Source organism: Mauremys mutica, unplaced genomic scaffold (assembly GCF_020497125.1).
Source record: "Mauremys mutica isolate MM-2020 ecotype Southern unplaced genomic scaffold, ASM2049712v1 Super-Scaffold_409, whole genome shotgun sequence".
NCBI classification, from domain to species: domain Eukaryota; kingdom Metazoa; phylum Chordata; order Testudines; family Geoemydidae; genus Mauremys; species Mauremys mutica.
Genome location: NW_025423359.1, coordinates 146762 through 290940, shown reverse-complemented (window position 1 = coordinate 290940; position 144179 = coordinate 146762). Strand labels below are relative to the sequence as shown.

General features: G+C 46.4%; 2 protein-coding genes across 2 annotated transcripts; one reads left to right on the top strand and one right to left on the bottom strand.

The window, feature by feature from the left end:
• Positions 1–46425: 46425 nt before the first annotated feature.
• Positions 46426–47486, bottom strand: LOC123361632 (probable G-protein coupled receptor 132). Its single transcript, XM_045001669.1, has one exon. The coding sequence runs from the start codon at positions 47484–47486 to the stop codon at positions 46452–46454; it is 1035 nt and encodes a 344-aa protein (XP_044857604.1). The 3' UTR covers positions 46426–46451.
• Positions 47487–57676: 10190 nt separating this feature from the next.
• Positions 57677–99927, top strand: LOC123361629 (protein lin-9 homolog). The gene is made up of 9 exons (XM_045001667.1): positions 57677–57759; positions 74914–75071; positions 76325–76458; positions 78346–78465; positions 93796–93876; positions 96545–96670; positions 96998–97180; positions 97371–97468; positions 99751–99927. The coding sequence occupies exons 1-9, from the start codon at positions 57677–57679 to the stop codon at positions 99854–99856; spliced, it is 1089 nt and encodes a 362-aa protein (XP_044857602.1). The 3' UTR covers positions 99857–99927.
• The last annotated feature ends 44252 nt before the right edge of the window (positions 99928–144179 follow it).

Genomic DNA, 144179 nt, shown 5'->3' with positions numbered 1-144179 from the left:
CGTCTCCAGGGCACCAGGTCACCAGTCGCTGGGGTCTCCATCCTCCAGGCCATTGGCCGGGGTCCCGAGTTCCCTCTCCGGTCCTCTGTAACAACAAACTCCCTCTCCCCTCACCTCGTTAAACCAGTAACACCCGGAGACACTGAGTCTCCCTCCCTCCCTCTGCATGCAACCCACTGGAAAACATAGAAAAAATAAGAAACCCCCCCACTTGGTCACATGCTCACATAAATTTGTTCCTCTCTAAGGTGCCACAAGTTCTCCTGTTCTTTTTGCTGATACAGACTAACACGGCTGCTACTCTGAAACCTGCCAAAATACAGTGAGTTGTTTGTATTTCAGTGGCTCTAGGAACAGGCAGGGACTGATTGCCTGTGAGGGTCTCTGCATGTTTGTGTGCACAAAGGTCTTTTCCCAGCACAAACCTGAGCCCCAACACACACACACACACACCCCTTTTCCATATGGAAAGTACCTGACCATCAGCTGCTGCATTTCTATCCAGGGCTTAGTACAGACTCCCCCCGCCTGTCCCAGCCAGCGCAGCCCCTGTTCTGAGAAAGCCCAGACCCTGCAGCGTCTCCCCATAGCCCAGACCCCTCCCACTCTCAGCACAGCACAAGGAAGCCCAGCGGAAAGCCACAGATTCTGGTGCCTCAATCTCTCCCCATCACCCAAACTGCTGCTTCTCTGCTGAACGTTTCCCTGCCTGCCTCCAGCTCCCACCAGGAACTCCCTGTCCTTTTCCTTCCCCCCCGGGGGCCCCAAACGTGACCGGGGTCTCATCCCACCCTGCCAGGAGCAGTGTCCCCACCCCACACACTATTACATAAGAACAGCCAGAGTGGGTCAGACCAAAGGTCCATCTAGCCCAGTGTCCAGGTTGTCACAGAGTCCCCAGGAGATGCTCTGGAACTGCTCCCTACAAAGCCAGTCAGGACCCTGGTGAAGTCTCCTCTCTGTGAGTAACACAGAGGTTTATTAGATGACAGGAACACGGTCTAAAATAGAGCTTGTAGGTACAGAGAACGGGACCCCTCGGCCAGGTCCATTCTGGGGGGCAGTGAGCCAGACCCCCACGTCTGCACTTCACTCCTCGTCCCCAGCCAGCATCAAAATTAAACTCTCCAGCCCCTCCTCCTCTGCCCTTTCTCCCTTTCCCGGGCCAGGGGAACACCTGACCTCTTTGTTCTCTAACACCTTCAGCTGGCACCTTTGTAGAGGAGGGGCCCAGGTCATTAGTTGCCAGGAGACAGGGTGTCTCTAAGGTGCCACAAGTGCTCCTGTTCTTTTTGCAGATACAGACTAACACGGCTGCTGCTCTGAAACAACAGAAACAGGGCTGCTTTCTTCGATTTGCAACTCTGAATAAGACACAATTATTCAGTTATTGCTCCAACATCTGGCAGTTTTGCTGAGCAGCCTTATCTTAGCAAAGGCAAGGTGATCTTTTGGTTATTCTGCTTTCTCTTGGCTAATCACTATTTGCTAGGCCGCTGGTCTCTTGACCAAACGCTGGACTTTGGCCCTAGAAAAGAGCTGGCACAATCCATATACCAAGTTATTACCTCAACTGCACATGGATTTTAACCCTTTATCTCTGCACACCTGCACCACTTTCCCCGTTGGATATATCTGCAATGTCAGTTATTAACTAACCCATATTACACAGAGGAATCACCTTCCCCTTTGCTCATCCCCCCTGACAGCTCATTTCTATTGACTGCTTCTGTGGACTGTTTATGCTTCTCGGAGATGCCCACTGCATTTCTTAGCAGCCCCTGTTAGAGGATGTGATTCACCGAGCCAGTTAACCTCTTTCCTAGGACACATTACACTGAGTGGAAAGTGCGTCATAAGGTTCAGTGACCTCCGCATCCCAGCCCAGACCTGATGGAGATCTGTTTCTGTCCACTCCACCAGTCAATACCCCCTACCTACACGGCTCCCTGTCGCCTTATACCCTCTGGGTGCAACCCGCATGCAAATCCCTCCCCACAGGATTGCTGGTTAAATACAAACCCCTGATTACAGCAGCCTCAGTCTCTCCCTAGAGACAGAACTGCCCAGTCCTGCCTGCTGGGGAGTTTCCCTCCTTGCATGAAAACGAGAATGAAATTTCTGCTGCTTTTCCTTTTCCTGTTCTCTGCCCCCATCAATGAGTGTCAGCCTATGGGGCAGTGGGGGGGAATTGGGGACAGGTCCGTGGCGTGTCTCTGTGGCTAATGCTTTTCTTGCTTTGTTTCTGTCTCCCCAGGTGTCCTCTCCCAGGTGCAGCTGGTCCAGTCAGGACCGGGAACGGCGAAGCCCGGAGAGATCCTCGCACTGACGTGCGCTGTCTCCGGGTTCTCCATCACTACTCAGTATTACAGCTGGCACTGGATCCGGCAGCCCCCCGGGAAAGGGCTGGAGTGGATGGGGTACGTGTACCCGTATAGTAGCGCGGAGACAGGCTATGCCCCGTCTCTCCAGGGCCGAATCACCATCTCTGCAGACACCGCCAAGAACCAGTTCTCCCTGCAGCTCCGCTTGCTGACAGCTGCAGACACCGGCACCTATTACTGCGCCAGAGACACAGTGACTCAGAGCAAAGCGGGACTGGCACAAAAAGGGGAAGCGGTTTCTAAATAGCCTAATGAGGCCGGAGTTACAGGGACAGTGGAGCCCTGCAGAGAAAGAGACACACACGACATACAGCCAAATCGTTGGGATCTTTTTTTATATGCTGCAGAATTTACCCAGTTTCTCTGGACACGCCTCGCCTTTGAGCTGCCACAGAAATCCTGGGAAACCCACTGATAAAACTCAGGTGTTTCCTTCCTTCCGAATGGCCATGGGAGCGGGCAGGGAAAGCATCCCGGAATTAAGAGCTACAAAATAATCGCACCGTGTGTCTGTGTCACAGTGCGTTAGGTGTGAAGCGGGAAGGTCGCGGTCTTTGCCCTCGGCAGAGAGTGACGGGCGGCACCACACTCACAGAGAGAGAGGGAGGGAGGGAGAACAAGTCTGATTCTCTCCAGTAGGGGGCAGCAGTCCGACACGCCTATACAGAGAGAGCGAGCAAATCCCAGTCTCTCCGGTAGGGGGCAGCAGTCCGACACACCCATACAGAGAGAGAGCGAGAGAGCAAATCCCATTCTCTCCGGTAGGGGGCAGCAGTCCGACACACCCATACAGAGAGAGAGAGAGAGAGCAAATCCCATTCTCTCCGGTAGGGGGCAGCAGTCCCACACGCCCATACAGAGAGAGCGAGCAAATCCCAGTCTCTCTGGTAGGGGGCAGCAGTCCCACACACCCATACAGAGAGCGAGAGCAAATCCCATTCTCTCCGGTAGGGGGCAGCAGTCCCACACACCCATACAGAGAGAGAGCAAATCCCATTCTCTCCAGTAGGGGGCAGCAGTCCGACACACCCATACGGAGAGCGAGCAAATCCCAGTCTCTCCGGTAGGGGGCAGCAGTCCGACACCCCCCCCCCAGGGGCGCGGCTGCTCGGTAGGAAAAGCGCCGGAGAAGAAGGTGCCGGTTTCCTCCCCAGCCTGGGCTGCAGCCGCTGCCCCGTGTCCCGCCAGCACCGCCCTTGCTGTGACACAGCCCGGAAGCTGCTTCCCTCCCCGGCCATACAGCTGTTTGTCGGTCTCTGCGGGGAAACCAGCCTCCCTCCCCCTGCAGCAGCGGCTCCTTCCTCATCTGACCCTCCCGGGAGAGCCCCCCGGCTCGGGACCTCTCCGGCGCATGGTCTGTGCCGATGGCAGGCGGCCGGCACGTTCTGGAGCAGGGAGAGACACGCATTGATTTCAAGGGGCTTTCACCTCAGACATGGCGGAGGGGCAGTGTCTGACTCTCCCATCCACCGGCCAGCGCCCCTGCCTAGCGGTCCCTCCCCCGGGTAGTTTATCCCGGCTGGGTGAGACCCGCATGCAAATCCCTGCCCGGGGGGTGGGGGGTCCTGTTAGATACAAACCCCTGGTTCTAGGAGCCTCAGTCCCTCCCCAGACACAGAACTGCCCGGTCCTGCCCGCTGGGGAGGTTCCCTCACTGCATGAAAAGGAGAATGAAATCTCTGCTGCTTTTCCTTTCCCTGCTCTCCTCCCCCAGGAGCGAGCGTCTCTGGGGCAGCGGGGAAATTAGGGACACACGGACTCACACACACACACGCACGCACTCACGCACACACACTATTGGGCTGGCAATTCTCTCCTTGCTCTATTTTTCTTTTCCCAGGTGTCCTGTGTCAGGTGCAGCTGGTCCAGTCCGGGGAGACCCTCACGCTGACCTGCGCTGTTTCCGGGGAATCCATCACTGATGGGACTTACAGCTGGGACTGGGTCCGGCACCCCCCCCCCCCCGAAAGGGCTGGAGTGGAGGGGACCCGTGTATCCGTATAGCAGCAGCAGCGCACACTGCGCCCCGTCTCTCCAGGGCCGAGTCACCGTCGCTGCAGACACCGCCAAGAACCAGGTCTCCCTGCAGCGCCACTCGCTGACAGCCGCAGACACCACCGCGTGTTACTGCGCCCGGAGAGCCCCACAGCAGGGACCGGTACACGAACGGGGAGCAGTTTCCATGCAGGGCGTTTACTGTCTCACAACTTGCACTGTCTGGAGGCTTGGACGGGTCGGATTTTTCCTGCCGGACCCAGTCCGGTAAAGGTGAATGTCAGTAAACACACACACAGCCCCGGTCCCTGCCCCCCAAGACAAATTTCCATCCATCATCACTGACATTTACAAATGTTCAAAGTAAAGAAAAGCTTAAAACTCAGAATTTTGTGCAACTAGGTAACACTTCAAAATGTTTTCAACTAAATCTCAACACTGGCTGTCCCAAGAATGATTTTTAAGAACCCAAATTCTGCAAACCCGAATTATCTCCCATTTCACGTGGGTACAGGCCAGTAATTTCCACAGGCTCCAGGATGTTACTTCCAGCCCAAACGCACGTCACAGACAGTCCTTCAGTCAACTTGCTGTGGGTGGAGTCGCTCTATCTGCTAATGCAAGGGGAGGGTCCCAAAGGGACACGTGGGACAGGAATTATCAAAGAGCTCGAAGCACCAACAATCTGGGGGAGACACTCACAAAAATGGAGGCACCGGACGTCATATTTATCCTCCTGGCACAAAATCCCACCGTCCTGGGCATTGCAGCAACCCAGAGCGAGCTGTGCAGGGGCCGAATTGGTGATTCCTGGGTCCCGGGGTCATTTATCCCTAATAAACAAACACTCAGGACGGAACAGTCTTGGGGGTTCTCTTTCCTCTCCTGGTTGTCCGTTAGGTGAGACTTGAGAGAAGACCCAGAGATAGGGAAATAATATATTGTAGGTGTTAAGTGAAAGGGATTAAGGGTACAGTTCAGGTCAGGTTAAAGAATAATGACGGATTAGGGTTAGCGGACAAATATATCTTTATGGTTCTGGAGAGGGCTCAGGATCCTAATTCAAATTAGAACAGGGAGTAGAGCTGGAGATAGAGAACGGTGCTAGCATTAGGGGTACGATTAGAAAAAAATGTAGGGTTAGGTTATGGTTATGGTTAAGATTAGGGGAAGGGTATAATCAAAATAAAAGGATGGTTTTGGATAGCAGAGTTAAAGTGATTCTTATCTTGATAGGAGGAAAGTCAGCAATATGGAATCAAAACAAGTAGAATCGAATGCAATTAGGACTAGATTTGTAACGTAATTTAATTGCCAATCTCGCACTGAAACGAATGGGGAGGTAGGAGCTTCAACGCCTTTACAAACCCTCTGGCCCATTCAAACTAAGTTAGAAACAACCTCGCCCATGTTCCCATGTCACCCACCACCTCCCCCAGCTATACAGGATGTTCCCTGGTACCCACAGGGACACACCAGTAGGAATTCTCTCCAGGTTGATGACGTTGGGGTGAACTGAGGCCATTTTTTTACACTTTCTATGAGTCAACCCCGGTAACTCAGGGGTTTAGGAAGACACTTCCCCTCTGAGCGGGATATTCCACCATATCCCACTAGGGGGCAGCCTGGCACCATCCCCTGAAGTGTCTGTCACTGGCCGCGTTTTTTCCAAGTTATGCACAAGAGATACAAGCCCAAGGCTTTTCATTTTGTTGTATTTCTTACAGGGAAATAAATATAGATAATATGCCTAATATGGAAATAAATAGTTTTATGAGGTTGATAGGAAAAAGATGAAAACCAGATATGAAATACTGCTTGTCCTGCTTGTTAATATATTTTATACAGTGTAAACACATTGCAGTTGTCCAAAACCAGAAATCTTATTAGACCAATGTTGTATCATAACTAAAGACAATAATATTGATTAATCATAAAAGGTAATTGTTTATCAAATATTGCAAAAATGAAAATTCCTTCTTTTGGTGACATTATTTGAATGGTAAAGAAACGATTTAATTTAAAAAGTCATGCACCATATTATCCCATGCAATCAGACTGATTTGTCTCAGTGGCAAGCCAAGAATCTGATCTATATTCAACTGTATAGCCTTTAAATGCATATTACAAAGTGGTGCAGCTAGTATTCATGATAATGCTGCAGGAAAAATGACACATTGCATGATTAAGATATAAAATCCTTCAATACAGTTATTACAACATTTAATAAGTGGAATATATTTCAAAACATAACGTACTTTTATTCTGTTCACCTTTTTCTGTTTTTACAATTTCATATCTCTTCATATCAAATCATGCCAGTGTAGCTTTATTTTTATAAATCAGCTTATACATGAAATTAAGAAAATCTTAAAATGTGTTAGGCTGAGGATAGTACCGGGTATATTTCCTATTTAATTGTGAAGGTATTTTAATTTCATTAGTAACACTTTAATATGATAGTGAATTGCAGTAGAATTGCTAGGGAGTTGCATATATCATCTACATTAATATCAAAAGGATTTATTAGAATTATTGATGTAGTAATAAATAGAAAATAAAGCTTAGCGTTGAATGAAATATTATATTCAAACCATTATATATTATATCAAATGGTAAGGCATAAATCCTGCTCCACCACCATCTGCAGCAAGAGCAAGGGCCTTAACAGTATCAGAACCAATGTGATTTCACGGTGAAAAGTGTAAAGATGGATCTTGGGAAGCCGTACAAGGTATGGTTGGGAATTTTTTGACAAAATGTTTTTTCCATCAGAAAATGTTGATTCATGGAGATGAAAACTTTTTGTGGAAACAGGTCAGTTTTAATTAAGCTTTCATTGATAATCTTCCTCAGGCTCAGGATGAAATTTTTGGCTGTAATAAGAGGCCCACCCTAGTGGTTAGGGCACTCACATGGGGGTGTTACAGCTGCAAGTTCAAGTCCCTGCTTCCCCCAAAATCAGGGAAGCACTTGAACCATCAAGCTACAGACTCAGTATTGCTTTCACTGGCTCACATGACATTTAATTATTTATACAAACTGGCACAGCTCTAAGAGGAGAGACTGAAACAGAGACTTGAATGAGGGTCTTCCACAGCCCAGGCAAGGGCTCTAATCATTGGGTTATTCTGAGGGGCTCACTCTTGCTCACGTTTTTGATGAAAATTTTCAGAAGGTCTAGTTTTCATTCTGATGTGAAATGAAAATAAATGTCTAACCCCCAATTTCTTTCGTGAAAAGGAATTGTTGTTTTCTGGCCAGCCTTAGATCCTACTCCCTAGCATGCTGCAGAGCATAGCTGTGTGTGGGGTGACTGTATCTTAGAGGAAAAGTTGACTGTGTAGATCTATTGGCTAGCTCCCTGTCTCTTTATTTCAATAGGAATTGTGTGTCTGTTTTTCTTTTCTAAAACGTTTGTTAGTGTCTCAGTACAAATAACACTGCAGCTAAAGACAAAATGCTCCGCAAAATTTTCAGACTTGAGACTTAAAGATTAATGTTAGGAATTTTCCATTTTTTAAAACATAGGTGTACTGTATAGATTACTTACAGGTTATTTCTGATGTAAATATGTAGACAGGAATGTAAAGAGAGGTGGGGACAAAAAGTGATATATGTGAGAATTATCAGATTTTAAATATTCCTGCCCAGAGTTTCATCACCATATATAAAAATGTTTCTTACTATTGCCAGTTTCTATGATTGTTAATAATTTGATTAATCAATAAAATAGTAAAATTTAGTATAGTTCTAACTTAATAAAAATATTCTAATCTCATGATGAAGAAGCAGAATATGTGAAGAGACCATTCCCCTGACATCAACTGTGTTTGGCAGATGGTGCTGTCAGTTCAGTTCTCTGTTTATTCTGTCATGCATGTGGTAGCATATTTTAAAAGGTAGAAGCTCATGTATTATCTATGGGCTAAAAGCATGCAACACAAATGGGACTATATCACAAGAGTTAAACTTCTGTAAACAACTAGCAGTGGTTGTGTAAATGTCATTTTCTTGACATAAATAACAGAAACATATGACCAGAGACAGGAAGTGGGTGATACCTGGATAGATTGATATCCTGTTCGAGAAGTGACTATATTTATGACATGATTCTGCCTGACAGTGAAAGAGAAGGGGAGGCAAGCTAATGACTTTTTCATGAACTCTCTAACAACATACATTTGACCACTGAACAGCTTTGCTCAACAATCTGATTCACTGCATTGTTGTTAAATATGTTCAATAAGAAAATATTATTGATCAGAAGTGGCGGGTAAACTCTCATTTCATGTTTTCCTTAGGCAACTTTATGCTGAAACAGCACTGCTCTTTTAATAGTTTACTACTAACTCATTTTAACAAGAAATTCCAATTGCATAAATCAGAGTCCTTTACTGAAGGACATACTAAATCCCTGGGCCTATATAGGACCATTAGAAATATTTAACTCCTGTTACAATGTGAAGTTCAAAGTTAGAAACTCAATACCAAAGTATTGATTTTATTATCTTTTCTTAGTACTCTTGGTAGGTGACCCAAGTAAGTATAGTGTGCTCTGGTGCTAAAACATTAAAAAAAAAGCACCTGCCAATATCTTATATGGGGCTTAACTCATTGCAAACTACCAAAATTGCATATGGTGAAAAGTCATGAGGAAACAACTGCTATTTTTTTACATTTTCAGTACATACATAGCCTTACATGTAATTCTTCCATTATCTTCCACAACATATACAGAAATGTGGAATGTCATATATGTTCATAGTCTCTCAGTGATTTTAATCTCAGATTTGTTCAGTTTACAAGTGGAAGGATTTTCCCCCCCTACATCCCGTGCAAAATAACCTCGGCTCTAAAAATCATGCTCCTCCCCCCCTCCCCATTTAATAATAAAAGGTTCTGCAGGCCAAAGTTGACCTTTTGGCACATCTGGTAACTTCATTGGTTTCAAATTGTGTCCTCAGTGACACATATGCAACCTTCAATGTGCCCGCACTTGCTCAACCTACTGCAAATTCATGAAGAAGTTCTTTTCATAATGTGTAAGATTGAGTAGAATCTACAGCATTTCATCGTGGGTATGTCTAGACGGCAATCACTGGGTGCAATTGCAGGTTGAGCTGACATACCTAGCTATTATGGGTTCTGGAAAAAGGAAGTTGCAGCAGTGCAAGCTTCAGTGTGGGCTAGCCCCATGAGTCCTTACCCAGGATTCTGGGTGGGTTTGTAGAGGTCACCTAAAGCTTATGCTGCTGCGGGTTCATTGCTCTGGGACCTGAGCTAGCTAGATTAAAGCTATTTTGCAGGTCCACCGCACCACTTTCTTCTTTGGTGGCACTTCGGCAGCAGGTCCTCCCCTCTGATTGCTGCCAAAGACCAGGACATGCTGCCCCTTCCCCTTGGCCACTCCAGGCACTTGCTTGATGTGCTGGTGCCTGGAGCCAGCCCTAAGTGCATTTGAGAATGTCTGGTTTCACCCACATAATACTTATTGGGGCATTTAGTGCACTGGATGAGGTACACCACATGTTGTGAATGGCATGTATAGGACGCATCGATTTTGAAAGGTGTATTGCGGAGGCTGTTGATCATTGTAGCAGTGGAGACATGTTAGCAGGTTTTGCATCTGTTGTTCTGGCAGGGTCTGATGCCACTTTGAGTTGATGTGTCCTGGTCAGTGAGGAGCTTGCTTCTGATAATGAGCTTGCATTTTGCTGTGATGCTGGGAGTTCCGTTCCCAAAGAAGAGCTCTGTGTGGCTCAAAAGCTCATCTGGCTCAACAACATAAGTTTGTCCAATAAAGATATTACCTCACCCACCTTGTCTCCGTAATTTCCTGGGACTGATATGGCTACAACTATACTAAAAAAAAAAAATAATATTGTTTCTGAAGTGTGGGAATATCTTGCTAACTTGGCAGATGGTAGTGTGAGAAGCTGAGGTGTTTAGGCTTCAAGGACGGGCTAATTAGGCTGTGAGCTGTGTCGTGAGATGCTGGCCTTGGGCTGGTTCTCATCTGCCAGTAGGCCGTAAACAGGATAATAAATCAGAAGGTTGTACAGGATGACAATTATCCAATGAAGTTATAGCTGTGCCTGTGTGTATCTTATTAACCAATTAGCAATTGCTTGATTGCTTGCCATAACTGTATATAAGAGTATGCTGGAGAGAAATAAATGACTTTGCTACCAATCACATTGATTGTTGGGTTCTGTCCATGCCCGCCTGAGAGGCACTGAGACGCAACAAATGGTGACCCCGACGTGATTCGAATCGAATGATGATAGTGTCGGTGGCCTAGTGTCGGTGGCCTGATCCAGGCGGAGGAGCTGCGGCGGGGAGTGCTGGAGAAGCCCCCAGGCGTCCGAAAGGAGAGGCGCACCTGAGCTCAGAGGTGAGCGGCTAGAAGCCGCAGGGCGTCCGAAAAAAGAGGCGCACCTGAGCCCAGAGGAGAGCGGCTAAGTTATGAGTACCGCTGTATCAGCTGAAGAAAAGATAACACAGAAGCCTTTATTGCACATTATGAACCGACAGGGGGAAAGAATCTCCCCTGCTGCACTACCTCACTTATTAAGGAAAGAGGGGGAGCTGGAGAGGCTCCTCCTGACCGCCCTTCGGGCACAGGATGAGGAGGTGCTCCGCTGGAAGCGAGCCCTGGACGGGAAGACGTTGGAGTGCACGGCGCAGGCAGAGGCTCGTGCCGTGGCCCCGGAGGTCGTTTGGACCTACAAGCGAGTACGTTGTTTTGGCAGGAGCCTGGAGAAGGCGTCCTACGCTGGCTGGTCTGAGCCTGGGACAATGCCGAGAAAACCATTATGCTTTTCCGGTATGAGCGGCAACAGCTGGGTGTTCTGACACAGGATTTACAGATTAAAAGAAGCCAAGCAGGGAAGGAAAAAGAACAGAATGAGTTAGCCGAAGAAAGCTCATTCTTTTTTGGCCCTGGTCAAGGACACATTGCTCACAGCTAAGACTTGGCGGACAGCCTAGACAATGTGGGGCTTGATTGGGCCCAAAAAAGCTAATGAGAGCTGCAAAACCCTGCCAGGCACTAACGGAATGTGTTAGCTGTCTCTTCTCACAGTTATGGAAGAGCTGCCCAAAGATTCTAGCAGCCCCCCCCCCCACTCCTTGGAACCAGGAGACTGACTGCCTGGACCCATGATTCTTACTGCAAAAAGACCACTTCACATCAAGAGAATTTTTCTACTGATGATTGGCCTATATATATATATATATATTAGCTCCATTGTGCTTTTAAATAGCAGGAAAAAAGGACAAAGTGGCGTGCTAGCTAACCTCTCCCTTGTCCGCTGCAGCCCCCATTGTGTTATTGGATTTTTTTTTTTGAAAGAAGCAAAACCACTACAGAATAATGTCCTGATAATTTCCCCCGTAGAAGCTGAACCACGACGGTGCTGGAAAAGAAGAAAAGACACTCACATCATTGATATTGCCAAAGTCCAGAAATTCCTGACTAAAAGGACATTGAGAACTGACCCTGGTGAAGAAACAAAGGATTGTACACTGGCAGGAAGAAATTTGGGACTCCTGCTGAGAAATGTGATATTAATTGGATTGTAAATGATACTACCCCCCCCCCCCATTACTAACCCCAGTTTTCTAGAGCTTAATTGTTTTCTGTTTTTAGAGTATGAGAAAACTCAGCCAAAAGGTTTGTTCTATGTGACCCAAAGTATCTTTATGTAAAGTGCTTTTGTTAGCCTTATTAGATTTTTGTAAATTTTGTGTTATGTGCTGATTATTGGCAGTTGTAAGATTGCTTGATACTAGATGTAGCCTATATTAAAATAGACAGGCTGAAAGTAGATGTTGTAATTAAAGTTATATGCATGAGAATGTAGCCCCCACGGTGGGAAAGTACAGATGACTGTTCACAGAATACCAGAAGGGTAGGGGCTAGTTAAGAAGCACAGCCTCCTAGCTAAATTGGTTGTGGAATAAGCTAGTGTCCATGGACGGAACGTTTCTGCGAGGAAAAAAGGATCGGGCCCAGGCGGGCAGGCAACAGACAACAAGCTTGGAAAACTGGTTGGAAACCTTTGAGGGTGTAGTGGATAGAATAGGTAATTAAGCACAAGCATGGGGCTTTCAAATATTCAGGAGAATATTTGGAATGGTGATTTGGATTAGTAAGTGGCTGTTGGAAGACAAGCTAGTAATTTTAAGGAGAGTAAAAAGTTAATTCTGTGGTTGCTAGAGGGAACAGCAGTTGAATTTTGTAAAGATGCTAAAGAGTAAAGTTTTTGGTGTTTCTGAAATGTTTGTAAATAAATTTAGGCAAAGAAATTAGTTTGTAATTGTTTGGCTATAAACAATTTTGTTGCATTAGCTGAAGAATGTATATAGTGCTATGTAATTGATATTGTATTAGGCTTAAGGGCATATAAGTGGTGATGTTTTCCTTTAGTGTTTAAAAGTAGAAGTTAAAAGTAAGAAACTTTAAGCTGTTAATAGCTTTGAATTTAGAAGCAAGCCAGGATGCAACTGTATTACTGTAAATGATTTAACTGATGAAGTAATTCCCCTGTTTTGCCTGAAATCAATAAGGGTATTTGTCTATTTTAAGTAATGATTGATTGCCCAGTAGGGGTAGACCTGTTTTTGTTTTTTAGATAATTAAAGCAAATTAATGCCAGCTGCACAGTATTTATATACCATGCATTTACTAATAGAGTTAAAATTTATGTTTTGTGTTCTATGTTCTGTCTTGTGGTGTTTGTTTTCTGGCCAGAATTGTTGTTGTGTTGTTTTAGGGAAGATTTTTATGTGGTTACATGGTGTGTTTTCTCTAGGACCGCCCCCCCCCCCTCAGTGTCAGTTTGATCACCTGACACATGAGGGATGAATTGGTAACAGAAATTTGTCACAGTTTGGTGAGCAATAGAGAATGGGGGAGCCCTGCAGAATTTACACCATCTATTTGTTTTACCCTTGTTATTTTATGTTTGTTTTGTTTGGTGCTGTTGGTGTTATGTGTTAAGAATTGCATGGTTATAGGTGAGCCCTATAGAATAAGGAAATACTATTTGGTTCTGGTTTTGTTTTAATGCTAGGGATGCTGTGTATTTTTGCTGCTTGCTTTTTGTATTTTTGCTATTTGTGTGGCCGCCGTTGCTGTTGTGTGGCACGCACCTTGGCGGGACCCTCCTGGCCCCCTGGGCCACTTATGTTACCTGGAGGAGGGATGTATAGGTAAGAGCAGGGCACTGCGGAAGATATTGTTACGGTTTAGTTAGGCAGTTGGTGTTTTTATTTGCCTTTTAGTTTTGGTTTGTAATAGATTGTAGTAATGTGATGCTATGAGCTGGGAATATCTTGCTAATGCCTTCCCCTTTTTTTTTACTTTGAGAAAAGGGGGGAGATGTGGGAATATCTTGCTAACTTGGCAGATGGTAGTGTGAGAAGCTGAGGTGTTTAGGCTTCAAGGATGGGCTAATTAGGCTGTGAGCTGTGTAGTGAGATGCTGGCCTTGGGCTGGTTCTCATCTGCCAGTAGGCCGTAAACAGGATAATAAATCAGAAGGTTGTACAGGATGACAATTATCCAATGAAGTTATAGCTGTGCCTGTGTGTATCTTATTAACCAATTAGCAATTGCTTGATTGCTTGCCATAATTGTATATAATAGTATGCTGGAGAGAAATAAATGACTTTGCTACCAATCACATTGATTGTTGGGTTCTGTCCATGCCCGCCTGAGAGGCACTGAGACGCAACACTGAAGATGGCTGATCTGTGTCTAAATGCACAAAAGAAGCAGATTGATTGTATAGAAAGATATTTTTGGATAGTCATTTTTCAGACCCTCACTTGCAACAACTTCAGGCAGCAAACTAGAGACAGAATTTGCAATAGAATACATGCACAGAAATCTTACCTCGTGCAAAAAAAAAAATCCTATTACAAGAGTTAAGCAATCAGAATTTGGCCCATAGAGCAGAAGGTACATTAAGAAAGACAAAGCTTAACCCTCAGCAAATGAATTACATTGCTGCAAAACAACAAAATACAATAAATGATTAATTTTAGTCAATGACAATGCTCACAATGAACTTGCTTTTGTTGTTTATTGGTACAAACTACTGAATAGGTAACTGCGGAAGTCCTGATGTCACTCAAACAAAATACAAGAGATTTCAGGGTAGAGCCATAAGGTTTAAGTGATACAAAATGGGAATGAGACTTTTTGACTCCTTTCCTTTTTTCAAAAAGACTCAAGCCATCCTTTTTCATAAGCCCCACCCCTCTGATAGAGATAGGTGCCCAAATTGAGGCTCTGATCTCTCTTAGCAATTCTTAGCTGTGAATCTTCTCCTAGAGTTAGGTATGTATGCTGTTTTTGCAAGAAGCTTGGGGAGTGGGGGAGAAAGAGAAGGACTTCCCTCACAACTTTTAGCCCAGTGGCTAGGCTACAGGAGACCCCCATTTCAAGTCTTCCCTTCACCTGAGGGACAAAAGGTTTTGAACAGGGATTTGCCACCTCTCAGGTGCATGCGCCACAGAGCAAAGAGATATTCTGATGTGAGGCTCCCTCAGTCTCTCCAGTTGAAGTTGTTACACTGTGGATAAATAATGAAAAAGTCATTGGAACAGGATCCTGGGTCTCCCACATGCTGAGTGAGTGTTCTACTCACCAGGCTATAGAATCATTCTTGTGATCTCTCTCTTTCTCTTTCTGGCCTAAATTATTTCTCCAGAGTGCAACAGTTTCAGCAGTAGAGACTGAGGGAACCTCCTTTCCCCCACCCCCTGATCAGAATATCCCGTAGTTCTATGATTAGGGAACTCACCTGAGAGGTGCTAATCCATATTCAGATCCATTCTCTCCCTCAGGTGGAGGGGGGACTTGAACTGAGGATCTTCTACATCCCACGAGTATCCTAGCAACTGGACTAAAAGTTATGGGGTTCCCTCCTCAGCTGCTTTGTATGAACTCACTTGAGAGTCCTGATCCAGTACACACCCTCTAAATATGCCTGCTTGATCAGGCCCTGCACACAACTCCAGTGGCCACATACCCACCTTTCCCTTGTTTGAGAGTTACTCTGGAGTTTAGCTGGGAGATAAAGTAACAGCACCTAGAGGGAGGCAGTAGTGTGCATTTTCACAGGCAGAACCATAAGGAATCTTTTTACTACAAAAATTCATGCACCAAGTGAGTTTAAGTGATTACATGATTCAGTGGGAGTTTTGGGCATTGCATTGGTGCTGAAACTGGGCCTATCTTTTTTGTGCAGCATGTTATGCAGAATTTGCAAAACTTCAAACACATGGTAGACTTTCCAGACAGTAATCTGTAGTGCATCTGCTGTACAGGTAGGCATATTGAACCGCTTTAAGTTCTCAATAAGTCCTGTCAATTAAAATATGAGGTGGAATATATATATGTCATAAACAGATCAGAGTTAAGGTCTTTTTTACCTGGAAAGGGTTAACAAGCTCAGTAACCTGAGAAACACCTGACCAGAGGACCAATCAAGAGACAGGATAATTTCAAATCTCTGTGGAGGGAAGCTTTTGTCTGTGTTCTTTGTTGGCTCTGTGTGCTCTTTTTGTATCTAAGAGAGGCCAGTCATGTCTCCAAGTTCTCCTGGAGTAGTTCCTACTATTCAATAGTGAGTATTAATTAGAAAGGCGGATTAGTCTTATAATTTGATTTCTACATTTGCAATTGTGTGTTTGCTGAAGGAAATTCTTTAATTCTGTACTGTTATAGCTTTTACTGAGAAAGAAAGGAGGGGGGATTCTCTCCAGAAATTGATAAGTTTAGACCCTGTGTATTGTTCCATCTGGGTTACAGAGACAGTCACTTTATTTTTATTCTTTAATAAATCTTTTCTGTAAAGGACTTGGTTGGTCTTTCCTTGGGTGGATTCTCAGGGAAAGGAGAGGAGGGGGGTATCCCTCTGTAGTTGGATCCCGGTATCTCTCCTAGGAAAAGGGAGGGGGGAGGAAGCCGGGGGAATGGTTTATTTCTCCTGGGTGTAAGAACTCCATGGATTTGGGGGTCTTGGGCTCCCCAAGGATTTTGGAGAAGGACTGTGTCCCAATACACGTACCTTATTGGGTAGTGGCAGCTTTTACCAGATCTAAACTAGGATCTAAGTTTAGATAAATTCATGCAGGTCCCCATATTGGAACCCAACAGCTCTAAGTGGGGGTGAGACCTATGACAATATATATATTTTATGCTGGATCTTGTGGATTGCAAATTACATATGCTCCTCAATGTCAGCTACAATCATTATCACTTCCAATATTAAGAAATATAGTTGCTAAATATTTTCAAAACTTGATATTGAGCTCTAATTAATAAAAAAAACATTTAGGACTCCAATTTGCACATAATTACTTTGTCACCATCTGCAGCAAAGTAATCATGATTTCAAAATTTGTGTTAGTACTCGTGTCTGAAATATGTTATATACATCTAGGCTATTTACATGCACATTAGTAGTCCTATTCTTGGCATCTCAGACATGTAAATGTTGCAAAAATGATTTCTGTTCCAATGGAGTTCCTCATTATTTTTTTCAATGAGAACATTTAATCATTTTCAGGATATTGGGGAAAACCAGCAATGGCACAGATATTTTCCTTGACTTTCCATTATTGTCAGATAGTTGTAAACAGGGTGACTAGCTCATGTAGTATAGTGTCCATGAACTGAGTAAGGCACCTGCATGTTAGCAAACTCATCTGTGTGTTATCCCTTGCTACATTTTGGAGAGACCAAAGGAGTGTTTTCTAGAGAATAGAGAAAGAGAAAACATACGCTCATGCAGAACTGGAGACTGGACAGAATGTGCAGTAGTCTATTGATTGCATAAAGGTTGTTTTGCTGATTTGTTTTCATTAATATCTGTGTGCAGTATGACACACTGATATAAATACCGGTGGCTGCCAGTACCTCTCCTACACTAGAGCTCTCACCATTACAGCTGCAATGGAGAGAAATTTTAGGCAAAATCTGTTGTAGAGGTCTATGAAGATTAGTGAACTAGTCAAATATCTTAGGAGCCAAGAGACTGTTTTACAATTAAGGGGAAAGAATTTTTAATAGTTTTAAAATTTTCGGATTTTGCCTACTTAGCATTTGAAGAAAGTCTTTGTTAAAGACTCAATGTGACAGACTTAATAGAGGCCATCCCAGCAAGTCCTCCATCAAAACCAGAGTTGGCATGCTGATATTTCTAAGATGGCAAAACAAGTAGAGGGAGGGGGACCCTTCTTTATAAAAGAGAGGAGCAAAAACAAATTACAGGTTACCTTTTAAAATGTCGATTGGAATGTGCAAGTCCGTGCCTTCATTTTAAAAGAAGAGATACGACACTTTTAGTTGCCTTGTAATTGTCTCCTAAGGGGGCTGGATGTTGTTCATAAACAAACATTATTTCCCCTACCTGCAATAGCAGGGAATATCACGCACAGGTGGACAATCTGTGTGTGCCTTTACACTTAGATTAAGTGAAGTAGAAGAGAATACAGAGCCCTTTTAACATGCAGGAGATGAAGTGCTAGCACCAATGTCCCTGTCAAACAAATTACTAGTGACTTTTTTTCCCACTCCTGGGAATACAAATTCCTACTTCCATGAAATTTTTTGCCAGAAGTCAAGCTAAATTTTTATATTAGAAACTGCCAAGTGAATGACTTCTTCACTTAAGGCATGGCTACCAGTTGCAACTTAGAATTATGTTTCAACTGAAGTTTTTTCAAGATATTTCATTGTCATTAATCAAACATCTTATCTGTGTGAAGCAGTCAGACACGCTGCCACAATTTCAGCTGTCAACTTTTGGGTACAAAATCTAAGCCCCCATAGCATCTTTCAAAGAAAATTAACAGTACCAAAAAAAGAAAAGAAAAGGAAATTGAAGAAAAGTAGCTAAGAGCATAACTTAGCCCACACAACCTAGGAAATCCGGCATTTAAAGTATACCGTTTATAGAATCCATTTTGCTTAAAAATTACACGTTTTACCAAATGGGGAACAATCTCATATTCCACACTTAATATAATAAGGAGGGGAAATGGTGAGGTATGGACAGTTTCAGCCTTAATTCTGAATTTCTTTGGTTCTAGGACAACATAAGGTATGTCTACACAGCTAGAAGCAGACCGCTTGGCTTCAGAGTCTGTGCCTGAATGTTTACAGAGCTATTTTTAACACTGTTGTGTGAGCCTGAGTCTGTAGACCCAGAGTCTGTGATTCACCACCACCACGGGCTGTCTCTCACTGCACAGACTAACCCATAGTCTAAAATCAAAGACTATTGGTATCCTAAACAAGCAAACATCCATGCAGTGCTTGTCCTATAACGTCTAGGCCTGCAGAGCTTTGTGAACCTAAACTCAACATCTAATAGTGAAAATATTCTTACAACAAATCAAAAGAAACTGAACAGTATTTCGAATCAAAATACTGCTTCTGTTTGACCACTGATTTCTATATTCTGCTCAAGGTGAATCGTTTGATGGAAAGTATTGTCTCTGCAGTAATAACCAGTGTAACTATAATGATCAGATGTTCTCTATTGATGATATATTTGATGAAAACACTTTATTAAACAATGCAGTTAAGCTAACCATCCCCATTTGTATCTCCCATCTGCAATCATTTGTTTCATACTGTGCAATGTGGAATGCTTGTGTTGATACATCTCCATCTGGAAGATAAAGGGAAGAATGGCTGTTAAATAGCTCCCTTTTTAGATAAGCAATATTGTTTCTGAAATGTTAGATGGAGACTGGATGCTAAGTTTCAGACTCTCATGTCTGTCCTGCTGTTTATTCTGCTCAACTAAACTGCATTTAAGCACACAGTTTGTTGGGAAAAAAACATCTGTCTCCTTCCCAAAATACAGATCACGGTAGTTACTCTTACATACTGCAGAATTCTTCATAATTTTAGCTATTTAAGCCTCACATATAAAGGATCCAAATGTGTGAAATTAGGCAAGCAGTATGAATCCACCTTTCTTTTTTGAGTGAGGTTCCCTACAGTATTCCACTGAGGGATATGCACATGCACCCGGAGCCAGAGCTTTTCAAAGCAGTATTGCTCGTCAGTCTGCGCATGCACCCTTGCACTGCCATGTGGTTTCGCCCAAGGTGATAAAGAGCAGGGCAGACAAGACCATGTCTCCAGTTCCTTCTCACCACCACATGGCCCGCGTCAGAGCTTCTGCTGGCCTCTTGCCCTTGGTGATGCATTTTCCAAACTTTATAGAAAAACTGCTTTTACTCTCGTTCATAGTTAAGATTTTGTTTTTACAGTAATTTTCTAGTTCCTAGAAGTTTTATAGGATTGATTTGGGATGCCGCTTTGGCAGTTTTGGGGCCAAACAATTCCCTCCCACCCACTCCCCTTCCAGCACCAGGATCTGGGTACTAGATTATGCCAAAGATGTCAGGATTCAAAGTCTGTGCTTCCTGCCCTTGCATGTTTCCCATCAGCAACAAGCTCCAGCACTGTACTGTTTAGGAGAAGCCCACACTGCATCCAGGTGCAGTATCTGCCTCTTCTTCCCTGCTCCTACATGGGAAGTCCGAGCTCTTCGCCTCAAAAAACACCTCATGGAGGTTACCGTGGTGCCGCAATCAGATCCTGGCAGGGGAACACACACCCTGTACGTCGGCCTGAACAATCTCAGAGCACTCCCCCTACCATGGAGCCTCTGTCAAGCTCCGTTGGTACCAGTGCTATGGACCCCACAGTAAGTCTTCCTCCAAATCCAAGAAGAATGCAGCATCATCCATGAGTTCTGGCCACGGAGGAGCAATGTATTCCAAGGCTTACAAGAGCAGCTGCTTATCTGTTCACTGGGTCCACCAGTCCTGGTTCTGGAACCATGTACCCATCCTGCTTCACCTCCACTGGCATCCTATGAATTGTTGGTCCAGAGACACATCCCTTTACCAGTTCTGGTCCCAGCCAGAGACTGGGTATCACTAACTCTGGGAAGACTCGACAGTGCTCCCGGACCTCACAAAACTGCCCTGGAAAGAGTGAGGTCTCAGTGTGTTCTGGTGCTCCCAGCTGCTGGGAGGGCCCCCTCTCCCACATTAGATCTACTATCTGTTGGCCATAGCCCTTTAATACATCCCCTTCTGACGGCTCCATCGGCACCACAGTTCATGCAGATTCCAGTTTTTCTGAGTCTGAGGATTCGGCTGTTTGACATGGTCTGCCACTTCTGTTCTGGAGACATGACTACCAGTGGGTCCTGGTGGCACTGTAGCAGTTCCCTCTTATCTCAGCCAAGGAGCCACTGGTATCCAGTTCCTTGGACACTGACACAACGGGATCAACCAAGATGGCCATACTGGAGCTTATGGCCTCACTATTTTGGCACGGGAGGACTCTCTTGTTTCGCCACCCAATCCTTCGTCGAGTAGACACTTGGAATCGGGGATAGGCAGTGCCAATGGACCTGGGGAGATTCCCTTTGTTGGCCCTAGACCTGGCTGTGCCATCAACCACCTCTCACCTCACCTGATGACTATCATCGGTTTAAAGAGCTACTACGCAGGATAGCCAGTGAGCTTGAGATAGCACTAGAAGTGCAGGACAGGACCACTTACTAGACATTCTGCACACATGGATAAGGGCAAGCAGAATCATCTAGATGAGGTTGAGAGCAGGCCCTAGAACAGGAGTTCTCAAACTTTAGGTTGGGACCCAAAAATGAGTCACAACCCCATTTCAATAGGGCCCCCATTAGACTTGCTGGGAGGCAGGACTGAAGCTGAAGCCCGAGCTCCACCCTCACTCAGGGTGATGGGGTTCGGGATCTGGCTCTGCTCCCCCTGGGTCATGTAGCAATTTTGTTGTCAGATGGGGGTCATGGTGCAATTAAGTTTGAGAACCGCTGTACTAGGTGGGCCATTAGACTAGCGCAGTAGGGCCACTCATCTTCTATAAAAAGACGGTTACTCACCGCAGTAACTGTTGTTCTTCGAGATGTGTTGCTCCTATCCATTCCAGTTAGGTGTGCGCGCCGCGCGTGCACGGCTCTTCGGAAGATTTTTACCCTAGCAACTCCGGCGGGCCGGCTGGGTGCCCCCTGGAGTGGCGCCGCTATAGCGCAGGATATATACCCCAGCCGGCCCGTCCGCTCCTCAGTTCCTTCTTGCCGGCTACTCCGACAGTGGGGAAGGAGGGCGGGTCTGGAATGGATAGGAGCAACACATCTCGAAGAACAACAGTTACTACGGTGAGTAACCGTCTTTTCTTCTTTGAGTGATTGCTCCTATGCATTCCAGTTAGGTGATTCCCAAGCCTTACATAGGCGGTGGGGTCGGAGTTAGATGTTGCAGAACGCAACCGCTAAGCCAAAGGCTGCATCAGCTCTGGACTCCTGGACCAATGAGGCAAAGGTGTGGACCGAGGACCAGGTAGGTGCACAACACATCCCCCTAAAGGGTATGCGAGCCAGGAAGGCAGCTGAGAAGCGTGAGCCCTGGCGGAATGTGCAGCAAGGTGGCTCTATGGAACATGGGCCAAAACAGAGGAGGTGCGGATGCACAACGTCATTGAAGATGAAATCCTCTAGGAGGAGACAGGTATGCCCTTCGTCCGGTATGCCGGTACGATGAAGGTTTTGGGGGCGTTACGAGAGGGCTCTGTCCGCTAGATATAGATTGCGGACGCCCTACGGATGTCGAAGGAGGGCAACCATTGCTCTCCTTGCAAAGAGAGTGGCTTCGGAAAGAAGACCGGAAGGAAGATATCCTGGTAGATATAAAAGGCCGACACCTCCTTAGGGAGGCAGGTCGGACGTGGTAATAACTGCCCTTGTCCTTGAGGAACACAGTATACCTTGGGCCTATTGTGAGAGTCTGAAGCTCGGAGACTCGTCTGGCCGCAGGAAAGGCTACAGGAAAACTGTCTTGCAGGACAGGTATATCAATGAGCATGTTGACATTGGCTCGAATAGGGCAGTCATAAAACTGGTTAGAACCAGATTGAAGAGCCAGGTTTATGGCGGGGCCCCACTGGGGGGTATAAATGCTCCAAGCCCTGAGGAACCAGATGGAATGGAGTGGGACCTTGGCGGGAGAAACATTGCACGTTTCGGAGCAGCAGGAGAAACGCTTCCACTTGGCCAGATACTTTAACCGAATGGAAGATTTTCTACCACCCCAGAGAATCCTGTAGAACCGAGGCAGAACAACGTAACTCGGATCGGTTTAGCCACGCAGGAGTCCTGCTGTGAGGTGCAGGGATTACAAGACCGGGTGGTGAAGGTTGCCGTGATCCCGCGTCATGGGGTCTGTGCCAAGAGGGTTGCTACCGACAGGTGTAGCAACATGGTGTGCCAGTGCTGCCCAGGTTACGCTGGAGCGATCACGATCAGGGGCGCTCTGTCCCTGCGGAGTTTTAGCAGGACCCTGTGAACCAGCAGGAACAGTGGAAAGCGTACGGCAGATGGCTGATCCACGGCCTCAGGAAAATCCTCCAAGACCGAGCCTGGGGAGAGGCCTTGGAACGAGGAGAATTTCTCTCTCTTTCCGTTCTCGCGAGAGCGAGGAGGGCTATGCGGGGAAAGACCCACTTCTGGAAAACGGAATAGATAAAGACCGGAGGAAACTACCACTTGTGAGACAGGAAGGATCTGCTGAGACGATCCGCCAGCTGAATTGCCTGGTACACAAGGCAGACTGCTCTCAGCTCTCGGACATTGATGTGTAAGGCCAGCTCTTGCGCTGACTGAAGGCCGTGAGTGCGAAACTACGCCAGGTGCGCACCCAGCCGAGAGATGGGCTGTCTGTCATGAGGGACCCCGAGGGGTGAATGAAACAGCATCCCTGGATACACCAGGGAGGACGCTGACTCCCGGTCGAGGGAGCCTAGGCTGCTCGGGGGGAACAAGACGACCACGAGTATGCCATCTCTGCCCGGGTGGCACACCCAGGTGAGCCACGATTGAAGTGAACGGAGGCGAAGCCTGGCATGTTTGGTTGCAAACGTGCAGACAGCCATGTGACTCAGGAAACCTAGGCAAGTGCGAGCCCAAGTTGGCGGGAAGGTCCGTAGACCTTGTACAATTGTTACCCTTGCCTGAAACCAAGGCTGAGGTAAGCAGGCTCTGGCGAGTCTGGAGTCCAGGACAGCCCCAATTAATTCCCTTCCCTGTGTGGGATTTTACTATTGATCATCAGGCCTAGACACAGGAATAGGTCCGTGTCGATGCCCACATGAGTGGTAACTTGGGCCCGGTGGTTCTTCGAATGAGCCACTCGTCTAGATACGGAGAACGTGTATCCGACGGTGGCGAAGAAAGGCGGCGACTACAGCCCTGCACTTTGAATACCCCTGGGCTGTATAGAGGCCAACCGGGAGGGCCGTATACTGGGAATAACGATGGTAGGCCGGGCCCCAACCGAGGGTACCTTCTGTGTGGAGGAGAAATGGTGATGTGCAAACACACGCCCTTCATATCGAGGGCGGCGTACCAGTCTCCGGGATCCCAGGATGGGATGACGGTCGCCCTGGGTACCATGCGGAACTCATCTGCATCGTGACTTGTTGAGTTCCCGCAGGTCTAGGACAGGTCTGAGACCTCCCTTCGCCTAGGGGATTAGGTTTCGCCCTTAGGTACCTCCTGTATAGCTCCGATGAAGAGGAGCCTCCGCACCTCTTGCCAGAGGAATCGCTCGTGAGAGGGGTCCTTAGGAGGGGCGAGGATGGGTAGGCTTTTGCCCCATTGGTGGTCAGAAGGACCCTAATTTCGGCTCCTTTGGGGTCCGGATTGACGCCCACGGCTGTGTAAGCCACGGCTGCTGGCCAAGTCCTGACTTTGTCAAGGCGCAGGGTAAGAGCGGAGGCTGGGGACGGAAACGTTGGTGCTGAATCACCGGCGTGTGCATGCCGAGAGAGAGAGAGCAAAGTGACCCTGCTGCCCTTTAGGTTCTGCAGCCTAGGGCCAGTGTTTTCAGAGAACAGGCCTGTGCCATTGAAGGGCAAGTCCTGTATAGCGTGCCGCAGCTGCGAGGGAAGGCTCGACAACTGGAGCCATGAAACGCGCCGCGTGGCAACACCCGAGGCCAGAGTCATGGCAGCGGAGTCAGCTGCGTCCAACGAGGCCTGGAGGGAAGCTCTCTCCGGCTCCGTCCTTTGCTGCAGGAGGGCATCGAACTCTTGACGGGAGTTCTGAAGAACCGACTCTGTAAATTTGCCCACCGCCACCCACAGTAGCAGTTAAGCAGGGCTTGCTGGTTCGCTGCACGAAGTTGCAGGGCCCCCTCCGGGTACATCTTACGGCCCAGTAAGACCACACGCCCAGCCTCTTTGGATTTAGGGGCTGGTCACATTTCGATTAGAGGAGGGCCGGAGGGGTATGTTCCTGCCCCCGCCTCATCTGGGGAGGAGGAAGAAGAAAGGCCAGGGACAAGCGGGTCCTGTGTGGGCTCGAGCTCCTGGACGACCTCCTGATCCGGTGGGATCTGGGAGCCCGGTGCCGAACCAGGGGTTGCTCTGTACCGGTCGTACGGGGACGACTAATTGTCACCTCTGGCACCCAGAGCTCTGAGGGAACGGAGCGAGATGGGATCACCGGTACACCTCTGGTGTGGTAGTACACCCAAGGCGTCCAGAATGACCACTGATAGGTCTCCTGGAAGACTCTGGAGGGCACATCGGAAAACAGAGTGCTACGCATATGAAGTGTCCGCACGGGACGACACTGATGCGTGGCTGGATGGCCCTGGAGGAGCTGAAAAGCTCTTGGTAGAGTCTCCGTCTGTAACTGACATCGCTCGATGCGGCACCGGGGATCGGTACCGGTAGACAGACCGGTACCGAGAACGGGACCTGCCACCGAAGCTGTGCCGGGCGGTCGACCGAGGGTGCGAGGCTCGATGATCAGGAGTGGCTACGGGCGTCCCGGTGCCTGGGGCAGTGTTGGGAGCTGGATCAGTGCTGAGTGTCCCGGACCGGTGAACGGGATGCTGACCGGTGCCGCGAGTACTACTGGTACCAACATGGAGAACGGTGCCGAGACTGTGAGCGGCGTCGAGACCTAGATCGGTGACGGGACCAAGAACATCTGCAGGACCGCGATCCTGAACGGTGCCGCTCTGCGGTGCCGACGTAGGGTGGTATGATCAAGGCAGGTTTGCCCATCGACTATGTAACCCGCACCGGCGGTGCCGGGGGTTGAGGTAGCGCAGATGCTGTCGTTGCAATCAGCTCCCTCGCCGTGGACACTGTCTCCGGCGAGGAGGGAATAGTGAGCTCGACCATAGCTCGCACCACGGATGCAGCTTCATAGCGAGCTCGACCACGGTCCGTACCGGGGAGCAGGGGTGGCTCTAGCTTTTTGGCCGCCCCAAGCAGTCATGCGCGGGAGGCGCCCCGGAGCCGCGGGAGCAGCGGACCTCCCGCGGGCATGACTGCAGAGGGACCGCTGGTCCCGCGTGGCTCGGCTGGACCTCCCGCGGCTGCGGACGGCTCGCGGGTCCGGCGGCTCCGCTTGAGCTGCCGCAGTCATGCCTGCGGGAGGTCCAGCCGAGCCGCGGGACGAGCGCCCCCTCCGCAGTCATGCCTGCGGCAGGTCCGCTCGTCCCGGGGCTCCGGTGGACCTCCCGCAGGCATGACTGCGGCAGGTCCGCCGGCCCAGCCTGCCGCCCCCCCCCCGGCAGCAGGGGACGCCCCCTAGATTTTGCCGCCCTAGGCACCAGCTTGTTTTGCTGGTGCCTAGAGCCGCCCCTGCCGGGGAGTGTTCCGGCACCGGACTCGACGGCTCTTGCCTGACCGGAGTTAATGGTGCGGTTCTTGTCGGTGCCGCGGCAGACATCGGTGCTGGGCGATCCCACTGAACATAATGCTCGGCTGCGGAGCAGGCGTCTCGGACACAGCTTCCTAGCGAGCTCGACCCCGGTCCGTACCGGGGAGCTTTCCAGCACCGGATTCGACGGCTCTTGCCTGGCCGGAGTTAACGGTGTGGATACTGTCGGTGCCGTGGCAGACATCGGTGCCGGGCGATCTGATTGAGCATCGCGCTCGGCTGCGGAGCAGGCGGCTCGGACGCAGCTTCCGGGCGAGCTCGACCACGGTGCGTACCGGGGAACTTTCCATCACCGGACTCGACAGCTCTTGCCTGGCCGGAGTTAATGGTGCGGGTATTGTCGGTGCCGCGGCAGACACCAGTGCCGGATGATCCGGTTGAGCATAGCGCTCAGCTGCAGAGGCGGCGGCTCGGACGCAGCAAGGATATTGTGCCTCTTCATCCTCCAGGAGAGGGATCCATGCCGAGGGTACGTCGGAGCCAGCGACAGTCGTGCCAGGAGGCCTTGGCGGTACCAGCGATCCGGTGCCGAGGGAGCGCGCCTTGAAAACTAACTAGCCCTCGGCGCCGAGAGCGGAGGAGCAAGAGCTGCCTCCCTCAGGAGCTGTTTAAAACGAAAGCCCCGCTCCCCTTTGTTCACGGATTAAAGGCCTCACAAATGCGGCACTTATCTGTGAGGTAAGATCCCTCGAGGCACTTAGGAGAAGATCTCTTGTCGGCAGCGGCTTGTGGCCGGCCGAGCATTAGAAAACCCTGTGGACCGGGCATCGGACCCGGCACTGGGTGAGGGGAAGGGGATAAACCCCGAACCCCTGTAAAATAAATACACTATACTATACTACAAACAAACAGAGTTAACTACAACTATAAACAGAACGAGAGAAAACTACGAGTAGCTAGGGAAGTGGAGGTCAGCTAAGCTGCGCTCCACTGTTCCAACGGCCGTCACGGGCGGAAAGAAGGAACTGAGGAGCGGACAGGCCGGCTGGGGTATATATCCTGCGCTATAGCGGTGCCACTCCAGGGGGTGCCAGCCGGCCCGCCGGAGTTGCTAGGGTAAAAATCTTCCGAAGAGCCGTGCACGCACGGCGCGCACACCTAACTGGAATGCATAGGAGCAATCACTCGAAGAAGAACTAAACTGATTCGACTGCCCTGCAGTAGAGGGGGACAGTGTCACTTGACAGCCTCATGTCAACGGGGCAAATAAACTGGGGGGGGAGGGAGACAGTTTGGAGAGGAGGGAAGGAGCCTTATTTGTAAAACAAGGGAATAAGTAGGAGGGATGCTCAGAACAGGACCGGCTCTTTAGCGATAACCGTATGAAAAGCGGCTCCCGTCCCCCTAAATTCAGGGTGCCCAGCTCCAAGGCAGCCTCCCTCTACAATAAAACAGCGTGGCTGGGGGAGGGCGGGGGGAGGACACAGAACCTAGCAAAGTGCTGAGCGGGACAGCGCTTACCAATAATAAGGCGCAGATAAGTCCAGTAGCAGAGCCCGGCAGCTGCAGTGACCATAGGCGCCGACTTATATGGGCTCCCTGGGGCTTTAGCCCCAGGAATATTCCCAAGCAGGGGCTCTGCTCCACCAATGTTTTCTCCCCTGCTTGGAGCGCGCCGCCGCCGCCACCAGGGCTGGAGCTTCCCCCCTCCCCGCCCAGCAGGGGCGGCTCTAGGCACCAGCAAAACAAGCTGGTGCCTGGTGCAGCAAAAGGCTGGGGCCCCAGCTCATCCTGCCGCTGCGAGCCGAGGAGCGGCCCGTCCCCTGCAGCCGGGGCAGGGCCGCGCTACCGGCTCCGCTCGGGGGAGAGGGATGGCCCCTTACCGGTAGCGCGGCCCGCCTGGCTGCAGGGGACGGGCCGCTCCTCCTCCGCTTGTTCGCGCCCGGGTCCTAAACAGCCCGGCAGCAGCAGCAGCCGCTTGGCTGGGGGCGGGGCTGAGCTCCGCCCCGCTCAGAGCCGTGTGGGGAGGGGGCGGGGCTGCGAGCTCCATGCCGAGCGGGGGCAGCTGAGCTCAGGCCGGAGCCCCGCCCCCTCCCCACGCGGCTCTGAGCGGGGAAGAGCTCAGCCCCCTCCAGAGCCATGCGGCTGCCTCGCTGGGCAGGGCCGCTTCTCGAGGCGCGCAGTGAGCCGGGGGTGAGCAGCCGGGGCCGGGGGGTTGGCTAAGGGGCAGGGAGTCCCGGGGACACTCAGGGGGCACAGGTTCTGTGCAGGGGGCGGTCAGGGGCCAGGGAAGGGGGGTTGGATTGGGGGGTCTCAGGGAGGTGGTTGTCAGGCACCCCCCGACCCCATTACCCCCCAGGCCCAGCCCTGACCCCAGCTCCGAGTCCAGCCCCTCTGATCCGGACACCCCCCTGTACCCATTCGCCCCACAGCCCTGACCCCCAGCTCTGAGCCCAGCCCCTCTGAGCTGGACACCCCCCTGACCCCATTCCCCCCACAGCCCTGACCCCAGCTCCGAGCCCAGCCCCTCTGATCCGGACACCCCCCTGTACCCATTCCCCCCACAGCCCTGACCCCCAGCTCTGAGCCCAGCCCCTCTGAGCTGGACACCCCCCTGACCCCATTTCCCCCACAGCCCTGACCCCCAGCTCTGAGCCCAGCCCCTCTGAGCTGGGCACGCCCGACACCATCCCCCACAGCCCTGACCCCCAGCTCTGAGCCCAGCTGCTCTGAGGTGGGCACTCCCCGACACCATCTCCCTCACCCCAGACCTCCAGCTCCGAGCCCAGCCCCCGTTGAGCCGGGCACCCCCCGACCACATCCCCCCCCACCCCAGACCCCCAGCTCTGAGGTGAGCCCCTCTGAGCCAGACAACCTCCGACCCCATCTCCCCACAGTCCTGAGCCCAGCCCCTGTGAGCCGGGCACCCCCCAGAGCCCAGCTCCCCACCCAGCCCTGGGCAACAGCAGCACCACCTCCAGGCAGTGACAGCCCATTGGCACCAACCATCACCCAGCAACAGCCCATTATGTAATTGCAAATGTAGACAGACCAGTAAAGCATTTAATGTTTTAAAATAATGTATTTGGTGTATTTTCAAATTATTACAAATTAATTTTCACTAGTTATTTTTTACATTTCCAAATACATGTTACTATAGTATTGCAACTTTTTTTTATGGAAGGGGCCCCCAAAATTGCTTTGCCCCAGGCCCCCTGAATCCTCTGGGCGGCCCTACCCAGTGTGTTTGAGGAGCTGGGGAGGGACGGAAACGGGGTCCCCTGGAGCCGAGCCCGGGCTGCGATGGCGGCGAGGAGCTCCTGGAGTGTGTGAGGAGGTGAGTGGCCGGCTGGGTTCGTCGGTGCTGAGCAGGTAGCCCCGCAGCCGGAGATCCTCGCCTTCCCTCCTGCCGGGGCTGTGCCAGGGCACCGTGAGGCTGAAGAGCAGCAGGTCCGGGGGGCTCTCCAGGTCCTCGGCCGCCAGCATGTCGAGGGTGAGGGCGGTGAGCGCGAACTGATCCACCTTGGCCACCAGCAGTGCTGCGAAGCCCAGGGAGGGGGCCGTGTTCTTTGTGCCACCCCGTAGCCGCACCACCACCTGGAAGTACTCCCGCTCCGCGCCGCCCAGCAGCTCCACCCGCATGGGGACAGAGTCGCAGCTGGGCCAGGGTTCGGCTGCAGTGTGCTGGTAGCGGATCCCACATTTGGGGGGGAGCCCAGTGCTGGGGCAACAGGTGGTGTGAGTGGGGGGCACTGGTGGGCGGGGGAGGGCAGCCAAAAAATGTTTTGCTTGGGGCGGCAAAAAACCTAGAGCCGGCCCTGCCGCCTGGCCCCAGAGCTTCCCTGCCTGAACACAGACCAGACAGCGTGTCTCTCTCCCTTGCCTCTGCTGCTGCCGGCTGCTGCCTAAGGCAATGCAAGCTGCTGTTGCTTGCTGGAGCACCGGCCGGGGGAGGGGAGCAGAGTGGAGGGGGCTGTGCCATGTTTGGCAGCCCTCCCCTCCCCCTACCTGGAGGAGAGGCAAAGGGGACTTCCGGCCAGGACTCGGAGACTGACCTCACTCACCTGAGCAGCTGCTGGGGCTTCCGTGAGTGTTTGACCCTATGATTCCCGCCCCCAGCCCCAGCCCCCACTCCTGCCCAATGCTGGGGAAGGGGCAGCCCCATGCCATCCCCTCCCACCGTCCCCCAGTGAAGCTACGGTGAGGGGCAGCAGGCTGCAGCTGGCAGCAGGGGTCAGGGAGGCAGGAAGCCCAATGTGAAGGCAGTGCCCCTCCCCTCCAGCACCCACCCACCACAGGGCAGATGGGGGAGGGGATTCATAGACCTATCTGAGCAGCTGGGGCTTGGGTGAATTTTATGACACCCTGCTCCCCTGCCCCATAGCCATCACCGTGCAGACCCCACTTCTGCCCCATGCTGGGCAAGGGGCAGCCCCATCCACAGTGAAGTTATGGTGAGGGGCAGTAACATGGAAGGCCACCTGTGATGGCAACCCCCACCCCCTAGTACCCATCATAGAGGAGGTGAGTGAGCTTTCTGGACCTGAGAGGGGGCCTAGGAACATGTGCAGTGACTGTGGTGCAGAGTGAGTGTGCTCTGAGGGGCAGGGGGGGAGAGGAGGGGTCCCTCCCCTGGAGCTTGCTGCTGCCAGTGGTGGTGATGGGGAGTCCTCTCTGGCCCTAGCCCTGGGGCAGCCTGTCTGCACCCCAAGTTCCTCATCCTCAGCCCTGCCTCACCCCAAAGCCTGCACCCCCAGCACCGAGCACGCTCCTGCACTGTGAACCCCTCATCCCCAGCCCCACCCCAGAACCCTCACCTGAGGGGAAAAACGTGCAACTTAAATTTGGTGGTCAGTTTGGAGTATCATTGTATTTAGCACAATATTTGATTATTTTACACCCTTCAAAGTATGTAACTGGTCGTATACAGGTGTTTTCTCTGAATACTGTCTGTGTGCCTCAGTTTCCCCAATGCATTTCTTAAGGCTCTAGATGGTGGGATAAGGGGGTGTGATTGTTGTAAAGCCCTAGAGGGCCAGTGTGATGCCGTCTGCACAGAGAATGGCCGACACCCTGTCTCCAGGCAACTGATGGCCTGGGCCACCCCCCTGCAAGGTGCCAACTGAAGGTGTTGGAGAACAAAGAGATCAGGTGGCCTCCTAATTCCTGGAAAAGAGACAAAGGCCAGAGGAGGGAGTGTCAGTGCCTGTGCAGACTTCCGGGAAGCACATGGTGTGGAAGGGGATGCTGGGATGCTTTGGAACAACTCCATACAAAGCCAGTCAGGACTCTGGGGGAGCCTCCTCTCTGAGCAGACTGTCTCCAGGGCAAGAAGCTTACACCTTCCTGGGTCTGACCTCGGAGCATTCAGCATGCCCTTCCACACCATGCACTTTCCGCAGCGAGTCTGCCCAGGCAGGTCCTGGGGCAACCAGAGATCCGTGCACCCCAACTCCGCAGTCAGATGTGACTCTCAGCCAGACAGTAAAACAGAAGGTTTATTAGATGACAGGGATACAGTCTAAAACAGAGCTTGTAGGTACAGAAAACAGGACCCCTCAGTCAGGTCCATCGTGGGGGGTGGGGAGCCCAGAACCAAGTTCTGGGCCTCTCCCGATTTCCCCAGCCAGCTCCAAACTGACACTCCCTCATCTGGCCTTTGTGTCTCTTCCGGACAAGGAGGCCACCTGATCTCTTTGTCCCCAACACCGTCAGTTGGCACTTTGCAGGGGAAACTGAGGCACCCACACAGTATTCAGAGAAAACATTAAGAACATTCCCACTTTGTCACAACAGGTGCAACAAAATTTAATACTGTATATTGAAGCAGGCAAGTGCTGCTTCTGACTTTCCACTTTTAATTGACCCTTGTAATCTTGTGGTGCCGACGCATTGTAGCTTCATTTTATATCGGCTTACAGGGTGAGAGCGGGGGGGGGGGGGAACCACCATTTTGGGCCCCACCAAAAATTATACGAACCTGCCGCCTATGCTCAGGAGGTCATCTAGTCCAACCCCCTGCTCAAAGCAGGAAGGGTTTTGTTTTCATCCATAGGGGCTAGAAACCAACTTAAAAAAAAAACAAGAAAGCTTAAGTTTTGAAGAAACTAATGGTTTTAGACAATACCACTGCGTGATTGATCAAACCACCCCTGCCTACAACGGCATTAAAGAACTCTCCATCAAACTACTGTACTCTGCAGCTGTACTTAGCCTTACCTGTGAATGTGGGGGTTAGTGGTTACAGAGAAACTGCCACTCCAGATCAGACTAGTAGCCCGTTTAGTCCAGTATCCTTGATCTGTCAGTTACAGAGCTTGACTGATGCATTTAGGGTTTATTTTTCGTCTAGAGAAGCTGATCATGCATCCTTTGTTTAACTTGGCACAGCAGCAGATGAGCAGGGTGTCTAGTAGGAAGTATGTTGTGTTCTTTAAACCTCATATAGCTAGGATGGATTGCCTTAAAAATAGCTAGTAGTCTTTGTCAATATGGGAAAACAATTCAGAAGAACTTCTGCAGACTTTCACCTTCCTAGGGCAGGGCTCAAGCTAAAGAATCCAGAACCAGAAGAAAGACTAGTTAAATATCACCATTCCCTAGGAAGCAGGCCCTGTTATTGCAGGAGTTCAACTGGGCACATGACAGCTCTAAGCTTTGAAAGGCTGCCTGCTTCACCTATTAAAGGGGTCGGAAAGAGAGGGAGCTGGAATAAGGCTCCAGCTGCGTTCCAGCCAATGATGAGATAACAGAAAAGGGCCATCGTTGGATGAAAGTGCGCCAGATGGACAGTGATATGTTGCTAACGTGCTCCAGCAGAAATGTTCCGTCTCACATATAAGCTACGTTGCCTGAGTAAAATATTGTCCCTTCTTATTCCCACATCCTAAATCTACTAGTTCCATACTCTCCCTTCTTCTAACCCCATTAGTCCTGCTAACAGCATTTTCTGGTCTAGTGTATCAGTGCTTTCCTCTTTGAGGTGGTTTCACTGATCTTTTTGCTACTTCGTTTACTGAAGTATCTCTGGCTGAATATCATCAGTCTTCTTTCTAAGAAAGAGCTTGCCCTACCAAGAAGGTATCAAGAAGTCTATTTCCTCTTAGGGTATTCATCCAGAAGCAGCACCCTGTGAGTTTTCAGAAATTTAGCTATAATGGCAGCCACACGCTGGCTACCTGTATCATATCTCCCTCTAGTGGCTAGAAGCTCTTATTGTTGTCAAGTAACAGAGTTTCTCCTTTAACTCCTGTTGGAGAGGCTTGTGCTTTTTGTTCAGAAGGTCCAGTCTCTGCGAACAACCCTGATGAGGTCATTGCATACACCTGCTAGCTGTGTGATGAAACTAGTCCACAAGGTAGTTACTGGTGATGGTGTGTAGCATGAAGATCTGTGCATTACATAGTACTTGACAGCAAAGAAACCGTATAAAAATGCTGCAGATTGTTTAGGGCTTTCTTTTCACATCCCAAAGCACTCTCCTGGATAATCATCGTAGTTGGTTTATTACTGTAAGGAGAGGACTTGTTCTGTTGTTGCAAAGCATCATGTCAGAAAGAACTTCTAACAACATACCTGTTCACTTCATAACAGGTATTTTTTTTAAACATGTATTTTTAAATACTTGACACGTGCATGCCGGGCATCCCTGTGTTGCTTAAAAAAGGTGTTCCACCATAGCACAGCATAAATACCATAGGATATGACAGTTGCTATAGCAACTAAGAATCTACTATTAAATAGCACCGACTAGCTCATAAAACACGTGGAGCCTTTCAGCGCATAAGGTACTTCTGACTTTGCAGTAACATAGGTACCATATTGTCTTCAAAAGAGTTTGCCAGTTTAGAAATGAATGTCAGTTTGATTATATTTTGCATCTTTTTGTCAGCCAACTCTGTTGTCTTTTGGGAATGGCAAATCCATAGGAACAAAACAGACTGAAACAAATCCGGTCTGGAGAGGAAAGGTTAAGAAAGTAAATCTCTTATCATGCAGTCATTCTGAGTCAGGAAAGGTTAACAAAGTAATTCTCTTATCATGCAGTCATTCTGAAACACCAGCTTTTAGACCCTTGCTTTGGTGCTGCACGTTGTTGCTCTCCAGCGTCTGGTTTCACAGCGTTTTAGTAAGACAGTGATTCCAGAGCACTGTTCTGCTTTCAAAACCCAGTCTTTCCAGTAGTGTAGTATCCTATGCAGAAGAATTTTCCATGAAAGGCACAATACAAATGAGTGCTGTGGTGGCTCAGTTAGTGCAGCCTCACCAATCCCAAGAGTTAAAAAGCAGAAATCAGGCCCCCAAATCATGAACATGGCTAAAAATTGTGACCTTTCCCCCCAGAAATAATACATTAGGTTCTTTTTCTTTGCCTTTTGGTTTCTGAGAATGCACTTGGCTCAAGTTTCCAAGGTTTCTATGCAACCGCAAGGGCTAGAAATTTACTTTAACCCCTTAGACTCTCATGCAAGCCCTTAATTTCAACAACTCGGGGTTTAAATAAAAACACCAAATATTACAAGACTTGCACTAATAGAGTTGGTAACCCTGCAATAGACAATGATGCCAGTGTAGCAGGATTTTTTCTTTGGAAGTGTTATTTCAATACTTATTTAGTGTTAAGATACCAAGGTGATTGACTCCACACAAATACCTTAGATCATGGGTTTGCAACCTAGAGGGAGTCAGAAAGAGATCCAGGCAGGTTGCACCCACCCTCCCTTTCTTTATTGTTAGATAAAAAGGAGGTCTCAACATTCTTTTTTGATGTACAATGGACTCCTTCTCTGGAACAGATTGAGACCCGCTGCCTTAGATTGATAAATATCACAACCCCACCTTACATATGGCTCAGCAGATACCTAAATATTCAGAGCATCATTAGCGTTTTCAGTCCCAGTCAGTTGGAGGTGCTGAAATTGTCCTCTTTCCTGAAGCCACGTCTCTAGACTCTAGAGGTTTAATTCTTAGAAACAAATATAGATCCTCAGTTTTTCATTTTTTAAATTTGTGATTTATTTTTCCCCCATAGACCCCGCTTGTCACAGCGTAGGTCAGATTTGCCTTTTATATTTCCTCGCTCTCCTTTTTTTAAATCTTAGTATCATGCAGCCTGAGAATTTGTGATAGACAAAGAAAAATAAAGAGAGACGCTCGTTTTCTTTCCTCTGCTGAAAGGGCCAGCATGTCCTAGAAGTGTTAGGGTTTGCTGCCCTCATGTGGCCATGAAACATAACAGTCCATGTATTAAAATGCAGCATGAATCAGATCTTGTTGTTTACGTTTCTTTCCCCTTAGCTGCATATGGAAGCCAAATTGACAATAAAGCTGCCAGCTAGACAATTTCAAAACACTTTTAGGCCAGGCCTTTTTGCTTTGTATATTAAAACAGTTATATTTCCTTGTACCAGGTTAATAATATCATTTAAAGTTTATAATATAGAGACCTGTGCTTGACTTACACTGGCTAAAGAGACCACAGGTACATGGCACAAAGGGAAACCGGCAACTCCCTGAGGACATACTTCCACATCACCCCAGGGATCTTATGGGCTCCCTTTGTAGTCATGCCACAGTATTGGAGGTCTGGATGGAGGCAGAGGCGTCACTCTCCACAGCCTCTACTGTGTCCATAGTCTGTTTGACACAGACCATAATATTATGTCATAATAATTAAAAAGTAGCAACAATGACAATAATAGGAATGATGCCATTCCTGGTATATAATGTTATCGCTGTGTAGCCCAAGGTCCCGTGCGCTTCAACAATTCAACTGGGAACTACAAGTTGTGGACTACAAACTGCGGCATATTGGGAGAACTTCCTGGTTCCTGCCAGGATGTACCTCTGCCCCCGCCCCAGCAGGAGGTCTCAGCACTGACTGAGCTGGGAGCATGTAGCAGGCAAGCAGAGAGGAGGCTGCTGGACTGAAATCCTGCTCTATGTTCTTTACAGAATAAAGCTCTGTTCCTGGTGTTTTGTCTGAGTGGGTCTGGTCAGGGCCGTCCTTAGGACTTATGGGGCCCTATGCAGTATTATTAAACAGGTGCCCCTATGCCTAATGGCAGCTGGGGCTCACGTGTGTATTTTAGATAAGGGGGGGGTCTTTTGAAGGATTTATTTAAAACACTATGTGTCTGAAGAGCCAAGCATTTAAGGCTAAAGATGAGTACTCAGATTGTGCATCTAAATATCTGTGCAAGGGTTTTTTAGAGACGTGATTTCATAATCTTCAGCAACACACTAGTGAAATATTTTTAAAGCAGATTTTAAACTAAGGTCCCATAGACTAACATGTTCTGAGTAACTATTACAGTATTGCACAGCTGTTTTTGTCTGTAAATTCAGAAACTGACCATATACCTGGGGGTTGGCAAATGCCTGTGAAATGGCTTCATTACCACTTGAATGGCTTTTGAACAGTTTCAGTGTTATGCTAATAGGTCTGGCAGGGCTGGAAGGTTTTTTACTAGATCCCCTCTGGAGGAAGACTTACCAGGCTGCAGCAGCCAGGGGCGGCTCTAGACATTTTGCTGCCCCAAGCATGGAGGGTCCGCTGGTCCCGCAGCTTCGGCGGACCTCCCGCAGGCGCCTGCGGGAGGTCCGCCGAAGCCGCGGGACCAGCGGACCCTCCGCAGGCAAGCTGCCGAAGACAGCCTGCCTGCCGCCCTAGCGGCAACCGGCAGAGTGCCCCCCCCCCCCGCGGCTTGCCGCCACAAGCACACGCTTGGAGCGTTGGTGCCTGGAGCCGCCCCTGGCAGCAGCCAGCTGTGGTGGGAGCCTGCAGAACAGGTCAGAACAGGGATAGGAAGAGGTGGGGGGGGGGAGGAGGGATATGGACACTAAGACCCAGGGGTGCCCCAAATTTTCCGGTGCCCTACGCAGCCGCATATGCTGCGTATGCCTAAGGACAGCCCTGGGTCTGGTCTCAGGTGAACACATACTGACACACAACACAGAGCACATAAAGGAGCCTCAGGCCCAGTTTCTCAAAGGTGTGTAAAAAGTGACAAGGCAGGCTTCTCCTATCTTGAACAACCTCCCACTGGGCCACTGAACAGGAGAGGGGGGATGGGGGTTACATCTGTGTGAGTGAACTGGGTGCCTAATGCTGGGATGTAGAGACGTTAAGGTTATCTGTTATAACTACTGATCATTTTACAGCATTGTCAATTACAACAGAGAGGTGGACCTGAGTCACACTGTTTGAATCCAGACAGGAATTTTCTCAAAGTCTGGAGGTTTGAGGGGTGGGGATCATTGTAGGGCGAGGATTCTTTTCTTTCTTTCCACAGACAAAAACATACGTTCTTGTATTTTCTTGGCAGGACTTTCCAGCTCCGTTAGACCAAGGTAGCCATCCAAGTATCTTCAGGAGAGACCCTGAACCAGCATACGGAAAAGAAAAGGCCCAGGAATGCCCCGCTACCTGAATGATCTAGGTATACTTGGTCATGCCTCTGCACAGGGGGCTAGAAAAGATGACCTCTTGAGGGCCCTTCTAGCCCTACATTTCTGTGATCCTAATTCCTGATGCCCACCACAAGGTTCAGATTCCGCTCCAATCTTCCACTGACTTCAGGGGTGTCTGGATCCAGAAGTTTGGTTCAGCCTCAAGTCAAGTTGTCTGTAATTGCTTTATATGTCCTCACACACGAGATGGATGTGATAAGATTTGATTTTCTTTTATGCTGTTATTCCTCATGTGGATATTTGATAAAAAAGCAGGTTTTAGAGGCAATTCCATAAAGGAGGGAATTCAGTTCTAGTGCTACACTGAGCTGATGCAGCAACTCCTGGTGTCGGATGCCATCAGTTGGTTGAGGGACATCTCCATAGAACACATCCTCGGACATCAGCAATACCAGGAGGGATGAGCTGGAGTGCTGATGAGAAGCACAGTGGGGAAAGTATCTGAAATACTTTCCTCATGGATTGTATTTTCCAAATGGACACTCTACCCTAAATACTCAATTATTGAGGGACAATCTACACTCATTCCTATATTTGCTTTCTATGACCAACTCTCTGTATAACTTTTCATGAGTGATGTATCCGAGTATTTGGATTCTAATATCTAAACTGTATTGTTAAATTTGTTCACCTTAATTTGGGTTATTGCTAGGGTGACCAGACAGCAACTGTGAAAAAACAGGATGGGGGTGAGGGGTAATAGGTGCCTATATAAGAAAAAGTCCCCAAAAACGGGACTGTCCCTTTAAAAATGGGACATCTGATCACTCTAGTTATTGCTGATTATGCACAATATGTATCTTATGACTTTTTAAAACAAACTTTGTATTGTGGATAATCTAAGCACTATACCCAGATGTACAGAAACTCTTTTCTTAACCTGTGTACTATATAATTTTTTTTAACATTAGCTTTAATAAATTTTTTAAATCTGACATTGACTAACATGGCAGCACAAAGCCCAAAGCCTTATTACAATTACTGACTTCCTCATGTGAGAGGGAAATTTCTAGTCAGGCAATGTGGTTCTTTGAATAGAGAAACACTGACATAATAATTCTGTTAACTCTTGGGAAGACCCTTGGCTGATTCATAAGGGAAAGTGCATTTACAAAGCCCCATGCAGTATGTGGAGTTTCCAGAAGTACTGGAGATGGTCTCCCAAAGCCTTGTCTTCTGTTGCAGTAGGGTTTGGTAAATCTCCCCTTCTAATTGACCTGCAGGACTGTCATCCATCTTTCCACAGACCTGGCAGAGACAACTTCCCCCTGTCCCACGGCGGGTGCTCTGGCTTTCACTTCCCCTTTTATTCTGGGTTATTCCCCACCCCTACATATGTATATCATGACGTCCATAATTAAACCTCAGGAGATCAGGGAGTCCATTAAGCTGAGTAATTATGAGAAATACTTGTTTTAGATTTATACAGTAGTCTGCTTAGTGGTAGCCAATTTGTATATACTGTTTAGGTGTCAGTCTTCTCTGAAGATATTCCTGTTAACGCTGCAAACATATCTCCTAAATTGCAATAAATGTACTACTCCCCGAGGGGCTATGGACCGACAGTCACCAAAACTCTTGTCAAGGAAAGCCTTGAGTTGAATGGAAGGATTAAAGAAACAGGATTTTATGCATCGCTAATTGGAAATGACCTGGCATACTTCAATAGCTCATGGAGCACCTATCAGTATGGCATCTTAAATGCTTACTTACAAATGTTTAGTATCAGAGGGGTAGCCGTGTTAGTCTGGTTCTGTAGAAGCAGCAAAGAATCCTGTGGCACCTTATAGACTAACAGACTATAATATAATATAATATAATTAATAGACTGTTAGTCTATAAGGTGCCACAGGATTCTTTGCTGCTTTTACAAATGTTTGAATCATGCAGTAAACAAAGCTACCTGCAGTGGGTAGTATTAGCCTAAACTGCTGCTGCCACCAGAAGTATTCACAAAGCCAAAGAATCAACCCAAAGTTAAGCAAAGGAATGCGTAGCAAATGATGCCCTTAAACTTTGCTAGGCCTGGGATTCTACAGGCCGTCAAAGCCATCCAGGCTCATGGTCCTCTGCTCAGAAAGTCCATTACTGACAGCAGGCGCCTCCCACCTACCTTAATTGCTGCTGTGGGGGAAGATGGGAAGAGGCTTTGTCAGACAGTCAGATCACTCAGGCTTGTACAGATTCTTGCCAACACCCTGAGCTGCCCCCACAAGTGAACAGGAGTTATAATGGTAGATGCTATTAGTATTACTGGTCATTATCTGTGTTGCAGCCAGTGGTGTCCTGTTTGTCTCACTGAACACAGGCACTTGTCCCAGAGGGCTTATACTCTAGATGCAGACATTACGTACATATTGCCATTATTAATTTACTCTTTTGATTGTGGGAGCATGTTAGGGCCAAGAAGTGCCTTAAAAGTATCCCAGAAAGGTCCAGAAAGAATTTATAAAGTGGTTAAAAAGCATCTCAGAAAATTCCCCAAAGGTCCAGAAACAGGCCCCAAATCACCTTCGGAAGGTCAAAAAGCTCCAAAATTTCCAGAAAAGTTAAAAGGTTCCAAAACTGTCCCAGAAAAATTGATGTAAACAATTTGCTTTGGACCTGTCCCAGCAAATGCTGAAACATTATTATTTGCCTTTCAGTAGCTTATGGAGGCCGCGACTAAGAGCTGAGCTGTAGTGTGCTAGGTACTGTACGAACACATAGTAAGTGACACTCTCTGCCCCAAAAGTGAGTTACAGTCTAACTAGACAGACAAAGGGTGGGAGACAGGAAGGATTATCATCTCCACTTTACAAATGGGGAGCTGAAGCACAGACTGATTTAGATTGTGAGCAACTTTATGTACATGTGTAATGTTAAGCACATGCATTAGTGGTTAGGGTCTTCGCCAGTGTGTACATGGCTGTCCTGTGCCTTGCACACTCAAATGCCAGCTCTTTCTCAAGAAAATGTTAGGGTAAGACCTTGTGATTTGATAGATTTGATCTTTTCTGGTTATAGACCCACTCTGGGCCCTGTTATGTAGCGAGGCCTCCAAAAGAGATGCATTCTTTCCGGTACTAAAAAGGCAGCTGCCTCTGACCGCTTGTGTACAGCATTTGGGTTTCACATGATGTTCCGTGACATATTTTTACCACATTTCATATCTTAGACCTTCATCGCTCAGCAAACGTTTAGCCTTTTTGCAAAAGCGTGTCGGCTTTTTTTCTTTTTGTTTTTTTGCTTCATATCTGTGAAACTCTCTGGAAGGGTCAAAAATCTGACTACAACCCCCAACAGTTCTCAATGAGATGGATGAGGCATAAATGATTAGTTTAAAATCCTAGTTAAAAGTTCTTGTCCTTGCTGGTGATGAGAGCGGCTGCTCCAGTTAAAGTGTCAAATAACATTTCAGCTAAGCTTTTCTTTTTATGGCTCATGTCAGTTTCTTTTTAAATGTGGGTGTTATAGGGCTAGTTTGTGCCCTGGCAGTGGCTGATTACCACACAAGCCCACAGCGTCCGTGCCCAGGGCCCCTGACCAATTTGGGGGCCCATGCAGGAGAGCTGGAGCCCCGGCCCTGCCCCCTGCTCCTCCTCTCCCCCGCAGCTCTGCTGTCCTGCTCTTTCTCTTCCCCTGAGACTCTGGCCCCTGGCCAGGTCAGAAGCCGGAGCCCGGGTGTTCTAGGGTGAGCATATTCCCTCCTCCCTCCCCTGCGTGAAGCTGACCCAAGCCCCTCTCCCCCGTCTCCCAGGTGGAGTTGGCCCAAGCCCCTCCACTCACCCCCCTAACCCCTTTTTGGCAAAAACTGGGCATTTGTCCCATTTGCTTCTGCCACCTGATCATCCATTGGCATGAGCAACCGGGACAAATGCCCAGTTTTGCCAAAAAAAGTCAGGATGTTTGGGGCAGGGCTTAAAACGGGGACCGTCTCAGCTAAAGGACAGGACACACGGTCACCCTAGGCTGTAGTAAGCGCAACCCAGAGAGACCAGGCAGATGCGGGGAGCCCGGAACCCTCCAGCTGCCCTGGGCAAGGGGCCTGGGTGCTCGAGAGCAGCCCCCAGCCTGAGTTCCTGCCCCCCAGGGCACATGGAGGGTCTGGGGCTCCCCACAGTGGCCCGGACTTCCTGGGCAGCTCTTACCATGGCCCGGCTTCTGGCCAGGCCAAGAGGGCGGATCCTTGGGGTGGAAGAGGAGGAACAGGGTCAGGGGTTCTTTGTGCCCAGGGCCCCAGTAAATCTTAATCTGCCTCTGGGCCCTTGTGCAAATACGGGGCAAGGTGGTCCCCTCTCTTGCAAAAGGGTTAATTGCACAAGGGGACCAGAGAGACTGCTACGTTTGTTTCAGGGTGCATGTCACCCCAGCAGGGAGGGGGAAGGGACAGGGCCATGTCCTCAGCAGCCCTAAATCCTGACCATAGAACCATCTGGGCATGCTGGGAGGTGCGACATAGAGGACATTGCACCCGGCACACTCCGCATGCACACCAGGAGGTTTGAAGGGCAATTGCATCTCATTGAGACACAACTCCTCTTTGAGCAGTTTCCGGGGCGGGGAGGTTCTGCATTGCTCCCCACTCCAGGCTGCATCAAAAAGGCACAACCTAGCCCATGCTCTAGAGGAAGACAAAGTGGTTAAGAAGAAGAGCTATCAAATTGCAGCATGAAAAAATTACTCAGAGTCCCTGAAAAAAGAGCACAGGCCAGCCTGTGCGGGATCATGGGAGGTGTGAGCTTAGAAGCTCTTGTTAGAAACTTGGCCCTGAGTTAGTTTTCACAGACTTATTGAATTGAAGAATTGAATTTTGCCATGCAAAAATGCTCTCAGACACTGAGTCAGGGTAGCCACAAGCACAGCAACCACAGATTTCAAGATCTCCTATCTTGCCATCAAGGAGTTTGAGCTTACGCTCCTCATAGCATGTCTGTTTCCTGCCTGTTAAAGAACTTCAGGTACCAACTACACAAATACCGCATGTAATAATACCTTTTAAGGCAGAGTTTAAAAGCATCGCTCATATTGCAATTCATCTATTGGAAGGATTTCTTAGTTTTTCAAACATCTTAGCAGTAACAATATCAACACACTGAAGCCCAAGACATGGAAGTTTTAAATAGGCTACTGGTTTTCATGTTCTCACAAAAGGTGGCTAAAAATAAGATGATTATTTTGAAAGAATCTGATGAGTCACTGAAAAAATCCCAATCAGACAAATTGGTTGCAGTGAATTATTTGAGTAGCTCTAATTACCAATAAGAAATGATTCATGTTAATAAATATTCACCAGAGATGCTTACAGTCACCACCCAGGCACTCATCTTCTAGTCATGTTATGAATGTCTGGGCAACAACACAGCGAAAGCAATGGGTTATTTTTCCCAGCCAAATCAAGTCATGGGAATTAGGCTTGAGTAAAGATTGAGGTAACACGACGTAGGACTTCAGAAGGTGGTCCTTGTTGCACACCAAAAACTCTCACCCTCTTTAGTGGGAAGCATGGGTGTGCAGGGAATGGAGGATTGGATCTCTGAAGACCAGTTACAGGGAAATCCAGGTTTCTTCAGGAACAGAGCCAAAACTGATGCTATATCCACACCGACTTGTCTCCAGACTCAGGCTTAGTCTAGCAGTCTGGAAGTTCACATGGGGGGTCACGTCCAAGTAGCTATGATGAACGTGTGTGTGTGTGTGAGTAGAATCTTCCTCCCTAAGATGAAATGGCACCTGTAAGCTTTTAAGCAATACCCCTGTAGCAGGAAAGGCTGGAAAAATGCACATCGCCGCAAATCTGCAGTGCTCCTCTTTCCTGAGTGTTGCCATGCTGGGGACTTGCATGGAACAGAGCCTGGTACTGAGTTCCCCTTTTTGTCTAGGTCATGGAGTCCTTAAGGCATAGTTAGAAATTTGTGATAAATAATGAGGTCACACATCCTTGCATTTGTATTACAAGACCCAGCAATTCATTGGACTTGATATTTTTAGTCATTTGGAGCTAAAATGTCTTGGTGCTGAAGCATACAGTACCCCTTTTGTGCCTATGAAGAGAAGTGGAGGTTTAAATTACCCTTGTAGTGCCTGATGCAATGCCCACTGACTTCAATGGACATTGGATCAGACCCTTGTAATGTCCGTGCCCCTGCATTTATGACATTAAGCCAGCTCCAATGTTAGTAACTGGAAGCCAGCTTTTAATTTCAGTTCAGTGAAGCTTTACCATCAGAAATACATCAGGCTGACATTTCCAAAATGAGCAGATGATGCGGATGCCCAATTCCCATTGATTTTAATCAGATTCGGGAGGCCAGATCCCTTCAGTGAATGAAAATCTCAGCCTTAATGTCTTAAACTTAAATAACAAGGAGTCCGGTGACACCTTAAAGACTAGCAGATTTATTTGGGCATAAGCTTTCATGGGTAAAAAACCCACTTCTTCAGATGCATGGAGTGAAAATTACAGATGCAGGCATAAATATACTGACCCATGAAGAGAAGGGAGTTACCTTACAAGTAAAGGACCAGTGTTGACAGGGCCAATTCAATCAGGGTGGATGTAGTCCACTCCCAACAATTGATGAGGAGGTGTCAATACCAAGAGAGGGAAAATTGCTTTTGTAGTGAGCCAGCCACTCCTCTCTTGGCATTGGTCCCTTCCCAGCAACATTGTATCTATTTGTTAATAATGGAAGGCCTGATTTTCAGAAGACTTCATGAGAAATTTTAGGTATTCAGCAATTTCCAAAAAATCCAGTCATAAATCTGTGGAAAGTGTAATCTCTTGTGTCTATATTGTGTCACACCTAAATCCCTAGGACAAGGGTGACAGGATTAAGGAAACTCCCCTAGCCTCATTTGCATCAAAGATGGGACAGGGAGGCATCTCTATTAGCATACAGAATGGAGAACAGAGATTCCAAGGCAAGAACTGCACGGAACTCTGAGACCAGAAAAGCAGAGAAGCACTGCATGATGGGGGATCTCTGCTCCGGATGTTAATGAACCCACGCCTGCACACACCCAGCTCAGTAGCTATCAGACCAATTCTAGTAATAAATCCTTCCTTGGTATTCAAAATAGTGAAGCTGCCTAACTGCATTGTGAGCTCCCTCCAAGGAACACCACCCATAGCCAGGAATGAGCAGTTCCTATTGTCTAGCCTGAACAAAACAACTCTGGTATACTCCCTTGAGCCATCAGTTTACCAATAAACAAATCTAGTGTTCTCCCTTGAACCATTGTTGTTTCTCTACAAAAACCCCTAAGCATGCTCAAGTAAATGTTCTGATGCCTGGATCAAAAATCTGCACCACTGGGACTTCATCTTCTCCTGAATATACTAAATTTAGGTAAAGTCCTGCTGGCTCAAAGATATGTTTTTCAAAATGTAAAAAAAAAAGAATAGAGAATGATACATTTAAATGGCAATACAAGTTACAATAAATGTTACAGTAAAGATGCAGTCATATCTGATTCTGGTTTAGTCCAAGAAAGTAACATTAATTAAATAAAAGAAATACTGGAGCAACAGTACAAATAAATTACAATGACATTACTGTATTTTAAAAGAACATTGAAAGTCTAATTTAAATAAAGAAATACCAAGAATATTTCAAGATATGATTTCTTGTCATCTTTTTGCCCACTTTATCTAGGGACTGTAAGGCATGAGATCTTATCACAGACCATGTGCTGCCATATGACAATTATTTGTTTTTGTTTTTTTGTGTTTTTAATTTGTCCTCATGAGATATGCTGGATTGAAGGCACTGGACAGTACATATCTCCATTTATTCGCAGGTACAGTGTAGCCAGCAATAATGAAAGTTTCTCAACTCTGTCTCACCAGTATACCACTACCCTGTCCCGGGGAGCTCTTAAGTAACGCCAGAAGGTAGATCAGTCTCAGTGTCTCAATACCTTGCTGTTAATAAGGCAGCCAACAGTGCCGTGGACTCCTATCTGCTAGTACCTGGACCAAACACTAATACTGAAGGATCAGCTCACAACTTAGACTCTGCAGTTCTATTTGCAAGGGATTGATGCCAAGCCAAACCCTGCAGATATAAGGTTCAAGTTGAAACAAACTGTGGAGGAATCATCAAAAACAGTCATAACTGTACTAGATGCTACTACGTCTTACAAGATTTGTTAAGTACAGTACAAGATTTGAACAAACAAAGAATCAAACATTTGAAATATACATTTCCATGGATTCCAGACCTGTACAGTAGCTTGATGCAGGGGTTTTATCTGTATGCTCTAAGCTGATAATTTATGGTAACTCTTAATGCAAGGAACTCTTCTTGATTTCTGCCTTCCATAATGATGTCAGGTAAATTAAATCCAAATGTCAAAGCTTATTAGAAATATTTACAGGGCTTTAATTTGGATCTACCATTTCCAGTGTTTAACTAAAAATGCTACTGCATGCATGTAAACCCTGAGATGTTCCTTTTTGATTAGCACTAAAAAGTCCCCTTAGAAGCTAATGTTGGTGCTGAAAGTGTACGAGAAAAGGATTGAGCCCTGAGAATAAATTTGTCAAGTTTTAGTTTGACTTGAAGGAAATCAGTCAATTGACTGTAGCTGCTCCTTGCAAAGCGTGGTTTAGAATTAAAATACTGGTGGGCTGTGGTTTGAGTAAGTTGGGAGGCAGACAGCAGATCCCTTTTCTGATAGGCAATAGTACTCTTCTGACATAGCCTCCAGGAACTTAGTGCTGGGGCCATGCATTGTGACAAACATCATATCAAGATGTTGTGATGCCCCAAACATGTGACGACCATCTCTTTTGGGGGACACCTTAATCACTGCCAGCAGAACCCTCATTAAGGCACTGTTGATGGTTGAAACCTCTACTGTTCATTTGAAAGTGTGGTGAAATTTTGATTTTCCGATGTGTGTGCTGCTTCCTGTGATTCTTTTGAATTTTTCAGCTTAAGGCTGTTATTGATGGATGACTGATATCTCCATTTTGTCAGACTCGTGTAGAAATCTTTTCTAGCATGTTCACTAGCCAATACATAGATGATTGGATCAGCAACACTGTTAGCAGTGGATAAACACAGAAATGCTGCAGAAGTAGAATATATGCGGTGTTCAAATGAACATGAGTCCTTCTGATGCAAAAGAAAGTTTATGGATCTTATCAGGAGCACCAAATGGTAGGGAGCAAAGCAGATCAGAAAAATGGTGATGATGGCTATAGCCAAGTACTTCACTTTGGCTTTTTGGCGTTTGCCTAAGCTGCTGCTTATTTCGGTACTTTGGAAAATTCTGTAGTTTGTGAAAATGAGGATTGTGCAAGGAATGGCAAATCCAATTAGGAACCTGGAAATGTTGAAATAAGCCAATTGTAAGTTGAGTGGTAAAGTCTCAAAGCAGGTTGTACGGTTTGAAGTCTGCTCGCTATCTTTTAAAATAAATACTGGGCAGTGGATTACTAAAACTATAGAAAAGAGAATGAAGGTGATGAAGATTGCAGTTCTCTGCTGCCTCGCCCCCTTGGATTCCAAAGCATACACCACTGCTACATAGCGATCAATAGAAATGCAACACAAGAGCAGAATGCTGATATATATGTTGCAGAAAAAGATATATCCTGTTAGCTTGCAAGCCACTGACCCCATGTCCCACATGTGTTTGTTTTGTACATAGATAGCCCAGAGGGGCAGGGTACTCAAGTACATCAGCTCGCACAGCGATAAGCCAAAAATGTAGATGGCAAGAACGTTCTTCCTTTGGATTTGTACAAATGTTAGCCATGTAGTAAAGCAATTCGCTGGCAAGCCTAAGGCAAAAACAATACTGTAGCACACAACCAGCAGTATCCTGCTGTCCTCAAAGGGCATTGTTGGGCAGCAGACTTCCGGACTGCAGGATTCATTCATTATGGGGAATGCAGCGGTGTGCAGAAACCCCAGGATAGCTTTTCCCAATTTGTGTTTCCTGTGAATCAAAAGACACGATGGAAAGTTAGCAGCTGTAGAAGACTGTTAAAAATGTGACAGTAAAGGTAATGGGCTGATTACACAGGGCTGGATTGTGCAGCCCTTCCTCACCTTGATTTCACGGGCACTGCTTCCGTGAATGGGTGCTCACCAGGACAGTTACACAAGCTAGCCCATAGGGAGTTTGTGGATGCTGCCATGTTGCAGGTGCTTTTAAACCAGAGCTACTCCACTGAAGTCAAAACCGGTGTAGGTGAGTGGAGGATCAGGCTCATTGAGTTTGTGACTTCTTACTGTTTGTAGTGAAGGGGTGCCTCGGAGCCTCAATCATAGACCAAGGACCCCTTTGTGCTAGGGGCTGTACAAACACAGAACAAATGGACGGGCCCAGCCCCAAGGAGCTTACGGTCTAACTGAGTTTACACTCTCTTTCCACAGGGCCCACCTGAGAACCATGGGCGCCAACTTATATGGGTTCTTGGAGCTAAAGCCCCAGGAATATTCATAATCAGGGGCTCTGCTCCACCAATATTTGGAGCTAGATTTTTCCCCCTCCCTGGAGCTTCCCTGCCTGAATGTAAAGAGAGCGCACAGCGCGTCTCTCTCTCTCCTTTGCTGCTGCTGCCATAGCCTAAGGGCTGCATCATTAGCATAAGAGGAATGCTAACTACTGCTGAAGCACTCAGGAGGGGGAGGGGAGTGGAGGGGGCCTCCCCTCTCCTGCCCCTACCTGGAGGAGACACAAATGGGCCAGGAGACAGACATCATTCACCTTAGCAGCTGCTGGGGCTTCCGTGAGTGTTTGACCCTATGATTTTTTATTATGTTTGAGTGTTTGACCCTATGATTCCCCCCCTGCCCCAGCCCCAGTCCCAGCCCCTACTCCTACCCCCAGTGAGGCACAGCAGGCTGCACAGGGGAGGCAGGAAGCCACATGTGAAGGCAATGCCCCCTCCCCCAGCACCCACCAACCCACCCGCCACAGGAGGGATGGGAGAGGGAGGCTTCCAAGACCTGAGCAGCTGGGGCTTGGGTGAATTTTATGACACCCTGCTCCCCCGTCCCATAGCCAGCCACCACCCTGCCTACCCCACTTCTGCCCCATGCTGGGCAAGGGGCAGCCCCATCCCCCATCCACAGTGAAGTTATGGTGAGGGGCAGCAACATGGAAGGCCACCTGTGCCCACCCCCCAGTACCCATCATAGGGGAGGGGAGTGAGCTTTCTGGACCTGAGAGGGGCTCTAGGAGCATGTGCAGAGTGTGTGTGCCGTGCGGGGCAGGAGGGGTCCCTCCCCTGGAGCTTGCTGCTGCCAGTGGTGGTGATGGGGAGTCCTCTCTGGCCCTAGCCCTGGGGCAGCCTGTCTGCACCCCAAGTTCCTCATCCTCAGCCCTGCCTCACCCCAAAGCCTGCACCCCCAGCACCGAGCACGCTCCTGCACTGTGAACCCCTCATCCCCAGCCCCACCCCAGAACCCTCACCTGAGGGGAAAAACATGCAACTTAAATTTGGTGGTCAGTTTGGAGTATCATTGTATTTAGCACAATATTTGATTATTTTACACCCTTCAAAGTATGTAACTGGTCGTATACAGGTGTTTTCTCTGAATACTGTCTGTGTGCCTCAGTTTCCCCAATGCATTTCTTAAGGCTCTAGATGGTGGGATAAGGGGGTGTGATTGTTGTAAAGCCCTAGAGGGCCAGTGTGATGCTGTCTGCACAGAGAATGGCCGACACCCTGTCTCCAGGCAACTGATGGCCTGGGCCACTCTCCTGCAAGGTGCCAACTGAAGGTGTTTGGAGTATCATTGTATTTAGCACAATATTTGATTATTTTACACCCTTCAAAGTATGTAACTGGTCGTATACAGGTGTTTTCTCTGAATACTGTCTGTGTGCCTCAGTTTCCCCAATGCATTTCTTAAGGCTCTAGATGGTGGGATAAGGGGGTGTGATTGTTGTAAAGCCCTAGAGGGCCAGTTTGATGCCGTCTGCACAGAGAATGGCTGCAACCCTGCCTCCAGGCAACTGATGGCCTGGGCCACACTCCTGCAAGGTGCCAACTGAAGGTGTTGGAGAACAAAGAGATCAGGTGGCCTCCTAATGCTTGGAAAAGAGACAAAGGCCAGAGGAGGGAGTGTCAGTGCCTGTGCAGACTTCCGGGAAGCACATGGTGTGGAAGGGGATGCTGGGATGCTTTGGAACAACTCCATACAAAGCCAGTCAGGACTCTGGGGGAGCCTCCTCTCTGAGCATACTGTCTCCAGGGCAAGAAGCTTACACCTTCCTGGGTCTGACCTCGGAGCATTCAGCATGCCCTTCCACACTGTGCACTTTCCGCAGCGAGTCTGCCCAGGCAGGTCCTGGGGCAACCAGAGGTCCCTGCACCCCAACTCCGCAGTCAGATGTGACTCTCAGCCAGCCAGTAAAACAGAAGGTTTATTAGATGACAGGGATACAGTCTAAAACAGAGCTTGTAAGTACAGAAAACAGGACCCCTCAGTCAGGTCCATCTTGGGGGGTGGGGAGCCCAGAACCAAGTTCTGGGCCTCTCCCGATTTCCCCAGCCAGCTCCAAACTGACACTCCCTCATCTGGCCTTTGTGTCTCTTCCGGACAAGGAGGCCACCTGATCTCTTTGTCCCCAACACCGTCAGTTGGCACTTTGCAGGGGAAACTGAGGCACCCACACAGTATTCAGAAAAAACATTAAGAACATTCCCACTTTGTCACAACAGGTGCAACAAAATTTAATACCGTATATTAGGTTGTCATGAATAGTTAGTAAAGGGTTAAAGCATAGTACCTGGTGGGCATCTGACCTGAGGACCAATCAGGGAAGAGAATTTGAAACTCCTAGGAGGGAACTTTTCCCTCTGTTTGGGGGGGTCTTTGTCTTTGGCCGTTTGGAGTTCAAGAGACCAGACGAGTTAATCAAGTCCCTACAAGTTCCACCTTTCTGAACTAATTTCTTCTAGTCAAGATAGTGAGTATTAGAAGGATACTTTGTGTCCTTATCTAATAATCCTATGTTTGCAATTCTGTGTGTTTATTATTGATTATTCTCAATTCTGCTTGTACTGGTTGTACTGAGAAAGAGAGAGAAGTCTCTCCAGAACTTAGCAAGGTTATACCCTATGAGTGCCCAGCTTGGATTCATAGAGATTCTGTATTTTCTTTTGTTCTCTTAATAAATTCTTTTCTTTTCTTTGGACTTGATTAATTCCTTCCCTTGGGGAAATTCAGGGGAAGGGGAGGGGGAAGTGGGCTGCTTCCCTGTGTGTAGAGATTCAAGGCGTTTGAATCCAGGCACCTCTGTCTCCAGAGCAGGCTGGAGAGAGGGAGGAGGGGGGAGGTTCCTCCTCTGTGAATTGATCTGTGTTCCCAAGGGGGGAAACAGGGGTGTCCCGGCCCACGGAATTGACCGGGTGGTGGCAGCCGAAGGGGAGACCTACCCTAGGATTTTGGGGTGGGGGGGAAGACATGCGGGTCCTCACTTTGAAACCGCCCAGTTTCAAGTGAGGGTAGACTCTGACATGGTGGCAGCGGAGTTTCGAACCCATTGTTACAAGCAGTTTTTTTCAGCTGGGCTACGCTGAAGGGAGCTATTCTCTTCTTCTAGAGCAGGAAAGCAACCTGACAGAAGAGGGAGTTTACAGTTTCAGCCAGGTTGGCTGGAGGGAATTAAGTTCCAGCAGGCTTTGTTGGAAGCAGTTTTCTTCTGTTTGCTTGAGGCAGCTTGAGGAAAAGGCAAGTTTCAAGCAGTTTTCAGGGTTAGGAGGAGTTTTTTTCTCTGCTGGCTATGCTGAGGAAAAACTCTTCCCTAGAGGTGTGTCCTTCCTTTGTGATATCAGGTATCACTCAGGATTCCTAAGGTGGGGGGAAGTGCTCGCCAAAGTACATTCCCATCCAACAGGAAAAACAGGTTTGGGGGGGGAAGAGACAAACCCTCCAGCCAGGTTTTTTTTTTTTTTCTCCCTGTGTCTTTTGAAAGGATCAGAAGACAGGAGAACACAAATCCCTGAGGAATAGACCAGATTTTTCTCAGGGGTATTGTTAGCAGCAGCCTTTCAGCTGGGCTGCTGGGTACAGCAACTCAGAGCAGAGGGAGACAGAGGAATTTTTTTTTACTCTTTCCCTCTTTCTCAGTACAAACCAGTAACATTACACAAACCACAATTTGCTATACAAAGGATTGATTTCTCTTTCTTTACTCAAGTTATCATAGCCAGGGTTAGGGACTGTCAAACACCACAGACAGTTCACTGACTGCATAGGGGTGTGGCCAGCACCAGAAGGCACACAATCATGAGTACTGGTGAAACAATTAGCAAACTTGACCTGGCCAGGCTGCAGGCTGAAGAAAAACAAAAAGAACATCAAAGACAGATGGAACTAATTATTGCAGAAAGGGCCAGGGAAGAAGCTAACCACAAGAGGGAGCTGGAGAAACAAGAGGCTGAGCACAAGAGACAAATGGAAATCCTGAGGGAGACCCACCAGCAGGCTCTGGAATTAGCAAAGACTAAGCAGCAGGAGCCAACCAATCCAACCCCTTTTCAACCTACTGATCAACCTTCTCGGAGAAAATTTCCCGCCTACAGGGCAGGGGATGATGTTGAGGCCTTTTTAGAAAACTTTGAGAGGGCCTGTATTGGATACCATCTTCCTAAAGATCAATACATGCTGGAGCTGAGGTCACAGCTCAGCGGACAATTATCCCTGGTGGCAGCTGAAATGCCTAGAGACCTGATGGACGACTTTCCACTGTTCCTAACCAAGGCCAGACTCAGAATGGGCATCACCCCTGATCACGCCCATCAGCGTTTCAGAGCCCAGAAATGGAAACCAGAGATGTCATTTCCAGAGCACGCTGCTTACCTGGAAAAACACTATTTCTCCTGGATATCAGGATCCAAGGTTAAGGAGCTAGACGACCTACACCTCCTGATATTGATGGAAGAGTTCCTAGATGGTGTTCCTGAGAACATTAGACGCTACATCCAAGATGGTAAACCAAAAACTCTCACTGAGGCAGGAGAGATTGGAGCCAGATGGATGGCATCGGTAGACAACACGAAAGCTACTGCCAAGGGGAGCGAATCCAACAGGGTACACACCGACACTAAACCCTACCGTCGCGGACCAATCAAACCCACACCTACAACCCACGGACAGTCACACTCTACCTCTTCTTCTACCTCACCAGTCTCCAGTAGACCAACACAAACCAGTGACCCATCAACTGGGCGATGTTTTCAATGCAATGAATTGGGGCATATCAAAGCCAAATGCCCAAAGAACCTAAACCGAGTGCAACTCCTTGCACCTTCACACCAAGGAAAGCCGGACATAGATGTATCTCAAATACCCTTAGAACATAGGGAAACTTTGAGAGTGGACGAAAAGGAGATCATCGCATGGAGAGACACTGCAGCACATGTGTCAGCTATCCACCGAACCTTCGTGGACCCCAAATTCATCAACCAGAAAACCAAAGTGACAATTCGACCCTTCATGTCAAAACCTGTAACATTACCTACAGTGCGTTTACCTGTCCAGTACAAGGGCTGGTCAGGGAAGTGGACTTTTGCTGTCTATGACAACCATGCGATTCCCATGCTACTGGGGAACGACTTGGCCCGACACATTGAACAGCAAAAAACAGAGGGAGTGGTTACACGCAGCCAAGCCAGACGAGCTGCCGGACCCATCCCTGTTCCTGAGCCATCCACCGGGACCCCGTCTGTGTTACCAGAGACCCAGACAGAGGTGGTGGAACCGGATCCCAGGCCAACACCTACAGCAGCCATAGTACATCCAGTCCCAGAACCGGAACTGGAAGAGCAACCAGCGCCAGCACCGGCGCCAGCGCTTGCAACTCCACCGCCAGAGGGCGCCAACGGGCCTGAACTGGCAGAAGCAGCAAACAACCCTACCCAAGAGGCTCAGCCGGAGCCTGAAATGACACTTTGTGCACCAGCGGGGAGCGGTCCACAGTCAACGGAAACAACCTCATCACCTACATCGCTTCCAGAGGAACTGGTGTCTCCCGCCTCAAGGGAACAGTTCCAGAGAGAGCAGGAAGCTGATGACAGCCTCAAGAAAGCATGGGCGGCGGCACGCAGCAACCCACCGCCTCTCAGCTCTACTACCCGATCCCGGTTCGTTGTGGAAAAAGGACTGTTATACAAGGAATTTCTTTCTGGTGGACACCAGGAGGGCTGGCATCCTCAAAAACGGTTGCTAGTTCCGACGAAGTACCGGGAAAAGCTCTTAAGCTTAGCCCATGATCACCCTAGTGGCCATTCTGGGGTGAAACGAAGCAAAGACAGGTTGGGAAGGTCCTTTGACTGGGAGGGGATGGGCAAGGCGGTAGCCACTTACGTCCGGTCTTGTAAGGTATGCCAAACGGTAGGAAAACCCCAAGACCAGATCAAGGCCCCTCTCCAACCACTTCCCATAATGGAGGTCCCATTTCAGCGAGTAGCTGTGGATATTATGGGTCCTTTCCCAAAGAAGACCCCCAGAGGAAAGCAGTACATACTGACTTTTGTGGACTTTGCTACCAGATGGCCGGAAGCAGTAGCTCTAGGCAACACCAGGGCTAACACTGTGTGCCAGGCATTAACTGACATTTTTACCAGGGTGGGTTGGCCCTCTGAAATTCTTACAGATTCGGGAACAAATTTCCTATCAGGGACCATGAAAGACCTGTGGGAAACTCATGGGGTGCATCACTTGGTTGCCACCCCGTACCATCACCAAACTAATGGCCTAGTGGAAAGGTTCAATGGAACTTTGGGGGCCATGATCCGCAAATTCGTCAATGAACACTCCAATAATTGGGATCTAGTGTTACAACAGTTGCTGTTTGCCTACAGGGCTGTTCCACATCCGAGTTTAGGATTCTCACCATTCGAGCTGGTGTATGGCCATGAGGTTAAGGGGCCATTACAGCTGGTAAAGCAGCAATGGGAGGGGTTTACACCTCCTCCAGGGACTAACATTCTGGACTTTGTAAGCAACCTTCAAAACACCCTCCGAGACTCTTGGGCCCTTGCTCGAGAGACCTTAAAGGATGCTCAAGCGGAGCAAAAGGTCTGGTATGATCGACATGCCAAGGAGCGGTCCTTCAAGGTAGGAGACCAGGTCATGGTCTTGAAGGCGCAACAGGCCCATAAGATGGAGGCGTCCTGGGAAGGACCATACATGGTCCAGGAGCGCCTGGGAGCTGTTAACTACCTCATAACATTCCCTGATTCCTCTTTAAAGCCTAAAGTGTTTCATGTTAACTCTCTAAAGCCCTTTTATCCCAGAGAATTACAGGTCTGTCACTTTACAGTTCAGGAAGGAGATGACACCGAGTGGCCTGAAGGTGTCTACTACGAAGGTAAAAGAAATGGTGGTGTGGAAGAGGTGACCCTCTCCACAACCCTACAACGTCTACAGCGGCAACAGATCAAGGGACTGTGCACTGACTTCGACCCCTTGTTCTCAGCCATCCCAGGACGGACTGAGCAAACCTACCACTCCATTGACACAGGTAATGCTCACCCGATTAGAACACCACCCTACCGGGTGTCACCTCATGCCAAAGTTGCTATTAAACAGGAGATTGACAACATGTTGGAGATGGGTATCATCCGCCCTTCTACCAGTGCATGGGCATCTCCAGTGGTTCTGGTTCCCAAACCAGATGGGGAAATACGCTTTTGTGTGGACTACCGTAAGCTAAATGCTGTAACTCGTCCAGACAACTATCCAATGCCACGCACTGATGAGCTATTGGAAAAGTTGGGACATGCCCAGTTCATCTCTACCATTGATTTAACCAAGGGGTACTGGCAAGTACCACTAGATGAACCCGCCAGGGAAAAATCTGCCTTCATCACCCATGCAGGGGTGTATGAGTTTACTGTGCTTCCGTTCGGACTGCGGAATGCACCTGCCACCTTCCAAAGGCTGGTGGATGGTCTACTAGCAGGATTGGAAGACTGTGCAGTTGCATACCTCGATGATGTGGCCATTTTTTCTGATTCATGGCCCGAACACCTAGAACATTTGAAAATGGTTTTAGAGCGCATCAGGCAGGCAGGACTAACTGTTAAGGCCAAAAAGTGTCAAATAGGCCACAACAGAGTGACTTACCTAGGACACCAGGTGGGTCAAGGAACCATCAACCCCCTACAGGCCAAGGTGGAGGCTATCCAACAGTGGCCTGTCCCAAGGTCAAAGAAACAGGTCCAATCCTTCTTAGGTTTGGCCGGATATTACAGGCGATTTGTACCACACTACAGCCAAATCGCTGCCCCACTATCTGATCTGACCAGGAAAACCCAGCCAAATGCAGTTAAGTGGACTGATGAGTGTCAGAAAGCCTTTACCCAGCTTAAGGCGATGCTCATGTCGGACCCTGTATTAAGGGCCCCAGACTTTGACAAACCCTTCCTAGTTACCACCGATGCATCTGAACGTGGGGTAGGAGCGGTACTAATGCAGGAAGGACCGGATCACAACTTCCATCCTGTCGTGTTTCTCAGCAAGAAACTGTCTGAGAGGGAAAGCCACTGGTCCATCAGTGAAAAAGAATGTTACGCCATTGTGTATGCCTTGGAAAAGCTACGCCCATACGTTTGGGGCCGGCAGTTCCAGCTACAAACTGACCATGCTGCGCTAAAGTGGCTTCACACCAACAAGGGAAACAACAAGAAACTTCTCCGCTGGAGCTTAGCTCTCCAAGACTTTGACTTTGACATTCAACACATTTCAGGAGCTTCCAACAAAGTTGCTGATGCACTCTCTCGTGAAAGTTTCCCAGAATCAAGTGGCTAAAAACTGTTCTTAATATGTTTTCATGCTTAGTAGTCGATGTAATAGTGCATGTGTTTTATTACTCTGGTTGTTTTACAGTTCTAGGAGGAAATCGCCGCCAGTGGATCCCACTGTGACGATTTGGGGGGCGTGTCATGAATAGTTAGTAAAGGGTTAAAGCATAGTACCTGGTGGGCATCTGACCTGAGGACCAATCAGGGAAGAGAATTTGAAACTCCTAGGAGGGAACTTTTCCCTCTGTTTGGGGGGGTCTTTGTCTTTGGCCGTTTGGAGTTCAAGAGACCAGACGAGTTAATCAAGTCCCTACAAGTTCCACCTTTCTGAACTAATTTCTTCTAGTCAAGATAGTGAGTATTAGAAGGATACTTTGTGTCCTTATCTAATAATCCTATGTTTGCAATTCTGTGTGTTTATTATTGATTATTCTCAATTCTGCTTGTACTGGTTGTACTGAGAAAGAGAGAGAAGTCTCTCCAGAACTTAGCAAGGTTATACCCTATGAGTGCCCAGCTTGGATTCATAGAGATTCTGTATTTTCTTTTGTTCTCTTAATAAATTCTTTTCTTTTCTTTGGACTTGATTAATTCCTTCCCTTGGGGAAATTCAGGGGAAGGGGAGGGGGAAGTGGGCTGCTTCCCTGTGTGTAGAGATTCAAGGCGTTTGAATCCAGGCACCTCTGTCTCCAGAGCAGGCTGGAGAGAGGGAGGAGGGGGGAGGTTCCTCCTCTGTGAATTGATCTGTGTTCCCAAGGGGGGAAACAGGGGTGTCCCGGCCCACGGAATTGACCGGGTGGTGGCAGCCGAAGGGGAGACCTACCCTAGGATTTTGGGGTGGGGGGAAGACATGCGGGTCCTCACTTTGAAACCGCCCAGTTTCAAGTGAGGGTAGACTCTGACATAGGTATTAATAGGCAAGTGCTGCTTCTGACTTTCCACTTTTAATTGAGCCTTGTAATCTTGTGGTGCTGACGCATTGTAGCTTCATTTTATATCAGCTTACAGGGTGGGGGGGGGGGGACCACCATTTTGGGCCCCACCAAAAATTATACAAACCTGCCGCCTATGGCAGTGACTCGCTCGGGCTGAGAGCGGTGCACCCCACGCTGCCTGCAAGCAGGAGACGCCGGGGCTGCCGTAGCCCGGCTCCGCTGCTCCCCGAGCCCCAACTCTCTTGTCTCGCCCGCGCACCGCCTCCGCCGCTGCAGCAGCAGCAGCCCCGCGGCGCGAGCGCTTCTCGCAGCTTTCGAGCAGCCCGGGCCAGCAGCACCGCCTCGCGCCCGGCCCACACCCCTCCCCACAATGCACCGCGAGAGGCAGCCTTTGGAAAAGCGGCGCGGCTCGTTCAAGATGTCGGAGCTGGATCAGCTGCCCGACGAGACTGAGTAGCGACCCGCGCCCGCTCCCGGCCCCGCCCCGCGGGACACCGCCGCGCCGGGGCTCAGGCCGCCCCCCCCCCCGGGAGCCCGAGTCTCTCCCTCTTCCTCTGGAAGGGAGCGAGGCAGGGCGACCCCCGGGTTCCCGCCCTTCTCCTCCGGCGGGCGGGGCCCTGCACCCCAAGTTCGGGCGCAGCCTGACAGGCCGGGGCCACGGACGGGCCGCACCCGGGCCAGGGCGCTGCCTGTCAACAGATAGGGACGCGCCGTGCAGCTGCGAGCGCCGATACTGCGCCTGGGCACGGGAAGCTGCTCCTGGACAGGGCAGGGTGCTCAGCGCCTGGGGCAGGAGCGCTGCACTGGGGGGGTGGGACTCGGCCCGGGCAGAAGGGGGAGCACTTAGCACGGGGGGGGGCCACAATCAGTGCACTGCATTGAACGGCCCATTGCTGTGCCCTGTATCTCGGGAGGTACTAATAGTGCACTTGGGGAGAGGGTGACACAAGGAAGTGTACTGCCACTAGGGAGGCTTGTGAGTGGGACATAATGACATGCCTGTTGTACGGGCGGGGGGCACTACAATGACCAAGGGTGATGGTGGGGGGCAGGGTGGATGGCAAAGACACACATACACTAAACGCTGTCTGACAGAGGCACCGGAGAAATGGGGGTCATGGAGACATGTAAACTGCATCAGGGCCATGCCAAGAATGGGGATACATACATGATGGACAGTGACACACACTGCATGTGGGGACAGATGCAAACTAAACATGGTGGATGGGGATATCAAGGCACACATGCTTGCACTATATACAAAGATACAGACTTGCGCTGTATATGTGGATACAAATGAACATACAGAGAGGTTGATACATATGCTGTACGCTGTCTGAGACTTGCTGCATGTGAGGTAATACCACATAAGGTGTGTGAGGTAGTATCTCTTGTATTGGTAAGAAGAGCTCTGTTACTTTGAAGAAGAGCGCTTAGTTAGCCTGAAAGCCAGGGGCGGCTCTAGGTATTTTGCCGCCAGAAACAGGGCAGGCAGGCTGCCTTCGGCGGCTTGCCTGCGGGAGGTCCCCGGTCCCGTGGATTCAGCAGCACGCCTGCGGGAGGTCCCCCGAAGCCACAGGACCAGCAGACCCTCCGCAGGCATGCTGCCAAAGGCAACCTGCCTGCTGCCCTTGGGACGACCCCCCCGTGGCTTTCCGCCCCAGGCACATGCTTGGTGTGCTGGTGCCTGGAGCCGCCCCTGCTGAAAGCTTGTCTCACCAACAAAGGTAAGCGATATTACCTCCCCCCATATTGTGTCTCTATATCCTGGGACCAGTGGGGTTAGAACACCACTGCATATACAGATTGTGGACAAACAAAACTACAGGTACAGACAAATAGAGATGTATGTTCATTCATAAGAGTTGTGCAAACTATATACATACAGACATGCATACCATACATATCAGAGGGGTAGCCGTGTTAGTCTGGATCTGTAAAAGCAGAAAAGAGTTCTGTTTATACTATACATAGATATACAAATAGACACTGAAGAAAGGAAGCAGGAAGGCACAGAAAAATGGTAGGGCTAATTGAAAAGGCACAAGAGTTTATTCTATAAAACATGTAAGTCTCTGCAAGGTGTAGCCATTAAAAAGGAGCATATCATACAGCATGTAAAGCATGTAATTGAAACTAGGAGGGCTATTTGAGAATTTGAAGCACAAATCAAAGATATAAACAAGAAATTATTCAAGTATCTCAGAAGCAGAAAGGCAGTGGGAGGATAGAGATTGCAAAGAAGCATTTGGACAACAGGCTGACAGATTAAGTTAGTGTAGAGAAGTACAGGGAATGTACATGAGAAATAACCATTTGAACTACTTGTACACACTAGTGGGTTCTAAATGAACTGTAACAATGCAAGGGATGATCCTAAATGGTTGAAAACTGATGCACAATGATGCTCAACTAAATAAGCAGAAATTTAGATTGGATTAAAACAAGGACAGAGCAATGGTTTTCAACCTTTTTCCTATGGGAACCCTTTCTTACAACAGAAAAAGTTTGGGACCCTCATCCCAGTTAGCCAGAAGAAAAGGAAGGTGTTCATGACCTCCAGATTGAGAACCCATGGGATAGAAAACAATATAATGCAACCGTAGGAAATCTATGGGCTCACCTTCAATACATTGTTTTCCTATCTGACAAGATACAGCTTATGCAAGGTTACTGCAGCCAGTCAGGAATGAAACCCCCATCTCCAACATGGCAAACCTCAGTTATATCTGCTATACCACATTGCCTTTCTGACTGACTGTTCCAACTTTGCTTATCCTATTTCTAACCAATATAAACCACACTCCTCTGCCAGCTGGTAATTACTCCAGTAACTGAAATATCAAAGTTTTGAGCTGAGGATTTGAAGGTCACGGCATTGAAATCCTGCTACTCAACTGTGAGAGGATGGCGTGGTTGTGTATAATTCACACATTAAGAAGACCTCTTTAAAACTGATTTTGCACAGTAAATTAGAGTGTAAATTGCCAAAATGCATTTTTCACATTTCAGTCATGTGTCCCACATTTTGTTTATTTAACCCAGGGGTAGTCAATAGGCGGACTGTGGGCCAAATCCAAACTGCCAAACACTTCTGAATGACCCAGAAATATTTTTATATGCTTATTGTTGGGGTTTTTTATTATTTTCTCTGGAGTGTGTGTGTGTGAGAGAGAAAGACACCTCCCGTTTGTATCTGATTCACATAGGGTAGAGCCTGTGACAGCTCCCAACTTGAAAGCATGGCTATTTAGCAAAAGCTGTAAAAACTCATGCCTTTAGCTCTGGAAATCTTTGGTTAATCTCTGTTGTCAGCCAAGGTGGTGGCTGTCACATATTGGCAGGTTTGAAGATGGAGAATTATGCTTTATAGTGTTAAAGTTGGGGGACTGAGGGGAGGGGGAAGCACAATAGGCAGACCTGCTGCTGCTGCAGCTCCCAGATTTATCTAATTTCCAGAAGTCCATGAGAGGCTGAAGTATGTTTCAAGAGGTAGGCAGTGGTACAAACTCCTTCATAGAGGTTCACTCCAGCTGTTTGGTTTTGTAGCCACTGCTAAATATGGTGGTTTGCTCTTAGCATACTTGTCATTTTATGCTTGTTAAAAAAGTTAAGAGATACAGAACTTTCTAAGGCTCGTTACAGTTTCTCACACCCTTCAGAAGGGTCAACACAGTTACGAAGGGTTGTGCAGTGCAGTTTCTCCTCCTGATTCCCAGGCAGGTATAGTTCCCCTTCTCCCTGACCCTTGGGAGCTATCCACTGATGTGTTTTAATTATTAAAAAAAAAAAAAAGCCTAGGGACCTAACACAAATAAAAACTGCTTTTAGTGGACAGTTAAGGTTGCATCAGTACACACACCATTCATCCAAAACCTTAATTTCTTTTCAAGCTTTTAAGGGATTCCTGTATTCCTTGCCACCCTTTATATTGCCTACAACACTATCAATAACATGTTTTAACACTTCATAATACTTTCACTTCCATCACCAGCATAAACTGAAAAACAGTATGTACCTCTACTTCATCAAACTTGCACAAACCTTATTGGCAATGTGGTATATTGGTGTATATTTTATGTGACTAGTTTGGCACATCTGACTGTTGCACAATCCACATATTTGGCAAGTTAATATGCTTTATGTAAGAGCTTGGTATTATTAATAGTGCTGAGGTCACTGTTAAGGTTTTGGGTTAGAGTGAAAGTTTGAAGCTGGGATATGTATTGCTTTTCAGTATCTGAAGATGGAAGTGAAAGCTTTATGGAGTGTTAGAATGTGTTATTGACAGAGTTGTAGGTAATATGAAGTTAGCAAGAAATGCAGGAGGCTTTTTTCTTAACTACCTCTTTCTGTGTTCTTTGGACTTTGTTGGCTGGGGTGTCACTTTAAGTGTTACTAAACATAGTTTTTGTTTGTGAATTAAGTATGAGACTGGAGGTGAAGAGACAGATGTTAAGAGTCCTGGTTCTGACACTGATTTTCTGTATAACTGGATATGTCACTTAACCTTTCTGAGCTTCAGATTCTCAATCTGTAAAATGGAAGTACCAGTACCTACAAAATACTGTTGTAAATTGCTTTAACAGTGCAAAGGATTACAGTAGTCAATGTCAGATAGGAGTAGAATATAAGACCCCCATGCTTTCCATCTTCTGCATGGCCCACTAACCCAAGTGTATTTTCAGGAACGTTACGTTTTGTTAGCTTTTTCTCAGAATTTACAGTTGTGAATTTTCATATAAAATAGTTTGTAGTTAAACCCCTTGTTCTCTATGGCAATATTGGTGTCACTAGGCATAAATCTAGGTAACTCGGGAGGATGGCTTTGGGCCGATGTGACCCAAAGTACCTTTATGTAAAGTGCTTTTGTTAGCCTTACTAAACTTTTGTAACCTTTTGTGTTATGTGCTAATTACTGGCAGTGGCAAGGTTGCTTGATACTAGATGTAGCCAATACTAAATAAGATAGGCGGAAAGCAGGTGCTGTAATTAAAGTTATATGCATGAGAACGTAGCCCCCACGGTGGGAAAGTACAGATAACTGATCACAGAAGAGTTGCTAACGAGCTAAGGTGGTTTTTTGCCAAGTATGATGTAACTGCTTCATGTGATTGCTATTGCAAAGTGTATTTGCTGCATGGGAATGAAAGGTGGGGGGAGAGGAGGAGTGTGGGGGTGATGGGAATGCTTAGCTGAAGTTATGTATAAAGAGAGGAAAACCGCTTGTATCGGTGTGCAGGATTTGAGATTGCTAGTTCTCCCTTGCACCTTATCTGGGCTCAAATAAACCTGGTTTTTGCTTCTCCACCTTGGTGTGTCAATTAGTGCTATGCACACCGGGCAACGAACCACTGTTGCTGTCGCCTCGGGCCTCTGTGCCGGCAACAGTTTTGGCGTCCCTGGGTGGGCTCGAGGCAAAATTGTGCCTTGCCCGGACTCCTCCACTGGCGGCAGACGATGGTCACAGCCGACGCCCAGCGCGCACCGGTGCCTTTACCGGGGGCCTCGGCAGAGACGCGTCAGGCTGACCTTGGAGGACACAACGGTGCAACGCGCTCAGATAGTGGAGAAGCAGCTGCGGGCGACGGTGAGGAACCGGTCCTGCGGATAAGGTAGGAACAGTCCAGTGGTGTGGACTTTTGCCTGAGGCTGGGGACGCCCAGCCGTTGTAATTCCCACTAGACGAGAGAGCGTTCTATAGTGGGTCAAGGGCAAGCCCATGGTATGGGGCAGGAACAGAGTACAGGCAGGGCACGGTGTACACCCTTAGAATGCATTCTGATGAATTGGAGAGTGTTTGAATCTGATCCATTGACTAAAAGTAAACTGAAAAGGTTTTGTACAGTAGACTGGCCTCAGTATCAGCTAGAGAGCCAGGAAAGGTGGCCACCGGAAGGATCACTTAATTACAACACGATCCTTCAATTACTCCTGTTTTGTCAGTGAACAGGTAGCTTCTGAAGCTGTTTGTATGTAGAGCTCTTGTAAAAATCCCTCATCATATGCCCCAGAGCTGCACTGGGAGGAGAACTGTCCTTGGGGACGTCTGTCTCTGTTGGGCTCACGCAATCTGAACTTATTGACTGTGCAGCAAGATAAGATGCATCGTGGTAATAGGAAATAATGGTCTTGGTGTGTGTGTGTGTATACCAGTGTGAGTGTCTCTCCTGTGTAAGTGCCCTGTAGGGAGAGATCCTTAGTTTATGTGCCGCTAGCGGGGACAGAGCACCCTCTGTGTGTGTGTAAGTGGAAAATGGGGGAGGGACAGTCTAAACATTTTACCTCACCCCCTAAGGGTACCCCAGTATGTTACATGTACGTACATTATGGTCCTGAAACCTGCAGGTATTTAGAGAATTGGAATTTTTATATCTAAACAATGGCCATTAGAAGGTACCTTCAATCTAAATAAGATCATACATCTCAGAGGAGCTTTTAATCACAAAGAAAAGCCTCTAACACAGTGTGAGCAATTTGTCTAGGAACGGGTTAATTTGAAACTCGGCTAACCCCAGAGATAAAGAGAGAGCTGCTCTGCGTACAAGGTCAAAAATCAGTACAGACTATGTTAAGTACAAAGAAAAAAAACTGCTTTCAGCCCCAGCTGGTTGTGGAAAATAGAGACAGAGGCAAACCAAAGGCAATACAAGTTACAGAACTGAGATTGCATTTGCAAAGCTTAACGGTTCAGTGAGATCCAACAGTTTTTGCAACCCCGAAGCTGGACAAGCAGCTGACCTAAACTGGAATCTCTGAAAGAGATGCCGCAGGAAAGTCCAGGGTGTAAAAGAACAGCCCTCCCAAGAGCGGAAGCATGTTGGAAATTCTGGGAAAAGCTGTATACAGGATAATCTTCCGTCCACCTATTCCCCTTCTCTGAATGTTATATACAGACATGAACAGTCTGGACATGTGTGAGTATTAAAGTGGCTTAAGGCTTGGGGCATTCATATTTTTTCCTGAGTGATGTGGGAGTGTTCCCAACACTCTCCATTGTTGTTTTATTATTTTTAATGAAGCTTTAAAATTTGGTTATATGGTGTGCTTTCTCTATCCACCCCCCCCCCGGTCCTGCAGTGTCAGTTTGATCACCTGACATGAGGAATTGATTGGTAACAGAAATTTGTCACAGTTTGGTGAGCAATAGAGAATGGGGGAGCCCTGCAGAATTTACACCATCTATCTGTTTTGCCCTTGTTATTTTATGTTTGCTTTGTTTGGTATTGTTGGTGTTATATGTTGAGGATTGTATGATTATAGGTGTGCCCACTCTCAGCCGCAGTAAGTCTGAGAACTGGAGGGGGGTTTAGCATTCCTCTCTCGACCCTGGTTGACCGGGAAGGGTGGCAGGTGGATCTACCCCCAGTTGTAGCAGGACTGGGCAATAAAGTAGTTGGAAAAAAAGGGAGGACCCGGGTAGTCTTGTGAGTAGAAATGTTTTAGGGAAAAGACCAGAAGTGTGGGGGCAAGTTGAAAAGCCCAGCCTCCTAGCTAAACTGGTTGTGGAATAAGTTGGTACCCATGGAAGCGACGGTTCAGCGAGAAAAGAAGGATCGGGCCCAGGCGGGCAGGCAACAGACAGAGACATTGAAAAACAGGTTGGAACAAGTAAGTGATTTAAGGCAAAGTGCAAAGTTAACTCTATAGTTGCTAAAGGGAACAGCAGTTGAATTTTGTAAGAACACATACAAGAAAATATGGGGTAATTCCCCTGTGTTGTCTGAAATCAATAAAGGTATTTGTGTATTTTAAGTAATAATTAACTGCCCAGAAGGGGCAGACCTCTGTTTTTGTCTTTCAGATAATCAAAGAAAATTAATGCCAGCTGAACAGCATTCAATATACCATGCATTTACTAATGGAGTAAAGAATTAAGTTTTGTGTTCTATGTTCTGTCTTGTGGTGTTTGTCTTGTGGCCAGAATTGTTGTGTTTAATATTTTCATGGGATGGTCTGGTTTAAAATCAAGTGAAAGGGTTGGATTAAAATGCAGATACTTGTTTTGTTCAACTTAGAATACAAAGTGTTTGGATACATCAGGAAAAATGTGATATACTAAAGTCTAGTGCATTTCCTTAAGAGAAAGAAAAACTTTATTGGCCAAATCTGTTAATTGAAAGTTTTTAAATTGATTGTTTAATTGAAGTTATTAAAATTTGCATATTAACAGTCTTTGGAAGCAAGGACATGAAGAGTTAACCCACTCCCCATATTGTGCATGGGATCCTTCTGGCTACCTCAGACTTCTAGCCAGCGGGCTGGGGATGGTGGAAAGCTATTAGACTAGAGGTTATATTAAGTGAACTTCTCAAAGTGGGTGTGCTTGTCCTGACTTGTTGTTCCAAAGCTCTGTAATAAGGTTAATTTAGTAAAAGGGTATATGTGGCATACATTAAATAATAAGTGTATGTGTTCATTGTTAACAAAAGGTGTATAAATGAAAAGTAAAAGTTTCCTTTGTAGGTTAAAAGAAGCCAAAAAGAGGAAAAGGAAAAAGAACGAGTTAACTGAGAAAGTAAATAGTTAACATACTCAGTTTCAAGATAAGACACTGACTCCGTTAAAGGACACAGCCAAGTTTTAGCTGTGAGCAAACAACCAAGAAAAGGGGGGGGGGCTTGAATATACCCAAGCAGATGTAAAATCTGCACAGACACTAATGCAATGTGTTAGGTTTCTTTTCTCACAGGTAAAGAAGCACTATCCGAAGACCCTAGCAGGCCCGCTACTCCTTGGAACCAGAAGACAGGATCAATGTAAAGGCCCACCAGCGAAAGACTGCTTTGGCTCCATGCTGGAACGGCCCTTATTAAGTCCTGCTGACTACCAACACCGCTGTGATGTGCCAAAGACTGACTGCCTGGACCCAGGATTCTCACTGCAAAAAGACCCCTCCACCTCAGAAGAATTCTCCTCCTATTCTTTTTTCTAGTTTTACTGTGCCTTCTGGACAGCGGGGAAAAAGGACAAGGTGACGTGCTGGTTAAACCTCTCCCTTGTCCACGGACAAATCTGCTGTGCCTTTGAATTTTTCTATAAGAAGCAAAACCATTACAGGGTGATGTACTCGTAATCCCTCCCTTGTAAAATGCTGAACTACAACTGTTTGGGGAAAGGAGAAGAAACACTCACTCCACTGACATTGCCAAAGTCCAGGAATTCCTGACCAGAAAGGACATTGAGAACTGACCCTGGTGAAGAAACCCAAGGAATTATACACTGGCAGGAAGAAACTTGTGGGACCCATGTTTGGGAATGTGGTATTAATTGGATTTTGGGGTTTATTCTACAGGCTGCACCCTGTGTTTTGGATAAATCTTTCAGTATGTATTGCCCTCCCTAATTGGATTTTAAATGACATTGCCTTTATTCAGTTTTCAGATCACTTTTACATACCCAGATTGCTCACAAGGGGTTGCCATTAGATTAGCACAACAAAGAGCCTGGGTTATTTCCTCTGGAAAAAGAGGAAATTGGGCAGATCCCTGTGGGCTGGGGCTAACAGTGTAACAGCCATTTGGAATATTCTTAAAGGCCAAGAACATGATAAGAAATTGGGCCAACCAGAAAGGGCCACTAGCCTTATTTCTGAAGTTCAGCTAACCCAAGTATAGGCTGGAGTTGGTGAGTTACATGTCATTTCCACCCTTAGTTCTATAACCCAGAAGTTACTGACAGAGATGGTATTGAATATCACTGAGGCTGGGAAGGTATTGCAGTGGGATCTAGTATGTTTAGAAATTCAGGATTTCCTGAATGACCAGCTGATGGCCATTCAGAGTGATCTTGAGCACCAGACTTGACCCACTGCCCTTACAGACATATCAGGAGTACCATCCGATCTGTGGTCATGAAGACATACTTGGACACTTTCTGGGTGGAAGTGTGGACATTCACAGTGCTCCTTCCAAGCATATGGACCGGTCAGGGTGGGTGTGGGCTCCCACATACCGAATCCTGCTGGGTCCATGGGGAGCATGCATATGGGACTGAATTATTCACCGAGACATCTGGGAAATTAAACCACTTGGTATACCTACCTGATTTCTAGTCAGTGCCCCAATCCCTTAGTTGTTAAATGAACATTCCACTCTTTTGTCCATGCGTTCATTCTTGGGTTGTGGGTGACTAAGCTCAAAAGAGCAGTTGTACATATTTCTGCAAAGCTTTATTGCTTTTTGTCTTTAAAGTTTGAGAAGACTCAGCCAAAAGTTTGTTGAGTATTCTCAAAGGGGGGAGTTGTTGGTGTCACTAGGCATAAATCTAGGTAACTCGGGAGGATGGCTTTGGGCCTATGTGACCCAAAGTACCTTTATGTAAAGTGCTTTTGTTAGCCTTACTAAACTTTTGTAACCTTTTGTGTTATGTGCTAATTACTGGCAGTGGCAAGGTTGCTTGATACTAGATGTAGCCAATACTAAATAAGATAGGCGGAAAGAGTTATATGCATGAGAACGTAGCCCCCACGGTGGGAAAGTACAGATAACTGATCACAGAAGAGTTGCTAACGAGCTAAGGTGGTTTTTTTGCCAAGTATGACTTAACTGCTTCATGTGATTGCTATTGCAAAGTGTATTTGCTGCATGGGAATGAAAGGTGGGGGGAGAGGAGGAGTGTGGGGGTGATGGGAATGCTTAGCTGAAGTTATGTATAAAGAGAGGAAAACCGCTTGTATCGGTGTGCAGGATTTGAGATTGCTAGTTCTCCCTTGCACCTTATCTGGGCTCAAATAAACCTGGTTTTTGCTTCTCCACCTTGGTGTGTCAATTAGTGCTATGCACACCGGGCAACGAACCACTGTTGCTGTCGCCTCGGGCCTCTGTGCCGGCAACAGCAAGATGGACCTAAATTCTACTTCATGATTACTGTTTTTTGCACTAGATGAGAAATTGTGCAGCAGCTTCATTTTTTTAATGGAAGTTTTAAAAATCAATTTAAATATGGCATTGAATACAGCTGGTAGCCCTGTTATTTATTTGATAAGTTCAATTTATTATACACTATCCTTACATTTTTTAGTTTTGAATATGCTAAAGATTTTTATCTCAACAATGCCTAATTCTAGAATTTGTCAGAGGGCTGGGGTAACTGGGCAGGAAACATTTGGGACTCCAAACAGCTGGAGATATGTGGGTGGGGGGCAGTTTGAAATTGTAAGATGAACACACTAGGTGCATGCTTTTGCTAGAATTATCATAGGTGAAGTAGTTAAACTATTATCACCAGGTTTCAGATTTAATATTCCATTGAAATTAACGTAGGGAAACTCACACCTCTAATTCATGGGTTCAGACTGTCTGCAGACTCAGGAAGACAACAATGCAGCAATTTACACTCTTAATATTTTCAAGGCTTCACAACTGGGAGAGCTAGAATCATTTTTTAAATGAAAACTGAGAATGTGGCGCACATTTATGTGACAAGAGGCAGAGTCAATGGTAGATCCTATAGCTGAAGAATCACAGAATACAAAGGGCCCTGATTATATTTCCTTAAAGATTCTGCTCTGTAACAGTAAAAGTATTTCAGGCATAGTAGTCATTGGATTTGTATATTTAAGACTGCATTGTGCGCATAGTATGGCTGCTACCCAGGGAATTATTGTGCTAATTTTTCTAAATGAATGCATTTGTTTTCATTTTATATCCTGATAGTTTTGGAACTCTGAGATAAATGTTTGATTTTGAAGTTCTGAACATGGCATCAATTTCTATCCTTTTGAGAAGTAAGATTAAAAATAGCTGTATTCTTTAGTAAGATTGCTACACCTCTTGTCTTATGCTGCTAGTGCTAGGCAGTCTAATTTGTAAAATACTGTATACATATACTTGAGGCTGAGTGAATCGGGTGTTCTTTTATTACTGGGGTCCTTGAGCCAGTGTTGCAGGCTCTTGGCTGAAAACTGTGGGAGTTCATGGGGAAAAAACAATTTGATGCTACCAAAAAGTATGAGGCATTGCTGCCAAGAGGACAAGTGCCACAAAAATAAATAAAATTTTACAATATTCAGCTTCTAAAATTGTGTAGTTTACTTAGGAAAATTTAAGACCATGTTGTGGTGTGGTTCCAGGTAGTTTTCTTTCAGTCCTTGTAAATATACTTGCTAGTATTAATATGTTGATTAATTTGATTAAAATTTGATCTACGTAAACATTGATTATAATATGATTGGAAATGTCCAGACTCTACATAAATATTTTTGTTTGATCCACCACACCTGTCAAATAATTTTAAAAGATACTGTATTTGAAAAGCCTACATAAAAGTTGTTTTAATGCACTTGCTTGCTCTTTGGACTTTGAGTAGCAGCCACAAAGTAACAAGCTGTTCCTAGAGCTGTGAATAGTTCTGATGGCATTTCTATAGTGTGATGCATAAGCAAGGAAGTTGTGTACAGTCAGCTTCTGGTTTTTTTTCATGATTAATGTATTACTGTTTAAATCTTATTCATCCTCAATATAGGTACATTACTGATAGCAGCATTACATCATCCATGTTCCTTAGCCACTTCTGGGTGAGATAACAGTTCAGTTTCCAGGTCTGTTCAGGCTTGGTATCTCTACTGAGGCTAGCCACAAGTGGTTATAATTAGTATTTACAGTGATGGTGGTTTGAAGAAATGGCCATCAGTAGTATATACCAGTAATAACTGAACGGATACCACCTAGCTACGTATTACTTTCCAGCCATCAAATTATAATAAGTTTTGCCTCTGTCTACGGTACAAGCACAACCATGTTTTTCTAACTCTTTCTTTGACCTGCTTATAACACACATGGTTGAGTTTTGTTCATGTACACTGCTTTTCACAAGACAACTGTATCAACCCTGTTTGCATGTGCATAGCTGCCACACTGCCTGTGTTCGTATCCATGCATTCTGGGAAAATCTGGGAGCTATCTCATCTTGAATCACTAGGGCATAGGACTTGGAGGACATCTAACAGAGTGACACCAACAGTACATAGAACAATTCACGTTGGTTTATCCTCCAGCGTAGAGAACAGGGAGAAAGGACAAGCCAAACTAGTTTCACTGATGTGACTAGAGGATCCCATCTCTGATGCAGGGGAAAAAGCATGCCCACTTAATTACAGGAAGAGATCCATCTGAGGCCACTGGCAGGAATGAAACTCTCAGAGTTATCCTGGTTACTGCTAGAGTATTACTATGTTGTATGTGGACAAAAAGCATCTAAAGCCAACCATGACAAACTATATTCCAAGAGCTATTATGCTGTCCTAATTGATGAGCATAAACAAAGTAATAGTGGAAATATAGTCCCATACAAAGGAGAGGCATCTTTCTGTAAAGATACCATCTGTGCAGGAGTATCACTCCTGGATCTTGTTTTGTAGTGTCAGATAGGTAGAATTTCCAACATTTGGAAGATTATTTGTGGCCCCCTAAGGAGCATGGTAGAAGATAGAAGCATGAATCAGAATCCTACTCCACCTTTACTGGTGATGCATGTGTGGGGAGACAGAGGGCCTGGCTCATTCTCCTTTCTGTTACTGGTGCCCTTGTTGAGCCAAAATTTTCAGAGCTTGATAAGACCTATTTTTAAAAGGTCTTTTTAAAAAAAGACTTCTGTATAAACTGGCTACATATTCCAGTGTGGTTCTGTGGTAGCTGCAACATAGCTATCCAGATGGGTGTCACAATGGAGTTGAAGCTAGATGGACTTCATGAGAGACTAACATTGTGGTGGGAAGAAATGGTCTGAATGTCTCTTAGCCTGGTTAGTGGAGGCATTCAGCATAATTGGCTGAAGATGATGGTATTAAAGTAGTGTTTGAGAGTATACTGCTGCCATTTTGACAATAGTTAGATTTTAAAAATGTATTAATAATATGTCACTGTTCATGACAGAGGGAAGTTTATCCAGCACATGGAATGAAAAGTACAGTTCTCTACAGAAAACACCTATTTGGAAAAGCAAGAACGCTGGACAGACAGCTGGAAGATCCAGGTGGGGCACAGACTCCTGCCCCCATGGAAAGGCAGTTGAGTCCAACCAACCCAACAGATACTTCTAGGGGAAAAATCTTCCAGCTGCCATGCACGTGTGCGTGCACACACCTGGTTGGAATGGACATGAACAACACTTCTCGAAGAACAACAGTTACGAGAAGGTGAGTAACCGTTTTATATTTTACTGCTATATTTGGTACTGATGCAACTGCTGCTGGAATACGGTGTCCAGCTGTGGTTTCCACTATTCAAGAAGGATGTTATTAAATTGGAGAGGGTTCAGAGAAGAGCCACCAGAATGATTAGAGGATTAGAAAACATGCCTTATAGTGATAGACTCAAGGAGCTCAATCTATTTAGCTTAACAGAGATAAAGTTATGGGGTGATTGATAATAGTGTAGGAGCAGGATTTTATAATGTCCCATAAGAATTAATGTATGATTTGATTTCATCCTGTCAGCCACCCTTTTTGAATAGCAGAAAGAAATAAGACCAGAACAATCCTTCTGACTAATTATGGTCACCCTTTTTTTTAGGATGAGTTATAATGTCTACTATGGTTTCCTATACCTATTACAAATTAGGCACTCTAGTTAAATATACATTTATTTGTTTTAAGGTTTTAGTAAGTAAGAGACAGGATCTTATATTGTATCTATATTAAGGAGATTAGAGAAATGTTGAGGGCCTGAAGCCCCGATGTGAATTTTTAGTTATAAAATTTAGCAAGACTTGATTTACAATGTATTCTGCTGAATATACAATACTGCTGTCTGTATACCTTTGAAGGTTTCTGTAAGAGATTGTTTGTGTAAATGAGGAGTGCATGCATCAGGAAAAGATATGGTGTGAAAGCCATCACAAATGTCCAGATGGTCAAGAAAAAGTAAGAAACTTGGAAAGACCAGGACACAATCAGAAAACATCCATTGTATCCGATGCTAAACACGTTAGCAGCATTGACATTGACAGCCTCAGAGGTGAGGCAGGCACCCCCAAAGGCGAGACGACAAATAGAAGATAACGATGGGAAGCCTGACAATAACCATCAAATGATAATCATCAAATGGCAGGTGTGTGAGAGAGACTGAAAAGCGTATGCTAACTGTTGTATTTTCAATAAATGCTGCATATTTGCCTTCCTCTATAAAGGTCCTGTGTGCTTTGTATGAGCATAACATATTTTGGTGGAGAATTGCGAAAGAGGGAAGAGTAAATGTGCGGTAATTATTGACAATACTGCTAAGTGATTGATCATTCAGGTGTGCACATAGAGATACTGGGCAGTAAAAAGTAATATTGTATTCACTCTTGGTATCTGATGAATTGAGCATTTGTTATGATTAAAGGTATACACACCCTCGTTCGTAGCAGGGCTGAGAGACAGGAGAGAGGTTTAACATCCCTCTCTCCACCCCAGACTGCTGGAGGGAAGTAATTGAAGGTGGGTATATCCCTAGTCGTAGAAGTGCCGGGCAATAGGCAGAGGATTAGAGTCCTTGCTCCGACCCGTTTGTCGGGGAAAACTATAAAAACTATAGATGCATACACCCTCGGCCGTAGCATGACTGAACATAAGAGGAGAACTTAGGGTTTCTCGCTCTGCCCCTGGGAGGGGTTTTTATATTTGGTGTATGAACCCTCGGTGGTAGAAGGCCGAACAATACAGAGGGAAGCTTAGCGTCTCTCCCTCTGGCCCAGAGTGGGTTAAAATCATAAGCCCCGACACTGGCACAGGCAAACATAAGATACAGATCTTGTTCTGTTGAACCAAACTCTGAAGGATATAGGAGTTTGGGCAGTGTAGTATTTTTTGTGAGTGATATTGTGGTAATTTCACAATTTTAAAGGAAATGATTAAGGAAAGGGACCAGGAAGGGTGGGGGCTAGTTAAGGAGACCACCTTCCTTGCAAAATTGGTAGTGGAACAAAGCTTGTACCCATGGAAAGGAATGGTTAATTGGAAAAAGCAGGATTGGGCCCAGGCAAGCAACATGTCGAGAACTTGAAAAACAGGTTGGAAGCCCTACAGGCATAGTGGCAGGAGTAAGAAAAGCAAAGTGCAGGCATGAATCCCTGGGACGATACTTAAAATGGTGAAATCTGAGTTGATAAAGGTGTCATTTTGGGAGATAAGTAATTTAAGGAAACAAAGTGAAAAGTTAACTCTACAGAGGCTGGAGAGAATTAAGCATTTAAACTTTGCTAAAATGTTAAAAAGGACCATGTTAAAGAGAGGGAAAATTCTTGGTTTCTTTGCAGCCATTCTGAAGGAAAAATGGGCTCTTTTCCAAAAGAATGTCTGTAAATAATCCAGGTAAAGAGACTATCTGACATAATTTGACTATGGACAATTTAGTCAAATTCCCTAAGAACATAGGGGAGTTCTGCTGGAATTTAACTGACCCAAATGTATAAAGGAAGTAAAATCTATGTACATATGTGTAAAAACAGATCAGTGTAGAAGGAATGTTAAGGAAAAGAAAATGTGCACGTATCTATCTGTCTATGGAAATATGTGAGGTTCTTAGAACCTAAACCAACACATCTGGTTTGTAAAACTCCTATTTTGTAGTTTAAGATAAATTGGTTTTGTTTTGTAATAATGCCACTAAAAATCCATTTGACTCTCTTTAATTCAAAGTTGCAAAACTGACAGACCTTTTTGCCAGACACAAGTAATTAGTGTTTGGCTTTGGGATTTGGCATTTAACCCTTACGGGGTAACTTGATTCTTTACAAAATTTAAAATGTTTTTTAAATAAAGACCAAGTCATGGCTGCAGCAGGGCAGTCAAAATGAGGAGAATATGGAAAGATTCTGGGTTCTTTTTGTTTGTTTGTTTGTTTTTTGTAACAAAATAGCAGATGAGAGCTGTAGTACAAAAATAAGAAATTTAAAGCCCAACAATAACCATCAAATAACACCACTACTTAAGGACTAATAATTACAAAATAACATTTCAAAATGCATGGACTCAAATGGAAATTTACAACTATAAAGCTGGGGTGTTTTGCCATGGAACTCTGGGTTCAGTCCTGCAAAGCCTTGGAGCATCGGATAGCGACCGAGAAGAGCCCAGCTCCACACTCGTGCTCAATCTAACTGGCCATTAGATTCACTCAAGCCAGAACAGACTGGTAACTATAAATTTCACTGGAGGGAGGGAGAGAGAGAGGCATATGCTAACTGTTGTATTTTCAATAAATGCTCCATATTTGCCTTCCTCTATAAAGATCCCGTGTGCTTTGTATGAGCATAACAATAGTCTATAAATACCTACATGAGGAACAAAAATTTGATAATGGTCTCTTCAGTCTAGCAGAGAAAGGTATAACACACTCCAAAGGCTGGAAGTTAAAGCTAGACAAGTTCAGACTGGAAATAAGGTGTAAATATTTAACTGTGAGGGTATTTAACCACTGGAACAGTTTTTAGCAAAGATTGTGGTGTATTTTCCATTAACGGCAATTTTAAAATCAATATTGGATGTTTCTCTAAATATGTTCTAAGAATTAATTAGAGAATTCTATGGGGCTATTTCATACAGGAGGTAAGAATAGATGATCACAATGGTCCCATCTGGCCTTGGAATTTATAAATATATAGTTTTACCTATTTGTATTATAGATGTTCTTCTGCATTCTTTGAGGAGGAGAGGTCAGCATTAAAACAGAAATGGCAGAAAATCCGACTTTTACAACAGCGGAAAGTTGCAGATATTTCACAACTTAAGGATCTTCCAGATGAAATTCCATTACCACTTGTTATAGGAACAAAAGTTACAGGTAATTTTTAAAAACAAACATTTTTGCAAATATATCAGTAAATACTGCCCACTAACACATAGCTCAGATAAGTTAATTATTTCATTTTTTGAGTGAAGATTTTATGTTTTTATCGTTCTTAATTCACTGCAGGAAGTTTTGAGGATTAGTTAATGTTTCTAAAGAAGAAGCATGGTTTGAAGATTTAAACATCATATAACTATTAATTTTATTACTACTGCTATGTCAGTTGTAAGTGATCTCATTTATTAAAAATCCAGACAGTTCATCAAATCCTGAAAAGACAACAGTTTAAATACTTATATCTCTGCAGTCCCTAATCTGGACCTTAAACATTAAATCTTAAACAATCCATTACTAGGTGTCATTATCCAAACATTGACTCTTGTTGAAGAGCAGGCACACAAGAACCAATATAATACCATTGGGAGGCATTCACATAAACATCTACAAAGCTACTTCATTATCTGCCTTCAGATCCCTCTTCAAAACTCTCCTTTTGTCATGATACCTACAAAAATTTGACAATGGTTAGGGTGCTGGTGTGCAGAGACTGTCTATATTGTCTCATTGTTTCCTTGTACTCCATGGTCATTCTGTTTGTATCCATCTGTTGTCTCTTGTCTTACACTTAAATTGTAAGCTCCTTGGGGAAGGGAACATCTTTTTTGTTCTTTGTTTGTACAGCACCTAGCACAATGGGGTCCTGGTCCAGGAGTAGGACTCCTAGGCTCTATAGCAATACAAATAATAAATAATAACAAAAATAACATCATAGTAGCCATTTCCATAGTCTCCTGTAACTCCATATTGGAGCTGTTTGCTCCCTAGTGCTTACATAATAACTTAACATAATTCTTAATTTTCACTTAATACATTGTTATCAGTGGCAGTGAGCAAAGGGGCAGAATTAGTGTTCTAAAACTTAGAAATCCATTTTTTCCATAAAATCAGAGTAGTAGATGGTACTGGTTATGAAGCAAAATTTCTTTTCAAATTGATTCCTGTGGTGATTATTGTGTTTTTTTATATATTACATTTGACCTGTAAAGATAAATTATGATTAAAGCTTGACAGTATTTCTATTATATGAATTCTTTTTCTGAGTTTACAGTGTTTTTCGTTAATGTGTATGTGTTGTACTGAATATGCCATCCAAGGTATTCTGTATATTGCCAGTGCTTACTTGCAAAAGACTTCGTAACATCTATCTTCCTCAAATAAATATTTTTGATATTTGTTTCCTTTCATAGCACGGTTGCGTGGTGTCCATGATGGACTGTTCACTGGACAGATAGATGCTGTAGACTCACTTAATGCTACTTACAGAGTAACTCTTGACAGGACAGGGCTTGGAACACATACAGTCCCAGATTATGAAGTTCTTGTAAGTATTATTTACCCATTTGTGAAACTAGCTGGAATGTAAAATGACTTTTTCCAAAATATGCCAATGTGTATATTTAAATTAAGCAAAAGGTGGTACAGGAATAAAATCCAGATGCTATTGGCCATAAAGCAGAAAAAAGACAAATCAAACGCATAGAAAATTACCATTAAAGTATCTTTTCGTAAATAAATTCTTGCTATTTTAATATCTTTATTGAGAGTTGCGCAGGTATAATTTCAGGTTCCCCATTCCCCTGCTTTCTGTCTTATGGCTGTCCTTGCCCAGGGAGATGTGCACAAACCTTCAGGTTGAGACAGTTGTGTGTAAAGGCTTAAACCTTGACCTTCATTGAAGGTCAACAGTTTTTCCTTTAAACTTCCTCATACCCCATTGTAATAGGGCACTGGGCCTTGGGGCAGATGCTTGCACCCCAGTGTACCTGTTACAGTCCTTAGGTCCTTTAAGACCAGGCATTCCGGTCTGAACATAATGTAGTCATATGACCATGAATCAGGTGATCACACTTGGGAACTATGTGTTATCCTAAGCTCAGTATGAAGCAAAATAAGGGTTACAATCATGAGCGGCGGGTACAATAGGCATGGGGAGGCTAAGCCTCTCTTGAGGCAGCCGCCGTGGACCCCACTCCTGAACACCTGGGCCATGGTGGCCCCACCTGCGCTCCCCCTTTTCCCCTCCCTGCTCTGCCTCTTCCTTGAAGCCCCCACTAATCGTCGCTGCCTTGTGAGTCACTCATTTCCTCCACCCTCCTCCCCCGTGAGACCCCCCCCCACTCAACACATCCCTCCTCCACCTCACACCCCTGCAAGACACCCCCCCCCCGCCGTCCACCACGTCCCTCCACTTCCCTCCCCCACGAGGCTGCCCACTGCATCCCTCCTCACCCCATCTTCCTGGAGCTTGGGGCTCGGGCCAGTGCTTGGGTGGGCCCGGGGGTTAGGCTCAGCAGTTCAGCTGGGGCACCTCCAGCCGCAGGGAGGGGGTGGACCTCTGGGCTCCAGCGGGTGAGGGGTGGGGCCTGGGGCGGAACGGGTGGAGCCAGGGCTAGCCTCCCTGAAGGGGGGTTTCACCCTCACCCATGGTTACAATAAAACCTCAAAGGGAGTTCTTCCATTGGATTCTGGCAGACATCCTAGGGGGTATTCAGGAAAGGCTACACAGTGGGAAGGCTCTGTTCTGTCCTTTCCTGTCCTCTCCCAACTTACTGAAAACTGGAAATGCCTCTGATGACTGGGACCAAGTGTTATAAGTTGTTTCGCTCTTGTTTCAGATCCTTTGTCACAATAAAAGTGCCTTGGACTGAAATGTAATTCAGGGGTTATCCTATCTTACCTGACTGGTGTACCTGCAATTAAAGGAATTCTCCTGCCTTATGAGTTGATCTAAACTAGATTGTAAGATATTTAGAACAGGGACCATGTTTTCTTTTGTATCTTCTAAAGTGTCAAATGTAACTGTAGGTGTTTAACAGATCAGGTTCTGTTCTGGCAGTCTTGAGCATCTTCCTACTTGTTGTCAGTGTTGATCTATGACTGCTCCAGTGAGGAAAGTGGAGCATCCTTTCAAAATATTATTGCATTCCCTGATGCAGTGCCACATATCCCCTTTTATTGGGAAGGAAAGGTTATCTATGTGATGTTCTCCATCCATTGTAGCCTGGAAGCAAAGGATTGAGGGAAGAGAGTATCTTAAGCTTGATCTTTCTAAAGCAGTGTATTACATTAATGCTAGCCTACCAACCCTTTTAACATGTTTTAGCCTAAAATATAAATCCATGGGTTTGTGGTGTTCAAGAGGTGTGTAAAACTTTTAGTCTCTTTAAAGTCACCCTGGAATAGTTGTTTCTTCCTTTTTCTATCTTAGAGCAATGAGCCTTATGAAACTATGCCAATTACTGCTTTTGGACAAAAACAACGGCCTTCTAGATTCTTCATGACCCCTCCTCGATTACACTACACACCTTCTCTCCAGTCTCCAATTACAGTAAGTAATATGTACCAGAAAATGTCATTGCTTAATAATTCAATATATGAAACATTAATATAGTAATTCAGTATATTATTGAAATAAATTACCTGAGGATATTTAACAAGATAAGTTGTTTGTTTTTTTAAATCTTTCTAGAAATAAGTTGTTAAATGCAACTTTCTTTCTTGTATAGGACAGTGATCCTTTTTTAGGACAATCCTCTTGGAAAAACAAAATTTCAGGCTCAGATAGCGAAACACTAGGTGGTTTTCCAGTAGAATTTCTTATCCAAGTGGGGAGTGTTAACTGCTCTTCTTTTAATTGTATGTGCAATGGCCTTTTTATATCTATTGTGTTGAACTCTCATGTGGTTAACTCACACTAGATATTAATTCATAAGAGCCTTACTAATATCAAAAAGGAACTTGTCATGAATTATTAGTCAAAATCTTTGTTTTGACATGCTGATGGTTTTTTTCCTTTATGTAGAACTTCTTTCTATGTACTGTTTTGTCAGTTACTGCTTTTTAAGATTTTAATTTTCACATTGCATGGTATTAATATATCCTTTTTTTTTTTTAAAAGTATTTGACACATCCCATCCACTAAGCCAGGACAACTAGTAGGATGTCCTGCTCACTTTGAGAACAAGAGAGGCAACTCTGCAGTCCCAAAATCAAAGGGAGTTGAAAAAGATACGTCTAAACCAAACACTTCCTATCCCTCAAGATATAAATTCTGGTGTTCCAAATCTATCTTTATCCTCCTCTTATGTGTTTGAAGATAATAGTTTAGCTTATTCTGAGAATGTGTTCAGTGAAGTGTGAAAATGTAATACTGGGAAGTGGAGATCCAGGAAGCACAGAAACTAATCTAAGCAAGTTGTTTTTCTAGATAACAAAACAATATTATTAGTAAGGTCAACTTTATAATGAAAAGTTAAATTCCATTATAATTTTTGCAAAAACTAGCATAAAGTAGAATCAAAACAGGCTATTCTCCAATAAGAACTGCAGGAGATTCTGACAACGTTCTTAAAGATTACATAACTGATTAAAGAACTGAATTTTATCTTCAATTCATATAAAATATATTTCTGTTTTGGCCATTCAACTTATGGTGCATATTACTTGCAGTAAATATTGCTTGTCAGAGAGCTTAATAAAATTGATTGATTAAGGCAGGGTTCTCAACCTTTTTCTTTCTGAGACACCCCCACCCCCAAACCTGCTATTAAAAACTCCAGGGCCCAGCAGGGATGGGACCTTGGGCATAGGCATAGTTTGACGTCTATTTTGGGAGAACAGGGGCCAGCAGGGCTCAAGGCAGCTCTGCACGGCGGGGTCCAGGGAGGGAGCAGCACCTCCACCCCCTGGCTCACCTCAGCAGGTCACCCAGCCCGTCGGTAGGGGAAACCAAAACTTACAACTCAAAGTGGGGGGCTTAGCTCAAAAAGTTTGAAAACAACTCAGGGAGGGGAGTAGCTAGAGGCTGTGTTCCAGGAGGACTCCCCTGCAGTCCCTGTTCCCCAAGGGCTCTGCCAGCCACGGAGCCAGATACCCCAGACCAGGCAGCACTTACCAGCTGTGTGAGAAAGTAGGGTTGGGAGCTGAGGAGCAGCTTCAACCTGGGGCACCAACAGGAGACAAGGGAATGCTGCAGGTGCCTGCCCTGCTCCATGGCACCAGCCAGAGTAGCAGCTGCCCCGCACTCGCTGCCCAGCTCCAGCTTCCTGACTCTGACCTGGCCAGGGGGCAGGGAAAGAAGGTGTGTGGGGGGGAAAGTGTGCCGCTGCCCCGGGACGATCCTGCTCTTGCACTGCAGTTTGGTGGGGGGAGGGGCAACGCCCTTCATGTCCCCAACTGTGCCCATGGGCCTAGGGCTTCTGCCCCACAGGGAGCACCAGGGCTCAGGACTCCAGGACTCAGCCCCCCGCCTCCCAGCTTCAGCCCTGCAGGGGGCTCCGGGGATCGGGGCTTCAGCCTCAGCTTCAGACTTCAGCCTTGGTGGGGGTGCTGGCCTCGGGCTCTAGGTTTCAGCCGCGGAGCCCCACGGCCCCCTTGAAAGAGATCATGAACCCCCATGGGGCTATAGATCCCCAGTTAACCCCTGGATTAAGGGAAACGTAATGTCCCAAAATAGTAATAAGTAGGGTAAGGTAGTGTTTTGTAAGGTCAAGAACATTACATTAAATACAATTACACTAAAAATAAGGCACTGATATATGAAGATTCATTAATTGCAAGGCATGCGATTTGTTTCTACTGCTACACCTGATCTAAGAGTTATCCTCTCAGTCTGATTCATCAACATGTTCTAGGGAGAATGATCTCCAGAACTGTGATAAGGCCAAACTGACCAAGAAACTGAAGAACCAGTAAAACTCAGTTACCCAATCACAGTTGATTTGTGTGATGTTGATGCTGTATTTTAAATCAGAAAACTTTCAAATTTCAACTAATATTTGGTTATATTCACCTACTCATGTTAAGTAAACTGAGCTTACAAAGCATGGGTTTCTTGCCTGTGATGCTTCTGAGTGCATTTTTTCAAGGACACGGAACAAGCAAAAATAGTGCTATTAATGCTGAGATTGCCAAAATGTGCCTGAACAAAATTAGAGCAAAAATTTCCAGTGTGGATTCTTGTCTAGTCATTTCAGGATTGCTCAATTCATGTTTCTAATAAAGGAATGAGAAAAGGATTTTTAAAAAAAGCTCTGCTTAAAGGCCACACATTATATTTAAGCCTAGAGTATGAATGACTTTTATTTGGAAATGTTTGAAGCAGTGTTGCTGAACTTAGGTGTTGCTATGAAAAAGCTAACACTGGTTGTATTATAAGTGAATCATTTATTTCACATGATGCCAGATGCCAGCACTGTTGTGAGAGTAACAGAAACATATAGTCTAGGTACGTACTGTAATATTGTTATGTTAAAGGTTGATTACCATTATATGGCTGGATCTTAGACCGAGAAGTTACTACAGCCTTGCTGCAAAAATGGAACTTGCCCTTTGTTCTTCTCCCTGCATTTATTGCTTTTTTCAAGTTATAATTACAATGCTTTAGTCATGTGCAAAGGAAAAATATGTCCTCTTAAAGCTTCTTTGGGATTTCCTATGAACTTAAGAACATGCTTAGGGCTTATAAACTGCTGAAATTTCCTCAGATGGGACAACAATCAAAAGTTTCATTTGCACTTTATATGGAAAGTCAGACATGAGTCATGACTGATATATGATTCGATAAAAGAAAGTACCAGATCATAAAAGATCCCCCCTAGAGAATCCCATGCTGTGACCCAAAACTTTTACCTTCAGCAAACCACAACTAGTAGAGAAAATCAGGAATAAAATCTGCGGCACTGGTCTGGAAGAATGCAGACATACTAGATCCTGACACACAAGATTTTGTCAAGTTCCATCCAAAGGGCAATGGGTGGGTACATAAAGAAAGTCAGCATATTTTAAAGTGGTTCGTAGACCAGATTCCTCAAGAAATCTATAGGGAGCTTGATAGAACTATGCTTCACAATGATGGCAGTTAAATCAATCATATTGATTACCTACTGATTCAAAATCTAACGCCTCAGAAATTGGAATGTGTTTACAAAAATGAAGTATCACTGTTAATGTTATGCATTTATTACATAGTGGTTATATAAGTATTCAAGACAAGTTATTTAGTAAAAATTATTAAATTAATTGGAAGATTTCAGTTTGAAAAAAAGAAATATAATAGGTTATATATCTTCAAAGGGGTTTCCACACAGCCTCTAATTTTGTGCCTGCAATTAATTGTGGGAACTAATTATAAAGTTTAGATGTCTAACAGTTGATTTGTGGTCACAACTAGATGATTAGATGTGAGGACATCATGACCTGCACCAGTAATTTTGCACCCTCAATTGATTGCAAGCGAAAATTCAGTCAGTGTTCAGTAAAAGAAATGTGGCCCAAAATAAGGCCTTGTAAGACTGATTTTTACCATAATTTATCAATGAAGACTGACAGGTCCCACTTTTATAAAATCAATATGTTCATTGACCATTCTTCTTTGGTATTAAAATGATCTTTTTAGTTCTTTATGGACTGCCCTGTGGGTGCTCCACTTTAGGTGTCTTGGCGCCCTGCACTTATAATCAGAGATTTGTAGTAGCAGTGCCCCAGTTGAATGTGCGTGTCAGCCGTCCCCCACCGCTCTGAGCGGCTACCTCGCATGTGCAGCCAACCAATCCACAGTTCCTTCTCTACCGCCTTTGGCTTGAGTCGGAGCAACAGCAGCACCCATGTCTGTTTCGTAAATCATTTATATTCCCATCTTTATCCTTTTTTGTCAGTTTTCTTCCATTTTCCCGTCATTTACCCACTTTAAAAAAAAATGTTACTTTGCTCTCCCTCCCCCACATCTCCGCCACTGGTGGGTCTCCACCATCAGTGACTGAACTATGACCGTTTTCTATAGACCTCGACCTCCTCAGGCATGCCAGGTTACCCCAGCTTTAAACGGTGCCTGACCTGCAGACTATCAATTCCTGTATCGGATGGTCATGCTCAGTGTATCCACTGTCTTGGGGAAACCCATGTACCACAGAAGTGTCCACGCTGCAAGAAATTATCTGCCAGGACACTGAAAGCCAGAGAACCTCCAACTAAAATTACTAATGATGGAGAAATCCCCGAGGCCAGCCTCCAACCTAGAGTCCAGGACTCCTCCTGGCCAATGGTCTCCAGTAGCAGCCTGAGGCAAGGGCTCCACACAAACCATGTCTAAGGACCCTGCACCTGAGAAGGTGACCAAACATCGATCGCAGTTATCACCACAGAGGGATCCCCTAAAAAGAAGCTATCTCCTGGCCAGAAATCTGCCCTGGTACCGATGGCACCAAGAACCTCGGACCGAGAGGCATCGGGAATGTCCAGTACCGAGACATCCTGAGGACCCAAGGCACCGACATGGCCAGGCTCTCACTCAGGTGCATGAGCTAAAGCTGACACATACGGTACTGGACATTCCCTATCTCGGCACCGACAGTACAGAAGAACGCCTCTTCATCGGCTAGTGTAATGGCTCCACCTGCTGCATATACACAGCCTAACAAGACCGCTGCACTGTCAGAACATACTACACTGCCATCCACGGCACCAAGCTTCCCAGTACCAGAACCCTTTACCAGACAGGCGGACATGGCAATCTCCTCCACGCCAGGAACCCCCTCTCTTCGACAATGACAGTGCCCGTCAGACCAGGACCGAGCCAAATAGGCACTCCTAGTGGATCTGCACTTCCACTATCTAGTGATGAGGATGAAGAGAATCTTGTCATTCCTCCCCAAAACCATGACCCTTTCACCAACAGCCACCTATGCAAGGGCAAAGCTGGCAGGCACAGCCATGGATGCCACCGCCTGTTGTTATGCCACCCAGTTAGCCATACTAGGACACATTGGCCGATCTCCAGAGCCCAAAATCTTAAACCCCCCAACCCACCAACATCAAGGGCCACCCAGTCCCCTTCACCCACGAACTCACCACCATCGGAGGCCCAGGAGGAAGAGGGGAGAAGAGCCAGAAGAGGCTCCTGAAGGCGACACACTGCTACTCACCCATATTTCATCCTCGTCCCTGGACGAAACAATTATGCCACAGCCTCCCACCACAGGAGATTACATCAAGTCCTTCCAAAAGAGTTGCAGAATCCCTGGACATCTCTTTAGCAGAGCTGCCAGAGACACAGCACAAACTTATTGATATCTTGCAGGCATCACCATCAGCAGAGATAGCTCTGCTCATCAACGCTACTATAATGGATCCTGCAAAGACAATATGGCAGACACCTGCCATTGTCCCACCCTCCTGTAAATACTCAGACAGAAAATATTATGCAACAGCGAAAGGAGCTGAGTTCTTATTTACTCACCGGGCTCCAAATTCACTGGTCATAGAGGCAGCAAACCAAAGGGAAAACAGCACTAGTCAAAAAACACCCCTTATGACCAAGACTGGAAAAGGCTTGACCTCTTTGGATGCAAAGTCTGTTCCTCAGCCTCACTGCAATTTTGCATAGCAAACTACTCTGCTCTGTTGGCAAAATGCACTTACAACTCATTTAATGAAATGACATCTTTTATTGAACAAATGCGGGAAGAATCAAAGGAGCAATACAAAGCTAACATTGTGGAGGGCTCCTGAATTGCCAAAACAGCCCTGCAGGCCTCCCTTGATTCTGCTGACACGGCAGTTTGTTCTATTGCCACATCCGTGGTCATGCATCGAGCATCATGGCTCCACTCTCTGGATTTCCTAGGGAAGTACAAGCCAAAGTTGAGGACCTGCCCTTGGTGGGGGGGACGAAAACTATTTGTGGAACACACAGATGCATCTCTACATACCTTAAAGGACTTGAGAACCACCACAAGAAAAAACAGGGCAGATTTTATACCCAAAGCACTACAGACAAATGAGTGCTGGAAATTGTCCAGAAGGTTTACTTTATCCCATTTATTTCTATTCCCCCTACCCACCCACCTTCCCCATCCCTCTTCAGGGACCCCTCTCACAAAACCCAGTTTATTCCTGGTTCAACAATGTCCTACAACTAGGTGCCGTGGAAATAGTACCATTCCAACACAGGGGAAGAGTGTTTTATTCCTGTTATTTTCTCACACAAAAAAAGAACGGTGACTGGAGACCCATTCTGGATTTATGCAAACTTAACAAGTTCATAAGGAAACAGCACTTCAACATGGTTAGAGAAAGGAGATTTGCTCTTGTTCCTCAACCTACAAGACCCCTACTTTCATGTCATCATTCATCCAGCACACCTACGGTTTCAGCGCTTCACACTAGGCAATCAGTATTACCAATACAAGGTACTACCCTTCAGCTTGTTGACAGCCCCAACGTTATTCTCCAAAGTCCTAGCTGTCGCCGCAGCTCACCTCTGCAGGTTAGGGGTAATGATCTTCCCATACTTGGACAACTGCCTCATTAAGAGCACCAACTCAGCAGATGGCAGTACAAGTTACACAAACCACTATAACCTTCTTCACCAACCTTGGGTTTCAAATAAACATCCAAAAGTCCACCTTGGTCCCTGTCCAGCAACTAGAGTTTATAGGGGCTTATCTTGACTGCCTCTCAGCACAAGCGAGATTACCCCAACAGCGATTCCTCTGTGGGAATGTATTGCTAACTTGGCAGATGGTAGTGTGGGAAGCTGAGGTGTTTAGGCTTCAAGGACGGGCTAATTAGGCTGTGAGCTGTGTAGTGAGATGCTGGCCTTGGCTGGTTCTCACTGCTAGTAGGCCGTAAACAGGATAATAAATTAGAAGGTTGTACAGGATGACAATTATCCAATGAAGTTATAGCTGTGCCTGTGTGTATTTTATTAACCAATTAGCAATTGCTTGATTGCTTGTCATAATTGTATATAAGAAGTATGCTGGAGAGAAATAAACGACTCTGCTACCAATCACATTGATTGTTGGGCTCTGTCCATGCCCGCATGCAACGCAACATATGGTGACCCCGACGTGATTCGCATCGAATGATGATAGTGTCGGTGGCCTGGCCCAGGCAGAGGAGAGCGGCTATAAGTCGCGGCGGGGAGTGCTGGAGAAGCCCCCGGGCGTCCGAAAGGAGAGGCGCACCTGAGCTCAGAGGTGAGCGGCTATAAGCCGCAGGGCGTCCGAAAAGAGAGGCGCACCTGAGCCCAGAGGAGAGCGGCTATAAGTCGCGGCGGGGAGTGCTGGAGAAGCCCCCAGGCATCCGAAAGGAGAGGCGCACCTGAGCTCAGAGGTGAGCGGCTATAAGCCGCAGGGCGTCCGAAAAGAGAGGCGCACCTGAGCCCAGAGGAGAGCGGCTATAAGTCGCGGCGGGGAGTGCTGAAGAAGCCCCCAGGCGTCCGAAAGGAGAGGCGCACCTGAGCTCAGAGGTGAGCGGCTATAAGCCGCAGGGCGTCCGAAAAGACTGCTTGCATCCAAAGAAGTGGGTATTCACCCACGAAAGCTCATGCTGCAAAACTTCTGTTAGTCTATAAGGTGCCACAGGATTCTTTGCTGCTTCAAAAAGAGAGGCGCACCTGAGCCCAGAGGAGAGCGGCTAAGTTATGAGTACCGCTGTATCAGCTGAAGAAAAGATAACACAGAAGCCTTTATTGCACATTATGAACCGACAGGGGGAAAGAATCTCCCCTGCTGCACTACCTCACTTATTAAGGAAAGAGGGGGAGCTGGAGAGGCCCCTCCTGACTGCCCTTCGGGCACAGGACGAGGAGGTGCTCCGCTGGAAGCGAGCCCTGGACGGGAAGACGTTGGAGTGCACGGCACAGGCAGAGGCTCGTGCCGTGGCCCCGGAGGTCGTTCGGACCCACAAGTAAGTAAGTTGTTTTGGCAGGAACCTGGAGAAGGCGTCCTACGCTGGCTGGTCTGAGCCTGGGACAATGCCGAGAAAACCGTTATGCTTCTCTGGTATGAGCTGCAACAGCTGGGTGTTCTGACACAGGATTCACAGATTAAAAGAAGCCAAGCAGGGAAGGAAAAAGAACAGAATGAGTTAACCGAAGAAATCTTTCTGGCCCCGGTCAAGGACATGCCGCTCAGCTAAGACTTGGTGGACAGCCAAGAAAAAGGGGGGCTTGACTGGGCCCAAAAAGCTGTGAGAGCTGAAAAACCCTACCAGGCACTAACGGAATGTGTTAGCTGTCTCTTTTCACAGGTATGGAAGAGCTGCCCAAAGATCCTAGCAGCCCTGCCACTTTTTGGAACCAGAAGACTGACTGCTTGGACCCATGATTTTTACTGCAAAAAGACCCCTTCACATCAGGAGAATTTTCCTACTGATGATTGGCCTATTTTTTTTTCTAGCTCCATTGTGCTTCTAAACAGCAGGAAAAAAGGACAAGGTGACGTGCTGGCTAACCTATCCCTTGTCCGCTGCAGCCCCCATTGTGTTATTGGATTTTTTTTTGAAAGAAGCAAAACCACTACAGGATGATGTCCCGTAGAAGCTGAACCACGACGGTGGTGGAAAAGAAGAAAAAACACTCACATTATTGACATTGCCAAAGTCCAGAAATTCCTGACTAAAAGGACATTGAGAACTGACCCTGGTGAAGAAACAAAGAATTGTACACTGGCAGGAAGAAATTTGGGACTCCTGCTGAGAAATGTGATATTAATTGGATTTTGGGATTTATTCTACAGGCTGCGCCCTGTGTTTTGGATAAATTTTTTAGCATGTATTGCCCTCCCTAATTGGATTGTAAATGATATTGCCCTTATTTAGTTTTTTGTTGTTGGAGCTTCGCTAACCCAGGTACAGGCTGGAGTTGGTGAGTTACATGTCATTTCCGCCATTAGTTTTAGGATTTAGAAGCTATTGGCAGAGATGGTATGGGCTATTACTGAGGCTGGGAAAGTATTGCGGTGGGAGCTAATACGTTTAATATCCTGAATGGCCAGCTGATGGCCATTCGGAGTGATTTTGAGCACCGGGATGGCCCACTGCCCTTACAGGTACATTAGGAGTACCATCTGATTTGGGGTTGTAGAGACATACCTGGACACTGTCTGGGTGGAAGTGTGAATATTTGCAGTGCTTCTCCCCAGCATGTGAACCGGTTAGGGTGGGTGTGGGCTCTCACATACCGAATCCTGCCGGGTCCATGGGGAGGATAATTGTGGAACTAATTACCCCCTTATTAATTACCCCAGCTTTCTAGAGCTTGATTTGCTTTTTGTTTTTAAAGTTTGAGAAAACTCAGCCAAAAGTTTGTTGAGTATTCTCAAAGGGGGGAGGAGTTGGTGTTACTAGGCATAAATTTAGGTAATTTGGAAGAATGGCTTTGAATTTATGTGACCCAAAGTACCTTTATGTAAAGTGCTTTTGTTAGCCTTATCTGATTTTTGTAAATTTTGTGTTATGTGCTGATTATTGGTAGCTGTAAGATTGCTTGATATTTGATGTAGCCTATATTAAAATAGATAGGCTGAAAGTAGATGTTGTAATTAAAGTTATATGTATGAGAATGTAGCCCCCACGGTGGAAAAGTACAGATAACTGTTTACAGAAGAATATCAGAAGGTTTGGGGCTAGTTAAAAAGCCCATTCTCCTAGCTAAATTGGTAGTAAAATAAGTTGGTACCCATGGAAGCAACGGTTCAGTGGAAAAAAGGATCGGGCCCAGGTGGGCAGGCAACAGACAGAGAGATTGGAAAACTGGTTGGAAACCTTTGAGGGTGTAGTGGAAAGAAAAAGTAATTAAGCACAAGCATGGGAATTTCAAATATTCAGGAGGATACTTGGAATGGTGATTAGTTGAGAAAGGTGGTTGTTGGAGAACTAGCGAGTAATTCAAGGCACAGTAAAAAGTTAATTTTGTAGTTGCTGGAGAAAACAGCAGCTGAATTTTCTAAAGATGTTATAGAGAAAAGTTTTTGGGTGTTTTTGAAATGTTTGTAAATAAATTTAGGCAAAGAAATTGGTTTGCAATTATTTGGCTATAAACAATTTTGTTGCATTAGCTGAAGAATGTATATAGTGCTATGTAATTGAAATTGTATTAGGCTTAAGGGCATATAAGTGGTGATGTGTTTTTTTTTAGTGTTTAAAAGCAGAAGTTAAAAGTAAGAAATTTTAAGCTGTGAATAGCTTTGAATCCAGAAGTAAGCCAGGCAGCAACTGTATTAATGTAAATGATTTAACTGATGAAGTAATTCCCCTGTTTTGCCTGAAGTTAATAAGGGTATTTGTATATTTTACGTAATGATTGATTGCCCAGTAGGGGTAGATTTGTTTTTGTTTTTTAGATATTAAAGAAAATTGATGCTAGCTGCATAGCATTTAATGTACCATGCATTTACTAATAGAGTAAAATTTGTGTTTTGTGTTTTATGGTTTGTCTTGTGGTGTTTGTTTTCTGGCCAGAATTGTTGTTGTGTTATTTTTAATGGAGATTTAAAATGTGCTTATATGGTGTGTTTTTCTCTATCCCCCCCCCCCAGTGTCAGTTTGATCACCTGACATATGAGGGATGAATTGGTAATAGAAATTTGTCACAGTTTGGTGAGCAATAGAGAATGGGGGAACCCTGCAGAATTTACACCATCTATCTGTTTTACCCTTGTTATTTTATGTTTGTTTTGTTTGGTGCTGTTGGTGTTATATGTTAAGAATTGCATGGTTATAGGTGAGTCCTATAGAATAAGGAAATACTGTTTTGTTTTGTTTTGTTTTGTTTAACCGGTTACTGTTGTTTTTTTGCTCTGTTTATTTGGGCGTTAGGTGTAATGCTGGTGCTTGTATTGCTAGATTAGCTTAAGGTTATGCTGCTGTTGTTGTACTGGAGCGCTTGAGAAAATGAGGGGAGGAATGTAGGAGGCTAGGGAACCACGGAAGATATTGTTACGGTTTATTTAGGCAGCTGGTATTTTTATTTGCCTTTTAGTTTTGGCTTGTAATAGATTGTAGTAATGTGATGCTATGAGCTGGGAATGTATTGCTAATGCCTTCCCCTTTTTTTTTTGATTTTGAGAAAAGGGGGGAGATGTGGGAATGTATTGCTAACTTGGCAGATGGTAGTGTGGGAAGCTGAGGTGTTTAGGCTTCAAGGACGGGCTAATTAGGCTGTGAGCTGTGTAGTGAGATGCTGGCCTTGGCTGGTTCTCACTGCTAGTAGGCCGTAAACAGGATAATAAATTAGAAGGTTGTACAGGATGACAATTATCCAATGAAGTTATAGCTGTGCCTGTGTGTATTTTATTAACCAATTAGCAATTGCTTGATTGCTTGTCATAATTGTATATAAGAAGTATGCTGGAGAGAAATAAATGACTCTGCTACCAATCACATTGATTGTTGGGCTCTGTCCATGCCCGCATGCAACGCAACATTCCTCAACCTAACCAGGCTGATGATAACAAAGTCAGACAGCCCCCAAACATCCGCCAGGGCCTGCCTACAACTCCTTAGGCATATGGCTGCTACAATTTATGTAGTCAAACATGCCAGACTGCATATGAGATGCCTACAGGTCTGGCTCCGCACCTGCTATATATCACACAAGCATTCCCTCTACAAACGGCTCACTATGCCCTGCAGAGTGAAGGACTCCCTCAAGTGTTGGATGCAACTGCAAAACATCTGCTCGGGGTCCCATTTCAGCAAAAAGCTCCCACTATAACAATCACCACAAATGCCTCCCTCATGGGATGGGGAGCCCATCTGGACAACACCACCATCCAGGACACTGGACCCCAGCAGAAACCAACCTACAGATAAACATTCTAGAGCGCCAAGCAGTTAGAAAAGTATGCAAACACTTCCTTCACCTTATCCACAACAATACCATCAAAGTCCTCATGGACAACACAACTTGCATGTTTTATATAAACGGACAGGGCGAAGCTCGATCATACCCTCTCTGCATTGAGGCACTACTCCTTTGGCAATGGTGCATATCCAACAAGATAGACATTTCTGCAGCTTACCTGCCAGGACTTCAGAACACCACAGCAGACCATCTGAGCAGACACTTCACAAACCCATGAGTGGGAGATATACTCAAGGGTTGGGTAGTCTTCAACCAGCGGGGATTCCCTACTGTTGATTTATTCGCAACAACTCACAATACAAAATTGCTCCCGAGCGGGGCTCAGACACCACTCACTGGGCGATGCCCTCTTCACAAAATGGGAAGCACCACTAATGTACGTGTCCCTCCCCTCCAACCCCCCCGATTCCTCTACTGAGCTGGGTTTTACACAAAATCAGACAGGACAAGGCCAGACTCATGGCCCAGACAGATGTGGTTCCCATACTTAATACAGATGGCAGTGAAACTTTCTCGAACCCTTCTCAATTTCCTCACCTCCTGACACAGAATGGCAGCCGTGTCATTCACCCCAACCTAGTAGTTCTCTGCCTCAAGGCCTGGTTATCCCATGGCAACAGGGCTGGATCAGGCTTACTCTGAAGAGGTTAAAGACATTCTCTTGAAAAGTCACAAACCAAGCACAGGCAAAACATATGCTTTTGGGTACATTTCTGCACCTGGTGCAAGGCTCACCATATGTTTCCTTATTCTGCCCCTCTACCCAGAGTCCTGAACTATATATTATGCTTTAAAAAGGCAGGCCTCTCCAATAGCTCCATAAAGGTACACTTAGGAGTGATCACCTCACTACATGATAAGGTAGATGGAACCACGATCTTTGCTCATCCAACAACTAAACAATTCTTAAAGGGCATGACCAACATCTACCCTCTCTTAAAACACCCTACTCTTATATGGGACCATAACCTTATGCTGTATACCCTCATGGGCAACCCCTTGTGATTTGCTCATTGCTACATCTATCAATGAAGGTCTCCTTCCTTATCACAATCATTTCTGCAAGAAGAGTAGGGGAGCTAGGGGCCCTAATGGCACACCTGCTGTATACCACATTCACGCTGATCCTCTGGGCTAGAGAAGGAACTAGGGGTTGTGGTTGGCTGTGCATGCAAGGTAGCCACTCAGAGTGGTGGGAGATGGCTGCCTTGTATGCACAGCCAACTGGAGCACTGCTACTACAAATCTCCGATTATAAGCACAGGGTGCCAAGACACCTGAAGTGGAGCACCCAAAGGGACAGCAATCTCGAAGAACCTCAGTTACTGCACAGGGTGAGTAACCTTCTCTTTTATTATGGACAAAGTTATGCATATTAGAGAAATGATAGCTCCAAAAGGAATTTGCTATAATATCAGTTGACCATCTCGTGTACATTAATATTTACATCCAATCTAAATGGAATACTGACGGAAATCCTGACAATATTTTATCCTCACATACAAGATTAAATGTTTCTGGGGATCCTGGATTCAATTTTAAATCTATTACATTTCAGTTCAAAACTGATGGATGGGATTCCCTTTGCACAGGGTCCCAGTTTGTCAGCAGTGTTAAAACCTAGTTTTCCAAATGATTAGCAGTATCCTTCTTTTTTTGAGGAAGAGTTAAAAATTATGATATAATAAAAACAGAATGTAGACAGAAATTACTTTTTTTTTAAACTGTGCTCCTGCATGTCCAGTAGAGGGAGCATGTTAACTAACATAGTATTTTCCCAGAACTGCATGTTTTCCTCACTGGTATAAATTAAATACAAGGAAACAAATCTAAATTCTAGTTTAAAGGGGTGAGAGAGGGGAGGATATGTAAAACAAATAGGAAAATACAAAATTGGTAGGAAAAAAATGGATATTTTTCGAACTTCTCAGACGATATTGCAGGCAATATAGAGTAAAATATTTAAACACTAAAAGTACTTCGGTGTCGCTATAAATGTTCTGTATTAACTGAAATTCAAATATAAATTGCTAACTCAAAGAAACATACACTAATTCAGCCTGTTCCTTTGTTCCTTTCCTTAATTTCAGTGGTAGTTCTGCCTACATGAAGAGGACTACAAGATTAGGAACTGAAAGTAACTAGTAAACTGTTTAGTACTAACTTTCATTTAGTCCTCAATTATAATATATCACTGAGAAAAAGCTGGGATACCTTGTTCCCAACTGCACTGAATTCCAGTATAGGTACCTTCATTATACAGGAGGAAATTTTATCCCTATTGAAATCAATGGCGTAATTCCTGTTGACTGCAGTGGCACTAGGATTACGCTCATGGGTCCCAGCTGCAATCCACACTTCTAATAGTTAGATGCATGTTGGAAAAAATCTAGCAGCCCCTTCTGTGGGCACATTACACCCCAAATGCAACAGATACAGAGCACTTCTGTTTTAAAGGAAAAGTCCAAGAAGTGGAAAACCTCCAGAGCCCTCTTGTTTGCTGCAAACCCATGTTGTGTTTCAGCTCTTGTTGCAGGAATGCACACAATGGGTTTGTGACCAGTCTGGGACATGACAAGTGAGTCTATCAACAGGGTGAAAACCTTATGGGGAAGGTGATGGCAAAACAGCTAATCTCTACTGTAGCCCATGCTAATCACATCCACAGCCTTGCTGTGCAAAAGTCCTATGTTATATCTTCATGCTGTAGGGAGGGAAGAGTTCTGTTCCCTTCATCCTCAAAATATGTCCACAAATCCTATTTACTCAGTCTTTGTGTAGGGAATTTCAACCATTGTGCTTTGGCTTCATTCTGGTAAGGTTCCCTGAAAGTACTGTTTATAATTTCCGTGGAAAAAAATTAATTTATATATCTTAATTTGTAGTCAGTCTGAGAAATATCTTTACACTTTTAGCAAAAGGTGTCTGATATTTTTCAATAATTTTATCATTAATTTTAAAACTGTTTAAAGATGTTTGTCCTAAAAAAATTCCTCTCTTTGTCTATAGACCAGGTTATCAAAAATCCTTATGATTAAGAAGGAGCACATCAAGCAGTTAAGGGAGATGAACACAGAAGCAGAAAAGCTGGTAAAAACATGTTATTTTTTCAGTTCTTGAATGGGTTTTGATATCCTGTTTTATAGGTATCTGCTACAATGAAAAATAATCTTCATACAAACAGAGACAATAGTACTAAAAATCAGTGAGCCACAGGTCTGGGATCTATTCCTGCCTGGGATATGACTTTATGCAAATCACTATGGTCAAAATTTTCAAAATGTGTTTATCTTTAAATACAACTTCCTGAGCTTACAGAGGCTGCCTAACTCCCATATAAGCTTTAACCTAGTGGTCAGGGTACTGGCATGATATGAGAGACCACTGGCTTAGGTCACCCCACTGCCTGACGAAGAGATTTGAACAACTATCTACAACCTCTCAGGGGAGTGTTCTAACCACTGGACTGTGGGATATCCTGATGTGGGGCTATCTCATTCTTGCCTGTTGAAATTGTTTCATCTTAGCTAAATAATTAGATATTGACTGGGACAGAGAGCAAGTGAGAATGGTTCTGTAGTCCAATGGTTAGGGCACTTGGCCGAACGGTGGCAGATCCCTGTTCAGATCCCTTCTCCTCATGAAGCAGAATGTGGACTTGAACTAGTGCTCTCTTACATTCTAGGTGAATACCTTACGTTTCCCTATAGGTTATATGGGAAGGCCTCCTTCAGCTGTTTTGTGTAAATCTAAGCAGCCTCTGAGCACGCCTTCCAGATCAGGCCCAGCATCTGAGGTACGCAGAGGGCTGAGGTTACACCATTCTCATAAGCATCTCTCATTTGCTAGCTTAGGCAGCTCCCCACCTAGTATGCAGGCTTTTGTAAACCACTTTCTAGGCCACCTATCACTCCAGTTGCATTGTGTAGGGAGCCTAGACACCTAATTCAGGCTTTGGTGATCACAGTGATTAGCTAGGTGCCTAAAAGTTACAATGCTGAGCACTGCAGTGCTTAATGCCAAAGTCCCTTTGGGGACCCAGACCTAAGTGCTTAAAATTTTGCACAAAGCATTTAAGGTTTTTAATATGGATAAAAGATTTCTTCTCTCTGCCCCCTTCCTGCCCCATGGCCACCTGTGGGCACAAGTACGCTCACTCTCTCTCCATTCTCTGCTTCCCCATTCCTGTGTCCACCGTCCCCTTCTCCTACCCCACACCCACATCCCATTCTTCGATGCTGGCATTATTATTTCACTCTCCTGTGCATTAACTGTGCTTTCTCTTAATTTTTTTAAAGAAAATTGTTTCTGCTGTACAGTTTAATCATTAAAATCTATGCAGCTATAGCAAAAAGGATTAAAATAAATTACATATAAAGTTTGTCACTATTTTTAAATCTAATGCTGAAAAATATACCGCTTTTTAAAGTTTGTTTTAAAAATTTAACTAAAAGCCTGACACTTATACAAAAATAAACTATAAAAGCCTTCTTTCATTACAAGAAGGTGACTGCCTTAAAATATGAACATAACTTAAATACTAAATCACAAATTAAACTTAATGAGGACAGAAGAAATGAGAGGCATCAGAAGGAAAATGAAGAATATTGGGACAAACAAAGAAGCAGCAGGAGGGAAGGGGAGCAAGGATATATATTCAATTTGATATATTTAGGTCTGTTTAGCCTAGATAGGGATATGAGATATTTTGAATCTCCTCTGTTATTCATTACTTTGTAAATAAGCCTCTTATACAGTAACTTTTGTGAAGGTTCATGGCTATTCTGATAAAACTAAAGGAGGTGATACCTTTCCAGTGGGCTACGTTCTTAGCCTGTCTTCAGTCAGTTTCTGCCTTTAAAATATATTTCATTTAATCAAAAATCTTTTCTCAAACACTTGCCACTCTTGAACATGACCAAAATAATATACAGATTTAAATACTTTTGTGAATTCTTTAAAGACTTTATCAATTAGCTAATTTTGATATAATAATTTTTGGTTAAAGTGAAACAGAATGACATGGTGGGTTTTGGTTAAAGGGGAATCCTTTTGTACCATGTTATAAGTTAGTGACCAGTTTAATATATAGTAAGTGGAACTGCTTAACCAAACTCAAAGCAGGTCCTAAATGAGTACATTAGTGTCTGGCAATAATACTAGTTTCTAAATGACACAATGCAAAGGGTTCCTTAACAGGGGTTACTAATACACACAATTGTACATTCTTAGTTTCATTGTTTTGAAGGGAACAGTTAGTTGTATCTGCCACAGTTATCTAAACAATACATAAGCCACTTAAATCAATTTAGCTAAGTACATTAATGGTTTTCAACCTGTGGTCTGCAGACCATTAGGTGTCCACAGACTATGTCTAAGAGGTCCACAAAAAGTTACTGTTACCATAGAACAGTAATTTTCAACGTGTGGTCTGCAGACCCTTGGGGGTCTTCAGACTATGCCTAACATCTCCAAAGGGGTCCATACCTCCAATTGAAACTTTTTTAGGGGTCCGTGAATGAAAGAAGGTTGAAAACCACTGAGCTAAGTTATTTGTATTTTGGAGAAATAGTAGAACAAATGTGGGTGAAAAGGATTGGTGTATAAATTCTTCTACTTAAAATTTCACAAGAAGGACAAGATAAAGGTGATAGTCATTTAAGGGAAGCATCTAGACAGTAAAGTGCAACTTTAGTAAATACAGATGTATAGTGTTTGTGATTTATAAACTTCATATGCTTTATTGTCTTCTCCACAGAAATCCTATTCTATGCCAATCAGTATTGAGTTTCAGAGAAGATATGCAACTATTGTTCTAGATCTAGAACAACTGAATAAGGATCTAAACAAAGTTTTGCATAAGGTTCAACAGTACTGTTATGAGGTAATATGTTGCTAACCTCTTAGTTTATTTGTGTTGTGTTTAACATATAAATAAGTCAATTGAAATGTCATATATAGAAAAAGACCATTTAGAGACAAATGCCAAATTTTAAGTAACTGGGGTCGTATATGCTTTCACCTCTTTCTTTCCGAATATCAGTAACTCTCACTGATTACAGTGGACAGTTTTGGTTAAAAGTATGAGGGCCTGGTTATTTCTGCAGGCTCTTCATTTATGAAACTCCCTTTAAAGTTGATTTACCAGTTCACACACACAACAGCTGTAGAATCAGACCCTGAATCTTTACTTCTAATTATATCTGTGTAGCTTGCTCCAGACCAAGGCCTCCAGCCTGCAGACCAGCCAACAGATCTGAGGCGCCGATGTGAAGAAGAAGCTCAGGAGATAGTTAGACAAGCAAATGCATCAACAACAGGACATCTTTGTGTGGAAAATGAAAACCTGACAGATCTGATCTCTAGACTTACAGCAATATTACTGCAGATTAAGGTAAATTGTTTACTAAAAATTTCTAATGTTTCCTCTCAAATAATAAAAATTTAAAGCCTTGGGAACCCATAGGCATCAGTCAAATTTCTCTCTTGAACTAAGTCAAAACATGAATTGTATTTGAGAGAAATTACAATTATGTAGTAGAATTGTAGATTAAATTCTAAATTTGTTTCTTAATTTTCTCTAGTGTCTAGCAGAAGGAGGTGACCTGAATTCCTTTGAATTTAAATCACTAACAGATTCATTAAATGACATCAAGAATTCAATAGATTCTTCTAATATCAGGTATTAACTTTTAATAATGATACATAATTTTTTTCCTACATGCATCTTTCATGAGTAGCTATTCTTAACACACTTCAGAGGTTAAATGTTTCTGTATTTATATAATTGAGTCTAATTCTGCAGTTCTTATAAGAATAGTCCTATTGAAAAAGGCTACCTAACTTCTCTAGATATGAAAAGAATATTAAAAATTTATTTAAATCAATCCAGTATAAACTAGAATCTCCTTTGCCATTCAGTCTTTCAAAATGTATGTTTAATTAGGACAAGTAATTATTGATGTATGTAATTGTTTTTAAAGAAGATTTAAATTAGGGCTGTCAAGCGATTAAAAAAAGTAATATGATAATCTCACTGTTAATAATAGAATACCATTTAAATATTTGTGGATGTTTTCTACATTTTCAAATATATTGATTTCAATTACAACACGGAATACAAAGTATACAGTGCTCACTTTACATTTATTTTTATTACAAATATTTGCACTGTAAAAAACAAAAGAAATAATATATTTCAATTCATCTAATACAAGTACTGTAGTGCAATCTCTTTATCATGAAAGTTGAACTTACAAATGTTGAATTATGTACAAAAAATAACTGCATTCAAAAATAAAACAATGTAAAACGTTAGAATCTACAAGTCCACTCAGTCCTACTTCAGCCAATCACTCAGAAAAACAAGTTTGATTACAATTTGCAGGAGATAATGCTGCCCACGTCGTGTCTACAGTGTCACCTGAAAGTGAGAATAGGCGTTCTCATGGTACTACTGTAGCCAGCATTGCAAGATATTTACGTGCCAGATGCACTAAAGATTCATATGTCCCTTCATGCTTCAACCACCATTATAGAATATATGTGTCCATACTGGCGACGGGTTCTGCTTGATAACGATCCAAAGCAGATCTGACTGATGCATGTTCATTTTCATCATCTGAGTCAGATGCCACCAGCAGAAGGTTGATTTTCTTTTTTATTGTTTCGAGTTCTGTAGTTTCCGCATTGGAGTGTTGCTCTTTTAAGACATCTGAAAGGATTCTCCACACCTCATCCCTCTTAGATTTTGGAAGGCACTTCAGATTCTTAAACCTTGGGTCAAGTGCTGTATCTGTTCTTAGAAGTCTCACATTGGTACCTTCTTTGCATTTTGTCAAAACTGGTGGGTCATCATTCGAGACTGCTATAACATGAAATATATGGCAGAATGCAGATAAAACAGAAGACATACAATTTTCCCCCAAGGAGTTCAATCACAAATTTAATTAAGGCATTATTTTTTTAACAAGCATCATCAGCATAGAAGCATGTCCTCTAGAATGGTGGCTGAAGCATGAAGGGGCATATGAATGTTGAGCATATATGGTATGTAAATACTTTGCAACGCCAGCTACAAAAGTGCCATGCAAACGCCTGTTCTCACTTTCAGGTGATATTGTAAATAAAAAGCAGTCAGCAGTATCTCCCATAAATGTAAGCAAACTTGTTTGTCTTACCAATTGACTGAACAAGAAATAGGACAGAATGGACTTGTAGGCTCTAAAGTTTTTTACATTGTTTTGGTTTTGAGTGCAGTTATGTATCCAAAAAAATCTACATTTGTAAGTAACACTTTCATGACAAAGAGATTGCACTAAAGTACTTATCTGAGGTGAACTGAAAAATACTTCTTTTTATCATTTTTACAGTGCAAATATTTGTAATCAAAATAATAATATAAAGTGAGTACTGTGCACTTTGTATTCTGTGTTGTAATAGAAATCAATATATCTGAAAATGTAGAAAAACATCCAAAAATACTTAATAAATTTCAATTGGTATTCTATTGTTTAACAGTGCGATTAATCGACAGCCCTAATATAATTTTTCTTTTAATATTTAAAACTTTTTTCCACTAGTAAATGTATTCTAAATTCTCTAAAGCATAGAACACAGTACAGTGGTGGCATCCTTTATTATAGTAGTTCTTTCTCCTTTGGAAAACCTGCACTCTTAACTAAACTTCACTATAAGCAGAATTACAAATCACACATTGCAGTGGATTTACATAATTTGAGGCTTTCCTTCTTTATACTTCATCATCAGAAACCACTGTATTCATATATTTCCATGAACTCAATCATACAAAACCTGTACACTGGCCTTTCTAAACTTTTACTACTTCCTATTTCATACCTTGGCTTGAAGACAGTTGGTGTTCATTATAGTCATGTTCAGGTGTGATAAATTAATAAATTGAGTCTTAAAATGTGAGATTTAACCATTCTTTCTTTTCTTTAGTTGTTTTCAGAATAATGTTGAGATCCATGTTGCACACATTCAGAGTGGCCTGAGCCAGATGGGAAATTTATATGCCTTTGCAGCCAATAACACCAACAGAGACTGAAAAAGCTGTCTATTTCAAGTGTATAGCATGTAATTCTGTGAAATCCTCTTCCTTTACATAGGCTTCACCAAATACCCCAAATTGGGGAAGATAAGGGAAAAGAAAACACCTAAAAAGGCCATTTTAGGTAAACTGTACTGCTTCTTAAGAAACCAGCATTACTGGCCTGCGTACATTAGATTTTGCCATTTGTTATATACATACAATAGTTTTACTAAGAGCTAACTTCTATTAGTAACTACATTTTTTATCTTAAACTGAAAGTATATGCATATGCTTTCATACAATTTCAACTAAGAATATATCAACTTTATTTTTTAAAGTTTGGGTAAATTCTGCCCAGCTCATTCAGATGACTTTACTGATGTGTTGAAGACAGTGAAGAGGAAATGGTACAAATCAGTGGCTGTCTGGCAGTCCTTTGTTCTTGAAAGCTACAGTTTTAGTACCTGTGAGTCACCATCTCAGACTTTAGTCTACAGTGTGGTGAAGCAGTATGTGTATTCCTGACCTTACGAAACAGCAGCAGAATATGGACAGAAAATAAATGAGAGTGAATAGATATTGTACACTTGGATACTGGCTGCTCTATAAATCAGTTAATATCTTTTTTGAATGTTTAATTTATCATAACTTATATAAGGAGTCTAATGAAGGAATAGAAAAACATAACTGCTAAATTCCCAGGAACATATGTGCTATGGCTTTTTCCCTCCATACAGGGCAAAAGGTCCTGTAATTGATATTTTATACAAATGACTGATAACATATTGGTTTTCCATTTTTTGTTTGCACAACTTTCAACTTAGATAACTGGTTATTCAACAATACCCAACATATATAAATAAAAAGATTTTGATAACAAATGAGATAACCAGTGTTGTGAACTGTTTTTAAAAAATGCCTCCAAGTGTATTCTGGAATGTTAATCTTGTAAAAAGTGGTTATTGGATTGTTTGTTTAATAGTCTTGTAAAGCTTCAGTGTAATAAATTGTTTCCAGATTTGAATTTTCAGAGATGGCTGTAGAGATGTTTTGATTCTTTTGGATGCCTCATGAAATGAGGTCTTTTATATGTTAATGTATAAAGAGAATGTAAACATTATTTTCAATTTTGGAATATAGTTTAAAAAAATGCTTCCGTATTGTGATGGTATTGTGCCACTGCAAAACTTTAGTGCAGAGTTTATATTTAGCTAAATTTGTTCTGTTAATTAAGAAATCCATAAATCTTTTATTCTCAATTACATTTCTAATTCTGAATAAATTGACCTATGAGAGTTGATATATTTTACAAAAATGCAAACTTCTTGCACATAAAGGTAGGTCTAATTTTATTTGAACAGAAAAAAGTTGATAATTAATTTATAAAAATGAAGCATTTTGTTTGCTTGGCAAGGTGAGTGTTTTAAGAGAGATTTTAAAAACTACAAGGGAAATTACAGAGGAGTACTAAGTGGTAATCCCGATGAATTGAACATGAAAATCTACAAATCTAAACCTAAATTTCTCATTTTGTGAGGATTTACCCTAGAATATTTTTATATGCTTCCCCTTTCCCCCTTCTTCCCCATTACTTTGTGGTGTTATCTTCCATCTGGTAAAGTGTCCTCTGCCAGAACCAATCAGCCACATTCTTCGAATTGACAGTAGGGTTTAACCACAAGGTGCTTAGTCTTTCCCACTGCATCAAGGTACTTACTGACTGACGTCAGTGGGACTACTTGCATGCTTGGATCAGGACTTTAGTATACTAAATATCAGGCTGCCAAATATGCAGAGTCTACATAATATAGATGCTCTTATCAAATATAAAGAGAGACATATTTTCATCACAATACCACAATCTTATCTCTGAGTGATGATAGCATTGTTTTTATATATTATCTTGATTTTGATATCTAAATATGTTCTTTCAAAGAATACAGAAAATATCAATGGAAAGTTGTGGGGGTTTTTGTTGAATTACCTATAATTGCTGTGGGATGGAGTAATATATTTATTGTAATAGGAAAAACTGTATAGTATCGATTTTTATGGTAAAACTATGCATGTGCACTTGTATTTGGAGGTTGAACAATGTGTGTATTTAATGTGAACTTAAATGAATTTTGTACATTGCTCTTCCAAAAGGATGTCATGTTTAAAAGTGTCCCAGTACCGAGGTCACCACTGGTACCAATAGATCCTGCTTCTTCTTTGCTTTACCCTCCAGCCAGGGGGGCCTTCAGCATTGGTTCCACTGGATCCAAGTGCTGCATCTCACCTGACCTAGTACAGGTAGGGGAGGGAACTAATCTCTTTTCAGCAGTCCAATGGGTGCTATTACGCCACGTGCAGCCCAAAAGGCGCTGCGCTGTCGGCTCGGGGCCACGTGACGCTCCCCGGGAAGCTCCGCCCCTCCAGACACAGCCAATAGGAAGAGGAGCCCTGACCAATCGGAGCGCAAGAAAAATCCCCCCCCTGCCCCTCCGTGTTTGAGTGCGAGGGTGGGGGCTGCCTGCAGTGACCAGACCCCTCCCAGGATGCAGGGGGGGGGCGCAGCCACACAGGATCTGGTGGCACTTTGCGCAGCCACTGCTGTGATGAGTTGGCGAGTCTCAGCCTTGAGGGCCAGGTGCTCCTGCTGTCACCCCCTCTCAGCTTGTCTAGGGCGCGCCTCCCTTTACCCCCCCCCACCTCCCTTAGAACCGCGTTGTGCCCCGGAGGCCTGGGGCCGCGGAGCCTGTGGCAGTGGTTCTGTAGGGGGCCATGCTAACAAACTAACCCCTCGCACCTGACTCAGCCCATCCTTCCTGGGGACGGGGACCCTGCTTTCCAGCCTTCCCTGGGGGAACCTCCCCAAATGGGCTCTCTGCTGCGAAGCCCCAAGCCCCTCCCACTCCCCACCAGCAGGGGCAGGGGGCCCGGGGGCTCTGCTGCTTTGGAGGGAAGTAGAAGATGCGTCTCTGGTTTTTGCAGAGCCGACATAGGGAGAAATCCCTGGTTCCCAACTCCAGGCAGCCAGCAGAGAAGTTGCTGAAGACAGAGACCTTGAGCTGCACCAGGACCTAGTGGGCCTGCAGTGGCCAGGCGGCATAATGCACAGAGCATGTCTGCCTTCTACGAGTGGTGACACCCACGGCCCAGTCACGGCAATGCACAGAGTGCGATTCCCACCAATCTGGGTCATGCACAGAGCGTGTTTCCCATGGAGTAATAGTAACACCCAGTGACCAGCTGGGGTGGCATCAGCCTTGTCCCATTTGGTGGGGGACTGAGGTGGGCTGGACAAAAAAAATTGGGGGGCTGCGCCCCCCCATCACCTGGCCCTACCCTTCATGGGGGCCATGCCTCTGCTTCTTCTCATTTAAAGGCTAGACTCATCTCCTCTACCCCCTGTCCAGGGTTTCCAGCAATACAACCTTTATTGAAATAAAATAGTAAACAGGGTTTACTCTAAATAATCTAAATCTATCCAAATTTTAGTATTAAATCCAAAATCCTCTTAAATATCCTATCAGAAACCAAAACCTAGACAAAAAAAATTGAAACCAAAAACAATGCTTAATTTAAAACCCAAACATTAAGGAAAACTTTGTTTTTAAAAATAAATCTAATAAATGCCACAAATTAATAATTTCAACATTTTATTAGAAAAGTGTGCTACAGCAAGATGATAAACGAACATACAATAAATAAGCCCTCCTAAAACAGAATTGAATACTTTCCAAATCTGTATAAAACACGCAGAACTGTATCAAAACTGGTATTGCTCCACTGCAACTAAAAAGAACCAAAAAAACCCAATAAATCAAAACAGTCACAGCCTGAAACAAACCTACACAGAAGCAAAATAAAACCTGTGCCAACACTGGAACAAACGATGTCAATTTCTAATTCTAACGTCTTGTTTCTCCCAGGAGGAAAGTGTTTTGCACCCCAGTAACCAGGCTGTCACTGCAGCTTTTCTTCCACTACATAAGATTTTTACCAAATATAAATTGCCCTCAAATTTCTCTAAGAGAAATTGAAATTGTATCTTTGCACTAACATCCCAAGTGTGCAAGTCCATCCTCTCCGAGCAGCCCCACACCCCGCGCTCCTTGAGCCCAGGGCAGAAGGGATCTTCTGTGGCTAGAATCCCAACTGGTTTGTACATTTGTAACCTTGGGCCTGAAGCTGATGAGAGAAAGGGAAGTGAAGGAGCTTGGCGCTCTCCCGCGCCACCTGCTGGGAGCAGAGGGAATTGACTGAGCTAATTTAAATATCACCTTGTTCTCTGCCAACAGGCTCCACTGGAGAGCTCGGGTGTGACCTGACCATGGCAACACCCTATTTGCATATTAAAATTCAGCATTTTGGGGACATTGGGGTGAAATGTGAGTACGTTTGGGGTTGGGACCCACATGAGAAGGGATGTGAACAAATTGAATAGAGTCCAGTGTCTGTGTGTTCCACTTCCCAGAAAACCCAACAGAAGCCTGTCCCGAAGACCCAGACCATCAGCAAGGATGAAAACATCAGGAGCTGGCAGGAAAAAAACCCAGCGGGCACCTCTACAGGAAGATTGAGCAGCAGAAGGCCAGCTTCTTGGGACCTCACATCCAGGAGCAAGAACGTCTCAACAGCTCCTCAGGAGGAGGACCCCAGAAGATCCTCACCTGCATCCCAGGTCCAGGATGCTGAACACCGCCCTGATGCTCCCGAGATGGATGACACTGGAGGAGCCCCCCTGAGGATCCAGGACCAGGATGCAGATGGGCGCCCCACCAAGAAGGACGCCACCGTAGGAGCCCCCCCACCGACTGAGGACCAGGACGCTGATCGCCGCCCCACCTGGAGGGATGCCGCCGAAGGAGCCCCCCAGATGACCAAGGACCAGGATGCTGATCACCACCCCGCCAGGAGAGACGCTGCCAGAGGAGCCCCCCCAACATCCGAGGACCGGGATGCTGATCACCGCCCCGCCGGGAGGGACTCCGCTGGAGGAGCCCCCCTGACGACCAAGGACCAAGAGGCTGATCACCACCACTCCGGGAAGGATGCCGCCGGAGGAGCCCCACAGACGACCCAGAACCAGGATGCTGAGCGCCGCCCCGCCAGGAAGGATGCCACCGGAGGAGCCCCCCAGATGACCCGGGACTGGGATGCCGAGTGCTGCCCCGCTGCTCCAGAGAGGGATGCTCCAGAAGGAACAACCTCCTCAACCCGAGACTCTGAAACGTCTTACCACCCGCCTGTCTGGAGAAGGGCCGCTCGAAGGGGAATGGACTCCAGAGCCCTGGATCTCAATGCCACGCGCTGTCCTTCCAGGCAAAGAGACATCATGGCTACTGAGTCCAGCACATCCCCAGGAGCGACTTCACCTCCTCAAGCTTCTCCACCAGACCCAGAGGAATCACCTGATGAGTCTGCAGGCACAACAGAGGTCCACCCCACGGATGGTGAGGCAGGGGATGACGACCACATCTACCTCCAGTACCCACTCCCTACAGGTCTCCTCCTCTGCCCCTTCTGCCTCCCCGTCCATAGATTCCAGACCCTCGGGGCCCTCAGCAAGCACGTTCGCAAGACCTACAACAAACGGATTGCTTTCCGGTGTAGCCGCTGCAATGCCTCCTTCGAGACCCAAAAGAAACGCAAGTCCCATCACGCCACGTGCAAGGGACCGCTCACGATCACGAAGGTGAACCCTGCTGACGTCCTTCAGGCTCCAATCCCGACCCCCACCGATGGTCCGGCTTCAGCACCCCAACCAGCATCCCCACTGTCATGGCAGGTAAGTGGGGACCAACCGCTAATCGGAGGAAAGCACAACCCCCGCCTCGAGGACCGATGATGCCACCAAAAGGACCAGCCCCATCTCCAGAATCCCCATGCTGGACCCTGCTGTGAAGGGGATTACTGCCACCTCCCAGGTCAACAACCTCACTAGATGCTTCAGCGAGCAAATAAAAAACACCTGGCGTGACACGGCCACGAGACAGTGCAGCGCTCCCCCACAGGCAACCTCATGTCGCCCTGCCATAGGAGCAACTAACACTGCACCCCAGGCCACACGGCAAGATCCAGCCGATGGAGGTTGCCTCGCGCAGCCCCCGGTTCCCACGGCCAGACCCCGCCCCCGAGAGACCCAACACCTCCTCCAAGGTTACCCAATGAGCCTCTGACCGCCAAAACCCCCATGCCTCACAAAGGACCCCTCAGCCAGATACCACCTGCAGACAGCCGGATACCACCTGCAGAAGATCTCGAACCATCCCCAGCACTTCCAAACAGAACCACGCCCCCACAAAACCCAGCACCGGTGCTTCCAGAATCCCACTTCCTCCCGGAAGATCCAGCGCTGGCTCGGAGACACCGAGAGCGGCCCCCCCACCACATCAGGACCCCCGCCTCAGGGACCCACCTGAACACCGCTCCCCAGGTCAAGGAGCAAGGAGGCCAGAAACTGTCTCTGCAGCACCTGAACCCATGGAGACACCACAGCAAGAGGAACGACAGCCATGAGCGAGGGTCGCCACACCATGGCAATCTGCCTGGGTGGGAGAACTGGCAAAGGCCAAGGACTTTGAGACATTCAACAGCCTGACGGACAGACTGACTGCAGAACTCTCTGCGGAAATTGCTGCCAGAAGGAGGGAACCCCAGGAGGCCTCACAGGCCACGCGCAGATTCCCTGCGCCGGGCCATAACACCGCCAGAGAAAGCAGGAGAGGGCACGTTGGCCGTCGCTATGATCCGGCGGCTGCATCCCTTATACAGAAACTATACAGGATGAACCGGCCGAAAGCCATGAGGGAGATCCTCAACAGGACCCCCTCATACTGTGCCATCCAGCCCGAGAGACTCCACTCCTACTTCAAGGACGTGTTCAATAACGAGGCCCAGATCGACTTGCGATGCCCAGAGTGCCTTCTCCCGCTACCCCAGATTGACCTCACGGAAGATCTGGAGCAAGATTTCTCCCCCCAGGAGGTACAGGCGAGGCTGACAAGGACCAAAAACATCGCCCCTGGAAAAGATGGCATCCGCTACTGTCATGGAGTGTGGGGGAGTCAGGGCCCTGCACCCCCGGCTCCCTGCGATTCACCAGAACTCTCAGCCAGCCAGTAAAGCAGGTGGTTTATTTAGACAACAGGAACCCAGTCCAACACAGGTCTTGCAGGCACAGATAACAGGATCCCCCGTTAGGTCCATCTTGGGGCCCCTGGAGCCCCCCCCCAGCCCCATTGGGGAATCAGTGCCCTCTCCGAGCTTCCCTTCCTTCCCCAGCCAGCTCCCATCTGCCCAACCCCCTCTCCCAGCCAGGAGGTCACCTGACCCCTTTGTCTCCAACAGCTTCAGCCGAAAGGTGCCGAGGGCCCAGGCCATCAGTTGCTAGGAGAAAGATTGTCAGGCATTCAGGTGCACTGGCCCCTTCATCTGCAGCACTCACACACCCTGATCCACCACCTAGATATTAAGACCTGCACAGGGGCACTGAGGCACCAACCCAGCACTCCCAGACCCCAGTAAGAACAGTCCCACTTCATTACAGCTACCACCTGCTGAGGAAGTGAGATCCCGGCTGCTTGGTGCTTGCTGCCATCTTCACCAAATGCAAGCAGTTCCATCGCGTTCCTCGCTCCTGGAAAAAGTCCATGACCGTCCTCATTCACAAAAAAGGAGACCGAGACAACCCCGGCAACTGGAGGCCCATCTCCCTCTGCTCCACCATCTACAAACTGTACACCAGCTGCCTCACAGCAAGGATCACGGAGTGGTCAGTTTGCGGGGGTGCTGTCAGCTCATTCCAGAAGGGTTTCATGTCCTCCGAGGGATGCTACGAGCATAACTTCCTCCTTCAGACAGCCATTCAGGAGGCCAGGAGGTCCAAGAGGCAGTGCGTCGTAGCGTGGCTCGACCTGACCAACGCCTTTGGGTCCATACTCCACCACCACATCTTCACCACTCTGGGAGAGTTTGGGATGCCGGCTACCTTCATCCAGATCCTCTGGGACCTCTACAAGGACTGCAACACCACCATCCGTGCCACGGATGGAGAGATGGATGCCATCCCCATCCGCTGTGGCGTGAAACAAGGATGCCCCCTCAGTCCCATCATTTTCAACCTGGCCATGGAACGGCTCATCTGAGCCATCTCCAGCGACCCGACCGGCTTCGACCTGCATGGCAAGAAAATCAGCATTCTGGCCTACACGGACGATCTGGCCCTGGTCGCCGACAGCTCGGAAAGCCTCCAGCAAATGCTCGATGTCACCAGCCAAGCCTCTGAGTGGATGGGCCTGCGTTTCAACACCAAAAAGTGCACCTCCCTCCACGTCGACGGTGGCACCGGGGCGCTGGTCCGGCCGTTGCGGTTCCTTATCCAGGGCGAGTCCATGACCTCCCTTGAAGAGGGAAAGATATACCAACACCTCGGCACACCCACAGGAGTCCACGTCCGACAGACCCCCGAAGACACCATCGCGGAGATCCTGCGAGACGTGGCCCAAATCGACTCCTCCCTGCTTGCCCCCTGGCAAAAAATCAATGCCCTCACACCTTCCTGATCTCCTGCATCTCCTTTGTCCTCGGGGGATCGGCCGTGGCCAAGGTGCCCCTGAACAAGGCAGACAGCACCATCAGACAGCTGGTGAAGAAATGGCTCCACCTTCCCCAGAGGGCATGCACGGACATAATCTACATTTCACACAGACAGGGCGGCGCCAATGTACCTCGGATGGGTGAGCTGTGCGACGTGGCGGTGATGACCCACGCCTTCCGCCTCCTGATGTGCCTAGACCCAACAGTGAGGAGCATCACACAGGAGGCCGTAGGGGGTGTGGTCAGGAAACGCATTGCCAGGGCCCCCTCCGAGCGGGACATTGCCACTTACCTCAGCGGCTCCCTGCAGGCTGACTTCGGAAGAGAAAGGGGAGACCTATCCTCTTTCTAGTCCCGCACCCGCAACACCTCAAGACATCTGGGTAAGAGGTTTGGCTGCTGCTGGGAGTGGTGCGAGGAATGCCAGGAGCTGGGAATACTGGTGCCACGTGTAAAGACCCCGGACCACACCATCGTCACCCTGACCGCCAGAGCCATGCTAGAAAGGTCCCTGAAAGACGCCATCCACTACCACTATGCCGGGAACCTCAAGCAGAAGCCGGACAGGGCAAGGTGTTCGAGGTGTCCAGCAAGTGGGACGCCAGTAACCACTTCTTCCCCAGGGGCAGCTTCACCAGGTTCGCCGACTGGCGGTTCATTCACAGGGCCTGACTCAACTGTGTTCCCCTCAACGGAGCCATCCGCCACGGCAACTGGGACAAGCTCTGCAGGAAGTGCGGCTACGTGAACGAGACCCTGCCGCACGTCCTGTGTGGATGCAAGCAGCACTCCAGAGCTGGTGGCACCACCACAACGCCATCCAGAACCGACTAGTGAAAGCCATCCTACCATCCCTGGGGAAGATCACCGTTGACTCCGCCATCCCCGGGACAGACAGTCGACTGCGACCCGACATCGTCGTGACGGACGCAGAAAAGAAGGTCCTCCTGGTAGATGTCACGGTGCCTTTCGAAAACCGGTCACCGGTCTTCCACGAGGCCTGAGCACGGAAGGAGTCGAAGTACGCCCCGCTGGCCGAGACCCTGAGAGCCCAGGGCTATGAAATCCAGGTACACACCCTGATCGTGGGAGCCTTGGGCTCATGGGACCCCCGCAACGAGCCGGTTCTGAGAGCGTGTGGGGTCGGTCGATGCTACGCCCGGCTCATGAGACAGTTCATGGTGTACGACACCATCAGGTGGCCCAGAGACCTTTATACAAACACATCACCGGACACCACCAATACCACACTGAGTAATCGAGACAGCTGACCAGAGAAATAACCCACTTCCTTCCCTGACGGACCAAGGGACGCACCCCACCCATGTACCCCCACCCATGCTCCACCAATACTGACTTGGACTCCTTATTCATTCCATGGGTGGCGAACCCGAGCCCACTTATTCACTGACACTTTAAAAACCCTTGCACCCCAATCTGGGTCTATGCCGGTTATGTGATATATATGTATCTTTCCATTCTTGCAAACAATATCTGTAACCCCCCATAACCCAAGCCTGACCCCAGATGTACAGTACCTTCCCTCTCAACCTGTGTATATTTCATTTCAAACATTTACTGTAATAAAATTTTTAATTCCTGGTTATATGAATGAAGGACAGTAGAACAGTATTGACATTTCATGACTGAGGGACTCGCCCTAATCTATATGACACTCGCTAGGCAAGGGACATGGGTTCCCACAGTGAGGATGAATATGGGTATTGGGTAAGGGGGGGTTCTTTAAAGGCCCTGAATCTTGGTTTTAAGGGTAAAGGTAAGTTTTAGTCTCTTAGGATTGTTGTTCTATGCTTCTGAAGTCAGATCAGTGATGCTTTAGTTCTAAGCCTCAGACACTGAGGGGTTAAAATCCATCTGCATTTTATATAACAATCTGGTCTATGGATTGTGCCAGCTCTTTCCCAGACCTGAAGTCCAGAGTTTTCTCTGGAGACCAGAGGCTTAGCAAATAGTGATCAGCTAAGAAAAAGCTGGGGTAAACAGGTCAGGTTGTTTTGCTAAAATAGGCCTGGTCAGCAAATTGCCAGGTGTTGGGGCTAAGAACTAAATATTTGTGTCTTTTTCAGAGTTGCAAATTGAACAAAGGATCCCTGTTCCTATTGTGTCAGTCTTTTCTGTAGGGAACGTTCTTCCCACAGATCCAACCTTGAGTTTATGAAAATTAGCACATGTCAGTATAAGATACGGCAGCCTCCCACCTCCCTTCCCAGGGACCAATGCCCTGCCTTAAGACATAAAGGGGACAATCTGTATTGCCGTATACTTCTACTCTTTCTTTGCTTTAACCCCTAGCAATGTGCCTGTTGGACAATCCAAGGCGTTGCTCCATTCCTATGGACCCCAAATTAGAATTCAACATGTATATTTTATACTAATAACATTTCATCAAAGTATTAATTAAATGTTAACTTGCTAACTTGAAACCATGGACGGAAACATTATGTAACCTGTTAACCATTGGCTAATGTGCTATCTTGTCTTGCTGCAAAACCTATCCCGTGGTGTGGAACTGCCTACCCCGTCACTTTCCCCCACACATGGAAAATCTATATATTCTATTGTAATCAATTGATTGGCAGTGTCTCTGAGCCTAATAAGCCAGGTGACACTCCACCAGCACTGTGTGTAATAAACTCCTATGCTTGGCCTCTACACGGTGTGGATTTATGTCCTTCAGACATACTTTGGTGGCTGACTCTGCCCTCACTTATACACTGAGAGTTGTAAAGATGTAGTGCTGAGTGCCTGGCAGTGAAGTCAGCTGTGAAACATCATGGTGGTGTGAGGCACTCAGCCACTTCTTTCCACTCAGGCTTCAAGATAATTTTGCAGATTAATTTCTGGACTCTGGGAGTAGAGCTGTGGGGTGTTGGATAACTTTTGGGATCCAGGCACCACCTCTCCAACTAGCATTTTTTACCTCGCTCCATAACACCACACATGGGGCAGACTTTTACCTACCAGTACCAAAACATACCATGACAAGAGACCTAATGCTTAAACTTAGTGCCAGTAACTAATAACTCTAATAAATTCAAAAACAACTTTGTGGACAACAGGCATGAAAGCAACACTGGGCACAGACATGCATTTCTCCTTCCCTGGGGCTTTGGGTTTTTGACCCCATAACCTTAATGGTGAGTACTTTTCAGGGGAGGGCAAAGCTCTCACCCCCTCAAATTCAGGTACAGTTATTCTGTTCTTGAGTCAAAATAAACAGGAAAATACACTTGATTACTCCTGCCCCAATAACAAAGAGCCTGGGGATCCCACAGCAGGTGAAATGACTGTTTGGACAAGCACTCCCATCATGCACTCTGGGGTGGGTGTAGCCATGCAAATAACATCAGCCCCAAAAGGTCTTTACAACAGATGTCAGGGTAGAGCTCATTTGACCCTGCTTACACTATATATTGTAGAAAAGATTAAAAAACACTCAACGTTAAATCTCACCAAATGAGGGTCAATCCATCCTCATCATTGTATCCACTCGTGCTACTCCACACCTGAACTTAGCCATCATATGAACAACATACCCTCCTAGCTCAGTGTCTGTATGTCAACCCATTAAACTTTTACCCGCAATTGGGGTTATTGCAGATTATGTATTTCTTCTGGGTAACTAGTGGTGCTCCCCAAGGGTCAGTCCTAGGACCAATCCTATTCAATTTATTCATAAATGATCTGGAGAAAGGGGTAAACAGTGAGGTGGCAAAGTTTGCAGATGATACTAAACTGCTCAAGATAGTTAAGACCAAAGCAGATTGTGAAGAACTTCAAAAAGATCTCACAAAACTAAATCGCAAATGAAATTTAATGTGGATAAATGTAAAGTAATGCACATAGGAAAAAATAACTCCAACAATACATACAATATGATGGGGGCTAATTTAGCTACAACGAGTCAGAAAAAAGATCTTGGAGTCATCGTGGATAGTTCTCTGAAGATGTCCAATCAGTGTGCAGAGGTGGTCAAAAAAGCAAACAGGATGTTAGGAATCATTAAAAAAGGGATAGAGAATAAGACTGAGAATATGTTATTGCCCTTATATAAATCCATGGTACGCCCACATCTTGAATACTGTGTACAGATGTGGTCTCCTCACCTCAAAAAAGATTTTCTAGCACTAGAAAAGGTTCAGAAAAGGGCAACTAAAATGATTAGGGGTTTGGAGAGGGTCCCATACGAGGAAAGATTAAAGAGGCTAGGACTCTTCAGCTTGGAAAAGAGAAAATTAATGGGGGATATGATAGAGGTCTATAAAATCATGAGTGTTGTTGAGAAAGTGGATAAGGAAAAGTTATTTACTTATTCCCATAATACAAGAACTAGGGGTCACCAAATGAAATTAATAGGCAGCAGGTTTAAAACAAATAAAAGGAAGTTCTTCTTCACGCAGCGCACAGTCAACTTGTGGAACTCCTTACCTGAGGATGTTGTGAAGGCTAGGACTATAACAATGTTTAAAAGGGAACTGGATAAATTCATGGTGGCTAAGTCCATAAATGGCTATTAGCCAGGATGGGTAAGGAATGGTGTCCCTAGCCTCTGTTCGTCAGAGGATGGAGATGGATGGCAGGAGAGAGATCACTTGATCATTGCCTGTTAGGTTCACTCCCTCTGAGGCACCTGGCATTGGCCACTGTTGGTAAAGAGGTACTGGGCTAGATGGACCTTTGGTCTGACCCAGTACGGCCGTTCTTATGTTCTTACGTTTACTGTTCACTACACAACTCTCATTTGCTGCTATGAGACACTTCAGAACCTGCAAGGCCTGACCCAAAGCCCACTGAAATCTTCTGTGGATGAGGGCTGTAGCGAAGGTACACGAGTACTTATAGCACTGCGACAGCCCCCAGTCTGATCCAAAGGAGTCAAATTACAAATCCCATACTGATTAGTTTGGAATGATTTGTCATATTCATTACGTTCTAACTGTTCTGCAATCAGCTGAAAATGCTGACTAATGGTGGTTACTACACATGAGCCCTAATACACCTACTACATTATTCACCGTATCACCTCAGTTTCCTCCATTTCTCACGTAACTCCTAACCGAAGTTCATGCATATGGTATCAACTAACAGAGCCCATCAGCAGAGATTCCTCTTCTCTGGCAGGGTAGCGTAATTAAAACACCCACGATAGTAAGTGTACAGGAGTAAAGACATAAGGGTAAGTTTTAATATTCAGTTGAGTCTCCAGTAACTGCAATATTTCAAGTTAGCTTTACCACTTAGGCTGCCATTCTGTCATATCTCCAAAGCTAAGCAGGCCGGAGCCAGGGCAATGCTAAGGATGAGAGATGGTCGTGGGCAAATAAAAAGGGATTTTCTAATGTGCTGTGCACACGACCCTAAACTCAGTTCCCATTGAAGTCGGTATTAAAACTCCCACTGGCTTCAGTGCTGAATGCTGCTGAAATCCCCCCTCAGAATGCAGCCGGAAGTGGTAATGCTGATTTCAGGAAGTGATGTTCTTCTGAACCAGCACCTTTGAGTAGTGCTAGGGGCCCTGTGTTGCTGGAGATGCTCTTTCTGAAGGGACAAATATCCTTCAACACTTGTGGTCACTAAAAATCCTACTACACTTTTCACCAGAGCAAGATGGTTGGCACCAGCATCCTGTCTGTCTAATTGGCTGCAGCCCCCCCGCTGCACCCTGGGGGGGGTCGGGTCTGGTCACTGCAGCCCCCCTGCTGCACCCTGATGGGGCAGATCTGGTCACTGTGTCAGGGACTCTAACCCCGACAGCAAAGTTCATTGTCTGACCGCAGAGAGAGACAGGCAACACCAGCAAGGTCCGATCAAAAGCTCTTTATTGACAAGTGCACGCATCAATAGAGAGCAGCCCGTCTCCAGAGAGAACGAGCCCCCCTTGACATCTTAGTATCAGCCTATATAGACAGTTTTATTACATCATACATCATTCACTTGAACAACCCACCCCCCTTTCTCTAACAACTAAAAACTAGACACCTTTAATATACATGCATGCTTAGTCCCTATGTCTACAACATTAGATTGTTAATAATATCTTAACAAGCACCAAAAGTTAGGAATGTAGAGGAGTCAAAAACACACCGAAAACTAAACCAGAGAGAGAGAGTCAGAACTGTGGGATGCTAGGGTTTCTTATCAGTTCTTCAAACACTGTTCCTAACACAGCACAGCTGATACTATGCCAGGAATCCAGCCCCTCACTTATCTCACTTTTTCCAGGGCTTTGTGAGACAATGCTGCTTCTCAGTATTTCCACTCTGGGATTACCCAGAAACCTCTGTTAGCCTGACTTCAGTCAGGTTGGCATACCTGTTTTGTCTGCTATATCTTTATTCAGGCCTAACAATCCCCCCTTTGTCCCTAGAGGACCAATGGGACTCTTGGGACAACAAATTACCACTTGGCAGGGCACAACCGGGTGCCCACCCAGCAGCCTCCTATAATCATAACATATAGAACTACTAAACCACAGATTATTACAACAGCGCTACGGAGCAAATTGTGGAGCCATCCTTTTGGGAAAAGACACAACCAGGTTACGGATTTTTCAGTTGCAGCCAAAGCTTCAGATCGCCCACAGGGGTAACAGTCCATTGTTCTGGGGCACTGACTATAAATCAGTTAGGTATACCAAGTAGTTTAATTTCCCAGATGTCTAGGTGAATAATTCAATCCCACATGCATCCTCCCCATGGACCCAGCAGGATTTGGTATGTGGGAGCCCACACCCACCCTAACCGGTCCATCTGCTTGGAAGGAGCACTGTAAATGTTCACACTTCCACCCAGAAAGTGTCCAAGTATGTTTTCCTGACCACAGATCAGATGGTGCTCCTGATGCGTCTGTAAGGGCAGTGGGCCAAGTCCGGTGCTCAAAATCAATTTAAACATACTAGATCCCACTGCAATGCCTTCCCAGCCTCAGTGATATTCAATACCATCTCTGGCAGTAACTTCAGGGTCACAGAACTAAGGGTGGAAATGACATGTAACTCACCAACTCCAGCCTGTACTTAAGATAGCTGAGCTTCAGAAATAAGGCTAGTGGCCTTTTCTAGTTGGCCCAATTTCTTATTATGTTTTTGGCTATTAAGAATATTTCAAATGGCTGCTGCACTATTGGCCTTAGCCCACAGGGATCTGGTCAGGTTCCTCTTCTGCCATAGGAAATAACCCAGGCTCTCTGTTGTGCTAATCTAATGGCAGCCCCTTGTGAGCAATTTGGGTATGTAGAAGTGATCTGGAAACTGGATAAGGACAATGTCATTTATGCTGAAGGATTTATCCAAAACACAGGGCGCAGCCTGTAGAATAAACCCCAAAATCCAATCAATACCACATCCCCAAGCAGGGGTCCCACAAATTTCTTCCTGCCAGTGTATAATTCTTTGTTTCTTCACCAGGGTCAGTTTTTAATGTCCTTTTTGGTCAGGAATTCCTGGACTTTGGCAATGAACGCTGTCGATGCCATTGCACTTTTGCGGTGAGGCCTCCTGCCTATATTGCAGAGTCCTTCCCACAAAGAACATTGGGTGGGATCCACCAAGGGGCGAAAGTGCTACAATGCTGACAGCCGCAGCACCTAACTTTTCAGCGTGTAGAAAGTCACAGGACCAACGCTGCGATCCATAAAACTGCCTTAGGCGCCAGGCTCCCTATTCAGCAAACGGGGAGGGGGAAGCGCCTTAGAATGAGATCCAGAAAAGCCAGCACACTAGGAGTGGCCCCTCCCCTCTCTCAGCGAGGGCTGCAGGGAGATGGTCTCTGCTAGCAATCGCCAAATGGGAATCCCTCTCCTTGAGGCAGGTGGCTTAGGCACCTACGCTGGGCTCTTTGCAGGGATGAGTTGATCGCCTGCCTCACTCCATAGGAAACAGGGGAAAGAGCTGGTGGCAGTAGAGGCCACCTTATACCTTTCAGCCCAGTGGTTAAAGCACTCAGCTGTGGTGTGGGAAACCCAGGTTCACTTCCCCACCTCTCTGCCGGAGGAGAAAGCATTTGACCAGGGGTCTCCTACCTCTCAGGCAGCTGCTCTAAGCACTGGGCAAAGGCATGTTCTGATGGGGGCTCCCACAGCCTCCCCCACTGAAGCTGGTCTGCTGGGGATAAATAATGACAGAGTGATTGAAAGGAGCAGGGAGACTGTAAGGGGGTTGGCTCCTGCCTCTCATGAGCGCCCCTTTCCCAGGCCAATAGTGCTGCAATCACAGGTCTTTTGAACAGGTCTTCAGCAACTCAGCCCTCCGGCCGACCCGTAGTCGCTGTCCCCCCCTCCAGGGTACAGTCTCAAATTCTTTTCCCAGCCCTGATCTGGGGCAATAGCGCCAAAGCTTCTTACCAGAGGCCCTGCCTTCTTCAACAACCCAACCAGGGCCCATCTCTGTACCCACAGCTAGTGTCCTTCCAGCAGTCCTCCCTGGGCCCAGTCTGCAAACAGACCAGCTGGGTCCATCTCGGTGTCCTTGCTGGGTCAGGCCAGGGTCTTGGCTCACTCCCCATAGACTCAGCCTGCCCACACAGACCTGTCCACATGCCCTCCAACCAGCCTGGCTCCTGGTCCTCCCTCTTCAAGCTCTAGGCAAGAACTGAACTCTGCTCTGCTGCTTACCTTTTATATGGCCCTTCTGGCCCCTGATTGGTCGCTCCAGCAGCCCCTCTGATTGGTTGCGTCTCTGAAGCCATTCTAGTTTGCCTGGAAAACTTCTCCACTACTCTATTCTGGGGTGGGGTGACACAGAGCTATGAGGCCTCCAGCAGGGGTAGGGTTGCCAGGCATCCAGTTTTTGACTGGAATGCCTGATTGAAAAGGGACCCTGGTGGCTCCGGTCAGCACAGCTGACTGGGCCGCTAAAAGTCCAGTTGGCTGCAGTGGGGCAGGCAGGCTCCACGCCTGGCCCTGCGCAGCTCTCAGGAATCGGCCGGCATGTCCTTCCAGCTCCTAGGCAGAGGGGTGGCTAGAGGGGCTCTGTGCGATGCTACCGTCCGCAGGCACCATCCTGATCGCCAGCTCCGCAGCTCCCATTGGTCAGGAACTGCAGGCAGAGGCCGTGCGCAAAGCCCGCTGGCTGCCTCTCTGCCTAAGAGCCTGAGGGACATCCTGTCCCTTCCCGGGAGCCGCCTGAGGTCAGCACTGCTCAGAGCCCGAACCCCAAACCTGTTCCCATGCCCCAACCCCCTTCCCCAGGTCAGAACCCCCTCTTGCACCCAAAACTCCTCATCCCCAGCCCCACCCCAAAGCGCACACCCTCAGCCCAGAGCCCTCACTCCCCCACAACCCAACTCCCTGCCCCAGCCCGGAGCTCCCTCCCACACTCTGAGCCCCTTGACCCCAGCCCGGAGCCTCCTCCTGTGACTGCAATATTTAGCATGCTTTGGAATACAATGAATTGTACTGACAAAACAGTAATTTTGCATGCAGTAAAATAAAAAAAAATCCTCATTTGTGGAACTTCTTGCCACAATATGCTTTGGTTAATGATATACAGGATTTAAATACTGAGCTTAAGTTATTTTTACCCAAATCAGCAGCAAAGAATCCTGTGGCACCTTATAGACTAACAGACGTTTTGCAGCATGAGCTTTCGTGGGTGAATACCCACTTCTTCGGATGCAAGAGTGGAAATTACCAGGGGCAGGTATATATAAGCAAGCAAGAAGCAAGCTAGAGATAATTAGGTTAGTTCAATCAGGGAGGATGAGGCCCTGTTCTAGCAGTTGAGGTGTGAAAACCAAGGGAGGAGAAACTGGTTCTGTAGTTGGCAAGCCATTCACAGTCTTTGTTTAGTCCTGAGCTGATGGTGTCAAATTTGCAAATGAACTGAAGCTCAGCAGTTTCTCTTAGAAGTCTGGTCCTAAAGTTTTTTTGCTGGAGGATGGCCACCTTAAGATCTGCTATTGTGTGGCCAGGGAGGTTGAAGTGTTCTCCTACAGGTTTTTGTATATTGCCATTCCTAATATCTTATTTGTGTCCATTTATCCTTTTCCTTAGAGACTGTCCAGTTTGGCCGATGTACATAGCAGAGGGGCATTGCTGGCATATGATGGCATATATTACATTGGTGGATGTGCAGGTGAATGAACCGGTGATGGTGTGGCTGATCTGGTTAGGTCCTGTGATGGTGTTGCTGGTGTAGATATGTGGGCAGAGTTGGCATCGAGGTTTGTTGCATGGTTACAGTAGGTTTGTTACAGTTACCCTCCCACCAACAGCACAAAAAGAAGAACTCCACATGGACTCCTCCTGAGGGTCGAAATGACAGTCTGGACCTATACATTGATTGCTTCCACCGACGTGCACAGGCAGAAATTGTGGAAAAACAACATCGCTTGCCTCACAACCTAAGTCGTGCAGAACCCAACTCAGACGTATTGGAGCATAAGCTTTTGTGGGTGAATACCCACTTCGTCAGATGCAACTATTGTGATAGTTACACTTCCATTCCAACCCTGGAAGTGTTAACCAGTAGAGGGATGCTTGTGAGCACAAGAGACTGATCTTTCACTGGACCTGGAGCAGGGAACTGATTCCCACAAGAGATGAGAGTGACCATATGAGATGAGAATAACCGCTCTCAGAATTAAGTGCAAAACCCACTTTTTCAAATTCATGTGTAAACTATGAGCAAAAACTATAAGCAAATCAATCTATTTCTGCTACAGGCTGGGAAGGAAGACTGAGGGTACGTCTACACTACAAGACTATTTCGAATCTACTTAACTCGAATTTGTGGAATCGACCTTATGAAGTCGAATTTGTGTATCCACACTAAGGACACTAATTCGACTTTGTGAGTCCACACTAATGGGGCCAGCGTCGACTTTGGAAGCGTTGCACTGTGGGAAGCTATCCCACAGTTCCCGCAGTCCCCGCTGCCCATTTGAATTCTGGGATTTCCCCACAATGCATGCTGGGGGGAAAAATGTGTCGAGGGTGGTTTTGGGTAACTGTTGTCATTGAACCGTCAATCACGCCCTCCCTCCATTAAAACGCCGGCGGGAAATCTGTTCGCGCCCTTCTCTGGTCGGTTACAGCGCGGACGCCACAGCACTGCGAGCATGGAGCCCGCTGCGATATCAACGCTGCACTTATGGCCGTTGTCAACTCATCGCACCTTATCGTCCACCTCTTCCACAGTCAGCTGCTGAGAAATCGGGCGAGGAGGCTCCGGCAGCGTGGTGAGGAGAGTGGCGCAGACCTCTCACAAAGCAGGGTACGCCGCGCAGTGGAGATCATGGTGGCAATGGGTCAAGTTCATGGTGTGGAACGGCGATTCTGGGCCCGGGAAACAAGCACGGACTGGTGGGACCGCATAGTGCTGCATGTCCGGGATGAAACACAGTGGCTGCGAAACTTCAGGATGCGTAAGGGCACTTTCCTTGAACTCTGTGACTTGCTGGCCCCTGCCCTGAAGCGCCAGGACACCCGGATGCGAGCAGCCTTGACTGTGCAGAAGCGAGTGGCCATAGCCCTCTGGAAACTTGCAACGCCAGACAGCTACCGGTCAGTAGCGAACCACTTTGGCGTGGGCAAATCTACCGTGGGGGTTGCTGTGATTCAAGTAGCCCACGCAATCGTTGAGCAACTGCTCTCAAAGGTAGTGACTCTAGGAAACGCCCAGGTCGTCAGAGATGGCTTCGGCGCGATGGGATTCCCAAACTGCGGTGGGGCTATAGATGGGACTCACATCCCTATCCTGAGACCAGCCCACCAGGCCAGCCAGTACATTAACCGAAAGGGCTACTTTTCTATGGTGCTGCAAGCACTGGTGGACCATAGGGGACGTTTTACCAACATCTACATCAGGTGGCCGGGCAAGGTTCATGACGCGTGTGTGTTCAGGAACTCTGGTCTGTTTAGACGCCTCCAGGCAGGAAGTTTCTTCCCGGACCACAAAATAACGGTTGGGGATGTGCAGATGCCTACAGTCATCCTCGGGGACCCAGCCTACCCGCTAATGCCCTGGCTCATGAAGCCCTACACAGGCGCCTTGGACAGTGAGAAGGAACTCTTCAACTACCGGCTGAGCAAGTGCAGAATGGTCGTGGAGTGTGCTTTCGGACGTCTCAAGGGGAGATGGCGGAGCTTACTCACTCGCTCGGACCTCAGCGAAATAAATATCCCCGTTGTTATTGCAGCTTGCTGTGTGCTCCACAATCTCTGTGAGAGCAAGGGGGAGATCTTTATGGCGGGATGGGAGGTTGAGGCAAATCGCCTGGCTGCTGATTACGCTCAGCCAGACAGCCGTGCCGATAGAAGATCCCAGCGGGAAGCGCTGTGCATCCGGGAGGCTTTGAAAGCTAGGTTCCTCGGAGAGCAGGGTAACCTATGACTGTCCACTTGATTTACAGAGAAGCTGAACCTGAGCCTGTTTCAGTGACTGTTGACTTCGATCTGCGGTTACATACCCCGTTCTCCGGGTTTCCCCCCTTCCAACACACTTTTTAAAATAAAGTTAATGGAACACTGATTATTAACAAAGTTTTCTTTAATTATGAATTCCTGTTCTAGGGTTGAAACATGGACGCAGACTGTGGTGGGTACGGTGTGCACAGATGTACAGACCGCTTCTACACTAGAGGAATGACAGACTCCTGCTCCTACAGCGGTCTCTGGGGGGAGGACGGTTGTGGGTGGGTGTGCAGGAAGGGGGGTGGGTTTGCAGGAAGGGGTGAGGGGTGCCGTCTTTGGGACGGAGTTTGGATGCAGGCTCTGGGCTGGGGGTTTGGGCGTAGGAAGGGGTGAGGGGTGTTTGGGAAGGGTAAGTATGTGTCCGTGGATGAGGGCTCTTGCTGGGGCTCAGGGCATCGGAGAGGCTCGTGGCTAGGGTGGAAGGGCATGGTAAGGCCAGCCTGCCTTGCCATTTGTGGATGGCAGGCGCTAGGACCCTGGGGCGGCATACACCTCACAGACTGACCCGGGGCAGCATACACCTCACAGACTGACCCTGGTGCCTAGTGACTGCGGTCTGTGTGTGTCCTGCTGTTGATCCTGCCCCCAAGTCTGTACCCTGGTAATGGAGGCTGTCCTATGCAATTAAAAAACCCCTCCCCCCCCTTACACAAAGTCTTATGACAAGAAAAACGGGACGGAAACCGTGAATAACAACAAACTACTTTTAATACTCAACTACACAGTGGGGGGATGAAACTTGGATTTGGGACTGGGTGATCCAGGAAGGGAAGCACTTCTCAAAATTTATGGCATCAGAGCTGTGTGGTACATGAGCGCTCAGCTGGGGTGCAGTGACAGTTTGCACGGCCCCTAGCGTCCCTCCTTCTTGTTATTTTGGGTGACGGGGGGACAGGACTTTGTGGCAGGGGATTGCGGTTGCAGATACAGTGCAGGGGGGCTCTCTCCTCCTGCCTGCGGTCCTGCAGAACATCTACAAGGCACCGGAGCGTGTCCGTTTGCTCCCTCATTAGCCCAAGCAGGGTTTGAGTCGCCTGCTGGTCTTCCTGCCGCCACCTGTCCTCCCGTTCGATGTGTGAGCGCTGGTGCTGACATAGGGTCTCCCTCCACCGTCTCTGCTCGGCCGGCTCGGCTCTGGAGCAGGCCATCAGTTCCGAGAACATGTCGTCCCTAGTCTTTTTCTTTCGCCGCCTAATCTGCGCCAGCCTCTGTGAGGGGGATGCCGGGGCAGTTCGTGAAAGAGCCGCAGCTGTGTGATGGGAAAAAGGAAGTGATTTCCTTGAAAAGATACATGTTCGCAAACACTGAACACAGTCTACTCAGTTTCTGTGAACAAGACCATACAGGGCACCTAGTCTCACGAGCTCTCAGGACAAGTTTGAGATTTCGGAATACGCTTTCAGTGGCTGCGGTCTTGCACCGGAGATCGGACAAGCGGGGCGGTACAGCTGAATCCATTTATCAGCCAGGCCTGGTAAGCCCTACACTATAGGCTGCTTAACAGTTAATGGATAGCTGTGCCCTCCCGCAGAAAGCAATCAGGAAAGCATAAAGTCTGACCCCGTTCCAGCCCCGTTCCAGCCCCTCGAGGCTGTGCCCGGGAAAGATCACTGTATGCTTTTCCTCTGCGGCCTCCAGCACGTGGCTGTTAAACGAAGGTCTTTGCTATGCAAAGTAAAACTCAAGCATTCACAGTAGTAACAGTACACTAATTGCCCTACTTAGATGCAGCAGTCGCCGAACGACATTACCCTGAGGCGGGTCACTCAGACAGAGAGAGAGAGGATGCTGCGAGACTCCCTGCACAGACCAGGACCGTATGCAGCCATGCTGGTCGAGGCAATGATTCCTTTGTACGTGAGGATGGCCTGGCGCGGAAGAGTGTGCTTCCACGGAGCACCACATAAGGCACCTCTCCCCAGGAACCTCCTGTGGAGGCTTTTTGAGTACCTCTACGAGAGCTTCGTGGAAGTGTCCCAAGAGGATTTCTCTTCAATCCCTATATGTGTGGACCTTCTTTTTATATAGTTTTATATGGACAACTTTTTAGCTAGTTTTTATATAGTATATATTCCTGTTGTTTAATAAAGAAATGTTTCCATGTTTATAACACTTACCGACTGATCCTTCCCCTGATTCAGAGTCCGGGTTAACGGCCGGGGAGGGTTGGTAGGGGATCTCTGTGAGGGTGATGAAGAGATCCTGGCTGTCGGGGAAAGCGGTATTGTAAGCGCTGTCGCCTGCGCCGTCCTCCACAAACCCTTCCTCATCTTCCCCATCGGCGAACAACGCCGAGGAACTGCCCGTCGACACTATGCCATCCTCAGAGTCCACTGTCACTGGTGGGGCAGTGGTGGCAGACCCACCTAGAATGGCATGCAGTGCCTCGTAGAAGCGGCATGTCTGGGGCTGGGCTCCGGAGCGTCCGTTTGCCGCTCTGACTTTTTGGTAGCCTTGTCTCAGGTCCTTGATTTTCACGCAGCACTGCGTTGTATCCCGGCTGTATCCTCTGAGTGCCATGGCTTTGGAGACCTTCTCGTAGGTCTTTGCATTCCGTTTGTTGGAGCGCAGCTCCAAAAGCACAGACTCATCGCCCCACACAGCGATCAGATCCAGGACTTCCCGTCTGTCCATTCTGGGGACCTCTTTCTACTCTGGGATTGCATGGACTCCTCTGCTGGAGAGCTCTGCATCGTTGCAGGTGCTGCTGAGCTCGCCCCGATGTCCAACCAGGAATTGAGATTCAAACTGGCCAGACAGGAAAAGGAATTCAAATTTTCCCGGGTCGTTTCCTGTGTGGCTGGTCAGAGAATCCAAGCTTGGACCGCTGTCCAGAGCGTCAACAGAGTGGTGCAGTGTGGGATAGCTCCCGGAGCTAGTAAGTTCGATTTGCATCCACACCTAGCCTAATTCGACATAGCCATGTCGAATTTAGCGCTACTCCCCTCGTCGGGGTGGAGTATGTAGCCCTGAGGATTAATCTGTTGGTCTGTATAAAATGTCTTTTTGATAAAGTGTATAGGCTGCATAGATTAATAGGAATTTGCAATAGCTGTAATGAAGATACCTAGAAACTTCTAGACCAGACATCCTGGCCTATTTCCTCTGTGATGCTGAAAGCAACCTTTAAGACCCTTACTCAGAAAAGTAATAATAGGAGACAAACCTACGCAAATTGTCTAGGGACTTTTGAATATCTGCTAACCTTTCACCTAGTTAGATGCAAAGTGGGGGTTTTTTGCCCACAAATTTCACACATATACCCGCAGGTGCGTCATTTAATACGTACACAAAGGTCAGCCTATGAAAACAGGTACCCTCACCTTTCCATGGGGGAAAGACAAATTTGGGCATAGGAGGAAGGATTTCTCCCTATAAAAAGGGTGGTAATCCTCCATTAGGGCAGGCGATACATCTCTCTGTTTCCTTGTCGTCTCAACCTGCTTCGAAGCCTCTTTCTCCTACGAAAGCTGTCAATACTAAGTCGTAGTATTAATTCTTTTCAAAGTTGTGAGTATGAACAAATTCTTATTTTTGCTAGAGCATTTAGGTTAAAAGAGAGTTTCACTCATAACCAATCTCTTTATAACTTCCTCTATCAATAGGTGTGAACAACACCCTCTTTGCTGCAAAGTGCATTTAGAACTGTGTAATATCATATCATATCTCTTAAAGAACTGTGATATTTTGTAACTTTGTAATCTCATACTGCTTTTAACATTTTACATTTACTTCTTGTTTTATTGATTTTAAATAAAAGGTCTTGTTTGACTAAACTCTGTCTCTGTCTAAATTTCCTGTTATACCCCAATCTCCTTGTATTAAATTCTGTGAAGCCTGATTCAAGACGAACTTTATCTTCTGATCACACATATTGGCGAGCCATACCCATATTATTAACATCTATTAATTATTATTAACATTACTAATTAATTAGAAAATTAATTATTAAATAAAACTAAATTAAGTGGATAAATTCCACTGTCCCCACTAACCCTCCCCAAATCAGGCTACAAGTACCGAATTCGAACTAAAGAGCCCTCTAGGTCGAATTAAATGGCTTCCTGGTGTGGACGGGTGCACGGTTAATTCGAATTAACGCTGCTAAATTCGAATTAAAGTCCTAGTGTAGACCAGGCCTGAGAGATCAGTATGTCTATTTTTAAACATTTTGGAGTCTCTCTGGTATTAAGGTGAATTGGAGCCATATAAACTAATAAGACTAAGATTTTTAGGCAAGGACATGGACTGAAGTTCTACTTGAAATTCCCATCCTATCTGGATAACATCTTGTTACCGCTGGAAATTTCCAGTATAGTTATTCTGGCATTTAGTTTTTCCATAAAGTCGATTTACTATTGAATTTGACTTAAAACAATTTTTATATTCCTTTGGAAGTAGTGAACCTTGATGCTTATTTTATATTCTTTCTTTGAATTTAATTTTTTAGATCCGCTCTACAGATGATGCTCACTCCGTCCAGGAATCAGAAAGGGCTTCCTGGCAGCGAGAAAAAACTATTTTGCAGAATGCTTTGAAACAGGCAGAATCTGAGCTGGCTAAAGCTACTGTTGAAATAGAAAACAAGCCAGTTATGGAAACTTCCAACCCAAAGGTAAAATGGATGATGCAAAATATGGCCCTCCCACTCCATCTGGTATCAGCTCAGGATCCTGTGGAAGTCAACCCCTGAGTAAGGGACCTACCAGTGGGAGTCTACATCCACTGTCCTCGGCTACTTCCTACCATTGTTCCTTCAGTTTGGGGTGTGGCCCCTATAATCCAGGTTGCAGTGATGGCTTGTCTCTAGTAGTGCCCCTCCTAGATTCTGGGTGGTGTTCTGTTGCGGTCCCAGGGCAGCTGTAAGGTATGGCAGGGTCAGAACCTTCTTTCATCTGGGTCTGTCTTAAGACAGCTCCTCCTATGCCTCTTCCTCAGTCTCCTCTGGCCAGGGAGATTGTACTTGTTTCTGATGGCTGCCTTGAATGGCAGGCTAGTGATCCTTCCCCTCAGATAAGGTTGCAGCTAACTGCTCTTGAGGTACTCTTCTGTGCAAGGATGATCATTTTTGTAACTCTTTTAGTCCTTTCTGTAAACTGAGACATGCAGGAGATTAATGTTAAATAAAATTATTCGGTGAAAGACTGTGATACTTGGACATCATTTTAGTACTTGATGTGAGGAACTGAGATTGATCTTGTCTGAGCCTTGTTCAAATGGCTAGTATCAAAGATTTAATTGAAGTATGTGTATAGTTTTAACTAGGGCTGTCAATCGCACTTAACTCACATGATTAACTCAAAAAAATTAATCATGAATAATCACACTGTTAAACAATAGAATATCAATTGAAATGTATTAAATATTTGTGGATGATTTTTTACATTTCCAGATATATTGATTTCTATTACAATACAGAATACAAAGTGCACAGTGCTCACTTTATATTATTTTTATTACAAATATTTGCACTGTAAAAATGATAAAAGAAATAGTATTTTTCACCTGACCTCATACAAGTACTGTAGTGCAATCTCTTTATTGTGAAAGTGTAACTTACAAATGTAGGGGTTTTTTTGTTACATAACTACACTCAAAAACAAAACAGTGTAAAACTTCAGAGCCTACAAGTCCACTCAGTCCTACTTCTTGTTCAGCCAATCGCTAAGACAAACAAGTTTGTTTTACATTGACGGGAGATACTGCTGCCTGCTTCTTATTTACAATGTCACCTGAAAGTGAGAACAGGTGTTCACATGTCACTTTTGTAGCCGGTGTTGCAAGGTATTTACATGCCAGATATGCTAAACATTCGTATGCCCCTTCATGCTTCGGCCATCATTCTGGAGGACAAGCTTCCAAGCTGATGATCCTCATTAAAAACAATAATGTGTTAATTAAATTTGTGACTGAACTCCTTGGGGGAGAATTGTATGTCTCCCGTTCTGATTTACCCGCGTTTTGCCATATATTTCATGTTACAGCAGTCTCAGATGATGACCCAGATCATGTTCATTTTAAGAACACTTTCACAGCAGATTTGACAAAATGCAAAGAAGGTACCAATGTGAGATTTCTAAAAATAACTACAGCATTAGACCCAAGGTTTAGGAATCTGAAGTGCTGTCCAAAATCTTAGAGGGACGAGGTGTGGCGCATGCTTTCAGAAGTCTTAAAAGAGCAACACTCCGATGTGAAAACTACAGAACTTGAACCACCAAAAAAGAAAATCAACCTTCTGCTGGTGGCATCTGACTCAGATGATGAAAATGAACATGCGTCGGTCCGCTCTGCTTTGGATGGTTATTGAACAGAACCCATTGTCAGCATGGGCGCATGTCCTCTGGAATGGTGATTGAAGCATGAAGGGACACATGAGGCTTTAGCGCATCTGGCACATAAATATCTTGCAACATCGGCTACAACAGTGCTATGAGAATGCCTGTTCTCACTTTCAGGTGACAAACAATAAGCGGGAAGCATTATCTCCTGCAAATGTAAACAAACTTGTTTGTCTGAGTGATTGGCTGAACAAGAAGTAAGACTGAGGGGACTTCTAGGCTTTAAAATTTTGCATTGTTTCATTTTTGAATGCCGTTATTTTTTGTACATAATTCTATATTTGTAAGTTCTTCTTCAAGCATGTTCATGTCCATTCCAATAGATGTGTGTGCACGTGCCATGTGCATGATTGTTGGAAGGTTTTTCCCCTAGCGATACCTGTCGGGTCAGCTGTGGAGCCCCCTGGAGTGACGCCCTTATGGTGGTGTATATAGGACACTGCCGACCAGCCACCTGCTTGGTTCCTTCTTACCACCAATGATGGTCATTGGAGCTTCCTTCAGTGTCTTGCTTTGCAAGTGCCTACCTAGTGGTTACCTTCTAGTTAGTTGTAAATAGTTCTTGAAAGTTGTAGTTTAATAGTAGTTAGCTTCTTTTGGGGGGTTCTGCCCCCTTCCCTAGCTCCCCAAACTGGTGTATGCCTCGGTCACAGGGGTTTAAATCCTGCGAACGCTGCAGGAAGCCTGTGCCCAAGGGCGATCCACACGCGTTGTGCCTTAAGTGCCTGGGTGAGGGCCATAAAACAGATAAGTGCTCCATTTGCAGGCTCTTTAGACCCAGGATGAAGAGGGAGCAGGACTATCTCCTCAAGCTCCTTTTAATGGAGACGGCTCTTCACCCTCAGCTGGCACCGGAAGCGGCACCAGTGACATCGGTGCAGGATGCCTTGGCACCGAAAAAAGCAGGGATTTGTAGCGGAGCCCAGAGCTGGAGTGTGGAGCAGCTCTGGAGCAGTGGAGCTGCAGGTTTTTGCCTGGAGCTGGAGCAGAGCCGGAGCACAGCTCCAAAGCCCTGGAAAAAAGACTCCTCCAGGGCTGCTGCCGCAAAGCGGGTTTGAGCATGTGGCACCACTCTCAGTCCCCGGTGCCGCATAAGAAGAAGAAGGTGAACAGGGGTCAGTCCCTCGTCAGCAAACAGCACAAGGATCCCAGTGAGGTGCGTCCTAGGTCAGGGCACCCACAGCCTGGCCCTCAAATCCTGGCACCGTCAACTCCAGCTCGGCCAGGGGCTCCATTGAGTCAGGTGCTTGTGGACTCCCTGACTTGGGAGGAGTTGGAGGACGAGATTGATCGCCCCTCCATGCCGGATACCTTTGAGGCCGTGCAGGACGTTATTGTCATGACGGCACAGTCCCCGGCCCTGCAGGCACAACCACCGGCACCGGTCCAGGCAGCGGCGGCTGCAAAGGCACTGGCAAAGTCTATGGCACGTTTTGCGACACCAATGGCGGCGCCACTATCCATTCAACACCAGGGCAAGCCAGCGATGCTACGGTGTTGCTCCCTGTCACTGCGGTATGTTCCCCTGCACAGTCGGGCTCTGCCCCTCCATGGTCTGGCTCAGACTATTAGTTGCACTCCGGTAATGAGTCGTCGATCTGCAGACATAGTACTGGTCTCGGTCCTGGGACTGCAGATCGCGGGACATGCCAGCGACAGTGGTATCCTGGCCCCCACAGTGGCAGGGTCCAGTACAGTGGCCCTTTTGGACTCCTTGGGTCTACCGTCAGGCTCAAGGGCAGGGCTTCTGGGCCGTGTTCATGGTGTCCATGCCCCGTGCTTCTCCTTCAGCCATGTCGGTGCCACGCCATACTCCCACAGCACCTGAAGACCCCCCCCACATGACAAGGACCCTGGGTCTTCGCAAGTGGATGCGACGCTCAAGCCAGCACCCTATGTGGTACCAGCACCACAGTCCACCCCAAATAGGGCAGACCTACCAGAGCCAGCCTCCAGGGAGCCTGAGGGTCAGGAGGACTCGCGGCCCTCATCATCCTCTTCGCTGGATGAAGTGATGACTGGCACTTCTACCACCACACTCCCTGTGCTGGACAATAGGGTGCACCAGGACCTTCTTATGATGGTGGCCCAAAGCTTACCCCTCCAGGTTGAGGCGGTGTCAGACGACTCGGACCCAATGGTGGACATCCTTGCCCAGGAGGGTACATCTAGGGTAGCCTTGCCCCTTATAAAGACCATACAAAACACCACAAAGGTGCTATGGCAGACCCCGTCCTCCATACTTCCCACAGCCAAAGGGTTGGAAAGAAGGTATTTTGTGCCACAGAAGGGGTACAGACACCTTTTTACCCACCCTCAGCCTGGAACATTAGGGGTGGATGCAGCGAATCACAAAGAGTGGCAAGGTCAACCGGGTCCTGTCCCAAAGTCACGGGACACTAAGAAGCTGGACTTTTTCTGCCGTAAAGTGTACTCGACCTGTGGGGGGCTTCAGCTTCGCATTGCTAATCAGCAAGCAGGCTCCATCGCGGATGCTTTTCACCTCACATGGACGAGTCACATGCTCTGAGTTCCCGTCCTTCCCTCTCATACACAGAGTCCTTCTGAAGGTCCGCCAGGACAAGGCTTTGTTGATCTCCATAGTGCCGGCGTGGCCCTGCCAGCACTGGTTTGCTACGCTGTTAAGCCTATCGGTCGACAGACCAGTAACCCTTCCCTTATGCCCAGAACTCATCACTCAGGACCACGGCAAGCTCCAGCACCTCAACCTGGAGTCCCTTCATCTCACGGTGTGGAAACTCCATGGTTGAACCTGTTGGCGTTCCAGTGTTGGAACTCAGTGAGAGAAGTTCTTCTGGGAAGTAGGAAACCTTCCACGCGAGCCACATATCTGGCAAAGTGAAAGTGATTTTCTATTTGGTCCCTGTGAAAGGGTATCCCACCTGAGCAAGTGCCAATTCTTCTCATTTTGGACTACTTACTGGACCTGAAGCAACAAGGGCTGGCAATCTCATCTATAAAAGTGCACTTGGCTGCCACCTTGGCCTTCCACCCAGGGGCAGCGGATAGATCAGTCTTCGGAAACCCCATGGTTGGCCGATTGCTCAAGGGCTTGGACAGGCTTTACCCCCATGTGCGGCGGCCCATTCCCCAGTGGGACCTCAACCTAGTCTTGTCCAGGCTCCTGGGCCCTCCATTTGAGCCCATGGCCACCTGCCCTCTCTCCTACCCCTCTTGGAAGGTTGCCTTTCTGATGGCTATAACATCGGCTACAAACATCTGTGAGCTCAAAGAGCTTACCTCCAAGCCCCCCTATACTGTCTTTTACAAAGACATGGTTCAGCTGCATCCTCATCCTGTGTTTCTGCCCAAGGTGGTCTCCTAGTTTCATGTAAATCAGGACATATTTTTACCAGTCTTCTTCCCTAAGCCTCATGCCACTGACAGAGAGCTGATGCTCCATTCCCTGGATGTCAGGCATGCCCTAGCCTTCTACATTGAACACACACAACCATTTAGTAAGTCACCACAGCTCTTCATTGCAATCACCGAAAGGACGAGAGGGCTTCCCGTCTCATCCCAGCGCATTTCGTTGTAGATCATGTCCTTCATTAGAACATGCTACAACCTGGTCAAAGTTCTGCCGCCACCATTGACAGCACACTCCACAAGAGCTCAGGCTTCAGCCACAGCTTTCCTCACGCACATCCCTGTTCAAGACATATTCAAGGCGGCAACATGGTCTTCCATCCGCACCTTCACGTTGCACTACGGCATCACCCAGCAAACAAGGGATGACACAGCATTCAGCAGGGCAGTCCTACAATCAGCAATCAGGTGAACTCCGACCCCTCCTCCAGAGAAACTGCTTGAGAGTCGCATATTGGAATGGACACAAGCAAACACTTGAAGAAAAACGGTCACCTACCTTTCGTAACTGTTGTTCTTCAAGATGTGTTGCTCATGTCCATTCCAAATCCCACCCGCCTCCCGTCTGTCGGAGTCTTCCGGCAAGAAGGGACTGAGCAGGCGGTGGGTTGGCAGTGTCCTATATAGACCACCAGGAGGGCACCACTCCAGGGGGTTTCACAGCCGACCCAACGCGTACTGCCAAGGGAAAACCTTCCGACGATCGTGCACGCGGTGCACACACACACACACACACTTATTGGAATGGGCATGAGCAACACATCTCGAAGAACAACAATTACGAGAGGTAGGTAACCAGTTTTTCAACTTTCATGATAAAGAGATTACACTGCATTACTTGTATTAGGTGAATTGAAAAATACTTTTTCTTTTGGTTTTTACAGTGCAAGTATTTGTAATCAAAGATAAATATAAAGTGAGCACTTTACACTTGGTATTCTGTGTGGTAATTGAAATCAATATATTTGAAAATGTAGAAAACATCCAAAAACATTTAAATAAATGGTATTCTATTATTGTTTAACAGCGTGATTAATCGCGTTTAATTTTTTAATAGCTTGACAGCCCTAGTTTTAACTAAACTTGTTGCTTCATGCAATCCAGGTGGATTTTCAGGGATGAGGCTGTTATGTGTGTTTGCTCTGTCTAAAGTAACTGTAACCAAAGATTAGAGTGTGTGTGTATTTTGTGCCTTCTATAGCACATTGTTTAAAGTTATTCCACTGTTTTCTCTTTAGAGCCAGTCAGTTTCCCCTGTTGTTTGGCTCTTTCACATGTAACATGGGAAGAAAAATCTTTAAAAACATTGTTAAACAATAGAAATTGGCTGGGGTAATATTTAAACTACTTAATATGTTTTTTTGAAATTCACTAGATTTCAAATTGATGGTATCACTTTAAATCATATTCTAGAAAAACTAAACAAGTAGGTTTTACTTCACTTCATGAACATAGTTATCCTCTGCATAGATCTAATCTTAAATTTGAATCTAAGCATATATTTAATTAAAAAAGACAAAACCTCTTGAATAGGATTCCGAAAGTAGATAATGTATATACCCATTGTTAGTAATGTACTCTATTGGTTTTAACAATTTGAGACAGTTACCACGTCAAGATCCTTGATTTTTGGGAAACCCAGGCTGCAGTTTTCTTGGTAATTGCTAAGTGAATAGAATCATAGAATATCAGGGTCGGAAGGGACCGTATCTAGTTCAACCCCCTGCTCAAAGCAGGGCCAATCCCCAAACAGATTTTTTGCCCCTGAGCCGTAAACGGCCCTCTCAAGATTGAACTTACAACCCTGGGTTTAGCAGGCCAGTGCTCAAACCACTGAGCTATCTCTCCCACTACCATAACGAAGGTTAAAAAAAGAAAGATCATTCTATTCTGAATCCTATTTGAATTCTCTGTTTATGATAAATATGATAGTACTTGCTGTGACAAAAGAACCAAGATCTCTCCATCTCATATTTGTTAGGATATTAGGTAATTTTCATTAAATATAGAATTGTTTTTCTGCTATATAAACTGCAATTATTGTTTACACTTTTGGAATCTTACAAGTTTTCAGTTTTTAGGAAAATCTTTGCAGTCACCTTTCAAAAGATTGTTAGTGATAGTTAGATAACATGTAGTTCACGAGGCCATTCAAAAATATTCTTCCGCATATGTCTTTGATAAGACAGGTTGTTGTCTTTGATAAGACAGTTGTTGCCAGGTCATGTAAGACACAAATTCCTCTGTAAAGCTCAGGCATCTCTCTCTGATCTAAAAGTTGTCTGAGGGAGACACAAGCCTCTTGTCTGTCACAAGAACTTACCCCAACCATCCCTGAATATTATGTATTCAGTGCATAGTTTCCTTTGAACTTCAGAAGCATCTATTAACCCCTTTGTGACAATTTTATTGTGATCAAGTTAGATTAACATTGAATGCTCATTAATATTAACTAGTTAACACAAATCCTGCTCTAGAAGGTAAACAGTGAAACCATTTTCCCAGTGTTGGGTGTGAATATGGTGTTCAGAAGCTCACAAATGTTAAGACAATTGGACTGTCCAAAATCAAATGCCTGTAAAGTTAGTTTCATAAGGCCTTGTCTACGCTAGGAAATTGCTGCTGTTGTAGCTGCCCCCATATCAGCAATGTTGGAAGCACTAATGTAGATGTCTTCTGGCAGCTGTTCTTAGAACCTTACTTGACTGGTCAAGTAACCCAGCAAAAATTCCTTGGTATAGATAAGGCCTCGTAGACAGGTAGAGGTATAGCAGACTTACAGACCTTCATGTAAGGTTTCCATGCTGCCATTATCACAAACACTGTTAATTTTCAGTAAATGGTCCATATCAGCAGGAGCTTCAGTAATCCAAATTTTAATTGGAAGTTTCATTTTCAAAAACATTATACAATTTATTCAAAGTTTTAGAAACAGTTCTTATTATATGGCCTTCCACACAATTTTCCAAAGCAAAACAGCTTTAGCTAACTTTTGTCAAGCCACGGACAACAGGTTGTGGGAGAACTTGTGGGAGTAAACAGGTCTGGCTGTGCAACGAGTGTACGGGCTTCCTTAATTAAATTTCAATGACTTGGGTTTTTTTCAGCTGCAGAAATTATACAGGAAGTATCTGCAAGCAGAGAGTTTTAGAAAGGCTCTCGTTTATCAGAAGAAATACCTTCTTCTGCTTCTGGGTGGATTCTAGGATTGTGAGCAAGCAACACTGTCACTGATAGCTCGTATGGGAGTCTATCCTTCGCCTGCTGACCTGCAGGTCTCTGAATCACGTTCCCGTCCTTTTACCAAGTTCAGATCTGCAGTGAGAGTGGTCATTGCAGTATCAAGGTAAAAACAAACTCACATAATAATTTTCCTATGTTTTTCTTGTAAATGTTACAGCATCCACAATACATTCCCCAGATTTTTCATTTGTAGAACTGCTCAGGTATAGTTCACTTACTCTGGAGTGAAAGTTTTGTTTTGTAGGAATGTTACACTTCTCAAGCGGCTGAAGTGGTTCCCACACCCCCACACTCCCGATCAGGAGACACACAGATAAAGCGCTGACCAGGTGCATACTTTGGGAGTACACAATGTATAAGGCACCAATCAGGGGAGGGGGCGAAGTAGTTGGATTATGTTAGCACATGCGCATAATAGCATGATTTATGTAACCACTTATAATAAATAGACGTGGACAGCCCCGTTGGGCGCGGCTCCACGGCACTCCACCGGAACAGACTGACTGACTTGGCTTCATTCATTGCTACATCTGGTGACCCCGACGTGATACCCCCTGCTCACCGGCTGGAACAGCCTCCGATGCATCGACCCTCGCCGAATAGCCCCGTTTCGTGAGTATGGGGGGGGGAAATTGTCAGCTCAGCAAAAGGTTCATGCGAAACAGCTGCAAGATATCACACAACAGACTGGCAGGCCAGTTTCCCTGGGTCAGTTAGAAAAGCTATTAATTGAAATCAATCGCCAATGTCCTTGGTACCCGGATCACGGGTCACTGTCAGTAGATGATTGGATAAAGATAGGGGCGACACTGCACGCAGAGCCTAGAGCTGCGGTGCAATGGCTCCTGCTTTGGCAGCGATGTACAGAGGCTCTGGATTCAATCAGGGTTGGAGCGTCATCCAGGGCTATCCTTCTCGCCCCCGCGCCTTCGGCCCCCCCTCCTTACCCTCTGATTTTGCCCTCTCTGCCGCCTGAGGCGGTACCCGAATGCCATGATGCATGTCCGGGTACGGATGGCTCTTCACAGCTGAATTTTCAGCTGTCCCCTTTTCAGGCAATGATACACAGGGAGGAGATGGGAGAATTGAGCAGCGAGGGAGGACAGAGCTCCGAAGAGATAATGGAGCTACTGGCTGCCTTCCCAGTGACACATTGCCCAGGCAACGCAGAGGGGGAGGTTGAGGTGGACATTACAGCCCTCCCCTATTCTGTTCTGCGAGAGGCGAGACGAGCGGCTACTGAGTCTGGATTGGAATCCACCTTTACCCGAGGCATGTTAGAAGAAATTAATCATCACAAGAAAGAAATACAGCGGCTGCAGAAAGAAATCGAACGCCATAAGAAGGCATTGGGGGGGGCCTATACTCCCGAGCAATTGTATGGAGCAGGACAGTTCACCGCTATACGAGAGCAGGCAGATAATCCTGATGCCCAGTGGGAATTAATGAGGAAACTCGCTTATCGGTATCCTCCTTGAGGGACTGGCGGATACTGGAGCTGACGTTACAGTCCTCTCCGCTTGGCAGTGGCCGTCCACCTGGGACTAATCCAAAGTGCCAGCCATTTGGGGAGTGGGCGGATTGCAGGCTGCTCAACAAAGCACCCGATGGATTGCTATAACTCCGAGAGAAGGGGGAAAGGAGATTCTCCTTAAGCCCTATATCATGGATATTGCTGTATCCCTATGGGGAAGAGACTTGTTAAGTAAATTTGGATTGCATTTTACTGTTTATGATTGAGGCCAGTGCTGTTAGTGCCTGGCCAAGTTTTGCCGCTTGTGTTTGGGTGTAGTTAAGCCCCCCTTTCTCTTGGCTGTTCGCCAAGTTTTGGTAGCTAGTTGTGTTTTTGACTGAGGCCAGAAATTTATCTTCAGCCTTTTTTAGTTAATTTATTTTGTTTATATTTTACCATTCATGACTGAGTTTACTGCCCTTTCCCTTGTATGGCTAATCAGTACCCCTGTGTGGGTGGAATAGTGGCCACTGCCCCAGGAGAAGCTTTTTGCATTGTGTCACTTATGTGAGGAACAATACCAGGTGGGCAATGTGGAAAAATCCACTAGCCCCTGGAATTCGCCAGTTTTTGTTATTAAGAAAAGATCTGGTAAATGGCGAATGCTCCATGATTTTAGAGCGATTAATGCATGCATTTAACCCATGGGACCCCTGCAGTGTGGAACCCCAAATTCCAGTTTTATTTCATATGATTATTAGCTTAGGATAATAGGTTTTAAAGATTGTTTTTTTAATGATTTTTCCTTGTTTTAAAGATAGGGAGCTTATTTTTTCCAGGGAGGCGGTGGTGGTTTTTATTTGATTTTTTGGACCCCTGCCCCCAGGCATGATGGGGTTAATTCTCCCTGGTTTTATGCCGGAAAATATGGCATTTAGATAGTCCCCAGGGTAATAGATAGTGATTATGTGGGAAGAATTTATGTTTAGATTTGGGCTCATATGCCAAAATAGCAGCACCAAGGGGACTCATGGGCCCAGATGGTGATCCTTCCCTTTTCTTTTTGGCTAATATATTTTGTTAGTGTTTGGCTGAGTTCTGTTGCTTTCATTGCTGCCTTTTTTGGCTATTCGCCAAGCCCCCTTTTCTTGGCTGTTTGCCAAGCCCTCCCTTCTGCGAAGCGGTGTCCTTGACTGAGTCAGTGTTTTGGTTTTTTTTAGCTTTTTTCAGTTAACCCATTCTGTTCTTTTCGGATTCCATTGATAGTCATGCATTTTTTTTATTGAAATGCTAAATTTTTAGTGAAGCATTTAATGATCCCCCTAATTCAGGCCCGATGTATTGTTTAAATTTGTAATTATTGTGCCAGTTTTTATTATAATTTTGAATTGGGTGTTAACCCTCGCAGCCTTTTATTTAATCAAATTTGGCAAATGGATGTTACGGTTTATTTTCCCTTTTTTTTTTCCTGGAAACATTTACATGTTACCATTGATACCTACTTTCATTACATGTGGGCCACCCCCCAATGGGGCAAATAGGCCAAACATGTAATTAATTACATTTTTGCTGCGGTGGCCGTAATGGGCCGCCCCCCCCGATAGATAAAAACCGATAATGGCCCCGCCTACATTTTTTACAGATTTGCAGATTTCTGCACGCAGTGGCAAATTAACCACGTTTTTGGTATTTTGTATAACTCCACAGGTCAAGCCATTGTGGAATGGACCAATCATACACTTACAGAGTACCTACAAAAAGCAAAACAAAACAGTGGGGGATGATGGGCCAACCATGGGAGCCAAGCAAAATTAATTAGTGATAGTATTGTTTACCCTAAATATTTTAAATGTCTTTCAGAATTTTACAGCCACTGAATGACATTTTAAGGTGGAAACCCCGCTCCCATGCCCATCTGTTAGATATAGGCAGAGCCCAGACCCTAATTGGTATGGCCCCTGTGATGGGCCAGGTACCCCAGCGCCCCCTCGTGGCAGGGGCGGGTTGGGGCCTAGCGCTGCACCACTCGCTTGTCCTTCGGTCTGCCCCTGGTAGCCGGCGTATTACGGCCTAGCGGCCAGAGTCTATGGACACCCCCTCCGGGGTGGAGTAGCACGGCCTAGCGGCTGGAGTCCATACACACCCCTTCGGGGTGGGGTAGCGCGGCCTAGCGGCCGGAGTCCATAAGCGCCCCCTTCGGGGCGGGGTAGCGCAGCCTAGCGGCCGGAGTCCATAAGCGCCCCCTTCGGGGTGGGGTAGCACGGCCTAGCGGCCTGAGTCCCTACACACCCCCTTCGGAGTGGGTATACAACTTGTGGAACTCCTTACCTGAGGATGTTGTGAAGGCTAGGACTATAACAATGTTTAAAAGGGAACTGGATAAATTCATGGTGGCTAAGTCCATAAATGGCTATTAGCCAGGATGGGTAAGGAATGGTGTCCCTAGCCTCTGTTCGTCAGAGGATGGAGATGGATGGCAGGAGAGAGATCACTTGATCATTGCCTGTTAGGTTCACTCCCTCTGAGGCACCTGGCATTGGCCACTGTCGGTAGACAGATACTGGGCTAGATGGACCTTTGGTCTGACCCGGTACGGACGTTCTTATGTTCTTACGTTTACTGTTCACTACACAACTCTCATTTGCTACTATGAGACACTTCAGAACCCGCAAGGCCTGACCCAAAGCCCACTGAAATCTTCTGTGGATGAGGGCCGTAGCGAAGGTACACGAGTACTTATAGCACTGCGACAGCCCCCAGTCTGATCCAAAGGAGTCAAATTACAAATCCCATACTGATTAGTTTGGAATGATTTGTCATATTCATTATGTTCTAACTGTTCTGCAATCAGCTGAAAATGCTGACTAATGGTGGTTACTACACATGAGCCCTAATACACCTACTACATTTTTCACCGTATCACCTCAGTTTCCCCCATTTCTCACGTAACTCCTAACCGAAGTTCATGCATATGGTATCAACTAACAGAGCCCATCAGCAGAGATTCCTCTTCTCTGGCAGGGTAGCATAATTAAAACACCCACGATAGTAAGTGTACAGGAGTAAAGACATAAGGGTAAGTTTTAATATTCAGTTGAGTCTCCAGTAACTGCAATATTTCAAGTTAGCTTTACCACTTAGGCTGCCATTCTGTCATATCTCCAAAGCTAAGCAGGCCGGAGCCAGGGCAATGCTAAGGATGAGAGATGGTCGTGGGCAAATAAAAAGGGATTTTCTAATGTGCTCTGCACACGAGCCTAAACTCAGTTCCCATTGAAGTCGGTATTAAAACTCCCACTGGCTTCAGTGCTGAATGCTGCTGAAATCCCCCCTCAGAATGCAGCCGGAAGTGGTAATGCTGATTTCAGGAAGTGATGTTCTTCTGAACCAGCACCTTTGAGTAGTGCTAGGGGCCCTGTGTTGCTGGAGATGCTCTTTCTGAAGGGACAAATATCCTTCAACACTTGTGGTCACTAAAAATCCTACTACACTTTTCACCAGAGCAAGATGGTTGGCACCAGCATCCTGTCTGTCTAATTGGCTGCAGCCCCCCCGCTGCACCCTGGGGGGGGTCGGGTCTGGTCACTGCAGCCCCCCTGCTGCACCCTGATGGGGCAGATCTGGTCACTGTGTCAGGGACTCTAACCCCGACAGCAAAGTTCATTGTCTGACCGCAGAGAGAGACAGGCAACACCAGCAAGGTCCGATCAAAAGCTCTTTATTGACAAGTGCACGCATCAATAGAGAGCAGCCCGTCTCCAGAGAGAACGAGCCCCCCTTGACATCTTAGTATCAGCCTATATAGACAGTTTTATTACATCATACATCATTCACTTGAACAACCCACCCCCCTTTCTCTAACAACTAAAAACTAGACACCTTTAATATACATGCATGCTTAGTCCCTATGTCTACAACATTAGATTGTTAATAATATCTTAACAAGCACCAAAAGTTAGGAATGTAGGGGAGTCAAAAACACACCGAAAACTAAACCAGAGAGAGAGAGTCAGAACTGTGGGATGCTAGGGTTTCTTATCAGTTCTTCAAACACTGTTCCTAACACAGCACAGCTGATACTATGCCAGGAATCCAGCCCCTCACTTATCTCACTTTTTCCAGGGCTTTGTGAGACAATGCTGCTTCTCAGTATTTCCACTCTGGGATTACCCAGAAACCTCTGTTAGCCTGACTTCAGTCAGGTTGGCATACCTGTTTTGTCTGCTATATCTTTATTCAGGCCTAACAATCCCCCCTTTGTCCCTAGAGGACCAATGGGACTCTTGGGACAACAAATTACCACTTGGCAGGGCACAACCGGGTGCCCACCCAGCAGCCTCCTATAATCATAACATATAGAACTACTAAACCACAGATTATTACAACAGCGCTACGGAGCAAATTGTGGAGCCATCCTTTTGGGAAAAGACACAACCAGGTTACGGGTTTTTCAGTTGCAGCCAAAGCTTCAGATCGCCCACAGGGGTAACAGTCCATTGTTCTGGGGCACTGACTATAAATCAGTTAGGTATACCAAGTAGTTTAATTTCCCAGATGTCTAGGTGAATAATTCAATCCCACATGCATCCTCCCCATGGACCCAGCAGGATTTGGTATGTGGGAGCCCACACCCACCCTAACCGGTCCATCTGCTTGGAAGGAGCACTGTAAATGTTCACACTTCCACCCAGAAAGTGTCCAAGTATGTTTTCCTGACCACAGATCAGATGGTGCTCCTGATGCGTCTGTAAGGGCAGTGGGCCAAGTCCGGTGCTCAAAATCAATTTAAACATACTAGATCCCACTGCAATGCCTTCCCAGCCTCAGTGATATTCAATACCATCTCTGGCAGTAACTTCAGGGTCACAGAACTAAGGGTGGAAATGACATGTAACTCACCAACTCCAGCCTGTACTTAAGATAGCTGAGCTTCAAAAATAAGGCTAGTGGCCGTTTCTAGTTGGCCCAATTTCTTATTATGTTTTTGGCTATTAAGAATATTTCAAATGGCTGCTGCACTATTGGCCTCAGCCCACAGGGATCTGGTCAGGTTCCTCTTCTGCCATAGGAAATAACCCAGGCTCTCTGTTGTGCTAATCTAATGGCAGCCCCTTGTGAGCAATTTGGGTATGTAGAAGTGATCTGGAAACTGGATAAGGACAATGTCATTTATGCTGAAGGATTTATCCAAAACACAGGGCGCAGCCTGTAGAATAAACCCCAAAATCCAATCAATACCACATCCCCAAGCAGGGGTCCCACAAATTTCTTCCTGCCAGTGTATAATTCTTTGTTTCTTCACCAGGGTCAGTTTTTAATGTCCTTTTTGGTCAGGAATTCCTGGACTTTGGCAATGAACGCTGTCGATGCCATTGCACTTTTGCGGTGAGGCCTCCTGCCTATATTGCAGAGTCCTTCCCACAAAGAACATTGGGTGGGATCCACCAAGGGGCGCAAGTGCTACAATGCTGACAGCCGCAGCACCTAACTTTTCAGCGTGTAGAAAGTCACAGGACCAACGCTGCGATCCATAAAACTGCCTTAGGCGCCAGGCTCCCTATTCAGCAAACGGGGAGGGGGAAGCGCCTTAGAATGAGATCCAGAAAAGCCAGCACACTAGGAGTGGCCCCTCCCCTCTCTCAGCGAGGGCTGCAGGGAGATGGTCTCTGCTAGCAATCGCCAAATGGGAATCCCTCTCCTTGAGGCAGGTGGCTTAGGCACCTACGCTGGGCTCTTTGCAGGGATGAGTTGATCGCCTGCCTCACTCCATAGGAAACAGGGGAAAGAGCTGGTGGCAGTAGAGGCCACCTTATACCTTTCAGCCCAGTGGTTAAAGCACTCAGCTGTGGTGTGGGAAACCCAGGTTCACTTCCCCACCTCTCTGCCGGAGGAGAAAGCATTTGACCAGGGGTCTCCTACCTCTCAGGCAGCTGCTCTAAGCACTGGGCAAAGGCATGTTCTGATGGGGGCTCCCACAGCCTCCCCCACTGAAGCTGGTCTGCTGGGGATAAATAATGACAGAGTGATTGAAAGGAGCAGGGAGACTGTAAGGGGGTTGGCTCCTGCCTCTCATGAGCGCCCCTTTCCCAGGCCAATAGTGCTGCAATCACAGGTCTTTTGAGCAGGTCTTCAGCAACTCAGCCCTCCGGCCGACCCGTAGTCGCTGTCCCCCCCTCCTGGGTACAGTCTCAAATTCTTTTCCCAGCCCTGATCTGGGGCAATAGCGCCAAAGCTTCTTACCAGAGGCCCTGCCTTCTTCAACAACCCAACCAGGGCCCATCTCTGTACCCACAGCTAGTGTCCTTCCAGCAGTCCTCCCTGGGCCCAGTCTGCAAACAGACCAGCTAGGTCCATCTCGGTGTCCTTGCTGGGTCAGGCCAGGGTCTTGGCTCACTCCCCATAGACTCAGCCTGCCCACACAGACCTGTCCACATGCCCTCCAACCAGCCTGGCTCCTGGTCCTCCCTCTTCAAGCTCTAGGCAAGAACTGAACTCTGCTCTGCTGCTTACCTTTTATATGGCCCTTCTGGCCCCTGATTGGTCGCTCCAGCAGCCCCTCTGATTGGTTGCGTCTCTGAAGCCATTCTAGTTTGCCTGGAAAACTTCTCCACTACTCTATTCTGGGGTGGGGTGACACAGAGCTATGAGGCCTCCAGCAGGGGTAGGGTTGCCAGGCATCCAGTTTTTGACTGGAATGCCTGATTGAAAAGGGACCCTGGTGGCTCCGGTCAGCACAGCTGACTGGGCCGCTAAAAGTCCAGTTGGCTGCAGTGGGGCAGGCAGGCTCCACGCCTGGCCCTGCGCAGCTCTCAGGAATCGGCCGGCATGTCCTTCCAGCTCCTAGGCAGAGGGGTGGCTAGAGGGGCTCTGTGCGATGCTACCGTCCGCAGGCACCATCCTGATCGCCAGCTCCGCAGCTCCCATTGGTCAGGAACTGCAGGCAGAGGCCGTGCGCAAAGCCCGCTGGCTGCCTCTCTGCCTAAGAGCCTGAGGGACATCCTGTCCCTTCCCGGGAGTCGCCTGAGGTCAGCACTGCTCAGAGCCCGAACCCCAAACCTGTTCCCATGCCCCAACCCCCTTCCCCAGGTCAGAACCCCCTCTTGCACCCAAAACTCCTCATCCCCAGCCCCACCCCAAAGCGCACACCCTCAGCCCAGAGCCCTCACTCCCCCACAACCCAACTCCCTGCCCCAGCCCGGAGCTCCCTCCCACACTCTGAGCCCCTTGACCCCAGCCCGGAGCCTCCTCCTGTGACTGCAATATTTAGCATGCTTTGGAATACAATGAATTGTACTGACAAAACAGTAATTTTGCATGCAGTAAAATAAAAAAAAATCCTCATTTGTGGAACTTCTTGCCACAATATGCTTTGGTTAATGATATACAGGATTTAAATACTGAGCTTAAGTTATTTTTACCCAAATCAGCAGCAAAGAATCCTGTGGCACCTTATAGACTAACAGACGTTTTGCAGCATGAGCTTTCGTGGGTGAATACCCACTTCTTCGGATGCAAGAGTGGAAATTACCAGGGGCAGGTATATATAAGCAAGCAAGAAGCAAGCTAGAGATAATTAGGTTAGTTCAATCAGGGAGGATGAGGCCCTGTTCTAGCAGTTGAGGTGTGAAAACCAAGGGAGGAGAAACTGGTTCTGTAGTTGGCAAGCCATTCACAGTCTTTGTTTAGTCCTGAGCTGATGGTGTCAAATTTGCAAATGAACTGAAGCTCAGCAGTTTCTCTTAGAAGTCTGGTCCTAAAGTTTTTTTGCTGGAGGATGGCCACCTTAAGATCTGCTATTGTGTGGCCAGGGAGGTTGAAGTGTTCTCCTACAGGTTTTTGTATATTGCCATTCCTAATATCTTATTTGTGTCCATTTATCCTTTTCCTTAGAGACTGTCCAGTTTGGCCGATGTACATAGCAGAGGGGCATTGCTGGCATATGATGGCATATATTACATTGGTGGATGTGCAGGTGAATGAACCGGTGATGGTGTGGCTGATCTGGTTAGGTCCTGTGATGGTGTTGCTGGTGTAGATATGTGGGCAGAGTTGGCATCGAGGTTTGTTGCATGGTTACAGTAGGTTTGTTACAGTTACCCTCCCACCAACAGCACAAAAAGAAGAACTCCACATGGACTCCTCCTGAGGGTCGAAATGACAGTCTGGACCTATACATTGATTGCTTCCACCGACGTGCACAGGCAGAAATTGTGGAAAAACAACATCGCTTGCCTCACAACCTAAGTCGTGCAGAACCCAACTCAGACGTATTGGAGCATAAGCTTTTGTGGGTGAATACCCACTTCGTCAGATGCAACTATTGTGATAGTTACACTTCCATTCCAACCCTGGAAGTGTTAACCAGTAGAGGGATGCTTGTGAGCACAAGAGACTGATCTTTCACTGGACCTGGAGCAGGGAACTGATTCCCACAAGAGATGAGAGTGACCATATGAGATGAGAATAACCGCTCTCAGAATTAAGTGCAAAACCCACTTTTTCAAATTCATGTGTAAACTATGAGCAAAAACTATAAGCAAATCAATCTATTTCTGCTACAGGCTGGGAAGGAAGACTGAGGGTACGTCTACACTACAAGACTATTTCGAATCTACTTAACTCGAATTTGTGGAATCGACCTTATGAAGTCGAATTTGTGTATCCACACTAAGGACACTAATTCGACTTTGTGAGTCCACACTAACGGGGCCAGCGTCGACTTTGGAAGCGTTGCACTGTGGGAAGCTATCCCACAGTTCCCGCAGTCCCCGCTGCCCATTTGAATTCTGGGATTTCCCCACAATGCATGCTGGGGGGAAAAATGTGTCGAGGGTGGTTTTGGGTAACTGTCGTCATTGAACCGTCAATCACGCCCTCCCTCCATGAAAGCGCC

Bases quoted from the DNA above. Each gene is read 5' to 3' on its own strand.
- LOC123361632 (XM_045001669.1), bottom strand. From the start codon at position 47,486: ATGAATGAATCCTGCAGTCCGGAAGTCTGCTGCCCAACAATGCCCTTT.
- LOC123361629 (XM_045001667.1), top strand. From the start codon at position 57,677: ATGCACCGCGAGAGGCAGCCTTTGGAAAAGCGGCGCGGCTCGTTCAAG. The intron at 57,760-74,913 runs GTAGCGACCCGC...TTTGTATTATAG, and splicing joins CAGCTGCCCGACGAGACTGA to ATGTTCTTCTGCATTCTTTG. The intron at 78,466-93,795 runs GTAAGTAATATG...CTTTGTCTATAG, and splicing joins CTCTCCAGTCTCCAATTACA to ACCAGGTTATCAAAAATCCT.